The following is a 144179-nucleotide window of genomic DNA, read 5'->3' as shown; positions in this document are numbered from 1 at the left end:
CCGTCTGTTTCCCTTTTGTGTGTTAGAAAGTGACAACTTTGCACTTGACAAAGAATGATTTGTTTTCTCGCTTAGCCTAATGGAGAATTTGGTTACACTAATGTTAGTCTTGGGAAATATTATACTGAGTGGCTTCTGAATCCCTCCTTGCTGGGCTGACCACTGTCACAATGGCTGAAAGACTATTGAGGGCTGAAGATATTTCTTCACAGTGTCCTCAACACTCAGGTAAGGTCCATGCTACTGTTTAGTCTCCCCCATCTTTTTTTTTTTTTTTAATTATTTATTTACCTGTTTGGCTGTACTGCGTCTTAGTTCCAGCATGTGCGATCTAGTTCCCTGACCAGGGCTCCAGCCCAGGCCTGCTGCATTGGGAGTATGGACCCTTAGCCACTGGACCACCAGGGAGGACCCAAGTTTCCCTTTATTTCATCACTTCCTGCAAGTTAGCAGCAGGGGACAAGGTTGTCAGTTGCATGCTTGCCTCACCCGCTGTCCAAGACTGGGAAGAGGGTAACAGTGTCCTACCATCCCAGCCAACTAGATGAGAGATAATTCCAGCAGGATCTACCAGAATAACTTAAGCCACTCTGAGTATTTAAAACATAGGAGACTCAATGCAGGTAATTGGTTGTATGGACTTTCCTTGTGGCTCAGAGGTATAAGAATCTGCATTCAATGCAGGAGACACAGGTTCAATCTCTGGGTCTGGAAGATCCCTTGGAGAAAGAAATGGCAACCCACTCCAGTATTCTTGCCTGGGGAATCCCATGGAGAGAGGATCCTGGCAGGTTACAGTCCTTGGAATCACAAAAGAGCCAGATAGGACTCATTGGTTACAGAAGTGATGAAGGAGCTATGAAGCCTAAGAGGACAGTAAGGCCACCCAGAGATGAGCAATAGCAAGAAGTCATTACTGTCCCCAGGCTGGGAGGGACAAAGAGAGAAGGTGATGTCTGAGCCCAGGGGCTAGAATCACCAGTCAGAATCTGGAGCCAGAGAAGGCTGACAAGAGGAACTGGAGCCATGGGGAAGGTGCATATCCTTCCCGAGCTGCCACCCAAGGCTTTTGTAAAGATCTGATAGTAAACATTTTTGGCTCTGTGGGTCCTATATCTCTGTACAGAGGTCTGTCTCTGTAAACTCTTAGGGTGAATTTTTTTTTTCTTCTTTAGATACTCTCCCTCCTCCCCTACCCCCACCGTGTGATAAGGAAATAAATGATTGCTCTGCTATATAGTTGTGAACTCCTGGAGGACAAAGAACCTGTGACAGGGTTCGTTTTCTGGCTTTTCCATCTGTCTGCTGAGTCTGCCTCTGAATTCAGTCTCACTGAGGACTTGATTTTCTAGAAATGCTTGTGGCTCCCTGCATGTCCCGACATGTTGGAGTTTCCTTGAGTTCTGTACCAGATCACTTTCTTTTTCTCTTCCTCAACCCCTGACCCATGGTTGGTATTCGGTAATACTTGTAGGATAAAGAGGGCACAATCAGACCTTCTTGTTTTTAGAACATGAAATTCTTGTTGCCTTCCTAAAGATGAGCAGTTATGAAGTCATGGAGAGAGTGTCAGACCTCACTCCCGTTATGCTGCTTCCTAGCTGGGTGATCTAGGCAAGCGGTTTTATCATTTTGGATTTCAAGTTTCTCATTGTATAGCAGAATGATAATCAGAGTTGTTGTGAGAACTAGTTGAGGGACTGCTCCTAGCAAAGTGCCGGCTGACGTTGAAAAGATTCTTTTCTTTTTCAAGAGTCCTGCTTTTCTGTTTAAAAGAGTCTCACTGTTTCTTGGACAAGCCTTGTGCTATCCTGGGGCTCTAGATGTCTTAGTGCTAAGCAGGAGTAGAAGCTGATTTCCTCTAGGCATAAGGCTGAGTACCATGTGCTTTCCTGTCTCCACATCTGTGTTTCAGCACTTCCCTTATCTTCAATCTCTGTTGATCAAAAATGTACTCTTTGGGAACTTCCCTGGTGGCCCAGTGGTTAAGCTTCCAATGCAGGGAGTGCAGGTTTGATCCCTGGTCACGGAACTGAGGTGCTTATATGGCGTGGCCATAAATAAATACATGAAATTGTCTTAAAAAAGCTAGACATCATCAAAATGAAAATCCCAATTAAAAAAAATATATACACTATAAAAAATGCATATGTTCATCCCAGGTCTAAGTATGTTTCTCCTAGACTTTGTTGGGTTCACTTACAACAGACAAAAATTCCTACAAAAAATATTAGAAAGCATGGAAAATGTTTTAAAACTCTGTTGTAAGGGATCAGATTGTTACTAAGGCAGTCAGGACTCAAGGAGTCAAGATGAGAGAGAGCAGGGAATCCCAAGGTTAAGGATTCCCCTAATTTAGCATTCTAAATTGTCTTGCCCCTGGAGGTCTGCCCTGATTTCTAAGTGGCCAGGCAGAGAGGGAGAGAAGGTGAGAGAAGTGTGCACCTAAGGGGGTGGGGGTGAGGGGAGAGGGTCTTCCCGGAAGGCGCTGGTGGTAAAGAACCCGCTTGCCAACACAGGAGACATTAAAAGACATGAGTTCAATCCCTGGGTGGGGAAGATCCCTTGGAGGAGGGCATGGCAACCCACTCCAGCATTCTTGCCTGGAGAATCCCATGGATAGAGCAGCCAGACAGGCTACAGTCCATAGCAAACAGTCGGACATGACTGAAGTGACTTAGCATGCAGGTACATGAGGGAAGAAGCACAGATGCTGGCAGTCTTACAGTGCTGGTGCTGGGAAGACAGAAATGAGAAATCAGATTCTGTCAAGGACTAACTGTCCAAATAAAGGCAAAATCACAGGAGAAACTGAATGGTGCTTGGGAATATCTTGACTTTGGGATGAATCTTTGAAGGAGCTTCTAAATTTTAATTGGGTATGTTTATATTCTATTCCAGAATGGACTCAAAACAAGAAGACCTATGATTCTGTAGGATCTAAATTTGGTGATACATTCAAAAGAATCAGACAAGATTTTTGATAACTGTTGCATTATAATAAAACATTTATCAAATACAGAAGCAAAAATAAAGTATCCTTGGGCACACCTGAGATGAATTTTTATAAATTTAATAAAAAATAAAATATTAAGGTCCTCTATTTGGCAGATTTTGCTCTGAGTTTTCAAGGAACCTCAGAACTTGTAGAAAAGTATTTTTCAGTTAAATATATAATGATCTACTGGAAGAATCAGTTAAAGCCATTATCAATTTATTAACCTTAAAATACTACTTTGAAGTTTTCAGACAATTTTCTGAAAAAATTCAAAGTAAAATCATGTAAAGCAAAATGTTCAGTAGCATATTTCATGTCACAGGATTAGGCCCACGTGCATATTCAAGAATATCCTGTTCATTTTTTTAAGGTTCATATTATCAGTTTAAAGAAGCAAACAATTGTTTAATGTACACAGGTGAATGTTGTTTTTAAAATGAACTTAAATATAAGTTTAAAAATTAATCTCTTTTATAGATCCAGTAATATGATGAGACCAATTTGTTGAACAATCAGTAAATATTAAAGAATAATCAGACTCACTTTCCCCAAGAAGGCCTCTGTGATCATCAGGCTCAGAAGTGTCCTTTGCTGACTCTGAGCTCCCTAACTGTATCCACAGGGGAAGGCCGAAGCCTCTCATCTCGTAGTCCCCTTAATTCTAACCACTTGTAGACACTGAATCTCCATAGGAAGGGGATTTGAGTTCCTATCTCTTAGAGAGACTCTGTATTTTACTTTATTTTTTCACCTTGAGAGCAGAAAGCTAGTAATTCTTACTAATATCTCAGAAATCACCCACAAAACAGATTGGTTGGTCCCTGGAGGACAAAAATATTCCACTTTTCTTGCCTGGACTCTGGGCTATTACTGCAGATGTTAGCCTTATGCTTTCTAAGTATATCACTTTTGTGTGTGTCCTTAGTCACTAAGTTGTGTTCGACTCTTTGAGACCCCATAGGCTATAGCAAGCCAGGCTCCTCTGTCTGTGGGATTTTCCAGGCCTGAATACTGGAGTGGGTTCTTTACCACCTGAGCCTCCAGGGAAGCTTCAGTTATATCACTTAGATAACCAGAAAGGGTAAAACACAAAATAAATTGACTAGAAAATAAAAAAGAATGCAATTTACAATGAAAACAATCTGGATAAAACAAAATTGAATCGTAAGATCCTAAAAGGAACTAAGATAAAGCAGTAATAAGTAATAATTAAAAAAAATATATCAAGGACAGTGAAAATACAGTAGAATTAAAATGAAAGGAATACAAGCACTCCATGGGTACATAACTGTTGACTAAGTCCCTTTTTGCTAGACTGCCAGCACTTCTCACTTTTTTTGTGTGATTTTATTAAATTTGGAGACCTCTACTCTAATTTCTTTCTCCTCTGTATTAAGTCCAGATAGTTCTTAGGTAGCATTTAAGATCAAATAAAAAAGAAAAAAATCCTTTCCATTCTGATTCTGTTAAGAGTTATGTTTTCTTCATTTTTTTTCCTTCAAAATAAGTTTTATAAGCCCTATTAAATATAACACATGCTGGTTTCATTTGCTGTGATTCTACAGAGATTTCCTGACAAGACAATACAGATAAGGCACTGGCAAATTGGAAATTTGGCCTATATTTGTTCTAAACCCAAATGTCATGAAAAAGTCCTCTTCCTTAAAGACAGGATGTGACAATAGTAAAATGATTATTTTTAGGCTATCAAATTATAACCAGTTATAGAAGCCGAAGGTAAACTTACAAAAAGAATACTTAAACCTACATTTTCCTCCTTTTTCTCCTGCCCTTCCTTCCCCATTCTGTCCTCCCCTTCATCCCCTTCATTCTTCCCTGATGAGCACTGATGACCATACAGTAGCCTACACACCCTTCTCTGCTTAGAATTTCCAAAATAGAAAATCAGGGTGTGATTAAGGGATGCATTTATAAAGAATCTAACGATGGAAACTGTTCAAAACTTTTCCAAATAAAATTTAGTTTTTGATTCAGTCCAGATTCTTTTTCATTTAAGTGGTTGGATCAAAGTTAGGACCTCTTTAAACGAAATATTAAAAAGCAAAATCCTGAGAATTTAGCAATACTAGAACCTGCTGTTTTTTGTCTTTCCATTAGTCCCACAGCCAAAAGAAGACAGATGCATTGAACATGTAAATGTGCTTTGAGAGAGAGAGTTTATGCCTATTTATTGTTTTTTAAATTAGTAGACATTTTAAAGAGTTCTAAGTTCATAGCACAATGGAGTGGAAAGGACAGCTCATTCTTGTATAATCCATGTGTTTACACACGAACAGCCAAAGTGTGCATTTGTGATCACTGATGAACCAACATAGACTCATCATTATCACCCAAAGTCTGTAGTTTACCTTATGGTTCACTCTATCATGGCATCTGGTCCCATCACTTCATGGCACATTGATGGGGAAACAATGGAAAGAGTGACAGACTTTAATTTTCTTGGGCTCAAAAATCACTGCAGATGGTGATTGCAGCCATGAAATTAAAAGTTGCTTGCTCCTTGGAAGAAAAGCTATGACCAACCTAGACAGCATATTAAGAAGCAGAGACATTATTTGCCAATAAAGGTCCGTCTAGTCAAAGCTATGGTTTTCTAGTAGTCATGTATGGATATGAGAGTTGGACCATAAAGAAAGCTGAATGCTGAAGAATTGATGCTTTTGAACTGTGGTCTTGGAGAAGACTCCTGAGAATCTCTTGGACTGCAAGGAGATGAAACCATCAATCCTAAAGGAAATCAGTCCTGACTATTCATTGGAAGGACTGATGCTGAAGCTGAGTACTTTAGCCACCTGATGCAAAGAACTGACTCATTGGAGAAGCCTCTGATGCTGGGAAAGATTGAAGGCAGGAGGTGAAGGGGATGGCAGAGGTTTCAATGGTTGGATGGCATCACTGACTTGATGGACATGAGTTTGAGCAAGTTCTGGGAGTTGGTGATGGACAGGGGAGCCTGGTGTGCTGCAGTCCATGGGGTCCTAAAGAGTTGGACATGACTGAACCACTGAACTGAACTTGGTGTTATACATTCTGTGTGTTTTGACAAACATAATGTGTATCCCCCACTATAGTATCATTCAGAAAACTTCCACTACTCTAGAAATCTCCTTCCAGAATTACCTTCATAGACTCACCCAGAAATACTCTTACCAGTTACCTCATATTAAGTTGACATGTGAAATTAAATATCTTGACAATATTTGCTTTAAATATTTATTTGTATTTTAAAGACATTAAGAAAGAAAACTTGGATTTTAATTTGCTCATTTTCTTTTTGCTAGTTTGGATGTTTTTTGCTCATTCTTAAAGAACTGTGTATTCCTGTGCAATCAAATCTGTTTAGTCTGAAGAAGTTATTGTATTAATAGTATTTTTTTTAGTGTAGATTTGCCAGCAATCAATTCTCTTAGTTAATTTTATTAAAAAGTGGTTGTTTTCACTTTCATTCTTGAATATATTCATTGGATATAGAATTCTAGATTGTCAGTTTCCTTTCAGCAATTTAGAGATATTGTTCTACAGTTTTTTGGTCCCCATAATTTTTGATAAGACATTCACGGTTATTTGCATTTTTGTTTCTCTTTGTGTATTATATTTCTCTCTTAAATGATTACTGCAATAAATTTAGTGAACATTCATCATCTTGTGTAGATGTTAAAAAAAATAGAAAAAAATTTTTTTCTTGTGATGAGAACTCAGGATTTACTTTCTTAACAACTTTCATATATAATGTATGGCAGTGTTAATTGTATTTATTTTGTTGTACATAAGGTCCCTAGTATTTATTTATCTTTTAATTGGAAGTTTGTAACTTTTTGGTTGCCTTCATCTGATTACCCCTCACTCCATCCTGGGTTGACTTCGGTGTTTATCTTTCGCTTTTAGAATGGCTCATGATTTCCTTGATTCCTCATATTTTGAGTAACTTTGGGTTGTACCTGCACATTATGGATTCACATGTCAGGACTCAGCACACTGTTTTAGACCTCCAAAGACTGTTGATAATTTTTGTTCTAGTATGCAACTAATTTTGTTAAACTCAGACTGGAAAGTCTGTGTAACTGGTGGAAGTTAAGATCTCAAATTAGTTCTGTTAGTTTCAGATGAGTTATTTGAGTGTATCCAGCATATATGATTTGGAGTTCTTACCCATAATTTACGGGTAAAGAATCAGCCTGCAATGCAGGAGTCACAGGCGATGCATGAGATGTGGGTTTGATCCCTGGGTCAGGAAGATCCCCTGGAGGAAGAAAATGGCAACCTACTCAATATTGTTGTCTGAAAAACCCCATGGACAGAGGAGCCTGGAAGGCTACAGTCCAAAGGGTCACAAAGAGTTGGGCAGTATGAAGCTCACACGCTCTTCTTTAGATTTCTCCCATTTGAAGTTGCTCCTCACTTTCTCAGGTCCTCAAATAAGCAGGAGGGAGGGCTTCCTATCAGGGGGTTAGTCATTCTGCATCATGTCATGACTGTAGCTTGTGACAGCCCAAAGGAGTAAAAATGGAAAAACTCATCCTACTCCAGTCCCTTATCCCAAATTTTGATATCCCTTCCCAATTTTTCTGTTTTGTTTATGCTGCAGACACCTCAGGGAGCTTTTCTGTTTTCCTCCTATCTTTTTCCCAGTGCTTATGGTCATCTGTTGGAGAATTATTTTGTTAGGGACTTATTCCATCACATAAAAATTGATTTTTCTTCCCTCCATTTTGACTACATTAAATTTTTTTTTCCCTCAAGTATTTACTAACTCACATAGCAGGTTCTGGGAACACCAAGAGGTACAAAGTTTTAGGCCTTGAAATATGGACTTTTGAGTAGAAAGACTGAGTTTCTATAGTGGTTCTCCACCTTAGTTACCCAGTTGGGCAAGATATTTAGCATTTATTTCTTTGCCTGTCAAGGGATAATCAAAAAACGTAATGTGGAATGCTATGCAGTGCTTTTCACTCAGGTTATGTTAGTTTCTCTCACTTTGTGTAGCCCCACCAAGTAAGGAATAGTACATATATGAGGTAAATATAATGCAAAGAAATAGATTTTAACACAAGGTTATACAGAAGAGCAATGGAGAAGGACCATCTCCCACAAAAGGAAAAGAATTGGGAGAACTCACTGGAGAAGATATGTCCAAGCCGAGCCTTAGAGGATAAGTAGGAAGGACAGACTCAAAAGTACATATTTGGCAGATGAAATTGTTATAGGGAGAGTATAAGATTCATAAGTGGTAGGCTAAGAAGTCGGAGAAGGCAATGGCAAGCCACTCCAGTACTCTTGCCTAGAAAATCCCATGGGTGGAGGAGCCTGGTAGGCTGCAGTCCGTGGGGTCGCTAAGGGTCGGACATGACTGAGCGACTTCACTTTCACTTTTCACTTTCACACATTGGAGAAGGAAATGGCAACCCACTCCAGTGTTCTTGCCTGGAGAATCCCAGGGATGGGGGAGCCTGGTGGGCTTCCGTCTGTGGGGTCACACAGAGTCGGACATGACTGAAGTGACTTAGCATAGCATAGCATAACATAGCATAGGCTAAGAAGTAGAAAATGTGGCTTGGTTGTTCATTCAAGATTTGGGACTTCATTTAGATGTAATAAAGAATAATCAGAGAATTTAAAAACGGGGAGTTGGGACTTAACTGTTATTTTGGGAAGGTGATTTTGTCACAATGAAACTAGTGGGTGATAAGGTTAGAGAAAAGGATATTAGTTAGGAATTTCATACAGTATCAATAACTATCATAATTGAGCATTAAGTATAGTATATTAATATAAGTATTATGTATTTGTACTATTATAAGTATTCAGTTTTTAAATAGCTGTATCAATCATAAAGACTGAAACGCTGGGCTAGTTTTCAAACATAATTTCACTTGTTTTTTGCATAATGTCTAATATTCACAATAACCTCTAGAGTTAAATGTTACAATCTTAACCTTGTTTCATAAGTGAGGAAATTTAGGTTCAGAAAACCTGAGTAACTTGCCCAAGATCACACAGCCAATAAGAAACCAGGGTAGAGAACTGAGTCAAGTTCTGACTGAAACCAGTAGTTCAGGTGAGAAATGACAAGGGCATCAATTAGGACTGACTGAAGGACATCTTTCTTTGTTTTCTGAATAAGGTTTGGTTTTGTTAGTCTCAGAATCATTCTCCCATCCTTCCTTCAATTCATAATGCCACAGAATTAAGCTACTGCTATTTAGGAATAATTGCTTAAGAACCACCATTGAAAAAGATGTGCCATTTATGAGAATTCTCACCTTTCCACTTCCTTCTCCAGAGGAAACCTCTGGCAACGATTTAGATGTATCTTTTTAGTCTGTGTATATATTCACACACATATACACATGTAATACATGTATTGTTTATATATATGCATACAGTGGTTGCTAAGCAGAGCTCATAGATATGATCATACAGCGATGCTATTTTATTCCCAGTGGCCCCTCTGAGCCTTATCTGAGGAGTTAATTCTTCCCCTGCAGTGGAGGAGAATACATTTAGGTCGTGGCCCTTCTCTAGTCACGTCAAATCACAAAACATAATAGTGCACTAATTACTTGCTAAATTGCAAGTAATAATACAAAATCTGGCTTTGATTTAGAGTTGAGGCTTCCTCTCTATTTCATTTTGGCCTTGCTTCAGGAAAGGAGGCGTGGTAGTTTTTATCCATCTTTCCTCATCTAGAACTTCTGCTTGTACTCTCCCATCTCAACAGCCTTGTTTTTCTGACTCTTCTGGGTAAGAGTATTCATTTCCTCACTTCTGACTCATCATTTGATGTCACTATTCACAACAGAATTCTGCCAGTCTGACAGACACAATATCTCATTGTTGTTCTAATTTCCAGTTTCCCAACTACTAGTGAGATAGAGTATCTTGGTATGCATATGTATATATATATATATATATGCCAATCACATTTTTTCTTCTCTGAGCTGCTTGTTTGTGTCTTTTTTACCAGTTATTTATTAATTGTTTTTAAAAAATGATTTGTACTTTGTTATACTTTCCCTATATCATTTTTTAAATATTTTGCAAATATTTTCTCTTAGTATGCCAGGTCTTTGTGTATTACAATGTTTCCTTATAGAATTTTTAAATTTTTGGGGGGGTCCAATAACTATACAAAAAAGATCTTCATGACCCAGATAATCATGATGGTTTGATCACTCACCCAGAGCCAGACATCCTGGAATGTGAAGTCAAGTGGGCCTTAGGAAGTGTCACTATGAACAAAGCTAGTGGTGATGGAAAGCTAGCTAGGAGGAGATGGAATTCCAGTTGAGCTATTTCAAATCCTGAAAGATGATGCTGTGAAAGTGCTGCCCTCAAAGTGCCAGAAAATCTGGAAAACTCAGCAGTGGCCACAGGACTGGAAAAGATCAGTTTTCATTCCAATCCCAAAGAAAGGCAATGCCAAAGAATGTTCAAACTACCACACAATTGCACTCATCTCACACGCTAGCAAAATAATGCTCAAAATTCTCCAAGCTGGGCTTCGACAGTACATGAACCATAAACTTCCAGATGTTCAAGCTAGATTTAGAAAAGGCAGAGGATCCAGAGATCAAATTGCCAACATCTGTTGGATCATTGAAAAAGCAAGAGAGTTTCAGAAAAACATCTGCTTTACTGTGGATCACAACTAAGTGTGGAAAATTCTTCAAGAGATGGGAATACCAGACCACCTGACCTGCCTTCTGAGAAATCTGTATGTGGGTCAAGAAGGAACAGTTAGAACAGGACATGGAACAATAGACTGGTTCCAAATCAGTAAAGGAGTACATCAAGCCTGAATATTGTCACCCTGGTTATTTAATTAATATGCAGAGTACATCATGTGAGATGCCAGGCTGGATGAAGCACAAACTAGAATCAAGATTTTCTGCAGAAATATCAATAACCTCAGATACGCAGATGATACCACCTTTATGGCAGAAAGTGAAGAGGACCTAAAGAGCCTCTTGATGAAAGTGAAAGAGGAGAGTGAAAATGTTGGCTTAAAACTCAACATTCAGAAAGAGGTCATGGCATTTGGTCCCATCACGTCATGGCAGATAGATGGGGAAACAATGGAAACAGTGAGAGACTTTATTTTTGGGGCTCCAAAATCACTGCAGATGGTGACTGTAGCCATGGAATTAAAAGATGCTTTCTCCTTGGAAGAAAAGCTATGACCAACCTCGACATGATATTAAAAAGCAGAGACATTACTTTCCAAACAAAAGTTCATGTAGTCAAAGCTATTGTTTTTCCACTAGTCATGTATGGATATGAGAATTGAACTATAAATAAAGCTGAGCGCTGAAGAATTGATGCTTTTGAACTGTGGTGTTGAAGACTCTTGAGAGTCCTTTGGACTGCAAGGAGATCCAACCAGTCCATCCTAAAGGAAATCAGTCCTGAATATTCATTGGAAGGACTGATGCTGAAGCTGAAGCTCCAATACTTTGGCCACCTGATGTGAAGAACTGACTCATTGGAAAAGACTCTGAAACTGGGAAAGATTGAAGGTTGGAGGAGAAGGGGACGACAGAGGATGAGATGGTTGGATGGCATCATCGACTCGAAGGACATGAGTTTGAGTAAGCTCCGGGAGTTGGTAGACAGGGAAGCCAGGCATGCTGCAGTCCATAGGGTTCGCAAACAGTTGGACAGGAATGAGTGACTGAACTGAACTTAATCTTTCCTTTATCTTCCAGGTTTTTGTGTCTTGTCCATCAGGGTCTTTACCCCTCCATGGTTATGAAATATTCTTCTGTAGTTCTTTTTATATGTTCATATTTTGTACATTTATCTTAACTCTATAATATATCTGGAATTGATTTTGTATATAAAATGAGATTGAGGGGGTGAGGGTATCTAAATTTAATTCTTTCAAAATGGATAGCCAGTAGTTTTTAAATGCTGTTTACTGAAAGACCATCGTTTTCCCACTGATATGAAATGCCACTTTTATCAAAAGTAAAATTATGGATATGTTTCTGGACTCTATCTTATAACATGAAAGTGTCTTCTATTCTTGTGCCAGTACTGTGGGTTTTGTTACTGTGACACAGTTTACTTTGACATCTGGTAGGGAAGAAGCCCCCTTTCCTTCCCTTACTCTGTTTTCAGTGTTCTTGTCTATTCTTTAACATTTTATCTGCACATGAATTTTAGAATTACCTTGTCACAGTTTATAAATGATCCAGTTGGAATTATGGCTCTAATTTCATTTTATTATGAATTTATTAATAGGAACAGAACTGACATTTTTATAATATTAAACTTTTACATCTAGCACCATGGTTTGTCTACAGTGTTCAGGTCTTTTCAGTTCAGTTCAGTTCAATCGCTCAGTCGTGTCCGACTCTTTGCAACCCCATGAATCACAGCATGTCAGACCTCCCTGTCCATCACCAACTCCCGGAGTTCACTCAAACTCATGTCCATCGAGTCGGTGATGCCATCCAGCCATCTCATTCTCTGTCGTCCCCTTCTCCTCCCACCCCCAATCCTTCCCAGCATCAGAGTCTTTTCCACCGAGTCAACTCGTCACATGAGGTGGCCAAAGTATTGGAGTTTCAGCTTTAGCATCAGTTCTTTCAGTGAACACCCAGGATTGATTTCCTTTAGAATGGACTGGTTGGATCTCCTTGCAGTCCAAAGCTATCTAAATCTTTCACGTTTATCTCTAGATTTATTTATACCTATATATTCTAGTTTCCTTTTAAATGGTCTTCTCTAGTTGGTACTGCCAATCTTGTTTTGGCAATATTTTACTCATCTGAGAGGAACTAATTTGTTTGAGTTACATAAGATTCTGTCATTCTGAGCAATGTGGTAACATTGATTCTAAGTATTGGGTTGGCCAGTGAATTCGTTCAGGTTTTTCCTTAAGATGTTATGGAAAAACACAAACGCTTTGGCTAACCTGATAGAAGAAAACACGCTAGAGTCGTGAACACAGGATTGTTCCCACCATTTATTATATATAATCATTTAAGGTTTTTTGTTTGTTTGTTCCTGTTGTTAGATCCTATATATAAATTGGGAGAGCATTAATTTTGGCTATACATCTTTTCATTAAAACACTTGGGGGAAAGGTGATTACACATTTTTATGGTCTTAAGAAACTCTGGAACTCAAAAATACTTGCATGTTACAATCTCCTTGTAAGTTAAAGAGAAGTAAAAATATGTCAGAAACTTTTTCAAAAGTTCATTAGAACCACTGCATAGGTACGTTATGAGAGCTTCAGGCTGTATAACAGCAATGAGCATCTTCTAGATTCTAGTCAAACCACTAAGCACTTCACATGAAAGTGAAAGTCGCTCAGTTGTGTCTGACTCTTTGAAAGCCCATGGGCGATACAGTCCATGAAATTCTCCAGGCCAGAATACTGGAGTGGGTAGCCTTTCCCTTTTCCAGGGGATCTTCTTGACCCAGGGATTGAACCCACGTCTCCCACATTGCTGGTGGATTCTTTACAGCAGAGCCACAAGGGAAGCCCAAGGAGTGGGCAGCCTATCCCTAGCTGATCTTCCTGACCCAGGAATTGAACCAGGGTCTCCTGCATTGCAGGCGGGTTCTTTACTGACTGAGCTATCAGGGAAGCCCAGCATTATACATCTGTCATCCTGCAAGGCAGGTAGGTATCATCTACATTTAAAAGATTCCTTCCTTCTTTCTGTTAGCTACACATAGAGTCATTATGCCAGTGAGATATTATTTGGGAATATGAATTATATTGGATTATAAAGGATTATCAGTAGATAATCTTCATTTCAAAAGATTCCTTCCTTCTTGCCTTTCTTTCAAACTTACTGAACAGTTGCGAGAATAGTCGAGTATCTATGTCATCTTAACTCAGATACTCCAAAAGTTAACATTTTACTATATTTACCTTTTCATTTTCCTATATGTGTTTAATTTTTAATATTGTATTATCATTTCTCAAACATTGGAGGATAATTTGAGGATAAAATGCCTTCTTACTCTTAAATGCTTCAAAGACCCACTCCCGCAGAACTATGAGGCATCTACTAGAATCAAATAACATTGATCCAATATTGCTATTGAAACCCAGACCCCATTTAAATTTTGCCTGTGGCTCTGTTATTGCTGCAGATTTGGGTGTTGAAGGGACATGCCATGATTTTCTCAAAGTAACAAGCCTGAGAACAAGAAGAGAACTTTAAAGATTTTCTCCAGTGTTTCTTCATACTGCTTTTCAGATCATCTTTGGCTCCAGGCTGCACTGATCTGCGTCTTCTACAACCCAGCCAAGACAGTCATCATGCTCTCCAGGGTTTCTCACATTTTCTTGATGAGTCTGGGAATCCATATTTTGTTTTCATGTCTATGGTTTTATCCGGTTTAACACTTGGCAGGGAGCCAGCACCAACCCTTGCTGGTTTTCTATTCAGACAAAAATCTTGCAAAAAAATTTTCAACATAGTCAAATGGCTATCATTTTCGCTTTATACCATCTGGGTTTTCAATGCAGATTGTACGTGCCGTTTCCTCGGTTTATTTTCAATATTCTTTTTAAAAAATGAGGGTCGTGTATCCATCTGTCCACCTGTAATTTATGTTTCTGAATGGTGTAAGATTAGGACAGGGAGATCTCTATTTTTATTTTTCCAGAAAGATAGTCAGTTGTTTTAATCATCACTTAAGATATTCATCCTTTTATTTTAGAACTGAGCTGTCATTTTATCATACAATAAATTCTTTCACATAGTAGGTTTTGTTTTTGGATTCTCTATTCCATTTCACTGGTATGTTTGGCTATTTCAGTACCAATGATGTAATAAATAAAGTGACTTTGTTGTTAAGCTCTTGACTCATTTGTGACTTGGCTGAATTTATTCTCCGGACAGTCTTATCGATAAATCAAAGATGAGTCTCATATTCAGAGTCACTAATGTTGACTGTGGCTCCCTATTTTAACTTATAAATACTTGCTGAATCATATTTTTATATGCCAAAATATTAAGAATAATATTCGCCAATAATAATTAGCTTTTGATGAGCCCAGGTCATCTGGTTTGGTTGACTTGTTGATATGCAAATTGTACCTTTTCCCGTCTTTCTTTTTAAATACTACAATGTTTTTCAAAGTTAATTTAAAAGGCTACATTATTAATGATTGCTGCTAATCTCACATGCTAGTAAAGTCATGCTCAAAATTCTCCAAGCCAGGCTTCAGCAATATGTGAACCGTGAACTTCCAGATGTTCAAGCAGGTTTTAGAAAAGGCAGAGGAACCAGAGATCAAATTGCCAACATCCGCTGGATCATGGAGAAAGCAAGAGAGTTCCAGGAAAACATCTATTTCTGCTTCATTGACTATGCCAAAGCCTTTGACTGTGTGGATCACAATAAACTGTGGAACATTCTGAAAGAGATGGGAATCCAGGACCACCTGACCTGCCTCTTGAGAAACCTGTATGCAAGTCAGGATGCAACAGTTAGAACTGGACATGGAACAACAGACTGGTTCCAAATAGGAAAAGGTGTACATCAAGGTTGTATATTGTCACCCTGCTTATTAAACTTATATGCAGAATACATCGTGTGGAACGCTGGGCTGGAAGAAGCACAAGCTGGAATCAAGATTGCTGGGAGAAATATCAATAACCTCAGATATGGAGATGACACCACCCTTATGGCAGAAAGTGAAGAGGAACTCAAAGGCCTCTTGATGAAAGTGAAAGAGGAGAGTGAAAAGTTTGGCTTGAAGCTCAACATTCTGAAAACGAAGATCATGGCATCTGGTCCCATTACTTCATGGGAAATAGATGGGGAAACAGTGGAAACAGTGTCAGACTTTATTTTTTCGGGCTCCAAAATCACTGCAGATGGTGATTGCAGCCAGGAAATTAAAAGATGCTTACTCCTTGGAAGGAAAGTTGTGACCAACCCAGATAGCATATTAAAAAGCAGAGACATTACTTTGCCAACCAAGGTCCGTCTAGTCAAGGCTATGGTTTTTCCTGTGGTCATGTATGGATGTGAGAGTTGGACTGTGAAGAAAGCTGATCGCCGAAGAATTGATGTTTTTGAATTGTGGTGCTGGAGAAGACTCTTGAGAGTCCCTTGGACTGTAAGGAGATCCAACCAGTCCACTCTAAAGGAGATCAACCCGGGGTGTTCATTGGCAGGACTGATGCTAAAGCTGAAACTCCAATACTTTGACCACCTCATGCTACGAGTTGACTCACTGGAAAACAGTCTGATGCTGGGAGGGATTGGGGGTGGGAGGAACTGGGGACAACAGAGAATGAGATGGCTGGATGGCATCACCGACTCGATGGACATGAGTTTGAGTGAACTCCGGGAGTTAGTGATGGACAGGGAGGCCTGGCGTGCTGTGATTCATGGGGTCGCAAAGAGTCGGACACGACTGAGAGCCTAAACTGAACTGAACTGAACTGAAGGAAAAGCAGGTGGTATCTTTAGTTCAGTTCAGTCGCTCAGTCGTGTCCAACTCTTTGCGACCCCATGAATCACAGCACGCCAGGCCTCCCTGTCCATCACTAACCCCTGGAGTTCACTCAAACTCATGTCCATCGAGTCAGTGATGCCATCTAGCCGTCTTATCCTCTGTCATCCCCTTCTCCTCCCGCCCCCAATCCCTCCCAGCATCAGAGTCTTTTCCAGTGAGTCATCTCTTTGCATGAGGTGGCCAAAGTATTGGAGCTTCAGTTTTAGCATCAGTCCTTCCAATGAACACCCAGGAATGATCTCCTTTAGAATGGACTGGTTGGATCTCCTTACAGTCCAAGGGACTCTCAAGAGTCTTCTCCAACACCACAGTTCAAAAGCATCAATTCTTTGGCAATTAGCTTTCTTCACAGTCAACTGTCACATCCATACATGACCACAGGAAAAACCATAGCCTTGGCTAGACGGACCTTTGTTGGCAAAGTAATGTCTCTGCTTTTTAATATGCTATCTAGGTTGGTCATAACTTTCCTTCCAAGGAAAAAATGTCTTTTAATTTCATGGCTGCAATCACCATCTGCAGTGATTTTGGAGCCCCAAAATATAAAGTCTGACACTGTTTCCCCATCTATTTCCCATGAAGTGATGGGACCAGATGCCATGATCTTAGTTTTCTGAATGTTGAGCTTCAACCAACCTTTTCACTCTCCTCTTTCACTTTCATCAAGAGGCTTTTTAGTTCTTCTTCACTTTCTGCCATAAGGGTGGTGTCATCTTCATATCTGAGGTTATTGATATTTCTCCCGGCAATATTGATTGCAGCTTGTGCTTCTTCTAGCCCAGTGTTTCTCATAATGTACTCTCCTTAGAAGTTAAATAAGCAGGGTGACAATATACATCCTTGACATACTCCTTTTCCTATTTGGAACCAGTCTGTTGTTCCATGTCCAGTTCTAACTGTTGCTTCCTGACCTGCATATAGGTTTCTCAAGAGGCAGGTCAGGTCATCTGGAATTCCTATCTCTTTCAGAATTTTCCACAGTTTATTGTGATCCACACAGTCAAAGGCTTTGGCATAGTCAATGAAGCAGAAATAGATGTTTTTCTGGAAATTTCTTGCTTTTTCCATGATCCAGTGGATGTTGGCAATTTGATTTCTGGTTCCTCTGCCTTTTCTAAAGCTAGCTTGAATATCTGGAAGTTCATGGTTCACGTACTGCTGAAGCCTGGCTTGGAGAATTTTGAGCATTACTTTACTAGCATGTGAGATGAGTGCAATTGTGTGGTAGTTTGAGCATTCTTTGGCATTGCCTTTATTTGGGATTGGAATGAAAACTGATCTTTTCCAGTCCTGTGGCCACTGCTGAGTTTTCCAAATCAGCTGGCATATTGAGTACAGCACTTTCACAGCATCATCTTTTAGGGTTTGAAATAGCTCAACTGGAATTCCATCACCGCCACTAGCGGGTATCTAGGTTGTATCTTAGATTGTCTTATTTAAGAGGTTTGCCTGTTGGATCCTGGTTCAGTTTCTTCAGCAGATAATCTCAGTGGGGATCACGTTGGTGATGATATCATAGGAAGGTTTCTTCAAACTTGATATCAGTTAATCCTTTGATTTCTGTTAAAGAGGATATATTATTTATCACCACCAATGCTTCAGTTGTATCCAAGAAAGAGTGTAGAACTTTCCAGGAATCATTAAATGCCAACTTTCACAAGGGTTTCATTTTAATGCTGATTGAACCCCATATTTCAAAGACACTGCCTAAAATTTGAAAGCAAATTGTATGGGAGATAAACAGAAACCACTAAATAAGGTTTCTTTGCGTGTGCATATTTATATTCATTGCATCCTGTTTCCCATCTTGCCTTGACCCATCACTGGTCCAAGAATGAAGTCTCTATGTATGCCTTAACTCTATAAACAACTAGGACTGCAATTTTGCCCAAGTGTATTAAAAAGGAAATGCTTGATTTATGTCTTAAAATAAAAGTACATATCTATATGAATTGCACCTTCTGTACCCTACTTCCTCACACCTAATTCCTTTTCAAGAAATAATTTTCTCTGTATTGATTTAACCTAGAAAAACTCAGGTGGTAAGATCTATAATTTTGCATAAATGTATTAAAAGAGATATCTTGTGATTTATATTTTTAAAATATACACTGAACACTAAGCAGCTGGGTCAGTACATTAATATTTCTTGGAGAAAAAACATAGCAATATTTGAGCTCATCAAGCATCATTGACAGTGATATTTTCTGTATGCTTTCCAGGAAATGCAAAGCTTAGCTCAGTGCCACTACTTACATCATATATAAATAAGCCAAAAACACCCATTTTGCACTCATTGAAAATGTTTTCTCATTATATTGATTTCAGCAATTTGACATTTATAGCTGGTATCCTTCAGCCACATCACAGGATGACTTTTGAAAATGCCACTTTCTCCAAAAAATAAAAGGAAAGGAAAAATATCCTCTCTTCTATCTACTGAGTGTGAAATTTGGATTATTTTCAAAAGAAAAAAGTTTGTATCCCAAAGTGATACTTGGCTTGTGTCACCTGGGTCCCCTGTACACTGTGTTTCATTTATGTAACCACGTCCAGGAGAAAAACCTGAATAATTAGTTATGTAGAAAACCCTTGTATTACAGCCGTGGTGAATGTTTCCAAGGAAATGTTCAGCTTATAAGGACGATGTATGGTAGACAAGAGGCTGAGGAAGATAGATGGCTTCTTGGGACTAACAGACTGCAGTAGTTGCTGACCTCTGCTAATATAGACTAGGGTAAGGAGACCCTCTCTGTGATACTTTTTTGCTACTCGTGTACCAGAGGAAAATAAAGGAAATCATTGAGTGAGGAGAGGGAAACAAGTGCTGTCTGACCATCAAAAGTCCCAGAGCCCTCTTCAGTAAGGGTTGCAATGCTTCTTCTGGACTACATATTCCAAACATTGTTGCTTAAAGTAGGATCCATGGTCCACCTACCACCAGTTCCCTGGGATGCTTGTCAAATATCAACACGCCAAGACCTGGGCCTACTGAATCCAAATGGGTGTGTATTGGGAGTCAGCATTCTAAACAAGTTCCCAGTGATTTTTACATGCTCCATGATTTGAGAACTTTAGCACTCATGTCTATTAGACCCTCAAAAGACCTTTGCATCCTTCCACTTTGGTCTCTGAATCAATTCTGGGATAACTTCACAGAAAAAGGAGAGTAAAGCCATTGGTAGGATAACTGGAAGCAGCAAGGAGCCAACCTAATTCTACATGAAATTAAAATCTTCACAGTATGGAAAAATAGAAAGAGACCTGAATGGAAACCAAAATTCATGTTTGAACTCTGGCTCTGTCACTCACTTTGTATAATCATTGAAAGTAATTTCTCCTCTTGCATTCTATTTGCTTGTTAATAATATGATCAGAATTTTCCCGACTTCAGTCAATGAAGTATCACCTTGAAAAGAGTGTCACTTATGCTATTAGAAATAGCTTTCTTCTAATGGTTATTAAGTTTAATTAGAAAAAGGAACTTTATATCATTATCATAAACAGAAGCCCAATTATCACTATAATTAGAAAGTCATAAGTATAAAATATATAACAATTAAAAATTAAAAAGTCTATCCCAGAAGCTCTAAAATAATCAAATCTACTTTTGATATTATTGTTACCATAGTTGGGGAGGCAATTAATTAAATGCTATTTAAGACCATTTTCTATTTTATGAATCTAAGTGCTTATTGGAGTATCAGCAAATGGTTATTTCATTGTTCCTTGGAGAAAAAAAAAAAAACGATTACACTTGAGAAGACAGTTCTGAAAAAATTATCCTTCAGCGATTATAAGACAAAATATGGCATTTAATGCTTCTCAAATATTTAATTAAATGTTTATATTAAGTATACAACATTTAGGCAAGATATATTTTCCTTAATAGCATTTGCTAGCTCCATCTGTCTCTTTTTTCAAATCATTAAAACTAGATTGGAATTATAAAAAATAGTAGTTTTAACAGGTATAAACTTCCAAATCTCTTCACAGAATGCTTTGTGTATCATTTTTTTCAACTTTATTAAGATGTAAGTGACATATAACATTGTGTAAGTTTAAGGTGTACAACCTAACAGAAGCAGAAGATATTAAGAAGAGGTGGCAAGAATACACAGAACTATGCAGAAAAAGAGCTTCATGACCCAGATAATCACGATGGTGTGATCACTCATCTAGAGCGAGACATCCTGGAATGCAAAGTCAAGTGGGTCCTAGGAAGCATTACTATGAACAAAGCTAGTGGAGATGATGGAATTCCAGTTGAATTCTAAAAGATGATTCTGTGAAAGTGCTGCACTCAATATGCCAGCAAATTTGGAAAACTCAGCAGTGGCCACAGGACTGGAAAAGATCAGTTTTCATTCCAATCCCAAAGAAAGGCAATGCCAAAGAATGCTCAAACTACCACACAATTGCACTCATCTCACACGCTAGTAAAATAACGCTCAAAATTCTCCAAGCCAGGCTTCAGCAATACATGAACCATGAACTTCCAGATGCTCAAACTGGTTTTAGAAAAGGCAGAGGAACCAGAGATCAAATTGCCAACATCAGCTGAATCATGGAAAAAGCAAGAAAGTTCCAGAAAAACATCTATTTCTACTTTATTGAGTATGCCAAAGCCTTTGACTGTGTGAATCACAATAAACTGTGGAAAATTCTTCAAGAGATGGGAATACCAGACCACTTGACCTGCCTCCTGAGAAATCTGTATGTAGGTCAAGAAGGAACAGCTAGAACAGGACATGGAACAACAGACTAGTTCCAAATCGGGAAAGGAGTACATCAAGGCTGAATATTGTCACCCTGGTTACTTAATTAATATGTAGATAACATCATGTGAGATGGCAGGCTGGATGAAGCACAAACTGGAATCAAGATTACCTGCAGAAATATCAATAACCTCAGATATGCAGATGACACCACCCTCGTGGCAGAAAGTGAAGAGGAACTAAAGAGCCTCTTGATGAAAGTGACAGAGGAGAATGAAAATGTTGGCTTGAAGCTCAACATTCAGAAAACTAAGATCATGGCATCTGGTCCCATCACTTCAATGCAGATAGATGGGGAAACAATGGAAACAGTGAGAGACTTTATTTTTGGGGCTCCAAAGTCACTGCAGATGGTGACTGCAGTCATGAAATTAAAAGATGCTTACTCCTTGGAATAAAACCTATTATTTTGCCAACAAAAGTTCTTCTAGTCAAAGCTATTGTTTTTCCACTAGTCATGTATGGATATGAGTGTTGGACTATAAAGAAAGCTGAACACCAAAGAACTGATGCTTTTTAACTGGTATTGGAGAAGACTCTTGAGTGTCCTTTGGATTTCAAGGAGATCCAACCAGTCCGTCCTAAAGGAAATCAGTCCTGACTATTCATTGGAAGGACTGATGCTGAAGCTGAAACTCCAATACTTTGGCCACCATGTGAACAACTGACTCATTGGAAAAGCCCCTGCTGCTGGGAAAGATTGAATGTGGGAGGAGAATGGGACAACAGAAGATGAGACGGATGGATAGCATCACCGACTTGATGGACATCAGTTTGAGTAAGCTCTGGGAGTTTGTGATGGATAGGGAAGCCTGGCATGCTGCAGTCCATGGGTTTGCAAAGAGTCAAATATGACTGAACTGAACTGAACTGAAGGTGTACAACATGTGGACTTGATACACTTCTATGCTGCTATATGATAACCACCATAGTGTTACTTAACACATTCATTACATCACATAATTACCATTTATTTTTGTAGTGAGAACACTTATGATCTAATCTTTTAAAAACTTCCAAGTATATAATAATAATATGGTACTGTTATCTATACTCAGGCTTCCCTGGTAGATCAGTGGGTAAAGAATCTGCCTGCAATGCAGGAGACCCCAGTTTGATTCCTGAGTTGGGACGATCCCCTGGAGAAAGGATAGGCTACCCACTCCAGTATTCTTAGGCTTCCCTGGTGGTTCAGATTGTAAAGAATCCACCTGCAATGTAGGAGGCCTGGGCTTGATCCCAGGGTTGGGAAGATCCCCTGGAGGACTGCATGGCAACCCACTCCAGTATTCTTGCCTGGAGAAACCCTATGGACAGCGGAGGCTGGTGGGCAACAGTCCATGGGGTCACAAAGAGTCGGGCATAACTGGACGACTAAGAACACACATCTATACTCACAACACTGTGCATTAGATCTTCAAAATTTATTCATCTTCTAATTGGAATTTTATACTCTTTGATCCACATTTCCTCATTTCTTCACCCTCCCAGTCCTTGGTAATGCTCTGTTCTCTCAGCATTATTTACTACAGCCAAAATATGCAAATAATGAGTGTTTATCAAAAGATGAATGTATAAATACACACACACAAAGGACTGTTATTCAGTAATGAGAAAGAAGAAAATCCTGCCATTGACAACAACATGAATGGCTCTTGAGCACATTATGTTAAGTGAAATAAGTCAGATAGAGAAAACCAAATACTGTATGATATAATTTATATGTACAATCTAAAATAGCCAAATGTTTAGAAATGTAGAGTAGAATGAGAGAGTATCATATTATTATTATATAGAGATAATAGTTTCTCCTGAGGGCAGACCTTGTTAAGAGAAACAGACATTTCTGGCATATTTTAAATGGTTCCTTTTCCCTCCCACTTCAGGAAGAGCAGGGGATATTTCTCTGATATTCACTATGAGAATGTGTAGAGCTCCTGAAGGTAAAACTCACAAAAATGTGAAGGCCCCCCCGTGATTGGGGCTCCCTAGAGCTTTGCCCTTTTAGACTTGTCTGAACTGCTGCTGCTGCTGCTCAGTTGCTTCAGCTGTGTCCGACTATGTGCGACCCCATGGACGGCAGCCCACCAGGCTCTGCCGTCCCTGGGATTCTCCAGGCAAGTTCACTGGAGTGGGTTGCCATTTCCTTCTCCAATGTCCGAACTGAGTCTCCAGCAATTTATCATTTCAGTTCAGTTCAGTCCCTCAATCATGTCCGACTCTTTGTGACCCTGTGGACTACAGCACGCCAGGCTTCCCTGGCCATCACCAGCTCCAAAAACTTGCTCAAAAACTCATGCCCATCAAGTTGGTGATGCCATCAAACCATTTCATCCTCTGCCGTCCCCTTCTCCTCCCACCTTCAATCTTTTTCAGCATCAGGATCTTTTCCAATGAGTCAGTTCTTTGCATCGGTGGCCAAAGTATTGGAGTTTCAGCTTCAGCATCAGTCCTTCCAATGAATATTCAGGACTGATTTCCTTTAGGATGGACTGGTTGGATCTCCTTGCAGCCCAAGGGACTCTCAAGAGTCTTCTCCAACACCACAGTTCAAAAACATAAATTCTTCAGCACTCAGATTTCTTTATAGTCCAACTCTCACATCCATACATGACTACTGGAAAAACCATAGCTTTGACTAGATGGACCTTTGTTGGCAAAGTAATGTTTCTGCTTTCTAATAAGCCATCTAGGTTGGTTGTAGGTTTTCTTTCAAGGAGCATGTGTCTTTTAATTTCATGGCTGCAGTGATTTTGGAGGCCCCCATATAAAGTCTCTCATTGTTCCCATTGTTTCCCATATATTTGCCATGAAGTGATGGGACTGGATTCCATGATCTTAGTTTTCTGAATGTATAAAGACCAATGTACTTGTCAATTATAAATTAGGTTTTCCTACCCTGGCACTGGTCCTGTGGAAGTTTCTGCTCTGATAAGTTGTGATTCTCTGTATTTGCTTGTTTGTCTCTAGAGTTTTGGGGCAGTAGTTTGCCCTGTGGCCTCACTTGTTTGACAGAGTGAGTGTTATGGGTTTTTCAGTTTGTTCAGCTTTTGCTTGTTAGGATGGAACAAGGGCTTTGAAGTTCCTTGCATGCTGGTCTGGAAACTGGAAGTTCTCTGCCGGGATGTTTTAAATTGGTGAATGGATTGATCCTGGAAGGAAATGAAAAAGATTTTGAAGCTAAAATTGGATATATGCATAGATAACATGTGTTATACAAGTGCAAGACAGAAAATATGTGAGGTCTTGCCTGGCACAGAAACTGAGGTTTTTCTGGATGACTGAGATTCTGGGGAAGTGATGTAGTTTCATCAAAGATGTAAAGTGGAGAGTACACGTATGTACTTGTATGCCCTAGCTTCACTCATTTATTCCACAGATACTGATATACTGGGGATACACAGATGAAAATATCTCTGTCTATAGAGTTATGGCAGCCCACTCCAGTGTTCTTGCCTGGAGAATCCCAGGGATGGGGGAGCCTGGTGGGCTGCCGTCTATGGGGTTGCACAGAGTCAGACATGACTGAAGCGACTTAGCAGCAGCAGCAGCATAGAGTTTGTAATTTATTGGACACTGTTGGTTGGCCACTCAGCTTCTAGACTCATGGCCTTCATCTCTTTCCTCAAAGGTACCGCCTTACTTTCCATGTCAGAGCCCTTACTCTTTTTGCTCTGCCTGGTATGCTCTTCTTGCCTGCTTTTCCCCTTAACCTAGATAAGTCTCTCTAGAGAGAGACCAGAGGGGACGCTGATGGTTGCCAACATGTCAACTAATCTTCATCTTCATCATGATGTTTTAGTTATTTGCTCTTCTCCATACAACGTGTGCACCAGTGATGGAGACTACTTCCCAGCCAGAGGGCAGATCCTGACTCATTGAAGTTAAACATGGAAATTCCATTTTCTTTAGTCAAAAATTAGTTTAAGAGAGTTTGTGTGAGAGAGTTGTGATTGAGAAGACATGAGAGGAAGCTTGGAGGACGGGTTCTAGGAATGGTTTCTTTGCTTCCAAGAAACAGATGCAGGAAATGTCAGAATTTTTGTTCCCTTCCACATAGCCATGTCTGAATATGATGCCTGGAGCTCATGCAGCCATTTTAGCAGCTTGAGGCTGACACACACACATGAAGTAAGACAGAAACAAGAGAGCTACAGAGGAATGGGACTGAGGAAATGTGATGTGGGGAGCCTGCCTCATTCTGGGACTTAAAATTTTGTGAGATAAAAAATGTCTTTATTGTTAGATTAGGAGTTTCTGTTGATTGAAGTCAAAACTATTATTATTGTACATCATTCTTCATCAAACAGCTCAAAAGTCGATTCCTCAGGGAAAGCTGAACACCACTCCCCTCATATTAGTTCTGTTCTCTTACTTCATGCTTTTGTAGCTTCTTAGACTTTTATATCGGAGAAGGCAATGGCAAGCCACTCCAGTACTCTTGCCTAGAAAATCCCATGGACGGAGGAGCCTGGTGGGCTGCAGTCCATGGGGTCGCTACGAGTCAGACACGACTGAGCGACTTCACTTTCACTTTTCACTTTCACACATTGGAGAAGGAAATGGCAACCCACTCCAGTGTTCTTGCCTGGAGAATCCCAGGGACGGGGGAGCCTGGTGGGCTGCCGTCTATGGGGTCACACAGAGTCGGACACGACTGAAGTGACTTAGCAGCAGCAGACTTTTATATAGAACATTTATCACAATTTGTAATCATTTACTTCTGTGATTACTTGATCAATGCCTGGTATTGCCATTAGGCAATTAGCTCTATGAGGACACTTTTGTCTGTGTTGTTCACCACTGTATTACCAGTGCCCTGAATAGTGTCTGGCATGTAGTAGGTGAATATTACTAGAATAAATAGATGAATATACAAACATCATATTGTTCATGGGGTTCTCAAGGCAAGAATACTGGGTATGCCATTCCCTTCTCCAGTGGAAATGTTTTAGCTTTTTGACAGTGAAAAAACTGGCTTACAGCTCAACATTCGAAAAACTAAGTTCATGGTATCCAATCCCATTATTTCATGGCAAATAGATGGGGAAACAATAGAAACAGTGACAAACTTAATTTTCTTGGGCTCCAAAATCACTGTGGACAATGACTACAGTTCAGTTCAGTTGTTCAGCTGTGTCCGACTCTTTGTGACACCATGAATCACAGCATGTCAGGCCTCCCTGTCCATCACCAACTCTTGGAGTTCACTCAGACTCATGTCCATCGAGTCAGTGATGCCATCCAGCCATTTCATCCTCTGTCATCCCCTTCTTCTCTTGCCCCCAATCCCTCCCAGCATCAGAGTCTTTTCCAGTGAGTCAACTCGTCGCATGAGATGGCCAAAGTATTGGAGTTTCAGCTTTAGCATCAGTCCTTCCAATGAACACCCAGGACTGATCTCCTTTAGGATGGACTGGTTGGATCTCCTTGCAGTCCAAGGGACTTTCAAGAGTCTTCTCCAACACCACAGTTCAAAGCATCAATTCTTTGGCAATTAGCTTTCTTCACAGTCCAACTCTCACATCCATACATGACCACGGGAAAAACCATATCCTTGACTAGACGGACCTTGGTTTGCAAAGTAATGTTTCTACTTTTTAATATGCTATCTAGGTTGGTCATAACTTTCCTTCCAAGGAGCAAGCGTCTTTTAATTTCATGACTGTAGTCACTATCTGCAGTGATTTTGGAGCCCAGGAAAACAAAGTCAGCCACTGTTTCCCCATCTATTTCCCAAGAAGTGATGGGACCAGATGCCATGATCTTAGTTTTCTGAATGTTGAGCTTTAAGCCAACTTTTTCACTCTCCTCTATCACTTTCATCAAGAGGCTACATGGAGTAACAGGCAAATTTGGACTTGGAGTACAGAACGAAGCAGGGCAAAGTCTAATAGAGTTTTGCCAAGAGAATACACTGGTCATAGTAAATACCCTCTTCCACCAACACAAGAGAAGACTCTACACATGGACATCACCAGATGGCCAACACCAAAATCAGATTGATTATATTCTTTGCAGCCAAAGATGGAGAAGCTCTATACAGTCAGCAAAAACAAGACCAGGAGCTGACTGTGGCTCAGATCATGAATTCCTTATTGCCAAATTCAGACTTAAATTGAAGAAAGTAGGGAAAACCACTAGATCATTCATATATGACCTAAATCAAATCCCTTATGATTATACAGTGGAAGTGAGAAATAGATTTAAGGGACTAGATCTGATAGACAGAGTGCCTGATGAACTATGGACAGAGGTTCATGACATCGTACAGGAGACAGGGATCAAGACTATCCCCATGGAAAAGAAATGCAAAAAAGCAAAATGGCTGTCTGAGGAGGCCTTACAAATAGCTGTGAAAAGAAGAGAAGCGAAAAGCAAAGGAGAAAAGGAAAGATATGAGCATCTGAATGCAGAGTTCCCAAGAATAACAAGGAGAGATAAGAAAGCCTTCCTCAGCGATCAATGCAAAGGAAACAACAGAATGGGAAAGACTAGAGATCTCTGCAAGAAAATTAGAGATATCAAGGGAACATTTCATGCAAAGATAGGCTCAATAAAGGACAGAAATGGTATGGACCTAACAGAAGCAGAAGATATTAAGAAGAGGTGGCAAGAATACACAGAAGAACTGTACAATAAAGATCTTCACGACCCAAATAATCACGATGGTGTGATCACTCACCTAGAGCCAGACATCCTGGAATGTGTAGTCAAGTGGGCCTTAGAAAGCATCACTACAAACAAAGCTAGTGGAGGTGATGGAATTCCAGTTGAGCTATTTCAAATCCTAAAAGATGATGCTGGGAAAGTGCTGCACTCAATATGCCAGCTAATTTGGAAAACTCAGCAGTGGCCACAGGACTGGAAAGGTTCAGTTTTCATTCTAATCCCAAAGAAAGACAATGCCAAAGAATGCTCGAACAACTGCACAATTGCACTCATCTCACACACTAGCAAAGTCATGCTCAAAATTCTCCAAGCCAGGCTTCAGCAATACATGAAACGTGAACTTCCAGATGTTCAACCTGGTCTTAGAAAAGGCAGAGGAACAAGAGATCAAATTGTCAACATCTGCTGGATCATCGAAAAAGCAAGAGAGTTCCAGAAAAACATCTATTTCTGCTTTATTGACCATGCCAAAGCCTTTGACTGTGTGGATCACAATAAACTGTGGAAAATTCTGAAAGAGATGGGAATACCAGACCACCTGACCTGCTTCTTGAGAAACCTGTATGCAGGTCAGGAAGCAACAGTTAGAACTGGACATGGAACAACAGACTGGTTCCAAATAGGAAAAGGAGTATGTCAAGGCTGTATATTGTCACCCTGCTTATTTAACTTATATGCAGAGTACATTATGAGAAATGCTGGGCTGGAAGAAGCACAAGCTGGAATCAAGATTGCCGGGAGAAATAGCAATAACCTCAGATATGCAGATGACGATGACTACAGCCATGAAATTAAAAGAAACTTGCTCCTTGGAAGAAAAGCTATGACTAACCTAGATAGCTTATTAAAAAACAGAGACATCACTTTGCTGACAAGGTCTGTATATTCAGAGCTGTGGATTTTCCAGTAGTCATGTACAGATCTGCTAGTTGAATCATAAAGAAGGATGAGTGTCAAAGAATTGATGCTTTTGAACTGTGGTGTTGAAGAAGACTCTTGAGAATCTCTTGGACTGCAAGGAGATCAAACCAGTCCATTCTAAAGGAAATCAACTCTGAATATTCATTGTAAGGACTGATTTTGAAGCTCTAATACTTTGGCCATCTGATGGGAAGAGCCAACTCATTGGAAAGATTGAAGGCAGGAGGAAAAGGCGATGATAGAAGATGAGATGGTTGAATGGCATCACCAACTCAATGGACATGAATTTGAGCTAACTCTGGGAGACAGTGAAGGACAGGGAAGCCTGGCGTGCTGCAGTCCATGGAGTTGCAAAGAGTTGAACATGACTTAGTGACTGAGGAACAACAAAACAAACATTTATGTAAAGCTCAAAGGGAGCCAGGGGAAAGAGTTTTTAAGCCTGACTGGGAGAATCAGGGAAGGAGTCACAAGAGAGGTAAAACTTATAGTAAATTTTGAAGAAGGAAGATGAATTTTGCAAGCATAGAATTTGGTAGGGAAGAGTGGTCCAGACAGAGGGGAAGAATATGCAGAGACACAGAGGTATGTTACAAGCCATTACATCCAAATGAATCAAACTTTCGTTGCAAGAACTTTTGGTTCAAATCCATTCTCAAAATGATATTTAACAATAAAAAAGGGCACTTTTATTCATAAAGTCTCTCCTCTTTCTTAATTTAAATTCCTGGACAGAGAAATTACCCTCAGTGTCCATCAGTTTTTCCATGGATTTCCTTTTTTTGCCCAAATTCCCACTAATGAAACTCATTTATTCACCTTTTAATGGTCCGTTAGAGGGAGAAATAAAGACCAACGAAGATATCTTGGGACATGTCATTCTGGTGACCTGTGGAGTAATTCCGATTAACCAGCCAAGACGCTAATATTCTACAAATCAAATCAGAGAAATAGAACAGACCGTAAGAGTCCACACTGCCAAATGGGGGTAAATTCTAATCCAAGTTACATCAGATCTATTATGAGTTTGGAGGAAAGTCAAATCTTTAGACTATTATATCCAGGAAACCTAGTCATCTTCCGTCGGCACCAGCTGCTGTAGCCCATAATATGTCATGTCCTATATAACACTTCAGAAATTGTTGCAACAGCATCCAATCCTCTGTCCCTTCTTTCCAGGGCAGAAATAATTTTTCAACAGAGAAGGAAACAGCCAGTCTGTAGGATGCTGGTTTGGAATGCCATCTTCTAGTGACAAAATAAAATATGTGAGTGGTCTAGCTGATTTTGAATATAAGCAACTACTGATTCTTTATGTTCAGGGTGTAAGTAATTCCACAGACTAGTCCAATATCATTTGTTTATCATCATACCATGAGACTTGTAATTTTGGTCACAATCATAAATGTCTCCAGGAAAGCAAGTAATGATTTCATCCACTTTCAGATACTTTCCAAACGCAGATCTCCAATCCAGGTCTCTGTCCTGAGCTGTATGTACGTATAGAGCCAATGGCCAAGTAGATCAGCTCAAGGGCAATCCAAGTTCAGTCTGTTCAAAACTGTATTCATTGTCTTGACCACAAACTTGCTTCTGCTCTTGTGGCTTCTCTCCTTAAGCACTGAATCACAGTTAACTTATTTCTCTTAACCGGAAACCCGGCAGGCATTTTGAACATTTCCTTCATTCTTTACATGTAGAGAAGCATCAAGTTCTCTAGATTTAGCTTCCTAAGTATCTCTCCATTTCCTCTCCCAGCATTCTAATTCAGTCCTTCTTAATCTCTCATCCAGCTTCCTACAGTAAGCAGATTTATAACCTCATAAGTAGATTTATAGCTTCTAGCCTTGCTCATTTACAATTTCCTCTACAGTGTAGCCAGATGGATCTTTGAAAAATGAGTATCTGACCAAGGCATTCTATTAAAAAAAAAAACAACAAAAAACAAAACTTTTAAGTGGCTCCTCATTGCTTTCAAGATAAAATGTCAGCTCTTTAGTACAACATTCATTTTGATGTTTCATGACCTGGTCCTTACCTCTGTCTCTGGCATCATATATCTTGTCTCATCCTTGTCTATTCTCTCCCTCTACAACCTCGGTTGTTATAACGAACACTAGTTACCATTTGTTGAGTACTTACCCTCACTTAGGAACCATGCTAAATGCTTTACATTTATATTTTCTAAACTTCTATGATGATGTCTATCACCTGGGATCTTTGCTGAAGATACAGTTCTTGGTTCTTAGCCCAAATCTATCGAATCGTAGCCTTCACAGAATGAGCCTGGGCAGTAGTATTAAAGGCACACACACAAACATGACTCTAATCATCTGAGAATTTTGAGAAAATTCTGCTCTTGGTGAACTTTTACTTAATCCACATACAAATTTAATGAGATAACTATTCTTAGTCTCATTTATATATAGAAATCTGAGGCTTAAGGGAAGAAGTTGTTTGTTCAAAGACACCTAGTTAACTGATTATTATTATTACTCTTTGAACCTAGGCATCCAAACCCAGGATTTACACTATTCCTATGCTTTGCTCTTTTTTTACTTGTAAATCAGCACATGCACTGTGATCAATCTCAATTCTCTGTGCCTTTTCTACCTTTTGAGCTGAAAAGTAATTTTCCTGTCTTTGCCAGGAAAACTACTGCTAATCCTCATTCAACTCAGACTGAAGTTTTCATTAACCTCTCCAATCTTGGATGCCTTCCTATGAACCCTTCTGTTAATATAACACATCATCATCTACATCCTTATCTGTTCCCCTACCAGACCATAAGTAGGTACATCGCAAGTCCTTCTATGTCTTTAGTCTAGCAGTGTGCCTGACATATACCTGGTATGTGATTAAATATCTGTCAAATGAATAAAAGCATGCTAAGTCACCTTAGTGCTTCAAGTGCCTGGAGTTTAGATTTTGTAAGTGGATGGACCTGGGGTTACTCATGAAATGTATTTGTCTTTAGGTATTGAATGCTGCCCCTTCAGTTCGAGCCATGCCCCTATTGAACTGACCTATTTTCATTCTAGGAGCCTCTTAGGAGAGATGGCATTGAGAAACCTGGCCCACTCCATTTGGAGTTTCGAAAAATCAAACATATGTGGTGTACCATAGTAGCCCCATCAAGACCAGATGATTAGGAAAGGGCAATGAACACCCCCGAAAAGGCCAGCATTACCAGGGAAAGAGGAGATGGGGCTGGTGGTGTGGACTTAATACCAGAGTTCAGAAAACAGAGGAGTGAGCTGACATGGGCCTCAGGCACTTTCCATCCATATTCTCAGTGTCTTCGGAACAGTGTGAGTGTAAAACTCAAGGATGGAAGTAATATTTTGATTTAGTTATAAACCAACAGGTAGAGCTCTACAGCAGTGACAGTGATTAAGACTTTCAGAGTAGGAGGCTTGAATAGGGCCCCAAGTGTGTAGACTAAAATTTGTATACTACCAGGATTTTGGCAAATGGAAATGCCAAGACTCCTTTTTTCGGAGACATGGGTAAGGACTGGGCACAGTAGACATACTCAACAGGCATAACAGGTTTCATGACTGGGGGAGACACCTGTGTTCTACCACTGCGGATAAGGCAGTGGCCATAGAGGAAGCCAAGACCAGCAGGTAAAGGTGTCCACAGGTGAGTAGACATCATGTTCATTTATGAGTGTTGCATGCATCTTGGTTCTACCGTTACTAGTTCTTAGTTGAAGCCTAGGAGTGAAGGGAACAGATCAACAGACAGGGGTATGCTATCCTGGCAGTCCTTAGGAGTATTTATTTGGGGCAAGAGAAACTTTGTAAGGACAGGGGACTATGCTGCTTCTGCTAAGTCACTTCAGTCGTTTCCGACTCTGTGTGACCCCGTAGATGGAAGCCCACCAGGCTCCCCCGTCCCTGGGATTCTCCAAGCAGGAACACTGGAGTGGGTTGCCATTTCCTTCTCCAATGTGTGAAAGTGAAAAGTGAAAGTGAAGTCGCTCAGTCGTGTCCGACCCTTAGCGACCCCACAGACTGCAGCCTACCAGGCTGCTCCATCCATGGGATTTTCTAGGCAAGAGTACTGGAGTGGCTTGCCATTGCCTTCTCCGACAGGGGACTATATTTTCTTTTAATTTGACATATTCTTGGGTTTGATGTCATAATTTAGGTATTACAAGAAAAGCTTAGCTCACCAGGTTGGTGGAGGGCTGGAAATTTGGGTCACAGAATTCGGTAATAAAAGTAAACAAAGAGATCTTTGAAAATATGATCCCAATATGCTATGCTTGGGAAAATAGCATTCCCAAGCACGCAAAAGACAGTTATATGCAGTCATGAAAAACGAGACCCTACAGGCAACAGAGCAGAAACATGTTTTATTTGAGACAAATTTTATTTGAAACACGAACTTTATTTGAAACAAAGCTTTATTTAAAAGAAGCCTATTTGAAGAGAGAATTTGGTTTAGTAAAAAATGATTTGAAGGCATGCTGGAGACTCTCACAGATGGGCAAAAGAAATTAGATCATACATGCATCTGGAATGAAGAGATGCTTTATTTGGAAAAGAGGGAACATGGCTACAAGGTCTAAAAAGTTGGCATTGTATGCGATTACAAAGAAAAGAGAACTCTTGTGAGAAAGATGACATGTTCAGTGTTAAAGAGATTAATACATAACTGAAATGGCTCATGGTCTGTGAAGACAAATATCCTTGTCATATCTTATAAAATACACTGATTGGAATCTTACTGAAGTTAGCAACAGGAGAGTCAGTTTCTATTCTGGACGCTCTGCCTTAAGATACGTAGCCTTGACATGACCACATCCCAGTCAGCATAAGCCCCTTCTAGATGGCGGGATATCTCCGTTCCGGCTTCGTAGCTTCGCCGGCCATGAAGTAAGCGCCAGTTATCAAAGGTAATCACATCACCTAGACAAAAGATTTTTTACAGTATGAATATAATCTTATGAGTAAATGATTTGCCAAACTAGAAAATGTGAAATGCAAAAATAGCACTGCCACGTGGTTCACATCAAGAAACAATATGTTTACTTCTTTACATAAAATTTCATATTTGCTTTTTCATACAAATCAGACCACTAGATGCTGATTGCTTTGGGCCTTTTGACATCTGAACTACATAGACTGTCAGGCCCCTGTAGGCACTTTTATAATTCTTACTTAAACTATTATCTTCATGCAAAACTTCTGAATTGTTCTTCCTGATTATTACTTACCTCCTACTCAGAAGTATTTTCTTTAAATTGAAATATAGTTGATTTACAATGTTATGTTAATTTCTGCTATACAGCAAAGTGATTCAGTTATACATATACATACATTCATTTTTATATTTTTTCCATTATGGTTTATCACAGGATATAGAAAAATCCCCTGTGCTAAAGAGTAGGACCTTTTTCTGTATATATTCTATATATAATAGTTTGCATCTGCTAACCCCCAAATCCCACCTCTTCTCCCCCCTACCTTAGCAACCACAAGTCTGTTCTCTATGTCAGAGAGTCTTTCTGTTTCACAGGCAGGTGCATTTTTGCCATATTTTGGATTCTGCATACAAGTGATATCATATGATATTTGTCTTTCTCTTTCTGACTTAAAAAATGCTTATTTCTATTGTGGTTTTGATTTGCATTTCTCTGATGATGAGTGATGTTGAGCATCTTTTCATGTATTTGTTAGCCATCTGTATGTCTTCTTTGGAGAAATGTCTGTTTAGTTGCATGATACAGGATGCTCGGGGCTGGTGTACTGGGATGAACCAGAGGGATGGGAAGGGGAGGGAGGTGGGAGGGGGGTTCAAGATGGGGAACACATGCACACCTGGGGCAGATTCATGTCAATGTGTGGCAAAACCAATACAATAATGTAAAGTAATTAGCCTCCAATTTAAAAATAAATAAAAGGGGGAAAAAAAAGAAATGCTTATTTCTAGTTTAACAGCCTCAGATAATTATAAGGAGAGTGACATTCTTGGTTTGTCTTTTATGTTCTTAGTATTTATGTATGTTATTTCTAAGCCTCATAAAAATCTTGATGGAAGAGTATTATCTCATCTTTTCATACAGAGAAAACTGAAGCTCTGAGAAGCTGAAGCACTTGTCAGAAGGTTTTTGCCATTAAATCATGAAGCTTGAATTCTAACTCTTGTTTTCTGGGTATTTTTCTCCCATTGCATTTCCATTTTACATGTTACTGCTCTTAAAAATCAACATGGTGTTGACTGCATAGCAATGAATTTATGAAGATTCTAGTAGTACTTTACTAGATCCAAAGATCAATTCAGTTCAGTTCAGTTCAGTTCAGTCGCTCAGTCGTGTCCGACTCTCCGCGACCCCATGAATCACAGCACGCCAGGCCTCCCTGTCCATCACCAACTCCCGGAGTTCACTCAAACTCATGTCCACAGAGTCGGTGATTAATTAGAAAAGAAAAAAAAGCACAAGAGAAAAGTATCTTCTACTTGCCCCAGTCAACAGGTGGGAGAAATTAGGCCTTTTATTTTAGATATCAAAAGCCTTGAGTTTCATGTCATTTTATTAAGTAGAGATGGTCCAGAGAACCCACAATGCTTTCTGCTTTTTTATCCAAGTGGCTGAAATACTTCAGTATGACTTTGTTTCAGGTAGCAGTATGCCTGCCAGATCAGATAAGTACAGTGAGTAAACATGACTCATGAACTTTAGAGTGAGAGCCATGGGGATAATTTTATCTGTTTACCAAGTTAGAAGAATAAAGTATAAGCTTCAGTTTGTATTGATTGGCTATCAGAATAGAAAATATGTCGTCAGTCTTCATATCAGATATGAGATTTTATTTGGCCTGTAGCTTGACTTTCAATATTTATTCTTTAGGTTAGAGGTTATTAAATTTTGATGTGTTTGAGGATTACCTAGGAACTTATTTAAGAATGAGTATTTTAAAGTCAATTTAGAGCCAGGGTAGGAGCCAGAAGTCTGCTATTTAAGCAAGTTGGCTATACACCAAGATGCTGCTGTAAATTGTTCCACATGCCTCGTCTGAGAAAAACTGCTCTAGATACTGTGCTCAATGCTTAAGATTAAAGAAAACCCATTCTTTCAGTTGTTTAAGGAGGTGTGTTCACTGACCTGGATTCATCTTGAAAGTAAACTTGAAATCTTTACAGTTCATGAGGTCAACAAACTCCTTCAGAGCAGCATAGAAAGGCTGAACTCTCTCGACAGGTACATCAAATATCGTGTCTCTAGTTGCATTGTTGAAGTTGATACGAATCACTTGATCTTTATCATCTAATCTGTTTTTCAAAGAGAAGAAGTTAAAATATAGAAGTCATGAGGTATCTATTTACATTTGTAAGGGTCATTTCATCTTGGATGATGTTTCTGAAATACAATATTAAGGAATCCAAACACATGTACAGAAAATATTAAGGTTATCTGTGATACAAAGTATTCATTGGTTTTTCATTTATTCATTTGGCAAGTGTTTTTGGAAATCTTACCACCAAAGTGCCAGAATGATTCAAATTACTTCAAAATAAATGTTTCTGAGAAATTTAAAATTTTTATTTGTTAGGAAAATTAGTTCATTCTTCATTCTTTGAAAAAGAGTAGCTTTTACATATTAAAATTTGTTTATGTTATAATTCATAGATCAATCAACTTGTATGTTTTATCTATTGGGGTTTTAAGTATGATTTTATTGGAGCATTATTTGGAAGAAAGACTTGTTTTTTTAAAAGCTTGAAATAATCTGTTATAATTCAATCCCTAATTTTAGATGGGGAAACCAAGGCACAGAGAAAGTAGAGTCTAGCTGGAAGTACATTCTTTGGATCTTTCCATCTATATTAACTATCTTAGTGTATAGGCTTTGAGAAGACTGATACTGTATTTCACTTAATGTTGTATTCCCAGCACTTACATAGAGCTAGGCAGTTAATAAATATTTATTACATATGTAACTTTGTATACTTTTTAGTACCTTTAGAGAGTACCAAGGTCTTTTGAGTACTTTGAGAGATTCTAATATACTGATCTGTATAGTATTTCTTAGAATGTAAATAATGATCTTGACAATATAACATAATACTGTTTTTAATGTAAGAAATAACAGTTTTAAATTTAAGTTTGTTGGTTATAATTAGCAATATATGAATATTGTTTAGACACAGAGACAAAGGAAGAAAAAACTTTTTTAGCTTATTAGGAAGATGGACTTTTAGCCAGTTCTAAAATAGCAACCAACTTTATCTTTTCTTTAGGCAGAAAGAGGAGAGATAGAGAAAAACTGAAGGTGAGCAAGGATGGTGATGAAGTGCCAAGAATTACTCCTGGGTCAGCTTAGGAGGTGGTAATGTGAGCCAATAGCTGACTGATGGGTCAAATGTAACAGACTTTGGTACATGTTCCAGGGCTTGGTGACACTGATTTGGAGTCTAGATTACACTTGACTGGCTCCTCACACAGAGAGAACCAGTGGTATACAAAGTATGGCTACCTGGTCCCCACACTTTGTATCTCAGATGCAATCCTGTCAATCCTGTGAGCCAATGGCAAGTGTAATGATAAAAGCTCTGTCTAGTCAAAGCTATGTAGTCTTTTTCCAGTAGTCTTATATTGATGTGAGAGTTGGACCATAAAGAAAGCTGAGTGCCGAAGAATTGATGCTTTTGAACTGGTGTTGGATAAGACTCTTGAGAGTCCCTTGGACAACAAGGAGATCAAACCAGTCCATCCTAAAGGAAATCAGTCCTGAATATTCACTGGAAGGACTGATGCTGAAGCTGAAACTCCAATACTTTGGCCACTTCATGCGAAGAGCTGACTCATTGGAAAAGACCCTGATGCTGGGAAGGATTGAAGGCAGGAGGAGAAGGGGACGACAGAGGATGAGATGGTTGGATGGCATCACTGACTCAATAGACATGAGTATGAGCAAGTTTCAGGAGTTGGTGATGGACAGGGAAGCCTGGTGTGCTGCAGTGCATCGGTTGCAAAGAATCGGACACGACTGAGCAACTGAAGTGAACTGAATGATAAACTCTTAGAAACAGTCATTAACAGCAACTCTTTGCTAATTGAGTAGTGACTGAAATCTACGTATTGAACCCATATAAGGAAAGAAAGTGTAAGAAAGAAACAGGTTTTCAAAAAAGGCTCTTAGAACTTGAATTTATATATATTGATAAAAATGCAAATATGACTGAATAGGCAGTGAAGTGCTCTCCCCTGCTGCCCCATCTTTTCCACATAGATAAAGGATGCTCTGTAGCCTGCAGTTTGTAGCTTCATGAACAAAGAATGAAGGAAGAGGTAAGTCAGCAGAAGAGACTGTGGATCTTCAGGTTTAAGTGATACAAAGCATAGAGCTTGAGAATTTTCGACTGATGTGTTCATACTGCTGGTTTCAGACTCCTTTCACAGTTTCTGAGGACTTTTTGTCTTTTCACTTTATCTTTAAAATTCTAGCCTAACTCCTCCTGACACAAATCCCTTCCTCTCCCCCTGCATTATTTTTGGTGCATGTAACAATGACGGAGTTTCCTGGTGGCTCAGAAGGCAAAGAATCTGCCTGCAATATAGGAGACCTGGGTTCGATCCCTGGGTTGGGAAGATCCCCTGGAGGAGGGCATGGCAACCCACTCCAGTATTCTTGCCTGGAGAATTCCCATGGACAGAGGAGCCTTGCAGGCTACAGTCCCTGAGGTCACAAAGAATCGGACCGGACTGAGCGACTAAGCACACATAACAATTTCATCCTTCGTGTCACTGACAAGGATGTTACATCTTTGAAACTTCCCCTGGGACTCTTCCATCCCAGCTGCTCTGCTGATTTGTTTCTTTTTCCACTAACACAATGTACCATGGGATACTCGATGAAATCAGAATTGTGTATTTCATGGTACATTGTTTTAAGCTTTCATTTCTTTTCTTTTTTTTTGGATTTAGGTTAGATGCTGGTTTCTTTTTTTTTTCCTTTTTCTTTTTCTTTTATTTTACAATATTATATTGGTTGGTTTTGCCATACATTGACATGAATCTGCCCTGGGTGTACATGAGTTCCCCTTCCTGTACCCCCCTCCCACCTCCCACCTCCTCTTATCCTCCCTCTGGGTCATCTCCATGCACCAGCCCCGAGCATCCTGTATCATGCGTCGAACCTGGCCTGGTGATTTGTTTCACATATGATAATATACATGTTTCAATGCCATTCTCCCAAATCATCCCACCCTCGCCCTCTCCCACAGAGTCCCAAAGACTGTTCTATACACCTGTGTCTCTTTTGCTGTCTTGTATACAGGGTTATCATCTCCATCTTTCTAAATTCCAAGCTTTCATTTCTAAGAGTTCATTTTTGCTCAGATGCTCAGTTATGTCTGACTCTTTGCGACCCCATGGATTATAGGCTGCCAGGCTCCTCTGTCCTTGGGATTCTTTCATCAAAAATACTGGAGTGGGTCACCATTTCCTCCTTCAGGAGATCTTGGTGACACAGGGATCGAACTCACATCTCCTGTGTTGCCTGCATTGGCAGGTGGATTCTTTACTAGTAGCGTCACCTGAGGAAGCCCCTAAGAGTTCATACATGTGGGCAAAAATAATCAATTCCTCTCTCTCTCTGTGTAGTACATTCTCTGTTTCTTTTAACCTGGTGTTTACTTTCTATATGAGAAAATAAGTCACAAATTTGTTTTTTAGCATTCTAAGAAATGACCTGAGGGGAAATAGAAAGTAAATTTGTGAGATTCAGAGAAGATGTTATTCTGAGGATGGAAGAATGTTAGAGGAGATGTGTGCTTGGCATCATGAGGATCAACTTAAAATGCAAAATTGGACCTTAGTAAGCAGGATATGCTGTATGTAAAAAGAGGATGAAAGGAAAGTCTTGATGCAGGATTATGTGCTGTTCAGTTAAGTTCAGTCACTCATTCATGTCCAACTCTTTGTGACCCCATGGACTTCAGCACACCAGGCTTCCCTGTCCATCACCAACTCCTGCAGCCTACCCAAACTCATGTCCATTGCACTGGTGATGCCATCCAACCATCTCATCCTCTGTTGTCCCCTTCTCCCACCTTCAATATTTCCCAGCATCAGGCCTTTTCCAATGAGTCGGTTCTTTGTATCACGTGGCCAAATATTGGAGTTTCAGCTTCAGCATTAGTCCTTCCAATGAATATTCAGGACTGATTTCCTTTATGATGGACTGGTTGGATCTCCATGCAGTCCAAGGGACTCTCAAGAGTCTTGTCCAACACCACAGTTCAAAAGCATCAATTCTTTGGCGTTCAGCTTTCTTTATAGTCCAGTTCTCACATCTATACGAGACTACTGGAAAAACCAGAGCTTTGACCAGACGGACATTTGCTGGTAAAGTAATATCTCTGCTTTTTAACATGCTGTCTAGGTTGGTCATAGCTTTTCTTCCAAGGAGCAAGCGTCTTTTAATCCCATGGCTGCAGTCACCATCTACAGTGATTTTGGAGCCCCAAAAATAAAGTCTCTCACTGTTTCCATTGTTTCCCCACCTATTTGCCATGAAGTGATAAGACTGGATGCCATGATCTTAGTTTTCTGAATGTTGAGTTTTAATCCAACTTTTTCACTCTCCTCTTTCACTTTCATCAAGAGGCCCTTTAGTTCTTCTTTACTTTCTGCCATAAGGGTGGTGTCATCTGCATATCTGAGGTTATTTCTCCTGGCAATCTTGATTCCAGCTTGTGCTTCATCCAGCCTGGCATTTCACATGATATACTCTGCATATTAGTTAAATAACCAGGGTGAAAATATACAGCCTTGACATACTCCTTTCCCGATTGGAACCAGTCTGCTGTTCCATGTCCAGTTCTAATTGTTGCTTTTTGAACGGCATACAGATTTCTCAGGAGGCAAGTCAGGTGTTCTGGTAATACCATCTCTTTCAGAATTTTCCACAGTTGGTTGTGATCCACACAGTCAAAGGCTTTGGAATAATCAATAAAGCAAAAGTAGATGTGTTTCTGGAACTCTTCCTTTTTTGATGATCCAGTGGATGTTGGCAATTTGAACTCTGGTTTCTCTGCCTTTTCTAAATCCAGCTTGAACATCTGGAAGTTCACGGTTCACATACTGTTGAAGCCAGGCTTGGAGAATTTTGACCATTACTTTGCAAGTGTGTGAGATGAGTCCAATTGTGCAGTCGTTTGAACATTCTTTGGCATTACCTTTCTTTGGGACTGGAATGAAAACTGACCTTTTCCAGTCTTGTGGCCACTGCTGAATTTTCCAAATTTGCTGACATATTGAATGCAGCACTTTCACAGCATCATCTTTTAGGATTTGAAATAGCTCAACTGGAATTCCATCACCTCCACTATCTTTGGTTGTAGTGATGCTTCCTGAGGCCCACTTGCCTTTTGTTCCAGGATGTCTGGCTCTAGGTGAGTGATCACACCTTTGTGGTTATCTGGATCATGAAGATCTTTTTTGTATAGTTCTGTGTATTTTTGCCACCTCTTCTTAATATCTTCTGCTTCTGTTAGGTCCATACCATTTCTGTCCTTTATTGAGCCCATCTTTGCATGAAATGTTCCCTTGGTATCTTTAATTTTCTTGAAGAGATCTCTAGTCATTCCTATTCTATTGTTTTCCTCTATTTCTTTGCATTGATCACTGAGGAAGGCTTTCTTATCTCTCCTTGCTATTCTTTGGAACTCTGCATTCATATGGGTATATCTTTCCTTTTCTCCTTTGCCTTTAGCTTATCTTCTTATCTCAGCTATTTGTAAGGCCTCCTCAGACAATCATTTTGCCTTTTTGCATTTCTTTTTCTTGGGAATCGTCTTGATCCCTCCTCCTGTACAATGTCTTGAATCTCCATCCATAGTTTTTCAGACACTTTGTCTATCAGATCTAATTCCTTGAATCTATTTATCACTTCCACTGTATAATCGTGAGGAATTTGATTTAGGTCATACCTGAATGGTCAAGTGGTTTTCCCTACATTCTTCAATTTAAGTGTGAATTTGGCAATACGGAGTTCATGATCTGAGCCACAGTCAACTCCTGGTCTTGTTTTTGCTGACTGTATACAGCTTCTCCATCTTTGGCTGCAAAGAATATAATCAATCTGATTTTGGTATTGACCATCTGGTGATGTCCATGTGTAGTGTCTTCTCTTGTGTTGTTGGAAGAGGGTGTTTGCTATGACCAGTGCGTTCTCTTTGCAAAACTCTGTTAGCCTTTGACCTACTTCGTTTGTACCCCAAGGCCAAATTTGCCTGTTAGTCCAGGTAGCTCTTGACTTCCTACTTTTGCATTCCAGTCCCCTTTAATGAAGAGGACATCTTTTTATATGCTGAGAAAGGGTAAAAAGCCCAAAGATGGGGAATAACCAGCTATATACTAGCTATGCATGCAGGACAAGCATTTAAACATAAATCAGCAACATCGTGACTGCAAACTAGCAAATGCAAAACCTCATCAGTCATGCCCATAAAAATGCCCAGTGAAGACTGAGGAATCCTCTCCTGTAATTCAAATGGGGTGCTGTAGATTCTCTTCATTAGTTAAAATATTATTTCTCAATGAATGTGTTGTGAGAATATTACTATGGTCTTGTCTACCACATCATGTTTTATGCAAGAACATTTTATATCTTAAGAGCATCTTGCAGATTCATTATGTTCCTGTCTTGGTTTGGTCATTAGAAACTCAGAGCTGAAAGTAAAATCTATCACCAGTAAACAGGTTAGATTATGAAAATGATAGTTAGCTAAAATTTATTCTGCTCTTTCTGAGTCAGGCATTGTGACATGGTTGTCTGTATATTTTCTCTATAATTCCCACTGCAATTGTTATGTGGTAGGTATTCACACTGGCTTCCCAGGTAGCTTAGCTGGAAAAGAATCCACCTGCAGTGCAGGAGACCCTGGTTCGATTCCTGGGTCAGGAAGTTTCCCTGGAGAAGGATAGACTACCCACTCCAGTATTCTTGGGCTTCCCTGGTGGCTCAGATGGTAAAGAATCCACCTGCAATGTGGGAGACCTGGGTTCAATCCCGGGTTGGGAAGATCCCCTGGAGGAGGGCATGGCAACCAACTTCAGTATTCTTGCCTGGAGAATCCCCATGAACAGAGTAACCTGGCAGGCTACAGTTACATGGGGTCCCAAAGAGTCAGACACAACTTAGTGATTAAGCATAGCACAGAATAGCATAGGTATTCATATTATTTCTTCTTTTCCTTTTTACTGACAATTATTCCTCTTTGTGGCTTAGCAGGCATAAGTCATTTGACCAACAGCATACAGATAACAAGAGAAGGAGTTGTGTTCATGTGACTGGATTTGTAACCACTAGGTTGCACTGCCATAGCTTAATAGACCAATATTATTATTTTTTTAATCACCATTATTATTGTCCTGGTTTCTTTATTTTTTATTGTACTGCATGATACTTAACTTTCTCAGCAGCCCCCAAGATCTTTTTGTATTAAATAGGAAATAAGCATCTCAAAAGAGTGAAAAGATTTAACCACTAGAAAAATTAACCCGAACAATCAGGGTACTGAAACCCTTGATTAACTGAAAACTCTGTTTTATCTCCTGTTGTTAAAAACACATTTTAAGTGAATTAATGTTAAAACTTGATATTCTCTAGGGATATCTCTGAGACCTTGATAATGGAATTTCATTACAAAAAAAATAACAAAGCCAAATTATGATTCAGATGATGGGTATTTGGTTAACCTCACTCAATAGCCAAGTTTTTGTGTTTTTTTTTTTTTTTGCCTCTATTCACTAGCCTTGCAGAATGTGTCACAACAAAATGATAATTTGTAATGGTCTTTTAAGTGTTTAAAACTATCATGTTAAACCTAGGAATCTTGAGAGTTATTCTTTCCTTTTCCATTCTCAGTGACTGACCTCTTAGATAATGTTACTTTGGACCAGGATTTATTTTTTTAAGTCTGTCTTCCTCTCAGACCTTTCATCCAATATTTCAGGGAAATATGCTGATTAAATATGCAAAAATATATCCCAAAGAGGACTCCTCCACACTGCTGCTGTCACCACCAGGACCACTTATGTTCAAGATACCCTTGGCTCTGACCTGCAGTCATTGGAGCTCCTTAGCTGAACTTCTTATTCCTGCCCTTGTTCTCCTACACTATATTGAGCACAGTAGCCAGGGTGATCCACTAAAAATGTAAATAACTTTACATGAATATACATGTCTCTCTTTTGGTCAAAATCTTTCACTAAGAGTGAAAGCCAATGTTCTTATGATGGTTAACACAGCTTTATATGAACTGACAACCATCTGGCCTCCTCTCTTAACACTGCTCCACAGTGTGGCTTCTTATGGTTCCTTGACCACACCAAGCATCTTCTTAGGATCATCCTAGGATCTTTGCTCTAGCTGTTTCTGGAAACTGCTCATCTTCTGGACAAACTCCCTTACTCTTAAGTTTTGCTCAAATATCACCTACTCAGTAAAGCTTGTCCTTGAAACACTATTTCAGTTCAGTTCAGTCGCTCAGTCATGTCCAACTCTTTGCCACCCCATGGACTATAGCATGTCAGGCCTCCCTGTCCGTCACCAACTCCTGGTGTTTACCCAAACTCCTGTCCATCAAGTCGGTGATGCCATCCAACCATCTCATCCTCTGTCGTCCCCTTCTCCTCCTGCCCTCAATCTTTCCCAGCATCAGGGTCTTTTCAAATGAGTCAGCCCTTCACATCAGGTGGCCAAAGTATTGGAATTCAACTGAAACACTATTTAATGATACAAATTTCATCCTCCCTAAGTCTTTGGCTCTACAGACTCCCCTAACCTGCCTTACTTTTCCTTGTTTCTTAAGCACTTAAGAAACTTTAAGCACTTTCCTAATTTATTTAAAAAATTTCTAATTCTCCCCTCCCCCATAAGCTTCATGAGGACAGGAAACTGTTTTCTTTACCAATGTATCCCATGCACCAATAAGAGTGAATGGCCTCAATAAATATTTGTTGAATGAATAAATGATGATCACGTGTGTATTTAAGAAAGCTGAGTTAGTATATTGGGGATTTGATTATTTATTAAATAAGTTTATTTCATATTATTTGGTTATTTCTCCTAAAAGAAGAATATGAACTCAATTATGAAATTGAACACCTTAAAATTCATTAAGGTCAGATTAAATCAAATGTGTCCTAGAAAAACAATGTAGGATAATTCTCAAATGAAAGGATACATGCATGGCCTTTGTAGATACTCTCTTATGAAATCATGCTAAACAAAAAAAGAATACAAAAAGTTCTGTGTAGGGAACATATGATTCTTTGGCATCAATCTGGGAAGATGTTATTGTTTCTTTCTCTGCCCGTGTGGTTCAGATGAGGCTGACTTTTCTTTGGAGATGAACGTGTGATCCAGGGACAGCCTATCAGAATTCTCTGACTTCCTAGCCATGGTGATTCTTCCAGGACAGATTTAAACACATTCTGGGCAGCGAGTCTACATCTTTGCTGTAGCTTTGGAAAATAAGTATTTTCTGTGTGCTGTCATTACCAGCTCTAAGGACAATGAAAACTTGGAGCTTCTACTGATTATTTTTGAAAATGAAGCCCACACTTCATTTTTGGGTGTGCTGGCTAAGAGGTGAAGGAAAAAATAAAAGGTCAATATCAGATGATACTTTTCAACTGATAGACTATCCAGTTTGAGTTATATTCTTTCACTTCTGAAAGGGTCCTGATTAGTACAATCACACTGATTATAACTATGCAGAATTTACAGTTTAAAAATGAAGAATACATGGAGTCTTAGTTACTTATATTGATTAAGAACAGAGATTTCATGGAGTTTCATTTTTTTTTTAATGGTGACAGGATTCTTTTTTTTTTCTCCTTCATTTGAGAACTGGGCTAAACAGTTAATATAAAGTAAAGCTCAGAAGTGAATTGAATTTTTCTGTTTAAGCTTTAGGTTAATGAAGCTTTTGTTGTCAACTGTTTTATTGAGATGAGAAACTTAGAAACAGTACTTACTCTATAATTTTGTGTTTGGATTGTACAGAGAAATCACAGTAATCCACTCCAATGTCTGTAAAGTCCACAAAGGTGGAGGACAGAATCTGGAATGCTTGAGGGTTTTTTTCCTTGAGCTTTTGGCATACGTTGAAGCCATCGACAATTTCTGACTCACCCCCAGTGACGGTTTGCTTTATGCAGTGTAGAAGCTGAACCTAGAAATAGAGAACCATGGTTTAAAATGGTATGCACCTACATTTTTGACAGCTTTAAAGAAAGACTCATGAGGGTAATATACTTTTATATCTATCACTTGTGTCAACAGAGAAAGAGATTAGGGAAAATAGTTGCTTGAAATCAAAAGTTTACTGTTCAAATAGTGTTACAGTTTAAGACAAGGATGCAATCAAATAATGTTTGTTTGTAAACAAAAGGCACAGATCACAAGAACAGTAGGGAGTGAGCACTTATTGTTGGCTTTACAGAAGAAGTGGAATTTGATTTGGGTAAAGTCGAAGGGTTAAGATTTTGGATACGTAGACTAGAACAACGAGAGCAAATCACTTGGCAGTGTTGATGGGTGTGCAAACACACACACTTCACTGGGTCTCAAAATATCTGGCTTCAGTCAGTTCAGTCGCACAGTCGTGTCCGACTCTTTGCGACCCCATGAATCACAGCATGCCAGGCCTCCCTGTCCATCACCAACTCCCGGAGTTCACTCAAACTCATGTCCATCGAGTTGGTGATGCCATCCAGTCATCTCATTCTCTGTCGTTCCCTTCTCCTGCCCCTAATCCCTCCCAGCATCAGAGTCTTTTCCAGTGAATCAACTCATCGCATGAGGTGGCCAAAGTATTGGAGCTTCAGCTTTAGCATCAGTCCTTCCAATGAACACCCAGGACTGATCTCCTTTTAGAATGGCTTCAGTAGAGGGTTACAGCTGGAAATAGTAATCCATTTGGAAACGTAATTTGGGATCTAATCAGGGGAAGTCTTGAATGTCAGATGAAAGATTGGACTTTCTTGTGCACAGAGAGGAATTGTTAAAGGCTTTTGAATATGGAAATAGTGTAGTCCAGACTGAGTTGAAAATTATTAGTCCAGTGGTGTTAACAAGGGATACAATTTTTTAAGGGAGAAACTTGTAAGAGAGTAACTACTTGAGAATCTAATGCAGTGAAAGTGCAAGTTACTGTCGTGTATGACTCTTTGTGACTCCATGAACTATACAGTCCATGGACTTCTCCCAGGCCAGAGTACTGGAGTGGGTAGCCTTTCCCTTCTCCAGGGGATCTTCCCAACCCAGGGATCAAACCCAGGTCTCCTGCATTGCAGGTGGATTCTTTACCAGCTGAGCCACAAGGGAAGCCCAAGTCACAAGGGAGGTAGTTCAAGTATAATGATAAAGGAATGAGGTAGGATGAGGCTATGAGGATGAATAAGCCCCCCAAAAGTGGGAATGAGAAACCTAAGGGATGGTGTTAGTCACTTTTACTAAGATTTAGAGAAAAATGCTTAATATGATTTCATTTTGGAAAGCTACATGTGGCAATATTTTAAACAATATTCTTTTGAATGGAGTTATTTTCCTTGGTTATGTGATTCCTTTTAGTAAGTCAGCATGGGTGGGTGATTTTGAATACCTAAATTTAGACTGTGATTTTCTGCATAAAGAAACTAACACTCTTCAGCTGTGAAAACTTCCTTCTTCATGAAATAAAAATAAAAACCAATGTCTGACAATGTTTATATAAAGGAAGAGGCAAATATGATCAAACACACAGACTAGGGGGATACCAGTATAAGTGGGGAAAATATCCATTTAGCTTGGCTAACTCTGAAGATTGCTAGGGCAAGTGCTGCCCATTAGAACTTTCTGTGATGATGGAAATGTTCTTCCGTGAGCCCAGTGTAGTCACCCCTGGTCCTGTATGTGTATTGTGCATGTGAAATGTGGTTAGTTTGTCTGAGAAACTTAACTTTAAATTTTATTTAATCCTAATTAGTTTAAGGGCTTCCCTGGTGGCTCAGAGGTTAAAGCGTCTGCCTCCAATGCGGGAAACCCAGGTTCGATCCCTGGGTCGGGAAGATCCCCTGGAGAAGGAAATGGTAACCCACTCCAGTATTCTTGCCTGGAGTATCCCATGGACGGAGAAGCCTGGTAGGCTACAGTCCACGGGGTCGCAAAGAGTCGGACACGACTGAGCGACTGAACGGAACGGAATTAAATTACAACTTAATCCTGGATGACTAGTATCTACTGTATTGGATAGTGCAGATCTAAAATACAAATCCTTTTTTAAAATTTTGATTTTTTAAATTTAATTTTTATTTTATATTGGAGTATAGTTGATTTTACAATGTTGTGTTAATTTTAGGCGTACAGCTAAGTGACTCAATTACACATATACATATATCCATTCTTTTTCAAATTCTTTCCCCATTCAGATTATTAATAGAACATGATGAATATTTGCAGGTTTTTTTCCCCCAAAAAGAATATTCTATCTTTTTTACTCTCCCTCTGCCAGCAAGCCACTCCCTCTGCCTGGAATGCCTGCCCCTAATCTGTGCCTGACTGATCTCAGAACTTCAGAAACTAGATCACTTCTTCTCTGAACAGCCCCCATTCTGTATGACCCAGGCAGCATTTGGTATCTGTGTTTGTTCAGGAAGTTCTTGCCCTGGTGCTGACTCTGCTCTTTTGGAACAGAATCTCCTCTGGTCTATCTCTTTGTAAACTGCGAGCTCCTGGAGGGCAGAAACAATATTCCCTACTCTCCTTTGACTCCTACGGAGTGCCTCATCCATAACAGATATACAATGAATGTGTGTTCAAACAAACCAAATGTGTCAGTCTGAAGAGGCCACACGTGACTTCTCCCAACGTGTGGCTGTGAGAAATCCTGCCTCCTTCCAAAATCATACAAAAGTTCTATTTAAAATCTAAAATACACTTGGTCTTAAATTATGGTGTTGGGCTGGGTGAGAAGGAGGAGACAGAGGATGAGATGGTTGGATGGCAACATTGACTCAATGGACGTGAGTTTGAGCAAACTCCAGGAGATAGTGAAGGCCAGGGAAGCCTGGTGTGCTGCAGTCCCTGGGGTCCCAAAGAGTCGAACACAATGGAGTGACTGAACAACAAATGCATATTTATTCATTCCCTGCAACAGTCCTTATAATTTGATAATTTCATCTCCATTCTGTAGAGGAAGAAACTGGGACTCAGGTGTAAATACTGGCCAGCTGCTGAGAACTCTGCTAATATATGGTGAAACTAATGTTCAAACCTTGGCCTTTGTGCTTCAGATCCTCAGACAGCAAGTTCCTTTCCTGTGAAGGGAGAAGTCCCTTTATAGTACTGTTACTAATTCAGTATTGTGTGGTGCGTGCATTGTGTTTCATAAACTCAAACTTCCATTTTAGATTGATGACACCTCATTTTCTGCTATTATGAGAGAACTGACCTAAATGAATAATCGCTCATCCTTAAATTTATGTCTTCTTTTTGAGCTTGAAAATATGTGCATAAACTGGCCAAGTCATTGTAGAAAATAATCTCATTGCCAAGGCAATGAGGGGTGAAGAAGCATGATTAAAAAGAAGATGAAATGGAAATATCAACCTCAAGTCTTTCAAACTCCAAGAAGGCAAAGCAATAACATAACTTGGTCTGTGGTAGAATCTGTGTTCTTCAAATCCTTTTTAGACTCTGCCATAATGAAGTCACAGAATATTTCAAATATAAATCTTTAAAACAAAGGTCAACTGATGTCTTTTACATATGGCAAGGCCAACTAATAATCTTCTTTTGTATATGTACATTTTAATGCAGTCCTATGAAAGAAAAAAGACAATGGACCCAGACAACACTTTCATTGCACATTCAAAAGGTAAATATATGTCTGCTGTGTATAAAACCCAATTTGATGTCATGTAAGTCATTCAGAACCAAAAATATTTTCTTTTTAAATGTTACTTTATGGCAGCATGTGACTTTTGGCCCAGAGACAGTGAATGAAACAACATCTGTGTTTCATTAAAGATATGTCTCCTTATCCTGCCCCATGTGATGGAAATTGATCAAACTGAACTCTCAACAGGTAACTCATTATCCAGATCATTTCATCTGTACTGAAAAGAATATTGATTTATTCTATTTGTTATAAAAGAACTCAAACTTTGGTTCAAAAACCTTTGAATAATTCTAAGTGGAAACCTAATAGCACAAGCAGGTATCTGAATTTCAATCATTATTTTACTAGAATCTAGACATTTTAGGAATCATTTTTTATTTAAAAATCTATCAAGTTTATTTAGATTTGGACCTTTCACTTGCTGGTAGAGATTGGTACAACTTTGTGGCATTTTAAACTTCTTTTTAGCATATTTATTAAGTCTCTATTACATCTAAGGTACTGGGCTAAATTTTGAAATAACATGGAAGTAAAAGATTCAATTCCTGTATTTCATGTGTTTGTAATGTATGACAATGTCTATAAATAGTCAGCATGTTACAGAAATTATGATAATTAGAAAGTCCAACTCATGGTACCTATGATGTGGTAAAAAATTTTGATGGAGGCCTTGTTTCAAGTTCAAGTTTCCTATTACTCACCCTGTGAAAGTATTTAACCATGCTGGACACCTTCATTTAACATAAAAAGACATGATTGCTTCTTTTTACCTTGAAGGAATGCTAAGAGGCATCAAATAAAGCAATATAAATAAAAATGCTTTGAAAGAATACAAAATACAGACAGTGTAATATAAAATGCTATGAAAATGTCAAACTTTATACTCCAGGAATATTTACGCAGTCATTTGATCACTTTTCTGTAGGCTTTCAATTTTGACCCTGAAACAGAGCATAAATTCATAAAAAAATCAGGTAATTAAAAAATTCAAATATAATTTGGTTTTCTAGTCTAATTTTAAGAACTATATTCCCTTTGACTTCTCCAACTTGTCTTGGCAAATGAACTGAGATGATTAGTTTGGCTTTTAACCCCCAGGGTTTCAGAAAATTTCTGGGCCACATTTAAAACAAATCACATTGTGGGTCTTCCCCTCAACCCCTTCCTGAAAAGGTGACTATTGAGGATCATTTCACTGTCACATTTAGTTCAAAGAAATCATGTGGTATTTTACAATCAAAAAAGTAATTCAAAACAGGTGAAGTAAAATACTAGACTAGCTTAGTTAATACTGATGACGACAATGGGTAACAAAGGCATGGAGACAGTGTGTCCAGTTAATATGATGAAAAACACAGATGAATTTTGATTTTCCCCCATTTCACCTTCGTTAGCTAGAGAATTACCCCAAATTTTCACTTTCATTTATCTTTGAGGATACAAATTCCTATGGGGCTATTTCATTTAGTTGCATTTAGCTCTAAAAATAGGAACAAAATCTCTTTTCAAAGATAGTTTTCTGACTATTTATTTCTTGGTTTAGCAAAATGATGCTTTTGTAAAAATTCAGCTGTTTAGTAAAATGGTAATGGGGCTTCCCTGGTGGCCCAGATGGTAAAGCGTCTGCCTGCAATGCAGGAGACCTGGGTTCAATCCCTGAGTTGGGGAGATCCCCTGGAGAAGGAAATGGCAACCCACTCCAGTACTCTTGCCTGGAAAATTCCACGGACTGAGAAGTCTAGTAGGCTATAGTCCATGGCGTCGCAAAGAGTTGGACACGACTAAGTGACTTCACTTTCACTTTCAATGTTGTAACAAGGTAGTAGACAGGAAGGCTTCCAGAAAATCTGGAGGATTTGTGCTCCGTGGTGAACATCTCCCTCCTTGACGAAGAATTGGATAGATGAGAGAGTAGATGGTTTCCCAAAACAACCAAGGTTATTCTGCTTCTTGCATTCACATCCCTTTGTGGTATGTATTTGCAGCTTCTCCCACAAAAGGTGGTCTCTACTTCCTCACCCCTTGAGTCTGGGCTAAAACCTCTGACCAAAAAAGCATGAAAACATGGCAGAGATGACACTGTGCTAATTGCTAGCCTAGGTCTCAAGAGGCCTTGTATGTTTCAGCATGCTTTCTGGAGTCCCTGCTACCTGCTACGTGCCTAAGCCTGGGCCAGCCGGGGCAGGGGTTGGGGGGCTGGTGTGTGGGGAGATGGTAGATCAGATGGGGCAGGGACAAGTCATCTCAGCCACCAACTAGGTCCACCAGTCCCTTGCAGACTCAGCAACAGCAGAACTACCCAGCTGAATACAGCCGAAATTGTAAAAACATGTCAATGGCTGTGCTTTTAAGCTGGTAAGTTATGGAGTGGTTTTGTTTGTTGATTTGTTGTTGTTGTTGTTGTTTTTCTGATAGGAATGGTGGCCATGTGACTTTGTGGGAAAAACTCTACATTGTGTTCCCTGGTTTTATTTTCTCTTTCAACTCCCCAGGGAATGTTAAATGTTCAAAAAGACCTCAAGATAGACTGCTGTGGTAAAATGTCTTGGCAAAGCAGTAAGTGCCAATAGTTATTTCCAGGGAGAAATGAAGAAATGTAAAAAAAAAAAAAAATACATGGAAATCTTCTATCCCTTGTGAATGTGAGGCTGTTCAAGATTTAGGTACAGAGATTTTGTGAGTTTCAATTGTGTTTGGAGAAAGATCTACATTAAGACAAATTAGTTAGCGAAACATACAATTTTCTAGGCTAAAATACAGGAGAATATTGGTCCTTGGCCTGGAAAACATGTTGAGGCTCACCTTACCCCAGGTGGATGGTGGAGGGCTGGATAATCAGTGTGAAAGCTTAGCTTCCCAGTTGTGTAAGCCACATTGTTTGCATCGATTTTGTCTTGCACTTGCCAAGTATGTCTGTAAAATACAAGAAACATATGTTTAAAGAGTCTGTCACTAAGCCAGAGGAAATGTGTTAGAATGAACTTGAGACACGGGAGAAATGGAAACTTCATCTTATGAAATAATTACCATAATGACTATGAGCCAGGAAAAGAGTCTGACCTTTCCTTGTCCAAAGTAGCCTTCTCAGAATCAGTTTCTCCTCATTTCACTTCTCCTCTCCAAAAAAAAGAGTACAGAGTTTATAAAGAGGTGTATATGAGATTGTGGGCTTCCCAGGTGGCTCAGTAGTAAAGAATCCTCCTGCCAAATGCAGGAGACACAGGAGACACGAGTTTGATCCTTGGTTCAGGAAGAGCCCCTGGAGGAGGAAATGACAACCCTCTCCAGTATTCTTACCTGGAAAATTCCATGGACAGAGGAGCCTAGCGGGCTACAGTCCATGGGGTCACAAAGAGTCGGACATGACTGAGTGACTGAGCATGCACGCATGCATATGGGATTGTAGGTTACGTTTTTAATAGGTTAATGCATTTAAAATATGAATTATTGAGGCAAAACTTAGAATATGAAATGGCCATTTTAAAATGAAAACTTCATTGGCGTTCAGAACATTCACAATGCTGGTTACAAATGCCTCTGTTTATATAGTTTCAAAACATTTCCATCACCCCAAACTAAAGCCTACTACCCATTATGCAGTTTCTTTCCACTTTGTCACCTTAGTCTCTGACAAATGCCCATCTGCTTTCTATCTCTATTTATATTAAATATATAAAAGCACTTAAATCCATAGGTGCTTTTATATATTTAATATAAATAGAATCATACATGTGACTCATGTGCCTGGCTTCTTTCACTTAATATAATACTTTTGAGATTCATCTATGTTGTAGCGGGTATCAGCACTTCATTCTTTTTTATGCTTGAACAATGTTCTATTGTATGGATATATCACAATGTGTTTATTCATTCATTATTTAATGGACATTTGTGCTGTTTCTACTCTTTGGTTATTGTGAATAGTCCTGGTATGACTATGTGGATTTTCGTGTACATGCATTTATTTGAATAACTATTCTCAATTTGTGGAGGAGTGATATGAAGGAATAGAATTATGGGGTTATATCATAATTCTATCTTTAAGTTTTTGAGGAACCACCAAATTGTTTTCCCCAGCAGCTGAACCATTTTACATTGTCACCAGCAATGTGTGAGGGTTCCAGTGTCTCCACATCCTCACTGTACTTATTTTTTTTTTTTTTAATTATTGTAACTATCTTGGGGTGTGAAGTGGTAGCTCATGGTTTTGCTTTGTAATATCCTTATGGCTAATGATGTTGAGCAACTTTTCCTTGGAAGATGGAAACTATGGTTAAACGGAAGGAAGCTGTGTCTCAAAATAAACCAAAGTTGGTCACTATATACACATGCCATTTTATTGTTGTTACAATGTCCACTTATTATATTATGTTCATGAGTGAGTGAGTGAAAGCTGATCAGTCATGTCTGACTGTTTGCGACCCCGTGGACTATACCATCCATGGAATTCTCCAGGCCAGAATACTGGAGTGGGTAACTGTTCCCTTTTCCAGGGGATCTTCCCAACCCAGGGACTGAACCCAGGTCTCCTGCATTGCAGGTGGGTTCTTTACTAGCTGAGCCATCAGGGAAGCCCTTATGTTTATAGTCATCAAATCATTTTCAATAACTATGTTGAGCAAATCTATTCGATTCCAGGTATTGTTTTAGCATTAGAAATATAGTTGGGAACAAAAAGGACAAATAAGTAATTACCAAATCTATTATCAGATAGAGATAAGTGCTATAAAGAAAATAAAGCAAGTTAAGGAGACAATGCTTGGGGCCAGAAGAGTGTCATGGTAGGAATGATGCTTTGGGAAGTACTCTAGAAAGAGCAGAAATTTTTCATAGAGGCCTGAATTAAATAAGTGAAGGAGAATGTGAATTTCTGAGAGAGGTATTTGAGGCAAGGAAATGTGAAATGAAAAGGTTGGGCTTCTTCCCCATTCTCTGAGATTGAGAATGAAATTAGCTATTTTGGTCTGTATTTTTTTTTTTAATCTAGGGTGGAAAGCCTTGTGTATCTTTCATTAAAGATTAAAGAGCCATGTACATGTGGCCATGAACTGGAAAGAGACCTAGTGAAAGGAGAAGAGGGTATATATAGCCTGCTGCAGCTCATTTCAAGAATGAGTCAGGCAATCCATTATATCGTCATGACTATAGCCAAGAAATACATGTTCTCTATGAAGTTCATGTCATTCCATGGACCATATATAATACAGATTCAGACTATTGTCAACATCAGCATTCCAAGAATAACCAACATGTAGGAAGGGATTTAAGGATACAAAAAAAGCCATTGTATCAAGTTGTAGAAGACATTAGGTCATCTAAGATGATGCTGTTGACCCTGTCAGGAGGAAATGACTTTATTTAGATTTTCTCCCCTAGAGTGATGCTGGTTTTGCCTTGATCCATCTACATTCTCTTTTCTGATTGCTCCTGTGATCAAGGGTAGAGGAACCAAGATTTTCTGTGGCCAGAGCTGGCTGAGATTCAAGGTGTGAACTTCAGCCAGGGAACAGATCTTTTCTTTGACACTAACTGGCTTCCACAGAGATGAGTCTTGTGACTTGGCCTCTTCAGAGCACTTCTCCAGCCCTCTGAGCTAACTGGCAGGGGATAATAAACATTTTTTAGCCCTTAAGTGTCTTAGGCACAGTATGGGATGTATAGCCTAAAAGTCTACACTCACACATAATGATAAATCCCAGGAAAGGAGTTTGCCAGTTCCAAGCATAAAACATTCTCTTAATAGTTATAGCATAAGTCTGGAAAAATCTTAGAAATGTCATTTGATCTACCTTTTTACCTCTTTATGGAAATGAATCATGCCAGGAAGGCTGCTGCTGATTGTCTATGACTCTAAGCTTTCACTTATCCTTTTCAAATCCAAATCTCCAATAAAACACAGCAGAAATAAATGCAAACATGATCCATTGGCCTATGTAGAAAGCATTTTTTAAAAGCCCACTGTGGGCCTTAGTGAGATTAGGGTGTACTTACAACTGCACCTCTCATTAGTGACATATTCTTCGGATCTAAGTAAGGCAACAACTAAAGCAGATTATCAGAAGTTATGATGCAACAGAAGTGGAGGACCAGATTGTTCTAAAGCTGGGGAAGCAGGCTCAGTGTAGCATCTAGATCCAGTGGTATAGACTTGCTTGGCATTGCCCTGGGGCAGGTAATTTTCACTGAACAAATAATACTGTTTTTGCCAAAGACTACATTAAATAAACCTATATATTTTCACTGAGCTGTTCATGTCATTCTGCTGCTGCTGCTGCTGCTAAGTTGCTTCAGTCGTGTCCGACTCTGTGCGACCCCGTAGACAGCAGCCCACCAGGCTCCTCCGTCCTTGGGATTCTCCAGGCAAGAACACTGGAGTGGGTTGCCATTTCCTTCTCCAGTGCGTGAATGTGAAAAGTGAAAGTGAAGTCATTCAGTCCTGTCTGAATCCTAGTGACCCCATGGACTGCAGCCCACCAGGCTCCTCTGTCCATGGGATTTTCCAGGCAAGAGGACTGGAGTGGGGTGCCATTGTCTTCCCCGCATGTCATTCTAAACATTTATTAATAATTAGAACTTTCCCTTATATTTATCATCTATTCAAGAGTTTGTTAAAAGCTTCTGTACATTAAAATCATAATTTTAGGACTATTTCATGGACTTGGTTTGAGTGCTAATTTACTAGATTTACCCTAATCTAAATGACCATTCATAGATACTATGGTATTTCATAACAATAGTGTTTTGTGATGAATTTGAATCCTTCAATATGTATGGAATGCTGACTGTTTGCTTTTGATAGATTTTTTTTCCCTTTATACCCTTGGTGATGAATTTATACTCTTTTGGTTAGTGGCTTATACTTGGAAAATCAAGCTGAATTAATTTGTAATCTTTTTCTTTTTTGAAGTAGTACTTATATGAAAGGATGTTCTAAACCTGCCACCTAGATTTATTGTCCCTAGCAGCTACAATCTGATATTGCAAGTTCTTCCAGTCAGATTAAGAAAGAATGCCCTTTTTGAAACATCATTATATATCCCATTGGGTCAAAAATATAATGGTCATGTATTGTTTTTGTTTTTAAATTTTAACATGGAAAATGCTCTTCTAGTTAAAATAAACTAAAAAGTTGTATAGTTAACTATCCAAAGGAATATTCTACTGCTTATTATTTCTAACTATATTTGTGACATTTCCACATGTGACTTCCTGGATGCAGCACTCTTTAGACCTCTAGTTACTTATGTTTCCAGTACTATTTATTAGGCACATACTAGTGGCCAGGAACTGCGGATGTAGAATTGAATAGACATGGTACTTGCACCTCATGAAACTGATAGTCTATGGGGAAACAAATTAGTGTGAGTTATCTTCCAAAGTTAACTTACAAGATGTTATGAAAGTAAAAAAATGACTATCAAGTAGAGACATGAGATTGTGTGGGATTTACCTAGAAGCATAAAGGTCAGTTCAGTTCAGCTCAGTTCAGTCGCTCAGTCGTGTCTGACTCTTTGCGACCCCATGAATCACAGCACCCCAGGCCTCCCTGTCCATCACCAACTCCTGGAGTTCACTGAAACTCATGTCCATTGAGTCGGTGATGCCATCCATCCATCTCATCCTCTGTCGTCCCCTTCTCCTCCTGCCCCCAATCCTTCCTAGCATCAGACTCTTTTCCAGTGAGTCAATTTGTCGCATGACGTGGCCAAAGTATTGCAGTTTCAGCTTTAGCATCAGTCCTTCCAATGAACACCCAGGATTGATCTCCTTTAGAATGGACTGGTTGGATCTCCTTGAAGTCCAAGGGACTCTCGAGAGTCTTCTCCAGCACCACAGTTCAAAAGCATCAATTCTTCGGTGATCAGCTTTCTTCACAGTCCAACTCTCACATCCATACATGACCACGGGAAAAACCATTGCCTTGACTAGACGGCATAAAGGTCATCTATGAACAAAGCTAGTGGAGGTGATGGGATTCCAGTTGGGCTATTTCAAATCCTAAAAGATGATGCTGGGAAAGTGCTGCACTCAATATGCCAGCAAATCTGGAAAACTCAACAGTGGCTACAGGACTGGAAAAGATCAGTTTTCATTCCCTAAGAAAGGCAATGCCAAAGAATGCTCAAACTACCACACAATTGCACTCATCTCACACGCTAGTAAAGTCATGCTCAAAATTCTCCAAGCCAGGCTTCAGCAATAGGTGAACCATGAACTTCCAGATGTTCAAGCTGGGTTTTAGAAAAGGCAGAGGAACCACAGATCGAACTGCCAACATCCGCTGGATCATGGAAAAAGCAACAGAGTTCCAGATAAACATCTATTTCTGCTTTATTGACTATGCCAAAACCTTTGACTGTGTGGATCACAATAAACTGTGGAAAATTCTGAAAGAGGTGGGAATACCAGACCACCTGACCTGCCTCCTGAGAAATCTGTATGCAGGTCAGGAAGCAACAATTAAAACTGGACATGGAACAACAGACTGGTTCCAAATAGGAAAAGGAGTGCTCGCTTCGGCAGCACATATACCAAATAGGAAAAGGAGTACGTCAAGGCTGTGTATTGTCACCCTGCTTATTTAACTTATATGCAGAGTATATCATAAGAAATGCTGGGTTGGATGAAGTACAAGTGGGAATCAAGATTTCCAGGAGAAATATCAATAACCTCAGATATGCAGATGACACCACCTTTATGGCAGAAAGTGAAGAAGAACTAAAAAGCCTCTTGATGAAAGTGAAAGAGGAGAGTGAAAATGTTGCCTTGAAGCTCAACATTCAGAAAACGAAGATCATGGCATCCAGTCCTATCACTTCATGGCAAATAGATGGAGAAACAGTGGAAACAGTGTCAGACTATATTTTTGGGCTCCAAAATCACTGCAGATGGTGACTGCAGCTATGAAATTAAAAGACGCTTACTCCTTGGAAGGAAAGTTATGACCAACCTAGACAGCATATTAAAAACCAGAGGCATTACTTTGCCAACAAAGGCCTGTCTCATCGAGGCTATGGTTTTTCCAGTAGTCATATATGGATGTGAGAGTTGGACTCTAAATAAAGCTGAGCACCGAAGAATTGATACTTTTGAACTGTGGTGTTGCAGAAGACTCTTGAGAGTCCCTTGGACTGCAAGGAGATCCAACCAGTTCATCCTAAAGGAAATCAGTCCTGAATGTTCTTTGGAAGGACTGATGTTGAAGTTGAAACTCCAATACTTTGGTCACCTGACTCGAAGAGCTGACTCATTTGAAAAGACCCTGATGCTGGGAAAGATTGAAGGCAAGAGGAGAATTGGATGACAGAGGATGAGATGGTTGTATGGCATCACCGACTCAATGGAAATGAGTTTGAGTAAACTCTGGGAGTTATTGATGGACAGGGAGGCCTGGCGTGCTGCACTCTATGGGGTTGCAAAGAGTCGGACATGACTGAGTGACTGAACTGAACTGAACTGATGAGGGTCATCACAGCCAGAAAAAAGTAGCTTATGAGAAGGCCCAGTGGAGGAAGAGAATATGGTCTATCAGAGGATGAGAGAGAGGATGTCAAGTGGGGTGGACCAAGAGGATTTCCTCCATGGCTGTTCTTGGCTTCCCTTCACATTTCTGATTCTCTTATAGCCCTGCAAAGTCTTACCAAAAAAATCTCATTCTATTAGGGTATAGAGATGGACCCTCCAAAGTCATAATACATGGTATCAGCAATTGTGTAGGAGGAAGCAGAGAGAAGGATCTAGATATCTGATGGATCTGGAAAATTCCCAAATCACAAACATATTCACTGGAAAGTGCAGTAGGGCAATTTGAGAATGACAATTAAGTCTGGAAGAGGATTTTCACATTCCAGTATGGCTGAATACAAGAGGTCTATGGTAAGGAGTTGGAATAGTCTGGGCCCCATAAACTCTAAAAACTTACCAAACTACCTTCCATGATAAAGCTCCCTTCTGAGAAAAAAACCCTAAATTGAATACTACAGGGACAAAGGGAAAAGATCTGGATGAAAGCAAAGGAGAAGGACTGGGAGAAGATGAAAAAGAATATCAGACATCATTATGATATCCGGCATAAAACCATAAATTACAAAAGGTTTCTGAACCATATCGCCTTTTAACAGTTAAGAAAACAAATTTTTTATAAAAATGAGCAACATAGAGATGATTAAGGTTTATTTTAATATTTATTTTTTAAAGGGAAAGAATAAATCAAAATAGCACACCCACAGACAATATGTACCAGAAGGATATGACCCCAAAAGATGAGCATAAAATACAATTATCCCTATTTCTAATTTGTTTTCTACATATCCAGAAAACTTTGATACACTACATGAAAGAATAACTTACATAAGAATTAAAAACTAAAAGTGGGGTGAAATACTCAGAAAAGAAAAAAATGAAAAAATTTTTTAAAAAGGAAGGCTAAATTGGAAGAAATGAAAGATCAAATAAACATAAATGGCATTATTTTGAGAGAGGGATAACCTAGGTATGGCATTGGGTTTTTTTTCTTTTTGCAGCTTGAGGCAGTTGTAAAATAACTTAATGTAGCTTTTTACAACTGTGTATTCTGTAGTATTTTTTCATATGGTGAAATTTTAACTGTTAATATTTTTGGCATTGTGCTTTGTATTTTAATATTTAAAAAAACAAATAATGCCTTTTGATAGCTAGAGGATGAAAGGGAGAAGAATTTAAATGTCAAAAAAAGGCAAGAGATAAAAAGTATTGGAGAGAAAGTAACAAATTAAGAGGATAGGCAAAGAAGATTTCAGTTCAGTTCAGTTCAGTTCAGTTGCTCAGTCGTGTCCGACTCTCCGCGACTCAGTTCAGTTCAGTTCAGTCGCTCAGTCGTGTCCGACTCTTAATAGATGTCCTCAGAAGAAGAAACCCAAATTAAAAAACAGCAAGTTATAAAAACTACAATTTAAAATATTCTTAAAATTAAAAAAATTATATTTGACACTTTGCATTGAGAGATTGTCAAACACTCTCTGAAAAGGTTGCCTCAGAGCAACCAATACCAAGACATAGTCTGTAAAATCATTAATCTTGAAAGAAAAAGTCTTCTGAGGAGATCTAGGTAGAAATACCAAATTACTTATAAGGAAAAGAAATTACTAATAAAATCATATGGACATATTAGAGATGCTATAAGCCAAGAATTTGATATTTAGCCAAGCTGATTTTCTAGTATAAAGTTCTTAAGCTGCTTTCAATATGCAAGGATTCAGAGAATATTGTTCCCATGAGTTCTTCCAGAGAAATTTACAAGAGAATGGGCTTCAGGCAACTAACATGAATAGAAATACATTGACTTAGCACTGGTACCGATGAACAAATTTATATTTACAAATAGACTCAATTGTTAGGTAAGGAAAAAAGGTATCAGAAAACGAAAAAGTTGGGAAACCAAATTTTAGTGATAAGGGAGTCACACTGGGGTGATCACACTTTAAACCAGAAAAATATGTAAGTGAATATGGCAGTGAATACCTTAAAATTTAAGGGAGCTATTACATGGGGGGAGAAAAGGAAGGTTTGTGATTGGTTAGGACTTGTGGGTGGGTTATAGAGTGGCTGCCAGTGTCTATTTCTTGACCTGGATGGTATTTAAGAGTGTTTGCCTTAGTAATTCATTAAACTATGCATTTGTTTTAGTGATTTTTCTCTATCCATATTATATTCTACCATGAGAAGTATTTTTTTATAATGTTTTTTAAAGGTTAATAATACTCTCAACAATCAAGTTGAAGATGGGCTTCCCAGGTGGCTTAGTGGTAGAGAATCTGCCTGCCAATAAATGAGATGAGAGTTTGATTCCTGGGTCGGAAAGATCCTGTGGAGGAGGAAATGGCAACCCACTCCGTATTCTTGCCTGAAAAAAAGCCCATGGACAGAGGAGCCTGGCAGGCTGCAGTCCATGGGGTCATGAAGAATCAGACATGACTGAGGACTGAACACACATAAATGATAGGAAGGTGACAACTACCTTTAAAAACGTAAACAGTTATAGCAATTTGCTCCAAAGTTCAAAAGGCCTTAATTATGAAAAACTTAGAATGCAATCCATTGCAAAAAAAAATCTATGAGAATTCCACATTAAGCATATTTAATGGTTTTTTGGGGGGTTGGGGGGAGGAAAACTGCTTAATTTATTTCACCATACAAGAACTGGATGACAGTTCAATTAATAATGTGAAAGATTAAAATATAAATTTCATCTTTTCTTGTAACAAGTTATCTGATTCTTTGTCAGCTGTCATTTTCCCTTTGCATATACTGCTGCTGCTGCTGCTAAGTCACTTCAGTCGTGTCCGACTCTGGATTCTCCAGGCAAGAACACTGGAGTGGGTTGCCATTTCCTTCTCCAATGTGTGAAAGTGAAAAGTGAAAGTGAAGTCGCTCAGTCGTGTCCAACCCTTAGCGACCCCACGGACTGCAGCCTACCAGGCTCCTCCATCCACGGGATTTTCTAGGCAATAGTACTGGAGTGGCTTGCCATTGCCTTCTCCGTTTGCATATACAGATGGCTATAATTTGAGCTTAATAGAGGAGAAGGGAACGAATATTTTGATGCTGTCATTATGGTTTAGTTTGAGAACTTTCCACATAGGCCTGTCAAATTACTTACCTGCCTCTGGGCTTGCAATATGAGTAGAAGCCACATTTGATAGTCAGTGATTATTACGGCACTAGGAACTATGAGAGAATGTTAATAACAACAAACCACCATAGTAGCATGGTGTACAGGCAAGATTGCAGACTGCTGAGTCAAGTAAACCTGAGTTAGCAACTGATTGTTCTGCTTCAGTTTCCCTTTAAAATGGGGATAATGATTCTTATCAGAATTGTCAAGATTCAAGATCATGATGTAAAGCATGGAGTTCAATACTTAGCACATAAAAGGTGCTTAATGGAAAATTATTTTCTCGCATCCCAGTAACAGCGGCTGCTGGTCTTGACATCATAGAGTATTACCAAGGAGGTAACGGGGATCGGAGGGCTTGTGGAGAAGCAACTGCTTTATTAGGGTAGCTTATAAATTTCCTCAAGTGATTTCTAGAGGAGCATGAGACAGAGAAATTATTTTTCCTTTCATTCATGAGATGACCTCATACTCAAGTGGTTTTGTTGGCATTAACTGCAAAACCTAATATTACAGAAGGAACTCCAGGGACTGGCTCTTGGCTAATAACATAAACTGGGATTCACAATGGCTGAAAGAACATAGCATGCTATCCTGCTTAGGAAACCCTAAAACTCAGAAGAGTACACATTTTAAATACCCTCCCTCCCATCCTCAAATACTGTGCTAAATTTAAAACAACTCACCAAGAAATCTCAGTGCCAATTTTTCACAAAGTAGGATGAAATTACAACTCAATTCAGAACTCAGACAAGTTTTCTTCTCAAGTCTGAATTGCTTCTAGGTTGGTTTTTTCTAACTCAGAAGCCATTTTTATTCAAGAAGGGCTGTGTGGTTTTCTGAAGCAATTGCTTGACTAGAAACTTCAGCAAAATGGGTAAACTTGTTTTACCTTTCCCTGCTCAGTTCCCACACATCAGAAATGGTTTCTAGTAACATGTACATCAAGCAAGTAGCTGTTTTAAAGTCAGATTTGGAGGGACTACTGATGGTAAGAGTAATTTCTAAGGGGCCAGATGCCAAAGAATAATCATATTTTCACTCATACATCCTCAATCTCTAAAACAAGTTAATGTGCGAAATGCTGCTGGGCTGGCGTACAGAAATGCTAGCAGAAATCCAGTGAATGCTGGATGGGAGATATACTTGTTTTCCCCAGAGGCCATTTCAATATTGCTAATTCTTAACTGGCCTGGCTGGTGTATTTGACAAACAGCCCAACAGAAACATTTGCTGTTTGATATTTTTTGATTCATCTGATGAAGCCTGCAAGCAAGGCACTCATGCAGATGCAAATGTCAGTGGTAATAGTAGCATTTTACATTTTTTCCAGCAATTTTTCATCCAAAGGCCTCAAAGAGCCTGATAGGTATTAAAACACTCCCTTAGAAAAGAGAAACAAGTCCTCAGCAGAAAAGAATGATAGAACTCTGGGAAATTACATGAGAAGTTTAGACCCGCTTCTCACCTACAAATAGGCAGTGGTGAAGCCATGATTAAGCTCTGTTTCCTTATTGGTCCTATGGGCAGCTATCTGGGCAGTAAGGCAATACAGATGGTCTGGGGTGTTCAGTCCTTAATTCTTTCATAAAATTTTTGAAATGAAGTGTTTCAAAATATTTATATTTTTCCACTATAATTTGTGATCTTATAAGTTTTATTCAATATTTATATCACTTTCATGCTTGTCGCAACAAGATAAAATTTGGCTACCACCAAAATCCAGAAATTTCTTTTTTTTTTAAATTTCTTTCTTACCATCTTTATTTTACTCCTGATGTTACTGTTCCAGAAAAATGTGTTATTATTCTTATTAGTCTAATCCTTGTTGCATGTGTTACTGCCTCTTGCTTGTGCTAGAAAATAACACATTCTTAGAAGAAAGAACTGAACTTTTGGGCTCTGATCTGGAATGAAATCTTGCTAGCTAAGGTTGAAATGTGTGTTCTCTTCTGCCTGACTTTCTGGTGAGTTGTTCATGAGGTTAATTTTCTGAGGACTGATAAATGTCGGTAATGCTAAAAAAGAATTTTTGATGTCTTGATCAAATGGAATTCCTTAACATCATAGCTTATATTCCCTTTCATTAACATGTCCCGAGATAAACGTGCGTGAGGCACCAAACTAGTTCTAAAGAAAGGCGGTGGCCTGATCAGGCCACCATTCCTACCCGCAAGAAGTTCAATATGACAGTAGCAATGACAATGAGATAAACTTATTGTCAAAGGTTGTCCTGGCTAGTAGTAACAGCAGGATAACTAGTTAATACCCGAGGCTAATGGTAAAAACTTTAAAAAATACGATATTGAATCCTCCTCCCCTATCCCGTTGCTGTCACACACACACACATTAGTTGTCCAACTAATTAGAGAAGGAACTCTCAGGTTATGTTTTTTCCTTTTTAGGGAAGACCGTCTGAACTTCTCAATGTTGTCATATATTTTACAGTTTCAAAAGACAATGACCAGCAAACATTACTACAGCCCAACAAACAGTAGTGATATCTTACAATGGAATAGTTCACTTTTTCCACACTATATGCATTATCCATAAAAATGGAATCTCTTACAGGAAACAGAAAAATGCCTAACTAGATGCTATGAATATACGGGAGAGAGGAGACTTTTCAACTCTTTTTTCTGGATAAGCCATTCAGAACGCAAAACTGGCTCCTAGGAAGTGGAGTAAGGTACTTATTAATATTTTGTTTTCTTCTTATGCCCAGGATTGAGAATGAGGTGCTGGCAGAGCTGAGGCTGGGAAAGGGGTTCTCTCCCTTAGAGTCGCAGAGGCTGCTAGAGCAAGGGAAGATGTAGTGTGAGTGATGGTTAGAATAGAGGAAGAGAAAGGTAAGTAGGCAAAGCAAGAAGGGCACAAAAGATCAAAAAGGAGTCAAAAACAGAGGAAGACTTGGAACAGGTTGTTTGTAGACAGGATTAAGGCAGGGAGATGGAAAAGTGAGGGAGGTGCATGCCAGAAAGAAAGGGAAGCATGAAGCGGGGAAAGCAATCCTAGCAAAGTGAGAAAAGAACTGTGGCTGTAGTTGTTCCCTTGCCAGCTTCTCTGGCGGATAAAATGGTTTGCATATATGTTGAGTTAGCTTATGGTGGGGAGAAGGAGCTGTACAGTATTATACAGTTGTAATTATATATGTATGTATTAATATCACACATATTTATATACTGGTAGCCTGTGTAAGTTTGAGGAGCCCTGGCTTCCTTCTCTCCAGTGGCCATAATAGCTGAATATCACCCCATCCTCACCATGCTTTCAGCAGACCAGGAGAGCACCACCCTTTAGCTCTGTGCTACCCTTTAACTACTGTTGGCATATATTGCCTGTCTTGTTCTCTCATTTGTAATGCCAAAAGTCGAGAACTCCTTGATAGTTTATTCCTTGGCTTTATGGGATATGTATTGTTCTATGTGCTTCCCTTGTGGCTCAGCTGGTAAAGAATTCGCCTGCAATGTGGGAGACCTGGGTTCAATCCCTGGATTGGGAAGATCCCCTGGAGAAGGGAAAGGCTACCCACTCCAGTACTCTGGCCTGGAGAATTCCATGGATTGTATAGTCCATGGGGTCAGAAAGAGTTGGACACAACTGAGCAACTTTCACTTATTGTTCTACATTATCTAGATGAAGACAACTCAACTATTTACATTCATCCACATGTAAGAATTGGAGAAGGAAATGGCAACCCACTCCAGTATTCTTGCCTGGAGGATCCCATGGACAGAGGAGGCTGGCAAGGCTACAGTCAGTCCATGGGGCAGTAAGAGTTGGGCACGACTGAAAGACTAAACCACCACCACCACATACAAGCATCACCAAAGATAATTTTCCGTAAATAGAAACCCAAATCTGGCTCACAACAAAATGCTGGTGTGGTGTTTTGCACATGGCAAAGTATTCAATTGTTGCATGGATGTGTAGGACCATGAATACCACCAACCAAGACATTCTCTTTCATTGATTGTACTTATTTTTGGACTTACTCTGTGGGATGCTTCCTTGAATGCTTTATTCTAACTTGACAGTGGCAGTGGAGTGTAATTGACAATGACTATTTTCCACTGTGTTAAATTATGTCATAAAATTCATATAATTTCTTCAATAAAGAAAAGATCCAGAAAGCTATTTTTATTCCTTTGGGGTGGAGGTCAGGGACATGGGATGAGATTTTTGGCATTAACTTGTAAAAACTATGTTGCTCCAAGTCAAAGGTTTGAATCCTCCTGAAAATGTTATCTTTTTACATACTGCTCCACTTGTATGTATATTTGACAAAACTGACAATGGGAGTTTCTTTACCAAATCTTACTCTTTTCTCCCAGGAAAGATTTCATCATTAAGGCAGTAAGGTTACTGAGCATTTCACACGGCTGCATGAAAAAATATCATCTAGATGATGCATAAGAGAAGGCAATGGCAAGCCACTCCAGTACTGTTGCCTAGAAAATCGCATGGACAGAGGAGCCTGGTGGGCTGCAGTCCATGGGGTTGCTACTAGTCGGACACGACTGAACGACTTCACTTTCACTTTTCACTTTCACACATTGGAGAAGGAAATGGCAACCCACTCCAGTGTTCTTGCCTGGAGAATCCCAGGGACGTCGGAGCCTGGTGGGCTGCCGTCTATGGGGTCGCACAGAGTCGGACACGACTGAAGCGACTTAGCAGCAGCAGCAACAGCAGCAGATGATGCATGGTTAAAAAAATGACAAGTATCTGAGAAAATACACATGTAGAACATGATGTAAACTTTACCTTCAAAGCTATTGCCATTTTGATTCAGGTGAATATAATTTTATAATTATGAAATCCTCTAGTAATTATTGCATTCATCTACTGCTTTGCTGCTGCTGCTGCTAAGTCACTTCAGTCGTGTCCGATTCTGTGTGACCCCATAGACGGCAGCCCACCAGGCTCCGCCATCCCTGGGATTCCCCAGGCAAGAACACTGGAGTGGGTATCTACTGCTTTACAGTCGTTTTAAACCTAAATGAGAATTTATTCATTAAATATTTATTCTTTGCCTACTATATACTAAGACTACACAAAGTTCTGGAATCTACTATTTTTATTTATTCAGCCAATCATATAAGAATGGAGATGACAGCCAGAACCCCAAATCAGATACCATAATTCTCAGTTTAGATCCATGCAATTCAAATTTTCTGAACTAGTAATCCTATCTGAAAAGTACTAGGTGGGTATTAGTTTCCCAAGGCAAGCAAGCGTGAAGTAGCAAGCTATTATTGTTTTTGGCATGTGAGTAAGAGTAGAAACCAGGCTCCTTGAAATATCTACCCGGAAAGCAAAGTTTACCTTTAACATTCCTCATTTTCCTTTCTCTGTCCCCCTTGTACTTTAGGCAGTCCCTCATCTCCATTATTTATTGCCTTCATTTATTCTTTCCGTTCACTCACCAACCAGTTATTTTTCAAACAAGAGTAAGGCCAGTAGAGAAATAAAGATATGAAAGGGAGAGACCCTGTATATGGCAGCTACTGATTATGTTATAAAGTTAAGTCATGTCCAGGCATTACCACGGTACCAAGAAGAACATGACAAGTGCCTTTTAGTTACATAATTGTGAGAATTCACAGGTTATAAAGAACCCAAGCTCTATATCAACTGAGACCTGCCTTCTCTTGAACTACCCTTCCTTTCAACCAGAGACTTAAGACCTTTGATGCAAATGAGTATCGCCTGCAGAGTTTCTAAAATTCCTGCTACTCAGGAATTTCAATTCCAAGTCTTGTTTAGAAAAAAAATCTCTGGAGATGGGACTCAGATGTTAGTATTTTTAAATTGGCTATTCCACTGTGCAACCTAGGTTGAGAAACATCATCCTAAATATCTCTTCTTTTAAAAAATCTCATATTACCCTAACTTCAATATAGAAAAGGCAAATAACTTTGGGGAAAACATTCAGTGTTCTCATTCTGTTGACAACCCCCCTCCCAAAGCAAATAAGCAAACAAAATCAAAGCTACAGCAACAATAGCAGCAACAGCAAAACTGTTTTCTGTAAGTTCTTGAAGTTAGGGATTAGAATTTACCAAAAATAAAAAACCACAAAAAAGAGATTTTGGTTATCATTAGTGGAAGAAGAAGTAAAGTAGAAAGAAAGGCATGTCCCGGAGTGTGGTATAGTTGGAGAGATTTAGGGAAGAAATCTGCTGAAGGTGAGATTTAGTAGGTCACCTATTTGGTCAGCAGCTTCCCAGGTGGTGTTATTGGTAAAAAACCTGCCTGCCAATGCAGGGGATATAATAGATGCAGGTTCGATCCCTAGGTTGGGAATATCCCCTGGAGGAGGGCACAGCAACTCACTCCAATATTCTTGCCTAGAGAATTCCATGGACAGAGAAGCCTGGCAGGCTACACAATCCATAGGGGACTTGCATGGAGTTGGACATGGCCTTGCACACACACAATTTGGTCAGAGGCAAAGATCTTGGACGAAGGAAGTGGAATAGTAGTAGGAAGTCTGATTTGTTTTGACAATAAGCCTTTAGTATTTATTCCAGTAAATTGCTCAAGATGAGATCAGTGACTGAGTTATTAAGACTTTGACAAACAAAACAAAACACAAGTCATAAATCAGGACTAAGAATCTGACCCTTAGTGTGATGGATGGGGGTGGGAGTTAGGCAAGCGTAACATAGCCCCCAAATTTGGCCAGTGTAATGAAATTATGAAATGTGTTGGCATCATAGCAAAACTCTGGTGTCAGCAAGTAAAAATGAAGTAAAACAACATAGAAAAGATTGGTTTTGAAGTGGTCTGTTTATCTCCAGTGCCTGAAAGCATCTTTTCCATGTTCTTCCTTTATATTGTTATTGCTAGTGATTAGAAAGCCCAGGGCTTGAACAGACCCAGATTCTAGCTTTGGTTCCTTATTTACTATCTGTAGGACCTTGGGAGTATAGTTTAATTTTCTGGGTCCCAGCTTCCTCTTCAATGAACTCAGAGTTAACATCTATTTCAAAAAGCTGTGAAAAATAAAGAATAAATAATACAGTCAAAGCTCTTAATAATTTCAAGACTCTTTCTCCTTTGTCTGTTTTAACCGCTGATATCTCTAAAGTGAAGTTGCTCTGTTGCGTCTCACTCTTTGCGACCCCAAATGGACTGTAGCCTGCCAGGCTCTGCCGTCCATGGGATTTTCCAGGCAAGAATATTGGAGTGCAATTCCAGGCAAGAATATTTCCTTCTCTAGGGGATCTTCCCAACTCAGGGATAGAACCTGGGTCTTCCACACTGAAGGCAAACTCTTTACTATCTGAACGTGCCCGATCTCATCTGATCTCGGAAGTGAAGCAGGGTCAGGCCTGGTTAGTTATCTCTGAAGACAGCTTCAATTCTTGTAGATATAGAGCAGATAAAAATTTTGTACAACAAACTTGCTGATGGTAAAAGTAACTTCCTGGGGTGGGAATGGAGACTAGGTAATTCAAGCTTAAAGAGGATAGTCTTCTGCCACGAATAAAGTTGTTCAAATCCCTGGGGACTGAATATTTTTTAAACTTTTTGATTTGTTTTATTTTTGGCTGCTCCGGGTTTTCACTGCTGTTCACGGGTTTTTCTGTGGTTACGGTGAGCGGGGGCTACTCTTTGCTGTGATGCATGAGTTTCTCACAGCAGTTTCTTCTCTTGTGGAGCACGGGCACTAGGGCACACAGGCTTCAGTAGATGAGGCACGCAGCTCCATAGTTGTAGCTCCCAGGGTCCAGAGTGCAGGCTCAGCAGTTATGGCACACGGGCTTAGTTACTCCATGGCATGTGAGAATCTTCCCGGGCCAGGGATCAAACCCGTGTCCCCTGCATTGGCAGGCAGTTTCACATCCCCATACCACCAGAGAAGTCTGATTGAAGATTTTTGACCTTCTGATTACCTGCAGATGAGGTCTTGCCCTCGATTAGCTGACCTAGGGGCAAAGTCAAAGACTGGCAGGGCCTTGCAGGTTTGAGGCAGGAGTGGGGACAGAATGTGTGAAACTGGAGTGTGAGAATGTGCTCGCTTCAGGATGCAGCCTGTTTTTTTTTTTTTAAATATCCTGCAGGTTGTTGGCAAGCAGGGGGTTAAGCTCAGTTGTTGCTATATTTGATTTTTCAAGAAAAGTCAGACCCATATTTAATGTTAACTCTCCCAGTTTTTGATGGGAGATGACTAATTTCATTTTCTTTCAATGTTATGTGGGCCAAACAAAACACATCTGAATACTGCCTGTGTGCTACCAGCCTGCGACCTTGGCCTTTTGGAGGTCCTTTTCACTTTTAATGCCCTCTACTCTAAGCCCAGGAATAAGTGTATTCATCTCAAATGACAGGCTTACCCTAATGAATGCCCCCATTTCCAGATAAGTGTTTCCTGTTGTTAGTGTTTTATTATCCATAATTAATGTTACCTTCCAGGCAATTCTTATGCAAACGGCCTTTTGTTCCAAAGTTAAAATCGATTATAATATTTCCTGTTACTTGCTAAAGTGTGTAGACTTAATTTTCTGCTCGTTAGTTTTATCTAACACATCTGCTGGCTGGTTTCACTTCCTCAGGGCCCAACTTAATTTTGCACCAACTCTTGGGAGGTAAAACTTAATCAACTCTCACTTTTGTAAAGCTGAATATTTTTTAAAAATGTTGCAGAAATAGTCTTCTATCTCACCTTTTATGGGCTGCATAGTGTCCTCCCAAAATTCATATGATGAAGTGCTGACCTTCAATGTGACTATATTTGGAGTAAGAGCCTTTAAGGAGGTGATTAAGGTTAAATTAAATATATTTTTTTGGACCAGGGATTGAATCCAGGCCCTCTAAAGTGAGAGTGTGGAGTCCTAATCACTGGACTGACAGGGAACTCCAGGTTACATGAAATCTCAAGGGTGGAGCCCTAGTCCAATAGGACTGATGTCCTTATAAGAGGAAGAGATACCAAGAGTGCAGATACCCAGAGGAAAGGCCATATGAAGATACAGTGAGAAAGTGGCCAACTGCAAGTCAGGAGGAGAGTGTTCGCCAAGAACCACACCTGCCAATGTACATGTGTGCTCAGTCACTCAGTCGTGTCTGACTCTTTGTGACCCTGTGGAGTGTAGCCCATCAGGCTCCTCTGTCCATGGGATTTCCCAGGCAAGAATACTGGAGTGGGTTGCCATTTCCTCCTCCAGGGGATTTTCCCAACCCAGGGATCAAACCCAAATCTCCTGCATCTCCTACACTGGAGGTAGATTTTTTACCATTGCATCACCTGGGAAGCCCATAGCTGCCAAGACCTTGATCTTGGACTTCGGCCTTCAGAACTGGCAGGAAATAAACTTCAGCTGTTTAAGCCACCCAATCTGATACTCTGTTGTGGTGGCCTTAGCAAACGAATCCTGCACCTTTAACTACCCTATCTTTGGTGTCTGATGTCATTCCAGTCATGCTCAGAGAAATCCCACTTTTTAGACTCTCATCTTACTTCCTGTTCAAAACAGTGTAGACATTTTTATATCATCAATCAAGAGAGTCCCCTCCCTGAGAAATATATCCAACTCTCTCTGTCATGGCAGAATACCAACTATTTGGTGACTTACCCATAAAATGTGAGATAAAGGAAACCAATCCTTTTCCCAAGTTTTAAAACTTCTCCTCGCTTGTCGGCTGCTCCTGTGAGTCGCACGATGCCAACCTTCTTGAGGCTGGAGAGCCATCTGTATGCGTGCTCATCATCCTTTAAAACATCTCCAAAATCCAGAGTAGGCAGCTGGAACTCTGAGCCCCAGTACTGACATTCTGTGAATTATGAAAAAGGAGAAACCAGTGTTAAAAACACTGTTTTTAACATACAATGAGAACGTCAGAGAAGGAACTAGTTCATTGAAGCTGACCTTTGATCTATCATGGAACAGACTAAAGTTCAATCATACTAGAACTACCCAAATTACCAGCTCTTCTTCCTTGGAGCCAGGCCAGTGTACTCAGGCTTTCTGCCTGCCACTGTGCAAGACCCATGACTGGTATTCACTATAGCACTTTGTCAAGAGAATGTTTAGCTTGTGGATGGTTCTTGATACATATGTCCTTAGGGCTTCTCTGTCTGGACATTGCTTAGAAATAGCCTTGAAATACTGTGCATTTTTAACAACCAAGTTAAATTACTCAATTCCAAATAGAATGATGTGTCAGAACAGCCTATGCCTATCCGTGGGGGTTAGGGGGAGGAGGGCGGTGTTTGCCATGGTAGGAACCACCCCTCCTTTTTCTTATTTCAACTGATAAGAAGCTTTCTCTGGGGTCAACTTGTTCATGGGAGTCAGCAAAAGCTGTCCATGGGGAGGAAAAAATGGGCCATGTTGTTTTGCCAGAGCAGGCTGGCTAAAGTGGTAATAATGAGATTAGAATGATCTGGAATATAATCATAATTTTTTTTGGGGGGTGGAGGGTGTAAAACACATTATTGGTCTTTCTTGATTCTATTAGCTACCCAATAATTTTTTGTTGGTTTATTTTTTCAATAAGCCTGATGGTGGTGTTTGGTGGTTGTAGTTTAGTTGCTAAGTTGTATCTGACTCTGCGACCTCATGGACTGTAGCCCACCAAACTCTTCTGTCCATGGGATTTCTCAGGCAAGAATACTAGAGTAGGTTGCCATTTCCTTCTCAAAGGGATCTTCCTGACCCAGGGATTGAACCTAGGTCTCCTGCATTGCGGGCAAATTCTTTACCAACTTAGCCACCAGGGAAGCCCTCAATAAGCCTAATATTTTCCTATATTGAGAGCCATTGTGATAGGCAGTAAGTCTTAAGGAACTCATGGTTTATGGAAGACTTGGACATGGAAGCTGACCATTAAAACACAATATGTTGTAAGACAACTATAATAAAAATTGATTAAAAAAATAAAAGCAGTAAAATAGTGAAGATAAGCCACCTACAATGGTATGGATTAGACAGACTCACAGGTGACAAACCAAAGTACACAGTTTGTTGGATGCTAGAGCTGAAGTATATTCAAGATACTGTGGAGACATCAGATCTTCTGATCCCTTATTAATGCTCCTTCTATGATGCCAGTAATTCTTTTAAACACATGAAATTCCCCATGTCTCTCCCTCATGCCTCAGCTATTTCTGCTAAAATCAAACAGAGCTGGTTTTTATGGGCCCAGAATGCTTGAGTTGTACCCTCTGCTCTCTAATAAGAGTTGGATTTATATGAAAGAGCTTCTATTCAAAGAGGAGATCTGCTTGACTTTTGAATATTAGATTTTATGGTTTTTTTGCTTTGCCACTCCTATTTGCCCTTTGTATTTACAGTCTCCAGATTGTAATATTTGATACCCATCATAAAGGTCTGTGAAAAGAAGGTGATAAATGTCATAAATACTGCTTATTGGCTACCTAGATAGAAAAGTCATTTGGCTTTCCATAAAGAGGAATGTTTCCTGGGCCAAATATCAGTGTTAAAGATAAAAATGATAAATCACTATCTCCTCTTTCAAACCTTACACCTAAGTGGACTACACCTAGAATCTTAAAAAAATATTGAAAACAAGTTTAAGCTTATTGAGCTCCAAATGAAAACTGTAAGTCCATAGAGTATTAGAGGTAGATGAGATTTTCATACTGGCTTTAGGATATCCCATCCCATCACTTATTATTGGATAGAAAGATCATCTAAACTATGGCTGAGGAGTTCTCAGATCTTGGGTACTGTAATAATCTGGCTAAGGGCAAATTTTTCATTCCTGTATAGACTGCTAGATGGATTAGCTGTGGTCTACATGGTCATCTACAGCAATGTGTGATGTCTTTAATGCAAAGGGTTAAGTAATTTATTGATGAGCCTTGTTATAATATTTAAAAGAACATCTCATGTCCTATTGAGAGAAAACTAGCCTGGAGAGATAGTAAGGTTCAGACTGCAGTGTTGTCAAGTAGAACTTTCTGAGACGCTGGAACTATTTTCTATCTGTACCATCCAGTACTGTAGCTGCTAACAATATGTGGATATTGAGACCTGGCATATGGAGAGTAGAAATGAGGGACTGAGTTTTTTTCTTTGTTTAATTTAAACTGACTTAAAATTCTCCAAGCCAAGCTTCAGCAATACTTGAACCGTGAAATTCCAGATGTTCAAGCTGGTTTGAGAAAAGGCAGAGGAACCAGACATCAAATTGCCAACATCCGCTGGATCATGGAAAAAGCAAGAGAGTTCCAGAAAAACATCTATTTCTGCTTCATTGACTATGCCAAAGCCTTTGACTGTGTGGATCACAATAAACTGTGGAACATTCTGAAAGAGATGGGCATACCAGACCACCTGATCTGCCTCTTGAGAAACCTATATTCGGGTCAGGAAGCAACAGTTAGAACTGGTCATGGAACAACAGACTGGTTCCAAATAGGAAAAGGAGTACATCAAGGCTGTAATTGTCACCCTGCATATTTAACATATATGCAGAGTACATCATGAGAAACGCTGGGCTGGAAGAAGCACAAGCTGAAATCAAGATTGCCAGGAGAAATATCAATAACCTCAGATATGCAGATGACACCACCCTTATGGCAGAAAGTGAAGAGGAACTGAAAAGCCTCTTGATGAAAGTGAAAGAGGAGAGTGAAAAAGTTGGCTTAAAGCTCAACATTCAGAAAACTAAGATCATGGCATCTGGTCCCATCATTTCATGTGAAATAGATGGAAAAACAGTGGAAACAGTGTCAGACTTTATATTTTTGGGCTCCAAAATCACTGCAGATGGTGACTGCAGCTATGAAATTAAAAGACGCTTACTCCTTGGAAGGAAAGTTATGACCAACCTAGATAGTATATTAAAAGGCAGAGACATTACTTTGCCAACAGAGGTCCATCTAGCCAAAGCTATGGTTTTTGCAGTGGTCATGTATGGATGTGAGAGTTGGACTGTGAAGAAAGCTGATCACTGAAGAATTGATGCTTTTGAACTGTGGTGTTGGAGAAGACTCTTGAGAGTCCCTTGGACTGCAAGGAGATCCAACCAGTCCATTCTAAAGATCAGTCCTGGGTGTTCATTGGAAGGACTGATGCTAAAGCTGAAACTCCAATACTTTGGCCAGCTCATGCGAAGAGTTGACTCATTTGAAAAGACCTTGATGCTGGGAGGGATTGGGGGCAGGAGGAGAAGGGGATGACAGAGGATGAGATGGCAGGATGGCATCACCGACCCGATGGACATGAGTTTGAGTGAACTCCGGGAGTTGGTGATGGACAGGGAGGCCTGGTGTGCTGTGATTCATGGGGTTGCAAAGAGTTGGACACGACTGAGTGACTGAACTGAACTGAAACTTTGATTTGGCCTTCCTGGGTGGCACAGTGGTAAAGTATCCGCCTGCCAATGCAGGAGACACAAAAGACACAGTTTGGTGCCTGGGTTGGGAAGATCTCCTAGAGTAGGAAATCTCAACCCATTCCAGTATTCTTGCCTGGAAAATTTTATGGACAGAGGAGACTGGTGGGCTACTACAGTCCATGGACTAGCAAAGAGTCAGATGCAACTGAGCACACACACACAGACTTTAATTTAAATAGCCACATGTAATTGATACTATATGAAATAGGACACGAATAGAATAAAGGACATGGAGCTAAAGAGACTTGGGCTTGAGTCATCATATGGCCTCTTACCAGCTTGTTTCTTTGTCTTTTTCTGATCTTCCATCTCTTAATTTATAAAATAACCATACTAATATTTGCCTTGAAGGTCATATGTTAACCATGCAGTGAGTTTATGCAAGGAGTCTGGTATAGTGAACAGCACATAGTAGACTAAGAAAATACATAATATAGCAATTGATATTTGCTGAATACTTTCTAGAGTCAGCTGCAGTCCAAGGTGCTCTCCATGCATTATTTTTTGAAAATCCGTAATAAATATACATAATAGGGTTTATAGGAATACTATGATGGTTTCAGTATTCCCACGCTACAGAGATGGGAACAGAGAGCTGAGTCTGCAGCTAATGATTTGTAGAGCTAGTTAAGCAAATTCAAGTGACTAATTCCAAAGTCTGTAATTTTAGCAACTACACAGAAAATAAACATTTGATGCCTTGAAATACTGTTGTCACGTGTATTTTTAAGTCCTATGTCTGAATGTTCACAGCTTACTCTATCCCTTACACGGAAAATCTACTTTCTGGATGAAAAGTAAATCAGAGCAAGTTACAATTAGAAACACTTCGTCTGGACATGTTCAAGCATGAGTGTTTAAAGATAAACCTTGGCTCCCAGTCAGGACTTTCAATGCGGAAAAAACTTTACAACTAGGTTTCATGGCACAACTCTACAACAACATTGCTATTCACTGCTTTTGTGAAATGAACAAAGGCTTAAAAATCAGCTAGCTTCTTTTTAAAAAATTTATACCAGTATAAGTCAGTGATCCATACCAGTGGTTTCACTTAAGGCCATTATCACTTTCCAGTGAGTTTTGGTAACTGTGTAGCCAAATGTAATAATGTAATTTGGGAAATGTAATAAATAGAGATGGAAAAAACACTTTCACAAGATGTAAATGTTTTAAAAACTTTTGTATTTTGAACTCTTTGTGGATTCAAGAAGGACTGCCTAGGGTACACACTATATACATTGAAATATATTTATAGCATATTTTAATGAATTTTTGTTTCCACATAAGTCATATTCCTGTTATAGAGTAACACACACATGCTCTCAAACACATGGACATACAAACACAATATCCAATATTCTTATCTAATTCATAGAAAATGAACTATATTCTTTCAATAAATATGTTACTCTTTACATGTGGAAAGTTAATCATATTCACATAAAGACTAAAGATAAAGCAAGGCTGTTAATATAAGCATCAATCTGTACTATAAATAATTTCACATTCATAGGATTTTACTATCAGGGGTTGTTCACAGTACCTTTCAAGTTCTACAAAGTTTATAGTTCTCCAACTATAGCTCCTATTTTGATGAGTCTAGGCAGCTGCTTTGCAGATCAGTGACCAAGGGCCACAGTGCATCATAGAATCTGTGTCCTAATATGAGCCACTGATAAACTCAGTAATGGAAAGTGTAATTTTCAGGGACAGCATTGTGACTAACCAGTTTCCAAATTCATCATAACATCCTCAATATAAAATACTCTAGTTTTCCAAGAGAAATAAACTTAATAAATCCAACCAGTAGGATCATTATATGATCTATGTGTAGATCCTATGATATCTGAACAGAAACTCTGACGTTGAAAAGGTAATTTAGAAGCATTTTCCCAGTCTCCCCCAACCACAAAACCTCACCACCAGGGACCATATGAAAACACATTGGCCTAGAAGAAATCATTTGTCAGGTGAATACATTGAAAGCAAACTTAAATTTCACACTTGGGTCTGGATACATAAACAGTATGGAAAATGACGGAATATTTAAGGCATGAACCACCCTTTCTAATTTAACTTATGGCCTTACTAATAAATACTTCCTTGAACATGTGCTTCACACATCATAAAATTTATGCACAGGCTACATGCTGGCTTTCAAGGAACCATTTGTATAAGGCTTGCTTTTCAGTGTTAAACCTCACATTCCTGAATCCTGACTTGTATTTCAAAAGAGGAAAAGACACAAAGAAGCTCTTCAGCTGAAGATTCATGAACGCAGTGTGCAGGGTTACAGTGTGCTATTTCATGAATTTAGGACCTTCTGTTCACCTGTACAGAACTGTGCCTGAAACAACTGTCTGAAACAGCTCATCTCAAGTGCTGAGGACCAGCTGAAGGCTTACTATATTTTCCTGTAGATATCTTGCAGGAGTCCAGCCATAAACCAAATCTGACCCCCAGGAGAAGAAAGGCACCTGAGTGGAAATAGGACTTTGATTGTCTTTTCTGCACTAAGGACGTGCTGCCCTCTTTGGAAAGGACATCCCTATCTCTTATCTAGCGAACTCAACCTGCCTTTAAAGATCTTGGTTATCTGTCCTCTTTTAGACTGAAATCTTCCAGAAGCTGGCCCTAAGATGAGGATTTGAATGCAAGCAACTTACTAAGGTGAGAGTTGGACCATGAAGTGCCAAAGAACTGATGCTTTTGAACTGTGGTGCTGGAGAACATTCTTGAGAGTCCCTTGGAGAGCAAGGAGATCAAAAAAGTCAATTCTAAAGGAAATCAGTCCTGAATATTCATTGGAAGGACTGATGCTGAAGCTCCAATACTTTGGCCACGTGATGCAAAGAGCTGACTCATTAGAAAAGACCCTGATGCTGGGAAAAATTGAGGGCTAGAGGAAAAGGGGGCAACAGAGGATAAGATGGTTGGTTGGCATCATGAACTCAATGGACATGAGTTTGAGCAACCTCTGGGAGATGGTGAGGGATAGAGAAGCCTAGCGTTCTTCAATCCATGGGGCTGCAAACAGTCAGAGATGACTGAGCAAATAACAATTTGCTGTCTCCCTGGTGTCAAATGAACAACAATTGGCGTCTCCCTGGAGGCACCAATAGGAGGTGGGGAAGTAAGACAGGGAAGCAGGGCTCTGGATGGGTTTTTTTTTTTAACTTTTTATTTTATATTGGAGTATAGCCAAATAGCAGTGTTGTGGTAGTTTTAGGTGAACAGGTTAGGGTTTTGCAGCCGGGACTCAGCACTGCTGGACCTCATGGCAATGCTGTAGACTATACTTCAGATTCAGAGTTATCCTACCCAGAGCCAAGGAAGCTGAGATGCACAGGTCATCCACACCCACCGATTATTGGTTGAGAGCTGTTTCTGGGGATTCATTCCTGGGTCTCCTGGCCTTCCTTGTATGTTGGCCAAGCAGGCTCCCTTAGGCAGAGAGGATCCTCCAGGAGCATGGCAGGCTTGTGATAGGAAGCTGTTGGCATGTATGAGAAGAGCGCTGAGGAGCACTGACGCGGGCGTGACAGCCTCTGCGATGCCCTCCTTTGGGATCTGCAAGACTGGGCTAGGACGGCTGTCTTCTGTGGTGCCTAGCACCATACACGCCTCGGTCTGAGTGCTCACCACACTGTGCTGAAAGGATCTTTCATTTACTCTGTATGTGTTTGTTGAAAGCCTTGGCTATGTGAAAGAGAACGTGTTAGTGAATAAAAATAGATGTGATCGCTGCCCTTGGGAGGGAAAAGGTGAATAAATAAGGAAGCAAAGAAATAAATACATAAAACTAAACACTGTAGCAAGTGCTATGAGCATAACAAATGGGGTATATTGACAAAAAATCATTGGCAGTGGGATGGAGACCCTATTTAGACTTGGCAGATAAGAAAGGTCTAACTGAAAAGATGCTATTTAAGCTGCATCCTGAGGGGTGAGAGAAGTCAGTCATGCAAAGGGCAGAGAAAGTGTCCAAATAGGAAAGACAATAGGAAGAGGGGTGCTCTCTTAGCTTATTGGAGGAACTCAAAGTCACTGAGGCTAGGACGCACTAGACAGACGTGGGTGTTGCAGATGAAGTATAAAAGCAAGCAAGGGTGGGTTAGGTGGGGCCTCATCTCTCTCTCTCTCACTAGACTGCAAGGTCCTTGAAAACTATAGGGATCCTGTCATTTACCTTTATTTCCTCCTGGCTGTTGCCCCTAACTCTTTCTCCTCCTGGTATATAGCGCAGGGCTGGCACTCAATAGATTTTCAGAAAACTACTATGTTCTGTATCTTAAATAAAATATTTGCTTATTTCCTAAAGATGAATGGAAATTGGAAGCAACCCAAAAGAAGACAGTATCTGAGCACCCTTTAGTGTTTTAAAAGATAGAGAAATCCATAAAACCTTTCCTGTAGTTGATAATCTTGTCAAACTTGAAAAGTTTCCTTGAGACTGTATGAACAAGTTTATAAGTTGCTGGAAAGAAGAGAAACTCATTTTTGATTTGGACTATTAGGTACCTGGTATATTATATATGTTCAGCCCTATGACTGGAGAAAGCAATGGCAACCCACTCCAGTATTCTCGCCGGGAAAATCCCATGGACAGAGGAGCCTGGTAGGCTGCAGTCCATGGGGTTGTTAGGAGTCGGACAGAACTGAGCGACTTCACTTTCACTTTCATGCGTTGGAGAAGGAAATGGCAACCCACTCCAGGTTTCTTGCCTGGAGAATCCCAGGGATGGCGGAGCCTGGTGGGATGCTGTCTACGGGGTCGCACTGAGTCGGACACGACTGAAGCGACTTAGCAGCAGCAGCAGCAGCAACCCTATGACAAGAGTGACCATACAGTTGGAAAAAACAAAAACACAGGAAATTATGAAAGAGCACTAAAGGACAGTGTGATAAACATTTACAAAAACAGAAGCTAACACACTTACTAGGCACTTTCTAAGCACTTTACATGGAGTGACGCATGTAACCCTCACAACAACCCCATAATAGAGGTTCTAGTACGGTTTCCATTTTATAGATGAGACAGGCATCAGTATCTTAGGTAAGTGATGCAACATCACACAGCTGATGTTAAGTCAGAGCTGGGATACTACACGAAGAACTGGACTCCGGATATTCAGAAAAAATTTGTTGAAGGATAACAAGCACCAAAGGATGTCAAGAAGGAAGATTATTATCTCAGATTTCCTTCGAGTTGGCAGTGCAAACCAAAAATTCAATTTTACCCTCTGTCATTGTTTAACTCTCCCCTTTGACATCCTTGAAAAGGTTGTAGAACACCCTCTTGGTGGCTTTTCATTGCACAGCACACCTCTTCCTATGGAGCAACCCACTCTGGTTCTAGTCGGCTCCAAATGACACAATCTTCTTCCTTACACAGAATGACATCTACCTCTGTCACCTTCTTTGAGGTGCTAATTCAGTGCTCCAGAATCACACAGAATATGGCAGTCTTGGAGAAGGTATAAAGACAGTTACTGAACTGAATTTTTCTTTCCAAGGCTAAATAAATAGCCCCTTACTCACCCATATTTTTCATGTTTTATGGCTCCCAAACCCCATACCATCCTCTCTGCTCTCCCCTGGTTGATGCTTTCAAGTTTGCTGATGCCCTATAACAGCCTGGGTTTCTCAAATCAGACATAATACTACAGGTGTGCTCTGGCCATACCTACATAGTGGGCTCGCTACTACATTTTTATTCATGCAGCCTAAATCTAATTAACCTTGTTTTGGCAGTCTCAAGTCTGTTGACTCAGCTTAACTTTTCAGTCAGCCAAAACATGTAAGAATTGCCCCTCAGCCAAGTCCTCATTTCCAAAGCTAGTTCACTGAGAATGTACTAAGTACTTATGTACAAATGAGATGCAGGTCCCATTTAATAGGGACTTTTGGTCAAAGGTTTGAGGCTGACAGATCTGGATTCAAGTCAGAATTCTGACACTTTCTGTCTGCATGACCTTCAGAAAGTGATACATTCTCTCAGTTCAATTTCTTTACCAAAAATACAGGGTGGAAAGAATCTGCTGGATTGTGGGGAAATTTAAATGAGATGGTATCTTGAAAGAACTTGACATAGCACACCTAACTGCACTTGAACCAGAGCAGCTGAACATGACTGGACTAAAACATACCATGATGACCCGATTTTATTGCATACTCCTTAATCTATAGTTAACTGTATCCCATACTCCCCTAACTGACTGTTTATCATGTTCTCTATCCTCAGTCTTCCCAACACTTCCTCCTTCTACTCATGTTTAGCTGACAGCTTTGCTTCCTGTTTCAGTAAAAATTAGAAGGACTCAGAAGAGACTTCCTTTCACCCCCATCACATTGAACAACCTGCCTGTATCTGTGTTCTTATAGTCTCTTGATGTGGTATAAATAAATTTGTAAATTTTGTGATCTCATTCTCTACCAAAATGCAAATTCCTTAAGGACAGAATCTTTTTCTGTTTTGTTCATCACTGTATCCCCAGCACAGAGAACAGAGCCTGGTACAATTTTATGATGCATGGAAGATATTTGAAAAATGGTACCTGTTATTAATATTAGTTTTTTCTCTTGATTCCAATTTTCTAGTGGGGCAGACAGTCAAATACACAGACATTGACCCTTGAGTGCAATAATGGCAATGGCACAGAAAGAGCATGTGTGCATGCTTAGTTGCTTTAGTTGTGTCTGACACTTTGCGACCTTATAGACTGCAGCCCATCAGGCTCCTCTGTCCGTGGGATTCTCCAGTCAAGAATACTGGAGTGGGTTGCCATGCCCTCCTCCAGGGGATCTTTCTCACCCAGGGATTGAAATCGCATCTCTGCATTGTAGGTGGATTCTTTACCATTGAGCCACCAGAGAAGCCCAGCATGGAAAGAGAAGCTGGCATAAATTGCTGCAAGCACATAGAAGAGGAGGAGGATGACAAAGGAATTTAATAAAGCAGATGCTCTTCAGTCAAATCTTGGCTCCATCACTTCTTCTTCTCTTTTGTTTTGGACTACTTAGTTTTATCAACCTCATTTTCCTCATGTATAAAAAGGTTATAATAATGTTGCCTTTGTAAAGTTGTTGCTCAGATTAAATACAGCAATACATATTAAGCGCTGAACTTAGTGCCTAGCAATGCTTCAAGATATGAAGAAGGAAGATTGGCACAGGAGTAGGGGGAAAGAAGAGAGAAAGCGGGTATATATGTTGGCAATTCAGAGAGAGGGTTGGTGTAGGAGATAGTGAGATGTTGATGGATTCTGGATTGTTTTGGTGATAGAGCTAGGAGATTTTCTTGGCACGTTGGGTGTGTGGTATAAGAGATAATGAAGAGTCTAGATTTTTATTAATTTAATTGAAGGCTAATTACTTTACAGTATTGTGGTGGTTTTTGCCATATATCAACATGAATCAGCCATGGGTGTACACGTATCCCCCCAATCTGAATGCTCCTCCCACCTCCCTCCCCACCCCATCCCTCTGGGCTGTCCCAGAGCAGAGCACTGACTCTGAGTGCCCTGCCTTGTGCATTGAACTTGCACTGGTCATCTGTTTTACATATGGGAATATACATATTTCAATGCTATTCTCTCAAATCATCCCACTCTCACCTTCTCCCAAATAGTCCAAAAGTCTGTTTTTACATCTGTGTCTCTTTTGCTCTCTTGCATATAGGGTTGTCATTACTATCTTTCTAAATTCCATGTATATGCATTAATATACTGTATTGGTGTTTCTCTTTCTGACTTACTTCACTCTGTATAATAGGCTCCAGTTTTATCCACCTCATTAGAACTGACTCAAATGCATTCTTTTTTGCAGCTGAGTAATACTGCATTGTATATATGTACCACAACGTTCTAATTCATTCATCAGCCGATGGACATCCAGGTTGCTTCCATGTCCTAGCTATTGTAAACGGTGCTGCGATGAACACTGGGGTATGTGTGACTCTTTTAATTCTGGTTTCCTCAGTGTGTATGCCCAGCAGTGGGATTGCTAAGTCATACGGTGGTTCTATTTACAGCTTTTAAGGAGTCTCCCATTCAGATATGACCTAAATCAAATCCCTTATGATTATACAGTGGAAGTAAGAAATAGATTTAAGGGACTAGATCTGATAGAGTGCCTGATGAACTCTGGATGGAAGTTCGTGACATTGTACAGGAGACAGGGACCAAGACCATCCCCATGGAAAAGAAATGCAAAAAAGTAAAATGGCTGTCTGAGGAGGCCTTACAAATAGCTGTGAAAAGAAGAGAAGTGAAAAGCAAAGGAGAAAAGGAAAGATATAAGCATCTGAATGCAGAGTTCCAAAGAATAGCAAGGAGAGATAAGAAAGCCTTCCTCAGTGATCAATGCGAAGAAATAGAGGAAAACAACAGAATAGGAAAACCAAGAGATCTCTTCAAGAAAATTAGAGATTCCAAGGGAACATTTCATGCAAAGATGGGCTCGATAAAGGACAGAAATGGTATGGACCTAACAGAAGCAGAAGATATTAAGAAGAGGTGGCAAGAATACACAGAAGAACTGTACAAAAAAGGATTTTCATGACCAAGATAATCACGATTACGTGATCACTGACCTAGAGCCAGACATCTTGGATGTGAAGTCAAGTGGGCCTTAGAAAGCATCACTAGAAACATAGCTAGTAGAGGTGATGGAATTCCGGTTGAGCTATTTCAAATCTTGAAAGATGATGCTGTGAAAGTGCTGTACTCAATATGCCAGCAAATTTGGAAAACTCAGCAGTGGCCACAGGACTGGAAAAGGTCAGTCTTCATTTGAATCCCAAAGAAAGGCAATGCCAAAGAATGCTCAAACTACCACACAATTGCACTCATCTCACATGCTAGTAAAGTCATGCTCAAAATTCTCCAAGCCAGGCTTCAGCAATATGTGAACTGTGAACTCCCAGATGTTCAAGCAGGTTTTAGAAAAGGCAGAGGCACCAGAGATCAAATTGCCAACATCCGCTGGATCATGGAGAAAGCAAAAGAGTTCCAGAAAAAACACCTATTTCTGCTTCATTGACTACGCCAAAGCCTTTGACTGTGTGGATCACAATGAACTGTGGACAATTCTGAAAGATATGGGAATACCAGACCACCTGACTTGCCTCTTGAGAAACCTGTATGGGTCAGGAGGCAACAGTCAGAACTGGACATGGAACAATGGACTGGTTCCAAATAGTAAAAGGAGTGCGTCAAAGTTGTATATTGTCACCCTGCTTATTTAACTTCTATGCAGAGTACATCATGAGGAATGCTGGGCTGGAAGAAGCACAAGCTGGAATCAAGATTGCTGGGAGAAATATCAATAACCTCAGATATGCAGATGACACCACCCTTATGGCAGAAAGTGAAGAGGAACTCAAAAGCCTCTTGATGAAAGTGAAAGAGGAGAGTGAAAAGGTTGGCTTGAAGCTCAACATTCAGAAAATGAAGATCATGGCATGTGGTCCCATCACTTCATGGGAAATAGATGGGAAAACAGTGGAAACAGTGTCAGACTTTATTTTTGGGGGCTCCAAAATCACTGTGGATGCCGATTGCAGCCATGAAATTAAAAGACGCTTACTCCTTGGAAGGAAAGTTATGACCAACATAGATAGTATATTTAAAAGCAGAGACATTACTTTGCCAACCAAGGTCCGTCTAGTCAAGCCTATGGTTTTTCCCGTGGTCATGTATGGATGTGAGAGTTGGACTGTGAAGAAAGCTGATCACCGAAGAATTGATGCTTTTGAACTGTGGTGTTGGAGAAGACTCTTGAGATTCCCTTGGACTGCAAGGAGATCCAACCAGTCCATTCTAAAGGAGATCAATCCTGGGTGTTCATTGGAAGGACTGATGCTAAAGCTGAAACTCCAATACTTTGGCCACCTCATGACGAGTTGACTCACTGGAAAAGACTCTGATGCTGGGAAGGATTGGGGGCAGGAGGAGAAGGGGACGACAGAGAATGAGATGGCTGGATGGCATCACCGACTCAATGGACATGAGTTTCAGTGAACTCCGGGAGTTGGTGATGGACAGGGAGACCTGGCGTGCTGTGATTCATGGGGTCGCAAAGAGTTGGACACGACTGAGTGACTGAACTGAACTGAACTGAACTGAAGGAGTCTCCACACTGTTCTCCATAGAACAGTGTACTAGTTTACATTCCCACCAACAGTGTAAGAGGGTTCCCTTTTCTCCACACCCTTTCCAGCCTTTATTGTTTGTACTTTTTGATGGCTGCCATCCTGACTTGTGTAAGATGGTACCTCATTGTGGTTTTGATTTGCATTTCTCTGATAATGAGTGATGTTGAGCATCTTTTCATGTGTTTGTTAGCCATTTGTATCTCTTCTTTGGAGAAATGTCTGTTTAGTTTTTTGACCCATTTTTTGATTGGGTCATTTATTTTTCTGGTATTAAGCTGCATGAGCTGCTTATATATTTTGGAGTTTAATTCTTTCTCAGTTGTTTTGTTTGCCATTATTTTCTCCCATTCTGAAGGCTGCCTTTTCACCTGGCTTATGGTTTTCTTCCTTGTGCAAAAGCTTTTACATTTAATTAGGTCCCATTTGTTTATTTTTGTTTTTATTTCCAATACCCTGGGAATTGGGTCATAGAGGATCTTGCTGTGATTTATGTCAGAGAGTGTTCTGCCTATGTTTTCCTCTAAGAGTTTTATAGTTTCTGGTCTTACATTTAGATCTTTAATCCATTTTGAGTTTACTTTTGTGTATAGTGTTATAAGGTGTTCTTGTTCATTCTTTTACAAGTGGTTGACCAGTTTTCCCAGCACCACTTGCTAAAGAAATTGTGTTTTCTCCATTGTATATTCTTGCCTCATTTGTCAAAGATAAGATGTCCATATGTGTGTGGATTTATCTCTGGGCTTTCTATTTTGTTCCATTCATCTATATTTCTGTCCTTGTGCTGGTACCGTACTGTCTTGATGACTGAAGTTTTGTAGTAGAGCCTGAATTCAGACAGGTTGATTTCTCCAGTTCCATTCTCCTTTCTGACGATTGCTTTGGCTATTTGAGGTTTCTTTTTTTTTGTGTTTCCATACAAATTATGAAATTATTTGTCCTAGTTCTGTGAAAAATACCATTGGTAGCTTGATAGGAATTGCATTGAATAATAGATTGCTTTGGGTAGTATACTCATTTTCACTATATTGATTCTTCCAATCCACAAACATGGTATATTTCTCCATCTATTTGTGTCATCTTTGAATTCTTTCATCAGTGTTTTATAGTTTTATATACATAGGTCTTTTGTTTCTTTAGGTAAATTTATTCCTGAGTATTTTATTCTTTTCATTGCAATGGTGAATGGGATTTTTCCTTAATTTCCTGTCTCACTGTTAGCATATAGGAATACAAGAGGTTTCTGTGTATTAATTTTATATACTACAACTTTGCTATATTCACTGATTAACTCTAGTAAATTTCTGGTGGTGTCTTTAGGGTTTTCTATGTAGAGGATCATGTCATCTGCAAACAGTGAGAATTCTGCTTCTTCTTTTCCAATCTGGATTTTTTTATTTCTTTTTCTTCTCTGACACTGTGGCTAGGACTTACAAAACTATGTCAAATAGTAGTGGTTGACCCTGCTGCCTGACAGATGGAGTTGCCCTCTGTCACGAAAGACTGTCTCTGAAGCAGGATTATCTAAGACCATCTACTCCCATCAGAGGATTCATATTTCCTCTGATCTTCCTCCTTTTTTCTTATTGCTCCAAGTAAATCACTTTATAAATCCCCCTTTTGGTTGTCCATCATGATTATGATTGATCAACCTATTTTGGGCTAGACACTTCTGTTCCTGTGTGCATGCATACTCGGTCATGTCCAACTCTTTGCGACCCCATGGACTGTAACCCACAAGGCTTCTCTGTACATGGAATTTTCCAGGCATGAATTCTGGATTGGGTTCCCATTTTCTGTTCCAGGGCATCTTCCCGACCCAGGGATTGAACCCACATCTTTTATGTTTTCTGCATTGGCAGGTAGGTTCTTTACCATTGGTGCTACTGGGGAAGCCCAGAAACTTCCATCATGCCCTTTTGAAGTTAGAGCTTAGACACTCTTCTTCCTCCTTTATGAGCACATGGTTCTCTTCAGATACCTTCCCCCATCTTCCTTATTAATATTATCTGTTTTCATATGGTCATGAAACTGTATCTAATTTGGGTCTAAAATTTTTTTTTCATCCAAGTATTGAGGTTTGTACATGAAATATATCTGCTGAGTGTTGGTATCTTCATCTGTAATGATACTTAACTAATCAGTAGATAACACATCACTTTTCCCCAAGTTTGCTAATCATCCTAGCTTCAGCAAACATTTTTACAGACCTGATTGGAATTAGGGTCAAAGTTGACCAGTCTTTTCACTGCCTTCCTTAGTTTTATTTAAAGAAAACTATCTGTCAGGAAGAAAAAATTTAGCCCAGACTTAAAATCAATGTCTGAATGAGTAAAATCCTTTTCATGGCAATAATCCACTTCTGAGTCACTCTCAAGTGTTTAATCAGGATTATAATATGATTTTTCTTCAAGTAAGGGGAACCCATGCATAAGGCGTGATCATGATGCTGTTTCTCTCTCTCCTTTTACCCTTGCTCAGATGTTCTTTATTATGCCTCTGCTATGTCCATGGCTCCTCTTTATGAGGAGAAGGGGAGGGAAAGGACCTAACAGGATTTGAGTAGCCACAGTGTGCCAGGCACTGAGCTAAGCACAGCACTTACTTTTTTCCACTTATTCTTCACATCCCACAGCTGAGAGGCATTGCCTCTTTTACATATGGAAAAAGTGAGAGTCAGATCATTTATGACACAAGTCAGGTTCACAGAGCAGAAAGTCAAAGCCCCTCTGCAGATTCCAAAGCTGTTCTCCTTTCGTAACACTGTGCTGTTTTACAGGGGAAGCATGTTCTTGGCACACCACTCTCTTTCACTTCCTCTCCTAACAAATTCTAACAAAATTCTTTTGGAAAATGTATATGCTTCCATTGTTCTACCACAGCCTTGCATTTAGTGTTACCAGTGAAATTATGTCCATTTTCTGGACTTGCTCGCTTTCTGGTCCATATTTTGTAGTTTGACTTTGTTGTTGTTTAGTGACCAAGTCTTATCTGACTCTTCTGTGACCCCATGGATGGTAGCCCACCAGGCTCCTCTGTCTATGGGATTCTCCAGGCAAGAATAGTGGAGTAGGTTGCCATTTCCTTCTTCAGGGGATCTTCCCGACCCGAGGACTGAACCCACATCTCCTGCAATAGCAGGTGGGTTCTTTATCACTGAGCCAGTTTGTCTCAGGGATAATTATAAATCTAGGGTGGAACTGTTGGTAAAGGGGTCCACTGGGATGTGAGTTGTCTTGCAGGATGGAGAGGTGAAGTTTGGCCAGGCAGAAGAACAGAGTAAGTGATTGGGGAAACAAACAGAATTTGGACAAAAGTAAGAATCCACATGCTTGTGGATGGGGCTCTAGATTGTGGGATGATTAGAAAGAGCCAGGGAAGACTTTGGACTGTGTTGTGCTGCAGAGAATCAGCAGGGCTGGCTGAGGGAGGGAAGATAATGATGGACATCCGGAGGATAACCCTGCAGGGTTGTGCAAGCGGTGTGTGTGGGGGGGCGGTGAACACAGAGGCCATGTTATTTCAGTAACTCAAGTATTAGATAACAAAAGGTTTTGACTAAGTGGTTAGCAAGAAGGACAACTTATACAATCTTTTTCACCTATAACCTTTTGAATGTCAGTCTTTAGGCAAACAGGCAATGAACATGGAAGCTTGATAGCTGACGGAAAAAAAATAGGACTGTACTTTATTTTTTTCTTTTTCTGTAAACTGATACACTATTTAAGAAGGTCAAGAAGCCTCTCAAGGCTGTTCTCTATAGTTATCAATATTTACAACTGCTTTCAAGGGAACCTTCTGAAGATGAAGTGAAGTCATCTGTAAAGCGAGACACCATTCTTCACTCAGTGTGGTGCTATTCAAGGCTGTAAGCAGGTCCCATCTCCATTGTGCAGATAAAGATTTGGGAACAAGAAAGGCTAAGAAAATTGCTCAAGCTCACAGATCTAGCAAGATAGATTCTAGAGTACTTTTAATTCAGTGCTATACTGTTCTTTTGAATCAAAGCAAAGTTACAGATTGGGAAATATACAGAATTTTGAGCAAAAGGTTAAAGTTAGAGAAACTGTTGAATGGAATACAGACTAAAAATTATTTAACTAATTTGCTCAGCTAGAAAGTAGGCAAATCAACAGAATGGGTGAACAGCAACATCAAAATTCTTTTCAAAAATATATATTTTTTCCTTATGGGGATAGAAAAATTTAAGAAAAAATTAAAACTGATTTTTTTCCATGGACATATTGAAAGTTCGGAACTGGAATCTTAAAGAAATTTAAGTACGATGAAGTTATCTACTACTCCAAACTATGTTTGTTCCACTATGTTTTGCCATCTTGAAGAACAAAGTAGAACCAGAAGTGAGAAGTAATAGTTTTTTAATCAAAATCGGTTGTCCTTTTTTTTTTTTCAGTTAATGAATCTCCTAATGTGTAGGCACTAGCAGAAATGACATTAAATTTATAACTTATGTGCCTATATGTAGGTATAATAAAAGTGAAGCCAGCATACAAAGAAATCCAACTTTACTTCTTGAAATTGCCACACTTTGGAATTTTCTTAATTTATAAATTCTAAATTTGCAGTCCAATTGACAATGTTACAAAACTTACTCCCATGCTGCAAGAAAAAGTAAGTCTTGTTTGTGAGAAATGGAAGTTTTTCACTCATTGGAGAAAGTCCACTCTGCTTTTTCCTTGTTGAAAGAAAAAGGAAATAAAAGAAATGAATTTACTTTAGTGTAACTCTAGATAATTACTTTTCCAAGAATAAAGAAATTAGTATATTTTCCTTAACTTTTGATGTGGTAGATATACTGAAAAATTATGAAAAGGGAATAGACTATAATAATTCTTCCTTAAAATAGATTTACTTTAGATTCTCAAAAATATCCTCAAACTTTTTCAAGGCTTTTAAAGATATCAACTTTTTGAAGACATGAGCTTTTCAAAGTCCTATTTTACACTAACATTGGATGATGATATGATAGTTTATTTTATAAAGTTGTTAAATAATAAAAATGATTAAAAATATATAATTAATGTTTCTTACCTAAACATTTAAAAATAGTAATAGATGTAGTGCATAGGACTTCCCCCATCCCCATATTTCTGTAATGTGTCCAGCTGCAAAACAGACTTTAATAGTTTAATACATGTTTCTGAGTATATGATTATGTGTTTTCTAGCTGGAAGTATGGACGGAGATGAGAAAACATAAAAGAAAAAGTATCTGACCTAGAGTTTACAAGTAGAACTCCAAACTAGGTAGATGGCTGTGGAAACAACCTCCAGCCTGGGGGCTTCTGTTGGGTACACAACACTGCAGGGTGCTTCTCAGGCTGTGAATCTGCCCTCTTGGACTCACTGAGTTACAGTCCACAGGGATGTTAGGCCCTTCAGATATTATGCCCTCGTTTATCGAGTGCAATGCAGAAACTCAGTGTGATAACACATGATATGTGATTCAGAAAAGAACAGGACATATTGAAAGACACCACTATGGTGCAGAGAAAAAGGGCAGCAACATATGCATTTGTAAATTTACAAGCATTTAAGATACCTGTAATCATTTCATCAAAGCCCCAAATACATTTCTCTGAAACTTGATAGGTTCATTTCACATATGGCAGGCAAAACAGAGACTTTCTTTCTAAACATACGAAGACTCTGGACCATTCTCCCACCTGTGCATCAGAGTGTGGGCCTGGTGACCTCAGGAAGGGACTTTTACTAGGTCTTTCTTGGGAAGGCAATATATTTGGCAATGTGACATGGTGGCTTGATTGCTCTGATGCATCTGTTTTAACAGAGCTCTTCTGAAGTCATTCTGACTGGTGGTGGTTCATACAGTTGGAACATTCTAAGATAGCTTGGGAAAAAACCCTCCCAGTCCTTTTTATAATTACAAAGTAATAAGTGAAACAGATACCTTCACTCCATCCCCAACTTGCCTCGCTAATTCCCATCTCTGGGGGTTTAAGAATGGATGAAGGATGGGGCAACGTTTAGGGATATGGGTGAACTATTATGTGGGAATTGGGCATATTTATTGTGTACATTACTTGTTCATTTTTTAAAAAGATAATAATTTTTGCTTTTTGGGCAAATTTCTATAAAAATAGGCCATGTACCGAACCAACTCTATTCTTTGCACTATAATAAAAATCTTCATCTTCAAAGACGCATATGGCCTTCTATTAGAAAGGGGGAGCTCTGTTTCTTTTTTTTTTCACCATATGCAAAATCACCACAGAGATCTTAGAGAGCCTTTACAGCTACTTGAGAGTTTTCAGTTCCTCTCGTGGCATATTCCTTTTGAAACAAAGAAGGGGGTCATAGCTATGGACTGAAGGGTTGTAATCTGATGAAGTACACCGGTGAAGGCTTGCTCTCATAGAAGAGGGACATATGGAAATGAAGGGAAATATTCTTTTCTGACTGTGCAATGTACTTAGTTTCTGGATTGCTGACAAAGCTGAGCAGATTGCTTCTATGGAACAAAGATTTTCTTCAAATTAACACCTTTTAAATCTCAATTTGCGATAACAAATATTACTGATGTCAGAGAGTAATACACAAACATTTCAGTACCAATTCAAGGAGATAGCTAGGAAAACAAGCATTCATCCTGCCACCACGTGTTAATAAAAAGAACAGATATTTAGGTTCATATACAAAAGATCACATTATGCATTGCTTCTTTTCTATTTTAGTCCTTTCAGTTTTATTTTGGGAATTTTGCATCTTAAATTTAGTCACCAAAAAAGAGTGTATAATTATGCCAATTTCTCATGAAAGCTAAAAAGCAATTTCAGAAAAATTCTTCATATTTCCGATGTTTTATTAAAATCTTCAATTCTGTCCATTTGGAAACATTCACATGCTTGTCTTGGTTTTAAATGGATAAAGATTAGAGGGCCAGAACCTTCTGTCCTCCAGGTTAATATATATTTTTCTTGAGTACAAATACTATTCCTGTGCTCTCTGCTACTTTCCTAGTTTAAATTCTTAATGTTTCTTACAAGATGATTTCTAGCTCATGCTATGGTTACCCTGCTCCTGAGCATTCCCCACACCATCCATCCAGCCCAGCTGACCATGACCAAGATTTTTCTACATCACAGATCTGATCTCTTCACCTCTTTAATAAGATAAATACAAACCAAGAATCAAAGGGGTACACTGGAAGAGGGAAGGGTAGAATGCATTAAGAACCAAGGGAAGCTAAGGAGACATTCACAGTCTCATAGGCACTTGAGAAATTATATGTGTTTATAAAAATCATCCTAAATGTAAAATGCATCCTAAAAAATTAGATAAAGCCATCTTCTTCTTAAATTTATAAACAATCATTTCTCTGGCCTTATAAGAAGAGAATCAGCCTGAAAAACTTAACAGAAGGAAAAATACTTGACCTTGGTGCTAAGCAAACTTCCTTGCCTTAGGGTTTAGGATTGAGCCTCTTAGTAGGGCACTTAAGCCACTTCCTTTTTTGTTGCCTAACAATTGTACCTTCATCCATATTAAACTAATTGCAGTTTCCTAAATTCAGACGTAAATTGAAGAAAGTAGGGAAAACCACTAGACCATTCAGATATGACCTCAATCAAATCCCATATGATTATACAGTGGAAGTGAGAAATAGATTTAAGGGACTAGATCTGATAGATAGAGTGCCTGATGAACTCTGGACGGAGGTTCGTGACATTGTACAGGAGACAGGGACCAAGACCATCCCCATGGAAAAGAAACACAAAAGAGCGAAATGGCTGTCTGAGGAGGCCTTACAAATAGCTGTGAAAAGAAGAGAAGTGAAAAGCAAAGGAGAAAAGGACAGATATAAGTATCTGAATGCAGAGTTCCAAAGAATAGCAAGGAGAGATAAGAAAGCCTTCCTCAGTGATCAATGCAAAGAAATAGAGGAAAACAACAGAATAGGAAAAACAAGAGATCTCTTCAAGAAAATTAGAGATTCCAAGGGAACATTTCATGCAAAGATGGGCTCGATAAAGGACAGAAATTGTATGGACCTAACAGAAGCAGAAGATATTAAGAAGAGGTGGCAAGAATACACAGAAGAACTGTACAAAAAAGATCTTCACAACCAAGATAGTTACAATAATGTGATCACTGACCTAGAGCCAGACATCTTGGAATGTGAAGTCAAGTGGGCCTTAGAAAGCATCACTACGAACAAAGCTAGTGGTGGTGATGGAATTCCAGTTGAGCTATTTCAAATCCTGAAAGATGATGCTGTGAAAGTGCTGCACTCAATATGCCAGCAAATTTGGAAAACTCAGCAGTGGTCACAGGACTGGAAAAGGTCAGTCTTCATTCCAATCCCAAAGAAAGGCAATGCCAAAAATGCTCAAACTACTGCACTATTGCACTCATCTCACACACTAGTAAAATGATGCTCAAAATTCTCCAAGCCAGGCTTCAGCAATATGTGAACTGTGAACTCCCAGATGTTCAAGCAGGTTTTAAAAAAGGCAGAGACACCAGAGATCAAATTGACAACATCCGTTGGATCATGGAGAAAGCAAGAGAGTTCCAGAAAAACATCTATTTCTGCTTCATTGACTACGCCAAAGCCTTTGACTGTGTGGATCATAATGAACTCTGGAAAATTCTGAAAGAGATGGGCATACCAGACCTCCTGACCTGCCTCTTGAGAAACCTGTATGCAGGTCAGGAAGCAACAGTCAGAACTGTACATGGAACAACAGACTGGTTCCAAACAGGAAAAAGAGTACGTCAAGGCTGTATATTGTCATCTTGTTTATTTAACTTCTATTCAGAGTACATCATAAGGAACGCTGGGCTGGAAGAAGCACAAGCTGGAATCAAGATTGCTGGGAGAAATATCAATAACCTCAGATATGCAGATGACACTACCCTTATGGCAGAAAGTGAAGAGGAACTCAAAGGCCTCTTGATGAAAGTGAAAGAGGAGAGTGAAAAGGTTGGCTTGAAGCTCAACATTCAGAAAACAAAGATCATTGCATCTGGTCCCATCACTTCATGGGAAATAGATGGAAAAACAGTGGAAACAGTGTCAGACTTTATTTTTTGGGCTCCAAAGTCACTCCAGATTTTGATTGCAGCCATGAAATTAAAAGACGCTTACTCCTTGGAAGGAAAGTTATGACCAACCTTGATAGTATATTAAAAAGCAGAGACATTACTTTGCCAACAAATGTCCGTCTAGTCAAGGCTATGGTTTTTCCCGTGGTCATGTATGGATGTGAGAGTTGGACTGTGAAGAAAGCTGATCACCGAAGAACTGGTGCTTTTGAACTGTGGTTGTGGAGAAGACTCTTGAGAGTCTCTTGTACTGCAAGGAGATCCAACCAGTGCATTCTAAGGGAGATCAATCCTGGGTGTTCATTGGAAGGACTGATGCTAAAGCTGATACTGCAATACTTTGGCCACCTCATGCGACGAGTTGACTCACTGGAAAAGACTCTGATGCTGGGAAAGATTGGGGGCGGGAGGAGAAGGGGACGACAGAGAATGAGATGGCTGGATGGCATCACCAACTCTGTGGACATGAGTTTGAGTGAACTCCAGGAGTAGGTGATGGACAGGGAGGCCTGGCGTGCTGTGATTCATGGGGTCACGGAGAGTCGGACATGACTGAGCGACTGAACTGAACTGAACTGAAACCCTCCCTGCTCTATTCTTTGCTCTTTTCTCTATTGAGAATTTCCTTACTTTCTATCTTTGTCTAACAAATGGGTTCTTTAAAACCCAGTTCAAGTATTAGGTCTTATTTGAGTCTCATTTTCTTATCTCTTCAGAGTCCTTCTGCATTCTAATAAACCTTCTATGCACATCTCCATGTACTTACAGTAATGTACGATACTTATTTGTTTCCATGGCTGGTGTCCCCTCCTAGGTGGGGTAAATCCTCTAAGTCAGAATCCATGTTTTTCTAAAAAAATTTTTAATTGGAATATAATTGCTTTATAATATTGTACTAGTTTCTCCTGTACAACAATGTGAATCAGCTATAAGTATATATATACATATATCCTCTCCCTCTTGGGCCTCCCTCCCAACCCTCTAGGTCATCACAGAGCACCTAGTTGAGCTCCCTGTGCTATACAGCAGCTTCCCACTAGCTATCTATTTTACACGTAGTATGGAGAATCCCAGGGACAGGGGAGCCTGGTGGGCTTCCGTCTATGGGGTCACGCAGAGTCGGACACGACTGAAGTGACTTAGCAGCAGCAGTAGCAGCAGTGTATATATGTCAATGCTACTCTCACAATTCATTCCACTCTCTGCTTCCCCACTGAGTCCACGAGTCCATTCTCTACGTCTGCGTCTCCACTGTTGTTCAGTTGCTCAGTTGTGTTCGACTCTTTTGCGACCCCATGGACTGCAGCCCTCCAGGCTTCCCTGTCCTTCACCATCTCCCGGAGATGACTCAAACTCATGTCCATTGAGTTGGTGATGCCACCCAACAATCTCATCCTCTGTCATCACCTTGTCTTCCTGCCTTCAATGTTTCCCAGCATCAGGGTCTTTTCTAATGAGTCAGCTCTTCACATCAGGTGGCCAAAGTCTCTATTGCTGTCCTGCAATATGTCTTTTTAAAACTTGGTATTTCCTTACAGTTTTCAGCACAAGATAGGTGCCACTGAATAGAAACGTGTGAGAGAGTGATTGTTATCCATGTTTTCTAGCTGTGACTGTCCCATGACAAAAGCTTCTTCTGGTGGATGGTCTTTCCATTTCTGAGTGCAACATCTAATGCCAAGGGAAGATCAAGGAAAAGTAATCTGCATCTTGACACCAGGTTTTAAAAGTCTTGCTTCACTCTAAGGAAAGAGCAACAGAGGGTACACTGCCACTGAGGACTGAAAACAAAGCTCTTCCACAAATGTAACTGAGTCTGTTTACTTGTTCTGAGTATGAATGTTTGAAAATACGCAATGACAGGGAAACAAGGTGTCAAATTCTACAGGAAAAAAGCCACAGAAGCAATATTTCAAAAATGGTCCATTAATTTCTTCTTTTACCTACCAACCACACAGCTTGAGAATATATTTTAAAAATCTGATCTTGTTTTAAACCATTAAAATAGTTTCCACTGTCTAAATAACAGCCAGTTTTTTATATTATTCTTGATTGCAGCCTGTCCGTGTGACCTGTTTTTTCCACTGTTGAACTGAAAGTAGTATCATTTCCATCCTGCTACTGCCTGATAGTACTGAGAAATGCAAGCTATAAAACTGTGCTTGTCAAGAAATATTAATGGAGGGGGTGGCTGTATACTTTTACAATGCTTAAAAGCTTAAGCTGTAATAATAAAAAGTTGGCTTTTATTCCCTGAGATCATCAAAAGAACTTGAAGGAAATGAAAGTAAAATCCAACGGGATTACAAAATTAAGGCAGAGTTAAGGAAAAATATTTTGAGTACCAGAAGAAATCTAAAATAAATAAAAAAAAAAGTAATATAATACACTTGTGATATTGCTATTTGACCCAGACAGTTTCCATTCAGTTATGTAATTGGAGACTCTTTGAAGAATCTAGGCATGAACTCACTGGGGGAAGGCAGGAAAACCATCTTTCCTTGGATATCCATCTGGATTCCACCAGCCTGCTTGACTAGATAAAGAGGAAAATGGGTTTCTGATGGTTTAGACAGAAAGCACTAGAGCAAAACTTTGTCAATTGTCAGAATGGTGAGATTAAGGGATGGAGGCCTATCCTTGAACAAGAAGGGGACCACATCACACCCTATCGATAACCATGGGACAAGGTGAAGCTGTAGGGTTCAAGTGGGCAAATTAGTAATATCTCCACACCTAGGACACTGTTGTAAGTCTAGCACTGAAAACCATGCAGAGTGACCATACATGTTTGAGAATTTCAGATTTGAAAGCAGTAAGGTAAAAATCTGTATCTTGGTATATGACCCAGAATCCCCAGAAGAGATGTGTTACAAAATCCAATAAGGCTGATCAGTTGCCCAAAGGGACAGTGGTCCAATATATCTGGTTAACAATGGAAAAGAATGTTCAAGGAAACTTACCTTGTTAGTGTATTTGTGCAAGTCAAGATTCTAGTAAATAAGTAAGAATCAGCATGTTCTCGAAATTCACCTTTGATCACATTATCTTATGACACAAATCTTCAAAATACACAGAGAATAAAGTTGTAATGGCTTCCTAGGTGACTCAGTGGTAAAGAATCCACCTGCCATTGCAGGAGCCTCAGGAGATGCGGGTTCAAGCCCTGGCTCAAGAAGATCCCCTGGAGCAAGAAATGGCAACCCACTCCAGTATTCTTGCTGGGATAATCTCAGGACAGAGGAGCCTGGTGGGCTACAGTCCATGGAATCGCAAAGAGATGGGCATGACTGACCATGCACAAAGTATTATTACTTCCCACTTCTCTCCAGAACTTCTGATTGAGCTGTATTATTGTATATCTCTGAAAAGTCATATTTAAAAAATAACTTTCTATCTTATTAAGTACTTATTTTGTATCTCAGATCAAGATTAAAATCTTCTTCACAGAGAGCAGATTCATAGTTGCTAAAAGGGAGAGGGAATTGGAGGAAAGATGGAGTAGGAGTTTGCGGTTAGCAAATATAAACTATTATATGTAGAACAGATAAGCAAAAGGGCTTACTGTATAGCACAGGGAATTATATCAACATCCTGTGATAAACCATAATGGAAAAGAATATAATAAAAATGTATTTATATGTATAATTGAATCACTTTGCTGTAGAGCATAAATTAACACATACTGTAAATTAACCATACTTCAATTAAAAAGAAAAAAGACTGACAGGAAAGTTTTGTTTTTCTTTAAAGAATGAAGTCTTCCTTTTTGACTGAATCTGTCTAGTGGGGATTTTCTGAATATTTCTGTGGTCAGATTCCCTTGAGACTCATATAAACTCTCCCCAAGCAATTTGCTGGGCACAAGCCTGACACACACACTCAACATACACATTCAATGCTGTGTATACTATTTCATGAGGTTCATGGATCACATAATTTTATCTGTGGATGCCAGTTTAGAAACTTCTGCCTTGTTGATCTTGTGTTTTTGTGGCCTCAGATAAAACTATTAAGGACAAGTGTGCTTTTGATTCATCCTGCTTCTTTGCAGGAACACTTACAGAGTGTCTGTGGAGTGGAAATTTTTGTGTTAGATGACAAGGATGCAAATTTGCTAAATTTCTTTTCTTTTGAGGTGGAAAATTCCAAGTTCTAGAATGTCTAGAACTGCTCTATGTTTCCTTCCATCTCTACTTTCATGATCTGTGTGGTAAATCATTAAACGTTCTGCATAAATTACAATAATATTTTAACCAGGATACAAGGGTTTTAATTTGCTTCTGAGCAAATTTTTTACCATATGAGGTTTAAAGGTTAAAATCCGAAAACCGTAGCAAGGTTACCTGGCAAAAACAATTCTTTCTGGAGTCTTTCTCTGGCCTGCTGTGAAAAGCATCTTTTCTTCAGCCAATCAGCTTCATATTCACTGTAATGGTCATTTGGCCACATGATACGAACCTTATAACACAGAAAGCAAACATCACATAAACATATATTATGCTTCTATGTACTTTGGTTCTCTGCTATTGCTGTTTCTGAAAGTTATTTAAGGTTATCAGAGAATCAAATTAGCTCTTGCTTTTTTTCCTTCTGTTTTTTAACTTACATACTCAAAAGCATAGAATAAACTTTTGGCAAAGAAAGAAACTGAAAGCCAAGGAGATACAGCTGAGGTCTGAAGCCCCTTAAATATTACACAAGAAAAAAAACCTGGCTAGATCTGAAGTTCTTGTTTTATTTTCTTAAAACCCGGGGTCCCTGAACTTTCTGTGATGACTTGAGGTCAGAGATCAATTAAGATTCCTGCCAAGAATATCAGAAATAGTAATGATGATGATGATGGAGATAATAATAGGAGGAATAGCAGCACTTTGAGTGCATACTATACAATGAGCACTATAAATATAACTCAGTCCTCATACAACTTGTGGGAGAAGCTATAACTAATATTCACATTTTCAGGTGAGGCAAGTAAGAGGAAATAACGTGGTTAAAATCCCACAGCCAGCAAGCAGTGAACTCTGGCAGTAAAGTCCTTGATTCAAGACGAAGACAGAAGTGGGGGTGGATGACCTTGCTGGTCACACTTCCTCTTCTGATAACCATCCTAGCAAATTTGGAAGAGAGAAACAGGCTGGGGCCATGTCTGCTTTGTGGTTTTGAAAGCTGAGCTGTCATGAATCCCATATAAAGTCTTATACATCTACTCACGAATTTGACTAAAAATATTAATCAATGCAAGTTTTTGAGTGCTCACTGTATGCCAGCCACATGCTAACATTTTACCCATATTATCTCATTCAATCTTCACATCATCTCTAGGAACAAATCTTGTTATTATCCTTCATTTCTAGATGAGTAAACTGAGGCAGGGAGCATTCCTTGTATTAGAGAAATAGTCTGATTGTACCTTCAAGGCTGTCACTCACTGAAGGAATAATGAGCAACTTTGTATATTTTATTAAATATAATAGCAGTAGTAATAAAAATAGTAATAATAATAGCAGAAGCTTTCACTTAGTGAGCTTGCTGACTTGGCACCAAGAACTATGCCAATCATGTTTTTTATACATGGCTGTGTTAAAGAATCTGCCTGCCAAAGCAGGAGACACAAGAGATGTGGATTTGATCCCTGGGTAGGGAAGATACCCTGGAGTAGGAAATGGCAACCTACTCCAGTAATCTTGCCTGGAAAATTCCATGGACAGAGGAACCTGGTGGGCTATAGTCCATGGGGTTGCCAAGCCAAGACTAATTGAGCACATTCCTGACTCTGATATATAATATATACATACATTAAATACAATATAATTCATTAGTAGAATTATTTGAGTCTAGACCTTTTATTTGAGAGAGCAGAGAGAGATAATTTGGAGATAGTTACCTTTTTCCTGTCAAACATCAAGTCTTTGATCCCAATGTACACATCAAGAGCTTCGATAAGAAGTTTCCGTGCTTTTGCTGAATCAAGGTAGCAGTCGGGACACTGACAGTTGTCCCGGAGCCACACAGCCGGGTAGATAGAGTCTGCACCATCCTGCCAGATGATTCGCATCAAGTGAGCTCCATCCAGCACTTCTGCCTTTTGGATGACCCAGCCCATGTTTCTGGTCCTTGGGGGTAAACCTTGTTAGCTACCTGCTATGACAAATCAGTGTTAAAAGGACTCTGAGGAGGATTGGGTCTGAACTTCTAACAATTCGAATGGACTCTGGCTTCTGCTATTTGCTTGGGTTTGTGGTTTCACTTATCAGTGCTGGGACCTTTGTTCTGATGAGAGTATTTCATGAGCTGTAAACAGAAACACAGTGACTAAAAGTAAACAAGATAAATGCTCTGTCATGATCTAGACAGAAAGAATTCCTTGTTTTCTTATAGCACTTTAAAAAGTAAGTTCAGAACCAATGACACAGGCATTTTAAAGCTTGCATAAAAGCTCTGGAATTTTTTTAACGGAGAAAAATACCCCACAAATTGAAACTGTAACTGTCACACCTGTGCTATTTTAACTGATGCCCAAATTTGCTGGATCCAGCCAAACCAGGAACTTTCAAATCTCAGTTCCTAGACTCATTCTGCCCCCATTGCTAGGGATGACTTTTCACAAACTTTTCTTTTCATGAGCCAGGCTATCTGTATCCTGGTGATCTGGCAAATAGAAGCTTAAGTAGAGTTTGTTTTTCTTGTATAAAAAGAAGTCCCAACATAACTGTCCATTACTGGTAATGTGATTTCACAGAATCGTGGGGAGCCCAAGCTACTCAGGGATTTTATCCTTCTGCTTGTTGCCTCATGTTTGCAAAATGACTGCTCCATCACCAATACCACATCTACATTCCAGGGAGGAAAAAGGAAAAACATCATGTGGCACTTAAGCCTACCTTATTTTCAACTCTTCCCCATCTAGCAAATTCCAGGTATATTTTGTTGGCCAGAATTATATCACAATCTGACTTTAGCTATAAGAGAAGATGGGAAATATAACTGTTTACTAGTTACATGCTTGCTCTGCAGAAATCAATGTTTAATTAGTGAAGATGGACAATAAGATGGAATCAACATGCAATCAGCGGCATTGCTCACATCCTTTAAGACTTGCTCATCTAGATATCTTCTTTAAACAGGCCATTCTGGGGCCTCTCAGACAACTATCAGTGTCACTTATGCCCAGCCTTCCTTATTGTTTTCTTTACTTTCATAATTATCTCCTTTATTTTCAAGTCTGGAACTTCCAAGTGATCTTTGTATCCTCTAGTGCAGCAGGCACATAGAAGACATTTAATAATGGAATGAAAACTTTAGCTTGACACATGAGGAGGAAAAAGAATACTCTTCTCTGTATTTAAGTAAGATTGTACCCACTGTAGTAAAAGCATAACTTACATAACTTGATCAGGGACAGGCAGCTGCCTGCGGGTCAGATGTTTTTATACAGTCCATGAGGAAAGAATAGTTTTTATATTCTCAAAAGGTATGAAAAAAATAAAACAAGAACATGCAACAGGGAAAGTATATAAAGCTGAAAATATACTATCTTCCCTTAAAAAAATTATATATATATATTTGCCAACCTCTGAGCTACAGAAAAATTGACTACATTTACTCTTTTTCTCCTTACGCTTCCAGTATGATTTAAGGATCTGGTTATATTTTCCTAGATTAACTGGAATCATCACTGTCCTGTGAAATACCTACAGTAATTACCCAAGTAAGCAACAAGAGAAAGAAGCTGGGAAATACCAGTATACAGGTGATACCATCTTAAGATCTCCTAAAAAGTAAGGCAATTAAGGGGAACAATCGTTCTTATTAATTTTTAATCATCAAACTTTAACTCATTGTCAATAAATTGCTGACTAATAAGCTTGAAGGTCTTCCCTGTAGTTCATTTTCTAAAGAATCTGCCTGCAATGCAGGAGACCTGGGTTCGATTCCTGAGTTGGGAAGATCCCCTGGGGGAGGAAATGGCAACCCCCTCCAGTTTTCTTGCCTGGAGAATCCCACAGACAGAGGAGCCTGGCAGGCTGTAACCCATGGGACTGCAAAGAGTTGGACACGACTGAGCAACTCAACTACCACCAATGAGCTTGAAATGTTTTGTTTGAAGGGATTTTCATAAAACTTGAAATTTCACACATTAATTCTTAATAGATACATTGTCTGAAGGGTGCATCTTCTATGATAATAAACACTGTTCTGTACTCACACCCATGGCTCTGTGCCAAGTCCCACTAACTGTTGAAGTGATCACACCTACAGATATGGGTATACCAACAAACACTTGTTCCATTCTAACCTGACATTTTTGCTTTCTTTCCCTCTTTTTTTTCTTTATCTTTTTTGTTTTTCCTTTTTCTACCTAGCAAGTTTGAACTGGAGAGGGAAAGTGCATTTCCAAGTATTAGGGGCACAGGGTTTGACAGGTGGCACTAGTGGTAAAGAATCTGCCTGCCAACTCAGGAGACACAAGAGACTCAGGTTCGACCCCTGGGTTGGAAAGATCTCCTGGAGGAGGAAATGACAACCCACTCCAGTATTCCTGCCTGTAAAATTCCATGAACAGAGGAGCCTGGCGGCCTACAGTTTAGCATGTTGCAAAGAGCTGGACACAGCTGAGCAACTGAACACACACGTGTACACAGACTCTTCCCCACCCCACTCCTCTTGGTCAAATGGATGTTCTGGGAAGGGTATCCTGAGAGAGGAGGCCACATCAGGAGAGTGGCTGATGGAGTCTGCCTGAGGCTACAGCAAGAGAGTGGCAGAACTGGAAAGACCTGGGTGTTGCTAAAGTTAAATTGTTTGGGTATCTATGAAAGAACTTGGCAGGTTATTTCTATGCTTCACAATCCCTTTCTGAACTTTATGACAAATGTGAATGGTAATCCAAACAAAAGGAAGGAAAGGATGGGAAAAGAGTTTCCCTTTTTAACTTTTCTTGATTTATTTAAAGCTTTATTGGGATAAATGGGATGAAAATTGAAAATGGAAAAAATAAAATCAATGGACATTGTACTTGAAAACAAATTTTCTCCTGTAATGTATAGGCCTGTACGTGTGTGTGACTTGTTAAACTCTATTTTTCAATTTGACTTGTTAAAATTGAGCTGTGTTCCTGTGGCTGATTCATGTTAATATTTGGCAGAAACCAACACATTTCTGTAAAGCAATTATCCTTCAATACATAAATAAATAAATATTTTAAAAAAACCCTGAGCTGTGTTGAAGCATAATGACCATTTAGTTATTTGATAAGTTGTTGTGTTTCTCTGAAGAAAAAAGAAAAACCAAAACATTTGATGCTCATAGCTATATATATCGGAGAAGGCAATGGCAAGCCACTCCAGTACTCTTGCCTAGAAAATCCCATGGATGGAGGAGCCTGGTAGGCTGCAGTCCGTGGGGTCGCTAAGGGTCGGACACGACTGAGCGACTTCACTTTCACTTTTCACTTTCCACTTTCACACATTGGAGAAGGAAATGGCAACCCACTCCAGTGTTCTTGCCTGGAGAATCCCAGGGACGGGGGAGCCTGGTGGGCTTCCGTCTATGGGGTCACACAGAGTCGGACACGACTGAAGTGACTCAGCAGCAGCAGCAGCAGCTATATATAGAGAGAGAGGCTTCTCTGGAGGCTCAGAAGGTAAGAACTTCATTTCATATGACAATCTTACATAAATGTTCCAAAACACGTGGGCATTATCTGGTTTTACTTGTCACTAGTTGACTAAGGCTTAAAGCAGAGAAGTGTGACTGGATCTGCTGGGGGGGCCTTTGGTGATGTCCCGTGGCTCAGGCGCGGGTTGCAGGGCCACCCCGGGGCGCGGGTGGAGTGGCTCAGACGGCCCCCTCCTCACCCTATCAGGGCGGGCTGGGGGGTTTCCTGTGAACCCCTGGAGCCCTGTGCACAGAGACCTCCTCTGCAAGCCCCGACGTAGGGGGAGGCAGCGCCCGGCTGCTCCTGGCCGCGCTCCGGGGTGGGGCAAGCAGAGGGCGCGCTCCAGTGTGTGCTGCGAGCATGGGTTTTGCCTGCTGTCTGAAACCGCTCTGCTCGCTGAGGGAGCCTCTGAGAAGCTCTCCCTCACAATGAGGGAGACCCAGGTTAGATCCCTGGCTCAGGAGAATAATCTAGAGAAGGAAATGGCAACCCATTCTAGTATTCTTGCCTGGAAAATTCCATGGACAGAGGAGACAGGCAGGCTACTGTCCCTGAGGTCGCAAAGAATCAGACACGACTGAACGACGAACTCACGCTCTCCTCCTCGGGACCTTAGATCTGAGTGCCATGGCAAGCTCTCCTCTTTCTCTCTCTCTCACTATATATATTTCTCAGTGAGACATTTTTGCTGAATTAAAATGGTCCTATAAAATGAAAATATGTATTTCATACCTATTTTGCTTCTTGTTGTTCACAATTATAATTTAATTCATGAAATATCACTTGAGTTTGGTGGGAGGACATCATATTAACGTCCTGAGAAACAGACTTTGGATTGATGTCTGGGGGATTTCTCTTAATTTCATCCCATTACTTGATGTGTGTGTCTGTGTTGTCATTTTCCTTGCTAACTCACCATATTTTCCCCCTTCAGAGTTATGGACCTTTGTTTGGGACTCTGTTTTGCTCAATAAATTGTTTTAGAGATTATCTTATTTCAATCATGGATGTGGTTTTTGCCTTCTTTAAAGTTTTACAAACTCAAAATTTCCCAGCTGACTTGAAAATCAAGAAAGTAGCTCTGAAAGTTATTTTATGTGTTGGTCTTGGGAATAAAATAAACTTAGAACTGGAGTCCGAAAGAAAAATCTATGCTATCATTGAGTTGAGTGGCTTCATCTGATAGCAAGGAAAATGGAAGCGCAGAAATGCTGGGTGTAAGTTGTCCAAGCACATATTGCTGCCTGGTGGGAGAGGTTGCCCCAAACCTGGATTGGCCAATCTACTGTACACATATAAAAGTGAACACCTTCTAGTTCTAATCCAAGGGAGTGCAAAAATTCCTCAAAAGCTAATTGCAACTAATTTGAATAATAGGTTTTAGATAGGATTCTCAAGAAATTGACATAGACACTGCATAGTTACTATATATAAAATTAAAATTGATGGAGGTTAATAATATACACCAGAGAAGGCTGATTCATCTACTAGATTACTCACTCTTCAAAATAAAAACCATCATTTTAAACTGTTTTTCTGTAATGGAAGACTAGATAGAGAAGACTCATGTTATAAAATGTCAGAATCTGTTAACGTCTTTTTCCTTTTCCTCAGGTAAGTCATCAGGCCTGCTGTGATAGAACAGAATTTTCTGTGTTTGACCTCCTGTTTTTAGGTTTTAGGATTAAAAAAAAATATATCAAAATGCAAGAAACAGGCATATTGCATGGGTAATTATATGAGATGCATGTACTGAACCATGTATTCAGAACTTTTTATGTGGTAGCTGCTCTACTGATGCTTTCAATTGAATAAACCTTATGTAATCCTCTGGAAAACATTGTGAGATCCCTGCCATCATTCCCTTTTACAGATGATTGGAGATTTAAGAGGTAAAGAAACTGACTTGAAGGCAGAGGAAACAGAAATCATGGCCACTACACTTGGCTACCTCATGGAGAATCTATGGTCAAATAATTTTCCAGGCAATAACTTCAATTTAGCAAAAATGTATTTTTAAATAGCAGCTAACTCTCAAGATTGTTGGTTGTTGGTTGACCTCACCATCCGACATTTCCTCATTGAAAGGAGAGGACAGGAAGAAGTTTTCCAGACATTACACAATAAAGGCTTAAAATATTATTATTCTTTTATATATCAACCTTTAAGTCATAAAACTCAGTTCATTTCCACTTGGTGAGGTAGAGGTTGACCAGACCACATTTGTAGTACGTGAACCTTAATATGGTTTGAGTATATACATACTCTACTCATTACTTTTGCTACCTAAGTCGTTTGAACTTTTAGAAGTTGTTGCTTTTTTTTGCTAATTTGATTTAATAAGTGGCTGAGTTACTTAATAATTCATGAGTGTACTCTCAGAGGAATAATGAATTCTATGAAACCCTTAGTAAAACCGGTCCATTCTCTTGAGTAGGTTTACCCTTCTGCCTGCTCACTTGTTTAAAGTATCACATTTTATGCAAACACTTCCTTCCTAAACTATAAAAAGGAAAAATTTAGCTTCAATCTGGTGACATTATTATATTCAGATTGAAACAAATTATCAATGCATTTGTTTATCAAGGTAAAGCAGAGTCTATACAGTACTGGGTCTAGATTTTAAGAAGGTCTCTAAATCTTTGAATCATAATATGTATTCATTATGAGAAATCCTTTGTTTTCAAAGAAAAGCATTTCAAAATTTCCATCATACTTCCTCTTGAGCTATATTCAGGAAGGAAAATAATTGAAGAAGGATACAATGGCGTTAATTGACCAGTATTCTAAAAAAACATGTTACATTCAGTTTGGGAGCTTAACAAAGGGCCACCATATAATGTGCAGTCATTTCCTTTGGGCTGGACTGTGGATTGGTCAGTGAACATTTTCAGATTCCAGCCAGAACCCTCCCTCCCCCATCACCCAGTCTACTTTTTAGACAGTATCCCCTCTGTCCCCTCTGAATGCTTTCTGGATCTGCTTAGGGACTGCAAAGTAATTTGACTACTAGACTAAGCCAAACATAATTGGGAAGGGAAGCTGCCAAGAAGCAATCAGATCCACTGCATTCCAAAATCAAGCCTATTGCAAATGCCTGATGGACCATCCTCATTTCAGCCCACGTGGCTGTGAGGCCCATGTGACTGGATTTCCAATTGGATGCCCCCTCCCCCGACCCCTAATCCATAGACCTGGATCCACAAGCTCTTGCAAATAAGAAAAAGTTGAACTCAACCATACCTGTTCTCAGATGTGTGTTAGGCCCCAAACCATACAAAACTTACCAAGGCAGGAAAACGTAGGCTTTACTGGTCAATGTCCTTTGCACAGGGAACCTTCGGTGCCTGTCACCACCCAGTTGGATCTGCCTCCAGTGTCCCTGTAGTGCTCTGACTTGTAAGCTTTTCTTTCTGCTCCTGGCAGCTCCACTGCTGCCCTGCCCCCAGACACAGCTGAGGCTTGCAAATGAGGAAGGATGTTCCAATCTGAAGGTGTAGCAACTCCTGAGGGGAGCTTGGAGGTGAAAAAAAAAAGTAAAGAGCTTTTATGGCCTAGAGGAGAAGCAATTAGAAAGAGAAAATCCTTTAAATCCTGCTAGTTCCTAAAGCCATGAAACCCCAGGACTCAGTACAACTTGCATTGCCTTTGTTAGAATCTTTCTGATACAAGTACAGTTCTCTGGTTCTAACCCGTTTTATCTCCTGCCCCCGAGCTGGCAGCAGCAAGTGCAGGAGCTCCTTTACTCTTGTCCCACCTGTTCATGCAACAGCTTTATTGTTGCAACACTCACTTGGAGAAAAAATTATTGAGATGTATGTTTAATAGGGAAGGGTTACCAGCACCCCACCTGAGCAGAGAGGAGATGGTATCTCTGTGTCCATAGAATCTTCCTTATGAGTCTCTTTGGAGGGAGCCTGACTAGTTTTCGGGGGCTGGTAGGAAGGTTGGGATGGGTCTCCCTGAGCCTGATGCCCTCCTTTCTCTGCAGCTTTAGCTGAAATGAACTGCAGTGGCCAGAGAACATGGGGCTTTTCTGAAGGTACCTGGTTGCCCAGTGACTTGACTCTCAACACACAGCCCTTAGGGCAACAAAAGGGAAAGGCCAGGATAGGCAGCCTGCCAGAGACTCAGGGCCTGGCTGCCGGGCATTCAGATGGGTCTGAACAGTGCAAAGGGAGGGCCATGGGCAAATCTCAAGTTTTAGTTCTTAACAGGGGCCCAGATTCCATTAAAAGTAAGTCTGAAGGTGGCAAGTAAAGTCCAGGAAAAAGACACATGCCCTCTGCCCTCCTCCCAGCAAACACCACCCTTCCCAGAAAGGCACCCAAACAGCCTCAGCCCACAACTTGTTGATTCTTGCCCGAAGGACACCCACACCTGAGAGACTCAGAGAGGCAGGAACTAAAGAGCTAACTAGACACACACACACACACACACACAGAAAGAGAGAGAGAGAAAGAATGCAGATCCACTCTCTGTGGTCTCCTCTTTGGTTTCTTGCTCAGGACAACTCTTCCTTCCAGAATGGCAGTGTCCTTTCCATTAATGATGCCCTGTGGACTCTTTCACAGTAAAGTTTAAACCATGTCATTTGTGGTCCCTTCCGTCCCTCTCCCAGGTCTCCAGATCAAACGACTGACACCCAGCGTCCAGTGAAAATAAGGCAGGTTTTGTTTCCCATGTATAGGAGGAAGGTGTGTGGATGTGGGGGGCACTCATCAATGTTGCCAGCACTTTACACTCACGGTGACTGAGGTGATAGGCATGCCAGAAGCAATTAGTTAATTATACTTTGAATATTTAGGAGGCGGTCCTAAGGTGGTAGAGGAATAGGATGGGAGACCACTTTCTCCCCCACAAATTCATCAAAAGAACATTTGAACGCTGAGTAAATTCCACAAAACAACTTCTGAATGCCAGTAGAAGACATCAGGCACTCAGAAAAGCAGCCCATTGTCTTCAAAAGGAGGTAGGAAAAAAATATAAAAGATAAAAAGAGAGACAAAAGAGGTAGGGTTGGGATCCCTCCTGGGAAGGGAGTCTTAAAAGAGAGAAGTTTCCAAACACCAGGAAACACTCTCACTGGTGAGTCTGTGGCGAGCCTTGGAACCTCAGAGGGCAACATAACCGGGAGGAAAAATAAATAAACAGTTAAAACCCACAGATTACACGCCCAACGGTAACTCCCAGCAGAGAAGCAGCCCAGATGCCTGCATCCACCACTAGCAAGCAGGGACTGGGCAGGGAGGTGCGGGCTGCATTACTTAGAGTAAGGACTGGGCCTGAATGCCCCGAGGGCAATCTGAGGGAACTAACTTGAGATAGCAAACCAGACTGTGGGATAGCTACCCTGTGAAAAGCCCTAACATAAGACACCGCCAGGCCAGCTCACAGAACAAAGGACTAACTAGAGCTAGCCAGTTGAGGACTGGCCCATCTCCCACCGGAGACAACAGGCAAGGGCAGTCAGAGTCGGAAGGGGGCAACTGTGGCCCCAGAGAGGCATAATCTACCAAACTGCAAGCAGGCTTCATTGCTAACCAAGACTTCTTGGGATTCTGGATGGTCGACATTCTCCTGAGAAGGTGCACTGGTTGTATACTCAGAAAACTGAGCAGCAGGGGTGGGGGAGGTGATAAGTTGCAGTGGCCGCGCTCACCAAACACCTGGTCACCTGAGCTGCTCAGCCCGGGGAAGGGCACAAAACACAGGCCCAACCAAGTCTGCGCCTGCGTGGAGTACCCGAGTACCTGAACCTGAGCGGCTTAAACTGGGAAGTGCATGCAACCCAGGGCCGGCGTCAGACAGTTCCCGGCAGAACAACCTAGAGTCTAAGCAGCATAGAGAGGGAAAGCACACATGCCGTGAGTGGGTGGGTGGTGGTGGGGGAACCCAGTGTGGCTGAGACACTGCAAGCAAAAGCCAGTGATATTTGTTTATAGTGTTCCTCCCTCCCCACAGCACGATTGAACAAGTGAGCCTAAAATAGTGTCCACCGCTGCCCCCTTGTTGGACTGATGCTAAAGCTGAAACTCCAATACTTTGGCCACCTCACGCGAAGAGCTGACTCACTGGAAAAGACTCTGATACTGGGAAGGATTGGGGGCAGGAGGAGAAGGGGACGACAGAGGATGAGATAGCTGGATGGCATCACCAACTCGATGGACATGAGGTTGACTGAACTCTGGGAGCTGGTGATGGACAGGGAGGCCTGGCGTGCTGTGTTTCATGGGGTTGCAAAGAGTCGGACATGACTGAGTGACTGAACTGAACTGAACATCTATTTATGTTAAAAACCCTCCAGAAAGCAGGAATAGAAGGAACATGCTGCCACTAAGTCACGTCAGTCGTGTCCGACTCTGTGCAACCCCATAGACGGCAGCCCACCAGGCTCCCCCGTCCCTGGGATTCTCCAGGCAAGAACACTGGAGTGGGTTGCCATTTCCTTCTCCAATGTGTGAAAGTGAAAAGTGAAAGTGAAGTCGCTCAGTCGCGTCCTACCCTTAGCGATCCCATGGACTGCAGCCTACCAGGCTCCTCCATCCATGGGATTTTCCAGGCAAGAGTACTGGAGTGGCTTGCCATTGCCTTCTCCAGAAGGAACATACTTCAACATAATAAAGGCTATATATGACAAACCCTCAGCAAACATCCTCAATGGTGAAAAATTGAAAGCATTTCCCCTAAAGTCAGGAACAAGACAAGGGTGCCCACTCTTACCATTAGTAGTCAACATAGTTTTGGAAGTTTTGGCCATAGCAATCAGAGCACAAAAATAAATAAAAGGAATCAAAATTGGAAAAGAAGTAAAACTCTCACTGTTTGCAGATGACATGATCCTCTACTTAGAAAACCCTAAAGACTCCACTAGAAAATTACTAGAGCTAATCAATGAATATAGTAAAGTTCCAGGATATAAAATCAACACACAGAAATCCCTTGAATTCCTATACACTAATGAGAAAATAGAGAAATTAAGGTAACAATTCCATTCACCATTGCAATGAAACGAAAAAAATACTTAGGAATATATCTACCTAAAGGAACAAAAGACCTATATATAGAAAACTATAAAACACTGGTGAAAGAAATCAAAGAGGACACTAATAGATGGAGAAATATACCATGTTCATGAATTGGAAGAATCAATATACTGAAAATGAGTATACTACCCAAAGCAATCTATAGATTCAATGCACTCCCTATCAAGATATCAATGGTATTTTTCGCAGAGCTAGAACAAATAATTTCACAATTTGTATGGAAATACAAAAAACCTCGAATAGCCAAAGCAATCTTGAGAAAGAAGAATGGAACTGGAGGAATCAACTGCCTGACTTCAGGCTCTACTACAAAGCAACAGTCATCAAGACAGTATGGTACTGGCACAAAGACAGAAATATAGATCAATGGAACAAAATAGAAAGCCCAGAGATAAATCCATACACCCATGTACAACTTATCTTTGACAAAGGAGGCAAGAATATACAATGGAGAAAAGACAATCTCTTTAACAAGTGGGGCTGGGAAAACTGGTCAACCACTTGTGAAAGAATGAAACTAGAAGACTTTCTAACATCAAACACAAAAAATAAACTCAAAATGAATTAAGATCTAAACATAAGCCAGAAACTATAAAACTCCTAGAGGAGAACATCAGAGAAGGCAATGGCAAGCCACTCCAGTACTCTTACCTAGAAAATCCCATGATGGAGGAGCCTCGTAGGCTGCAGTCCATGGGGTCGCCAAGAGTCGGACACGACTGAGCGACTTCACTTTCACTTTTCACTTTCATGCGTTGGAGAAGGAAATGGCAACCCACTCCAGTGTTCTGGCCTGGAGAATCCCAGGGATGGGGGAGCCTGGTGGGCTGCCATCTATGGGGTCGCAAAGAGTTGGACATGACTGAAGCAGAAGCAGAGGAGAACATAGGCAAAACACTCTCTGACATAAACCATAACAGGATCCTCTATGACCCACCTCCCAGAATATTGGAAATAAAAGCAAAAATAAACAAATGGGACCTATTTTTTTAAATTTTTATTTAATAAATGGTACAAAGCACAATACCAAAAACATTAACAGTTAAAATTTCACCAAATGAAAAAATAGTATAGAATACACAGTTGTAAAAAGCTACATTAAGTTATTTTACAACTGCCTCAAGCTGCAAAAAGAAAAAAAAACCCAATGCCATACCTAAGTTATCCCTCTCTCAAAATAATGCCATTTATGTTATAAACCATGAGCACTCCATCAAAAGACAGGAACTGCTTTTGTTAATTCATATATATATATATATTAATATATATATATATGACTGTATCACTTTGCTATACACCTCAAACAAACACAACACTGTAAATAAAATATAGTACAATATAAAATAAAAATATGTAACAGACCTTTGGGGCTTTACACCGAGTTGGAGTTCGTATCAGAGGGACAACAGCACCACAGCTGCACTGAATCCACATGAAGGAGGCACATGAATGACTGAATTACAAGAGTTATAGGGACATAATTAAAATTAAAAACTTCTGCACAGCAAAGGAAACTATAAGCAAGGTGAAAAGACAGCCTTCAGGATGGGAGAAAATAATAGCAAATGAAGCAACTGACAAAGAATTAATCTAAAAAATATACAAGCAACTCCTACAGCTCAATTCCAGAAAAATAAATGACCCAATCAAAAAATGGGCCAAAGAACTAAACAGACATTTCTCCAAAGAAGACATAGAGATGGCTAACAAACACATGAAAAGATGCTCAACATCACTCATTATCAGAGAAATGCAAATCAAAACCACAATGAGGTACCATTTCATGCCAGTCAGAATGGCTGTTATCCAAAAGTCTATAAGCAATAAATGCTGGAGAGGGTGTGGAGAAAAGGGAACCCTCTTACACTGTTGGTGGGAATGAAAACTAGTACAGCCACTATGGAGAACAGTGTGGAGATTCCTCAAAAAACTGGAAATAGAACTGCCATTTGATCCAGCAATCGCACTCCTGGGCATACACACCGAGGAAACCAGAATTGAAAGAAACACATGTACTCCAATGTTCATTGCAGCACTGTTTGTAATAGCCAGGACATGGAAGCAAACTAGATGTCCATCAGCAGACAAATGGATAAGAAAGCTTTGGTACATATACACAATGGAGTATTACTCAGCCATTAAAAAGAATACATTTGAATCAGTTCTAATGAGGTGGATGAAACTGGAGCCTATTAAACAGAGTGAAGTAAGCCAGAAAGAAAAACACCAATGCAGTATACTAACGCATATATACAGAATTTAGTAAGATGGTAATGATAACCCTTTATGCAAGACAGCAAAAGAGACACAGATGTATAGAACAGTCTTTTGGACTCTGTGGGAGAGGGCGAGGGTGGGATGATTTGGGAGAATGGCATTGAAACACGTATATTATCATATGTGAAACGAATCGCCAGTCCAGGTTCAATGCATGATACAGGATGATCTGAGCTGGTGCACTGGGCTGACTCAGAGGGATGATATGGGGAGGGAGATAGGACCGTGGTTCAGGATGGGGAACAAGTTTACACCCATGGCGGATTCATGTCAATGTATGGCAAAACCAATACAATACTGTAAAATAACTAGCCTCCAATTAAAATAAATAAATTTATATTAAAAAAAATAAACATTTAGAGGACATAATAGAAACACTCCACTAACTTTTATTTCAAACTTTGTGCTTTAGTTAACAGTTGCTGGAATAAATTATGTGAATTCTGTTTTAGCTCTCAGAACATACTTTAAAATAATACACTGCCTGAACATGGGTTCTAATAGAAGAGTAAAAGGAAATCATGCAATAATAAACAAACATGTTAATGCTTAAAGTTTAAAAACTTGCACATGAATTAATTCCCATACTGCAAACAAATAACACAGTAATAAATTCTACTCTTGACTTCAGTTCAGCTCAGTTCAGTCACTCAGTCGTGTCTGACTCTCCGCGACCCCATGAATCACAGCACGCCAGGCCTCCCTGTCCATCACCAACTCCCGGAGTTCACTCGAACTCATGTCCACAGAGTCAGTGATGCCATCCAGCCATCTCATTCTCGGTCGTCCCCTTCTCCTCCTGCCCCCAACCTTTCCCAACATCAGAGTCTTTGCCAGTGAGTCAACTCATCGCATGAGGTGGCCAAAGTATTGGAGTTTCAGCTTTAGCATCAGTCCTTCCAATAAACACCCAGGATTGATCTCATTTAGAATGGACTGGTTGGATCTCCTTGCAGTCCAAGGGACTCTCAAGAGTCTTCTCCAACACCACAGTTCAAAAGCATCAATTCTTCAGTGATCAGCTTTCTTCACAGTCCAACTCTCACATCCATACATGACCACGGGAAAAACCATAGCCTTGACTAGACGGACATTTGTTGGCAAAGTAATGTCTCTGCTTTTTAGTATACTATCAAGGTTGGTCATAACTTTCCTTCCAAGGAGTAAGCGTTTTTTAATTTCATGGCTGCAATCACCATCTGCAGCGATTTTGGAGCCCTAAAAAATAAAGTCTGACACTGTTTCCACTGTTTTTCCATCTATTTCTCATGAAGTGATGGGACCAGATGCCATGATCTTTGTTTTCTGAATGTTGAGCTTCAAGCCAAACTTTTCACTCTCTTTCACTTTCATCAAGAGGCTCTTGAGTTCCTCTTCACTTTCTGCCATAAGGGTGGTGTCATCTGCATATCTGAGGTTATTGATATTTCTCCCGGCAATCTTGATTCCGGCTTGTGCTTCTTCCAGCCCAGCGTTCCTCATGATGTACTCTGCATATAAGTTAAATAAGCAAGGTGACAATATACAGCCTTGACGTACTCCTTTTCCTATTTGGAACCAGTCTGTTATTCCGTGTACAGTTCTGACTGTTGCTTCCTGATCTGCATACAGGTTTCTCAAGAGGCAGGTCAGGTGGTCTGGGATTCCCATCTCTTTCAGAATGTTCCACAGTTTATTGTGATCCACACAGTCAAAGGCTTTGGCATAGTCAATGAAGCAGAAATAGATGTTTTTCTGGAACTCTCTTGCTTTCTCCATGATCCAGCGGATGTTGGCAATTTGATCTCTGTGTGCCTCTGCCTTTTCTAAAACCTGCTTGAATATCTGGGAGTTCACGGTTCACATATTGCTGAAGCCTAGCTTGGAGAATTTTGAGCATGACTTTACTAGCATGTGAGATGAGTGCAATTGTGCGGTAGTTTGAGCATTCTTTGGCATTGCCTTTCTTTGGGATTGGAATGAAGACTGACCTTTTCCAGTCCTGTGGCCACTGCTGAGTTTTCCAAATTTGCTGGCATATTGAGTGCAGCACTTTCACAGCATCATCTTTCAAGATTTGAAATAGCTCAACTGGAATTCCATCACCTCCACTAGCTTTGTTTGTAGTGATGCTTTCTAAGGCCCACTTGACTTCACATTCCAAGATGTCTGGCTCTAGGTCAGTGATCACATTATTGTGACTATCTTGGTTGTGAAGATCTTTTTTGTACAGTTCTTCTGTGTATTCTTGCCACCTCTTCTTAATATCTTCTGCTTCTGTTAGGTCCATACCATTTCTGTCCTTTATCGAGCCCATCTTTGCATGAAATGTTCCCTTGGAATCTCTAATTTTCTTGAAGAGATCTCTTGTTTTTTCTATTCTGTTGTTTTCCTCTATTTCTTTGCACTGATCACTCAGGAAGGCTTTCTTATCTCTCCTTGCTATCTTTTGGAACTCTGCATTCAGATGCTTAATTAACTTTGGAAAATTCTGAAAGAGATGGGAATCCCAGACCACCTGACCTGCCTCTTGAGAAACGTGTATGCAGGTCAGGAAGCAACAGTCAGAACTGTACATGGAACAACAGACTGGTTCCAAATAGGAAAAGGAGTGCGTCAAGGCTGTATATTGTCGCCTTTCTTATTTAACTTATATGCAGAATACATCATGAGGAACGCTGGGCTGGAAGAAGAACAAGCTGGAATCAAGATTGCTGGGAGAAATATCAATAATCTCAGATATGCAGATGACACCACCCTTACGGCAGAAAGTGAAGAGGAACTCAAAAGCCTCTTGATGAAAGTGAAAGAGGATAGTGAAAAGGTTGGCTTGAAGCTCAACATTCAGAAAACAAAGATCATGGCATCTGGTCCCATCACTTCATGGGAAATAGATGGAAAAACAGTGGAAACAGTGTCAGACTTTATTTTTTTGGGCTCCAAAATCACTGCAGATGGTGATTGCAACCATGAAATTAAAAGACTCTTACTCCTTGGAAGGAAAGTTATGACCAACCTTGATAATATATTAAAAAGCAGAGACATTACTTTGCCAACCTAGGTTCGTCTAGTCAAGGCTATGGTTTTTCCCGTGGTCATGTATGGATGTGAGAGTTGGACTGTGAAGAAAGCTGGTCGCCGAAGAATTGATGCTTTTGAACTGTGGTGTTGGAGAAGACTCTTGAGAGTCCCTTGGACTGCAAGGAGATCCAACCAGTCCATTCTAAGGGAGATCGATCCTGGGTGTTCATTGGAAGGACTAATGCTAAAGCTGAAAGTACAATACTTTGGCCACCTCATGCGATGAGTTGACTCACTGGCAAAGACTCTGATGCTGGGAAAGGTTGGGGGCAGGAGGGGAAGGGGACGACCGAGAATGAGATGGCTGGATGGCATCACCGACTCTGTGGACATGAGTTTGAGTGAATTCTGGGAGTTGGTGATGGACAGGGAGGCCTGGCGTGCTGTGATTCATGGGGTCGCGGAGAGTTGGATACGACTGAGCGAGTCAAGTGAACTGACTGATAATGAAAAGGAACTCTTTTTTGGACATTAGTTCTAAAAGGTCTTGTAGGTCTTCATAGAACCGTTCAACTTCGGCCTCTTCAGCATTACTGGTTGGGGCATAGGCCTGGATTACTGTATTCGGACTTGAGGAGATACCCCTCGTCCAAGGTAAGGTGCAGCAGCTGCGCTTTCTTGGAGCGGCTGTGAAGAGATATCCCATGCCCAATGTAGGTGAAACCCAAATAAGACAGTAGGTATTGGGAGGGGGCATCAGAGGGTAGAAAAACTGAAATTATAATCACGGGTGACTAGTCGATCTGATCACATGGACCACAGCCGAATGTGGTCCACTGGAGAAGGGAATGGCAAACCACTTCAATATACTTGCCTTGAGAACCCCATGAACAGTATCAAAGGGAAAAATGATAGGATACTGAATGAGGAATTCCCCAGGTCAGTAGGTGCCCAGTATGCTACTGGAGATCAGTGGAGAAATAACTCTAGAAGGAATGAAGGGATGGAGCAAAAGCAAAACCAATACCCAGTTTTGGATGTGACTGGTGATAGAAGCAAGGTCCGGTGCTGTAAAGAGCAATATTGCATAGGAACCTGGAATGTTAGGTCCATGAATCAAGGCAAATTGGAAGTGGTCAAACAGGAGATGGCAAGAGTGAACATAGACATTCTAGGAATCAGTGAATTAAAATGGACTGGAATGGGTGAATTTAACTCAGATGACCATTATATTTACTACTGTGGGCAGGAATCCCTTAGAAGAAATGGAGTAGCCATCATGGTCAACAAAAGAGTCCGAAATGCAGCACTTGGATGCAATCTTAAAAACGACAGAATGATTTCTGTTCGTTTCCAAGGCAAACCATTCAATATTACAGTAATCCAGGCCTATGCCCCAACCAGTAACTCTTGACTTTGAGAAGCCTCTTTAAAAGTGAAATAAATACCAGTGGTTCCCTGAGGGCTCTCTCCTGTCAGTATTAACCCTTCATAGACTTAATTGGCTTTTGTATTTGGTCTCTCAGTGTACTATCCAGGGGGGAGTAAACAGTACTAATATTCTGGGTTTTAGATGGAAAAAATGAGGCTGAAGAGGTTCATAAACTACAGAAGGTCACAAAACTTGCAAGAGGTGACGTCAGTACCAGAGCCAGAAATGTTGACATTTTGCCCATGTGTTTTTCAAGCTTTAGACTGAAGAAAAGTTTATTTTAAAAGTTAATTCCCTGTTGAGTACAGATAATTGAACTTAAGTTAATGAGTTAGACATTAAAAACACATTGAAACTCAGTTTTTATTCTAAACAGAAATATAATGAATGATGCTTTCCTTTCAGTGAGCGTGCACGAATGGAGGATGATCTGGGTTACATGAAAGACTTCTATGGTGTTGGATTTGATGAGATTGAGCAATTCTAACTCAAAGATTTGAAGATGGGTGGTATTTTCAAAGGAGGAAGCCTTTGGAGCTTGGAGACTTTAGTGGCAACATGCTTGTCTCATTTTTAGCATCTGGTGATGCTGAAGGTGGGGGGGTAACTTGGGCTTAAGAAAATATTGTAAGTGGCAGGACCATTTAGCTTCAGTGAAATCTAGTACCTCGTGGGAAGATTCTGCTGCATATATCATTTCCAATTTTGTTTAAGGAAAAAATAGCAGGATTTGTACAGGATACTTCCCACACAGTTGATTCTTTTAATTTAAATTTTAGTCATTTCATAAAGGTTTAAAAAACAAAATACAATGCTATTAAAAAGGCTGTATACATACTTCTCTATGAAGAAGAAAACCAAAATGGCTCATAATCCCATTGCCCTCGTATTACTCAGAAAAATATGGAATACAATAAAAAGCCTTCCTTCTCCTTCTTTTGAATTCCTTTTCCCAAAAGGAATTGCTGTTAATAATATTTTATTTTAGTCCACACTGATTTAATACACATATGTATAACCCAGTGGTATGCTGGTAAACATTGAACAACCAGCTCTGTGTGCCCACAAGTTTCTAATTCTCAGGTAAATAACAAAAGTGCTTTCATTATCTAGGATCAAGAGACCAGTGAACAAGGAGCAAGCCCAGCCAGAATCTACAAAAGGACTCAGCTGGGTAAGTAGAAGGAGCACTCTTATTGAGTAGGAAGCTGTTCTGAGTCCGTCCTCAGCCATCGTAACAAATACTGTGATGAAAAATAAATATTGGCAATCACATTGCAATCTGAAATCAATAACTCAGCTCTGAATTTTTAGTCACTTATTCTCCAAGAACTAAGTAATTTCCAAATAAATAAGTTGTCCATAAACAGTCATTCTTAACCTAATGATGATTAATAGTCACTATTAATCTTAGAGAGTGGTGAAAATATAACCAATTTGACCTTGAAAATAATTTGTTTTAAATATTTGATATTTAAACTATTATATATTCTCTTGTGAAACATGAGTTCTACTAGGGCTTTGGGAATTCTGTGTTTAGTATCATTCTTAGAACTAACAGTAAAGGCTTCTATACTCTGCCCTTTCCCATGTTAGCAAGGTAATGCCCCAAATCCTCTAAGCTAGGCTTCAACAGTCAGAGAAGGCAATGGCACCCTACTCTAGTACTCTTGTCTGGAAAATCCCATGGATGGAGGAGCCTGGTGGGTTACAGTCTATAGGGTCGCTAAGAGTCAGACACAACTGAGCGACTTCACTTTCACTTTTCACATTCATGCATTGGAGAAGGAAATGGCAACCTACTCCAGTGTTCTTGCCTGGAGAATCCCAGGGACAGGGGAGCCTGGTGGGCTGCCGTCTATGGGGTTGCACAGAGTTGAACACGACTGAAGCGACTTAGCAGCAGCAGCAGCAGCAGCAGCAGGCTTCAACAGTATGTGAACCAAGAACTTCCAGATGTTCAAGCTGGATTTAGAAAAGGCAGAGGAACCAGAGATCAAATTGCCAACATCCACTGGATCATAGAAAAAGCAAGAGAATTCCAGAAAAGCATCTACTTCTGCTTCATTGACTATGCTAAAGCCTTTGTGTGGATCACAACAAACTGTAGAAAATTCTTAAAGAGATGGGAATACCAAACCACTTGACCTGCCTCCTGAGAAATCTATATTCAGGTCAAGAAACAGCAGTTAGAACTGGACATGGAACAATGGACTGGTTTCAAATTGGGAAAGGAGTACATCAAGGCCATATATTGTCACCCTGCTTATTTAACTTACATGCAGAGTACATCATGAGAAATGCCAGGCTGGATGAAGCACAAGTTGGAGTTAAGATTGCCAAGAGAAATATCAATAACCTCTGATATGCAGATGACACCACCCTTATGGCAGAAAGTGAAGAGGAACTAAAGAGCTTCTTGCTGAAATTGAAAGAGCAGAGTGAAAAAGCTGGCTTAAAACTCAACATTTAAAAGAAAAAACCATGGTGTCCAGTTCCATCACTTCATGGCAAATAGATGGGGAAAAAATGGAAACAGTAACAGACTTTATTTTCTTGGGCTCCAAAATCACTGTGGATGCTGATTGCAACCATGAAATTAAAAGATGCTTGTTCTTTGGAAAAGAAACTATGACAAACCTAGGTAGCATACTAAAAAGCAGAGGCATTACTTTGCCAACAAAGGTCTGTCTAGTCAATGCAATGGTTTTTCCAGTAGTCATATATGGATGTGAGGGTTAGACCATAAAGAAGACTGAGCACCGAAGAGTTGATGGTTTTAAACTGTGGTGTTGGAGAAGACTCTCGAGAATCCCTTGCACAATAAGGAGATCAAATCAGTCAATCCTGAGGGAATCACCCCTGAATATTCATTGGAAGGATTGACACTGAAGTTGAAGTTCCAATACTTTGGCCACCTGATGTGAAGAGGCAACTCATTGGTAAAGATCCTGATGTTGGGAAAGATAGAAGGCAGAAGGAATCAGGGTCAGCAGAGGATAAAATGGCTGGATGGCATCACCAACTCAATGGACATGAATTTGAGCAAGCTCCAGGAGATGATGAAGGTCGGGTAAGCCTGGCACACTGCAGTCCATGTTGTCGCAAAGAGTCAGACATGACTGATTGACTGAGTAATAATTCTGGCCCCATTCCATTTGTACCACTCCCCATAGGTGAGTGGAGATCCACCCAGAGCCTGCACCATCCCTCCATTCTAAATGATGCCATGTGATCCCAGAATCTGACATTTCACATATGCAAAGACTTGTGTCTGCCTCTAGGATCTATAACTGTTCTCTTCTCTACCCCAAGGCCACTGAGGCTGTATGTTCCCTTGGTATGAAACCCTAGGCCTGAGTGTTTGTCCTAGGCAGCTATACATGTGTGTGTGTGGTGTATAAAGAAGCTTACATGTGTTTTCTGGAGTGTGTCCACATGATCTTCTTCCCAGAGAAGGCTGAAACTTGAGATGATTGAGAAGTGGATGGAACCATGGGCTCAGGCTGCAGACTGGAGGCTAGAGTCCAAGCCTGGCTCTCCCTTCCCAGTCAAGATATAGTGCAGAAGAATAGGAATCTGGGAATTTTAAATTCAAACTTGGCCTCCTAGCTTATTTTAAAGGTTATTTTTCAAGGTTGGGGAATAGAAGATACTTTATTCAACTGTTAGGTTGTCATAAGCAGTGATGAACTGGAGAATGTTTGATAAGAGGCTCTCTGGAAGCAACAATTACAATGACCCAATCTATAGTGTTTTCTATTCGCCATGGTGTAGATGCTTGCAGAATTGCAGCGGCCGCGACGGTGGCACTTAGTGCGGCGGGGAGGAGCTACCCCACGTCCAAGGTAAGGAGCATCAGCTGTGCTTTGCTGGAGCAGCCGTGAAGAGATACCCCACATCCAAGGTAAGAGAAACACAAGTAAGACGGTAGGCACTGAAAGAGGGCATTAGAGGGCAGATAGACTGAAACCACAATCACAAACAACTAGCCAATCTGATCACAGGGACCACAGCCTTGTCTAACTCAATGAAACTAAGCCATGCCATGTGGGGCCACCCAAGATGGATGGGTCATGGTGGAGAGATCTGACAGAATGTGGTCCACTGGAGAAGGGAATGGCAAACCACTTCAGTATTCTTGCCCTGAGAACCCCATGAACAGTAGGAAAAGGCAAAAAGATAGGACACTGAAATATGAACTCCCCAGGTCGGTAGATGCTCAATATGCTGCTGGAGATCAGTGGAGAAATAATTTCAGAAAGAATGAAGAGATGGAGCCAAAGCAAAAGCAACACCCAGTTATGGATGGGTGACAGAAGCAAGGTTCGATGCTGTAAAGAAAAATATTGCAGAGGAACCTGGAATGTTAGGTCCATGAATCAAGGCAAACTGGAAGTGGTCAAACAGGAGATGACAAGAGGGAACATCGACATTCTAGAAATCAGCAAACTAAGATGAACTGGAATGGGTGAATTTAACTCAGATGACCATTATATCTACTACTATGTATACTACTATATATACTATGTATCCCTTAGAAGAAATGGAGTAGCCATCATATTCAACAAAAGAGTCCGAAATGCAGTACTTGGATGCAATCTCAAAAACAACAGAATGATCTTAGTTCGTTTCCAAGGCAAACCATTCAATATCATGGTAATCCAAGTCTATGCCCCAACCAGTAGGCTGAAGAAGCTGAACTTGAACAATTCTATGAAGATCTACAAGACCTTCTAGAACTAACATCCCCAAAAGATGTCCTTTTTATTTTAGGGGACTGGAATGCAAAAGTAGGCAGTCAAGAAACACCTGGAGTAACAGGCAAATTTGGCCTTGGAGCACGGAATGAAGCAGGGCAAAGGCTAATAGAGTTCTGCCAAGAGAACGCACTGGTCATAGCAAACACCCTCTTCCAACAACACAGGAGCGGACTCTACACATGGACATCACCAGATGGTCAACACCGAAATCAGATTGACTATATTCTTTGCAGCCAAAGATGGAGAAGCTCTATACAGTCAGCAAAAACAAGACTGGGAGCTGACTGTGGCTCGGATCATGAACTCCTTATTGCCAAATTCAGACTTAAATTGAAGTGGAGAAAACCACTAGACCATTCAGATATGACCTAAATCAAATCCCTTATGATTATACAGTGGAAGTGAGAAATAGATTTAAGAGACTAGATCTGATAGAGTGTCTGAAGAACTATAGATGAGGTAGGTGACATTGTACAAGAGAAGGAATCAAGACCATCCCTAAGAAAAAGAAATGTAAAAAAGCAAAATGGCTGTCTGAGGAAGCCTTACAAATAGCTGTGAAAAGAAGAGAAGTGAAAAGCAAAGGAGAAAAGGACAGATATAAGCATCTGAATGCAGAGTTCCAAAGAATAGCAAGGAGAGATAAGAAAGCCTTCCTCAGTGATCAATGCAAAGAAATAGAGGAAAACAACAGAATAGGAAAAACAAGAGATCTCTTCAAGAAAATTAGAGATTCCAAGGAACATTCATGCAAAGATGGGCTCAATAAAGGGCAGAAATGGTAGGGACCTAAAAAAAGCCGAAGATATTAAGAAGAGGTGGCAAGAATACACAGAAGAACTGTACAAAAAAGATCTTCATGACCCAGATAATCACGATGGTGTGATCCCTTACCTAAAGACAGACATCCTGGAATGTGAAGTCAAGTGGGCCTTAGGAAGCATCACTACGAACAAAGCTAGTGGAGGTGATGGAATTCCAGTGGAGCTATTTCAAATCCTGAAAAATGATGCTGTGAAAGTGCTGCACTCAATATGCCAGCAAATTTGGAAAACTCAGCTGTGGCCACAGGACTGGAAAAGGTCCGTTTTCATTCCAATCCCAAAGAAAGGCAATACCAAAGAATGCTCAAACTACAGCACAATTGCACTCATCTCACACGCTAGTAAAGTCATGCTCAAAATTCTCCAAGCCAGGCTTCAGCAATACGTGAACCATGAACTTTCAGATGTTCAAGCTGGTTTGAGAAAAGGCAGAGGCACCAGAGATCAAATTGCCAACATCCGCTGGATCATGGAAAAAGCAAGAGAATTCCAGAAAAACATCTATTTCTGCTTTATTCACTATGCCAAAACCTTTAACTGTGTGGATCACAATACGCTGTGGAAAATTCTGAAAGAGATGGGAATACCGGACCACCTGACCTGCTTCTTGAGAAATCTGTATGCAGGTCAGGAAGCAACAGTTAGAACTGGACATGAAACAACTGACTGGTTCCAAATAGGAAAAGGAGTATGTCAAGGCTGTATATTGTCACCCTGCTTGATGACTTATATGCAGAGTACATCATGAGAAATGCTGGACTGGATGAAGCACAAGCTGGAATCAAGACTGCTGGGAGAAATATCAATAACCTCAGATTTGCAGATGACACCACCTTTATGGCAGAAAGTGAAGAAGAACTAAAGAGCCTCTTGATGAAAGTAAAAGAGGAGTGTGAGTAGGTTGGCTTGAAGCTCAACATTCAGAAAACTAAGATCATGGCTTCCGCACCCATCGCTTCATGACAAATAGATGGGGAAACATTGGAAACAGTGGCTGACTTTATGTTTTTGGGCTTCAAAATCACTGCAGGTGGTGATTGCAGCCATGAAATTAAAAAACGCTTACTCATTGGAAGGAAAGTTATGACCAACCTAAACAGCATATTGTGTCCCTTGTACCGCAAGGAGATCCAACCAGTCCATTCTAAGGGAGGTTGATCCTGGGTGTTCATTGGAAGGACTGATGCTAAAGCTGAAACTGCAATACTTTGGCCACCTCATGCGACGAGTTGACTCACTGGAAAAGACTCTGATGCTGCGAAAGTTTGGGGGCGGGAGGAGAAGGGGACGACCGAGAATGAGATGGCTGGATGGCGTCACCGACTCTGTGGACATGAGTTTGAGTGATCTCTGGGAGTTGGTGATGGACAGGGAGGCCTGGCGTGCTGTGATTCATGGGGTCCCGGAGAGTTGGACACGACTGAGCGACTGAACTGAACTGAACTGAACTGAAACAGCATATTGAAAAGCAGAGACATCACTTTGTCAACAAAGATCTGTCTCGTCAAGGCTATGGTTTTTCCAGTGGTCAGGTATAGATGTGAGACTCGGAGTATAAAGAAAGCTGAGCGCCGAATATTTGATGCTTTTGAACTGTGGTGTTGGAGAAGATTCTTGAGAATCCCTTGGACAGCAAGAAGATCCAACCAGTCCATCGTAAAAAAAATCAGTCTTGAATATTCATTGGAAAGACTGATGCTGAAGCTGAAACTCCAATACTTTGGCCACCTGATGGGAAGAGTTGACTCATTTGAAAAGACCCTAATGCTGGGAAAGATTGAGCGCAGGAGGAGAAGGGGACAACAGAGGACGAGATGGTTGAATGGCATCATCGACTCGATGGACATGGGTTTGGGTGGATTCGGGAGTTGGTTTTGGACAGGGAGTCCTGGCGTGCTGCGGTTCATGGGGTCACAAAGAGTCGGACATGACTGAGAGATTTAACTGAACTGAACTGAGATGCTCCCACCATGGCCAAATTCAAACTGCCAATGCAACATTACTGAATGTGAATTTGGGAAGAGATGCATACAGTTGGCTCTCCTGAGCTGTTAACAGCTGGATCTAGAAAAACATTATTTATGTAATAGGGAAGAAGAAATCTGATTTCATATTAGATGTGTTCCTTTGACTTTAACCCTTGTGCTTTGTGGCCTGTGCTTAGTCATGCTGGTTTTTTGTAAAAAAAATTTGTTTATAGCCTGAAATATACAGAATAGCCTACTCTTGGGTTTATGATAATTAAGTGTCTATTCATATAGAGAAAGAAGTTGCAGAACAGAAAACAGCTTTTGTTTTGTTAGAGTTTTATAGGAACATCAGGCCTGACCTACATGAACAGCTGCAAGAGCAAAGGATTCTGACACCAAGAAGTTTGCAACAACAAATTGTGCCTCCGTTCTCACCTTGCCTTTAAAAGCACTTTGCGGAAACCCTTTGAGGAGTTCAGGATTTTTTAAGGCACGAACCAGCTGGTCTTCTTGCATGGTCCTACAATAAAACTTTCTCTGCTCCGGACTCTGAATTTGGGCTTTTTTTGGCCTCATTGTGCATCCGGCATACAAACTTGTGTTAGGGAACATTTATATTTCAAATATTTAGCCGTATGGTATAGAACCCTCAATTTGTACTCCCTTTCTTGGACCTTCCCCCCCAAACATTTATGATGCACCCTAGTGCATAAAATAGTGCTGGCATGCAGAAAACCTCAATAAACATCTCCTGGATTAGAGGCTTTATAGTTGCATGACTTTAGATAAGCCATTTATCAATAAATTCATCTGTATTTTATAGAATTCTTGACCAAATGATACAATTCATGTGAAAACATCTAACATGGTTCTTGGCACCTTAGATACAATCAATAAATGGCGTTGAAAGAATGAGTAATAGACTTTCAATAAATTTTCATATCTTTTTATTATCATATTTGGAAAAATTCAAGTTTTTTAGTTTAAGCTGTTCTTAGGTGTTTGTAATTTTCTGCAGTTGTCTCTAGATCAAGACAATTGCCCGTTTCTTTGAGGATTTTTCTTGGAGAATCCTTTGTAATAAGACATCTCATTTTCATACCGTTCCCAAGGGAACAGTGCTCACACAATGTTACTCATTTTAGAAAATTTGGTAAAATTCCATTTGGCTACAAGTCTGTTATCTGAGCCTCGGGGAGGAAAGGCTGTATTTTGTGCTCTTAACTTCTCTCTCAGCTGTATTTTGTAAACTGGGGTAGTGAAAAGGAAAAGGACTTTGAATTAATAGCTAAGATTTAGTCATTGTATATGTTATCCTCAGTGAGGAATTCAAGATGAACACAAAAAATAAAAAAGTGTAAAAGTTTCAGAAGTGGCATTCTCCCTCTCATTTGCTTGGCTAATTGAATAAAGCTTAATGATGAGTAATCACTTCTGCTGAGAGAGTTGTTACCTGTGAACATAGTCCATTGACTGGTTATTGATACACTTAGTTAAAGCATTGTTTTTTCTGGATCATTCCAATTAGCAGATATTTTACTTTTCATGAGGGTGTTTTCTTCCTCCCAAAGTATTTCAGTTTTGCTCCCGTGTGCTCAATGAGCCCTTTGTTCTCCCTTCAATACATTAGCTATGTTTTCTTTCTTTTTTTAGGTGTAATTTTTCTTTATTTTCTTTTTTTTTAGCCATGTTTTCTTTTCATAGTGCCACAAATAACTTATTGTTTTACCTCCCACTTTCTATGAAAAAGTTGAGAAAACTCTGTTTCTATACATTCAAAACTCTGAGAAAGAAATCACTTGTAAATAGCAAAATTCTTGTCTAAGAATATTCCTTTATACTATCAAAAACCCACAATTCTTTATGCAAAAGATCTCCAAAAAGGGATAACCTAGGATCAGATCACAAAGTATTGAAAACTCATCTGAACAGATGGCTGAACGGAAACCCAGATTGATCCATATGTCCATGAACCTAAGACCGGGCTCAGGAAAAGCATCAGTAAATGTACAAATATAATTGCAATTGGGAAGAACCTTAGACATCTTCTGATTTAAAGTCTTATTTTATAGATGGTGAATCTGGAATATTTTCAAAGGAAAGAAAAACTAGGTATCATCAAGGTGATATCATCTACATGTCCACTCTAGAGATTTTCATTTCAGTATTAGTGAGGATTGGTTGATTAATGGTGCACAAATAAATAACTGCAAAAGCTAAATGGCTTAAAGCAACCGAGGGGCATTTCTTACACATATGACCTGTCCATTTTTTGTGGCCCGTGGGATCTGCTCAGTGAACTTGAGAATCAAAACTGAACTTGGGGATTTAAACTGATGAAGTCTCTACTGCCTGGCACATCACCAGGCTGTGACAGTGTAAGCATTGCTAATTATGCCTGGAAGTTAAAGACTCCCATCTATAAGTGTCACAAATCACCCACACTCATTTCATTAATTAAGCAAGTCAGTCATCACACATTGTTTCAAGGAGGCAGAGAACTGCAACCCAATCATGTCACTGGGAGGATGAAACTGGAGGTATTTTTGAACTGTCTGAATGTCTGGAAATCCTTATTACTCCTACAGTCACTGACAATTTTCAAATGTGTGAACTCATAGACACAGATATAAACATAAAATATACTAAGGCATAGTAAGTCCTTAACAATAAAATGTTTTGAGAATGTAATTATAGGAAATTCATTCTAGGAAACTGGCATGGAACTGAGTGGTTGAAACAGTTCTTCCAACTCTCACCTGTCTGAATTAGTAAGACCCAAGCAGTTGTAGGATGTGTGTGTGTGTGTTTTAGTCACTCAGTTGTGTCTGACTCTTTGCGGCCACCATAGACTGTAACCCGCCATGCTCCTCTGGCCATGGAATTCTCCAAGAAAGAATATTGGAGTGGGTTGCCATTCCCTTCTCCAGGAGTTATTTCTGACCCAGGGATCAAACCTGGGTCTCCTGCATTGTAGGCAGATTCTTTGACATCTGACCTATCAGGGAAGCCCCTAGTTGCGGGATAAATGATATCAAGATACCTAAGGAAAGAGTCAGTTGGAAGGTGAGGAAATATTGAAACACAGGAATTAGAAGAAGAAAGTTGCCAACTCCCCTCTAGCACCACACAAGGATTTGGCAGTGAAGGTGGAGGCCTTAGTGTCGGATAGACTATATCCAAAAATATTTGAGGCCCACAAATAGTTCTCCTTGCCCATCAAGCCATTTTTATATTGAAATTTGTCTTTCACAATTTTTTTTTCATAGAAAGAGAAAATGGACAGCTTAGGATAATATGAATAGTTGCCATTTCAAAGTTAAGAGTTCTTATTCTAAGTCAACAAATTGGCCTCTAGTTTACACGCATCAGTGTGGACCTTGTAAGGCAGTATCTCTTGATGTTATCAACTCTGAGAGACTGACATTTTCTGTGTCTCCAGGGCCAATACTTAAGATAAATCCACCCGGGAGATGCTGCTGAGGAAGACTTTCTCCTCACCAGTCTCTAAGCTCTTTTTGTTCATCCTTTAAAAGAGGTCTTGCCTTCTCCATTGGAAATGTTGTCTTCAAACTATGATGTACAGGGTGCTAGTTAACTTTCTTTCTTAATATGATCTATTTTTGGCCAAAAGAAACTACATCAGTAACAGGCATCCCATTGATTGCAAGGCAAGCATCTCTTCATTAAGATTTAGCCTCTTCCTGAGACCTTTTCAAATGCAAATGTCCTTTGAGAGAAACACTACTTTGTTACTAATGTTTACTGAGCATTTCTTATGGAGCAGACACTTTGATTATTGTTTTCTGTTCTATTTTGTTCCATTTTCACAAAACCCAGTGAGGTAGATACTATTATTCTTAATTTATAGGTGAGGAAATTGGAGCTCAGAGAAAGAAGGTTGGTAACTTGCCCAAGTTTATTCAGCAGGTAATTAGCAAGGCTGGAATTGAAATGCAGTTCTGATTTCAAAACCAGAGCTCCTTTCCCTCACTTTGTAGCAATGAAGGGACTAAAAGCAACTGCAATAATCATTTACTCCCTTATGCAACAAGCATGTTTAAGAGCCTGCTATAAACACTTTGAGATGCTCTTCAGGGAGCTATTATTGAGGAACACAGACAAGAAGGAAATAAATTAGTGAGATGATTTCAGTTGATGGTAAATGCTGTAAAAAATTTTACTAAAGAGGGAAATAGGGTGGAGAGAAATTTGTGTGAAAACATATTAGTTGTGCTGGTCAGGGAAAGCTTTTATTAAAAAAAAAATTATGCACAAAATGCTCAAGCTGAGACAAGAATGATGAGACAGCCAGCGTTTGGAAGAGGATGAAAAATATTACAGGCAGAGAGAACAGAAGAATGGGAGAGAGTATAAAAAATATTTCAAGCAAGGAGAAGGGCAAAGGAAAATGGTTTGAGAGAGGGGTCAGTGTGGTGCCCTTGAGGAAAAGACAGGTCACTGCAGAAGCACCTGATCAGGCGGAGAATGCAAGGAGCGAGGTTAAGCAGATGGGCAGGAATCATTTAGGGCAGAAGATGAAAGACAGGGAGCAGCATCTGCTCTTGGATGAGAGTAAAAGAAACAAGAGGGAAAAACAGGAGTCTTGGGAAACAGATTTTTACAGAAATATTTCTTTCCAAGGACAACCCTACTTCCTGGGATTCTTAATTTGTATCCCGCCCCCAAGATTCAGTGACATGTATTACAGATTTGGTTTTAGCTATGCAAACCATTGCATTCCTTCAAGCACCTGTTGAACACAAGACACAAGACTGTCTATAACCTTAGGTGCAACTGGGTCAAACAGGCATATTACAACTGGCTATTTGTAATTAAATTTTTTGCATTTAGAAAGATGTGTAACACACTGATGGTGGTTCAGGTGAACACACAGCAGAAAATGGGACTAAATAAATGATACCTGTGGATCTGAGGACATAAACTGATAAGCATACCTTTCTAAGATTTTACAGTGGTTCCCAGATTAACTCTGTAATGTGGATATGAATCCTACATGTCTACCTTGAAATTAGGGGGTTTCTTTAAGTCTCCAGGCAAAGGGTCGAGTCAAAGATGGAACATGTTTCTTATCCTTTGGCTAAATTCTAGGAGACCCAGGGGGATCCAAGGGAACTTGCCTTGCTGTTTTCTTGTGAGTGCATGCTTGTATAAACCTTTTCCTGCAAGCCAGCATACTTTGACAAAGTAACAGATACTTCTGTTTTCTGATTTGTTGTTTGACAAATGACATACTCTCCAGACTGTTTGGATACCTTAACAAAAGACTTAAACATATGTGTGGGAAAACAGATTTAGAATTTGAAAACATACTGTGGAAGATGAATTTAGAGTGTGACTGGAAGAAAATATATACTACACTGAACTGTCTTAAAGAACCTGGTCCAATGTGTGCAATTGTGGACAAATTTGCACTTGAGAAGTATAGTAAGTGTCTTTTTCTTCCTTAAAACTAAATCCTAAAATCTCACATTCCTTTCTTATCCAGATGTATTTATGAAGGAGGAAACAGACAGAATAGGCTCCATCTTGAAAGCAGGACTCCATCTTGGGCCGGACTGTGGACTTTGAGCTATGTGCCCAGAATCTGTGGAAATGACATACCAACTGGAAAACCAGGCCCCCTGGATGGAAGAGCCCCAGGGCTTGTACCTAGACCTTCTGTTGCCTAAAATACTACCCTAATTATCTATGTAACCAAATAGAATCATAAATTCTATTATGCTCATTGGGGTATGACCACAGGCCTATTGATAACTGTCCACTGTTAACTAAGGCTTAAGGCATATGAATCACGGGTTAACTTTGATTGTGTCTTTCTTTTCCTTTGTTCAGACTAGTGTCAGGGAATTTGGGGAGGTGGGTTTGGGCACGTACACTTAGGGTATATAAGGTTTTCAGAAAAACTGGTCAGGGTCCTTGGCTAAAAGGAGACTCTGCCTTGGGCCTGCTGGTGTAATAAACTGCATTCTGCTATCTGCATTGTCCTTCTGCGTGAGTTTGTTTCTCAGAATGCGTGGCTACAACATTTGGTGCATGGGCTGGGAAACTCCTCACTTTGAGGAGACAAATCCCATTTGGGACTACTCCGAGGCCTTGTGCCTCGAATCTTCTAGAGCGGGGTAGGTGCCTTGCCCTTCTGGAAGGATTCTGCTTCTCAATGCCCGGATTTTTCATGTTAGCATGTGGTGGACGGCAGCAGGAGAACTGAGCACTCAGGTGAGGAGGAACCCACCCAGTAGGGTGGAAGAGGGGGCCTGATCAACCCCTGGGAGGGATTAGAAGGGGCACAGACCCACAGGAGCCTGGAATAGGCAAGTGGCAATGATTGCTTGGTACACAGGTTGATGAGCGTGTTAGGGCTTAGGAAAGAAATTTGTGAAGGTCATTTAGGATGTGGTGTCCACGCCGTCTTGGGGAAAATTATTACCAAGCAATTGCCAGGGGATTTTTAGGACAAGAAACTTGGTTTTTGTGTGCTCATATTCTGCCCTCCCCAAGGAGGTGTCCTATCTGCTATGAAATTCTTGACCCTCTCGGAATTGTCAGGCTAGAAGGAGGGGGATACATAAGTGAGTACGAATTGGCTCTTCCAGAGACGGTCTGGGACGTGGGATATTTAACCAATCTGTATTTTCATCCACACCTGATCAAGCCCACCAAGGCAGAATGGACTTTAAAAGTTAAGGGAGAAACAGTCTTGGACCATGTGGTGTTCTAGTTCGGCTGTGCTGACCAGCAGGTGAAAACATGCCAATCCCTTCTCCCTCTGGGATCTGGCAGGTAAGGCTCTTCTCACCCCAATTAGGAAGGAAGCAGAATGGCAATTTAAGTGTCATGGAGTGGAAATATCAGAAGTACATAGGTTACTGAGAACTTCGTAGACAGAATGAAAAGGAAAAGTAGAAGAAGGTCCGAGAAAGTAAGCAAGATGGGGGGAAGTGAATCTAAAGCAACTGTATTGGAGTGTATGATTAAAAATTTAAAGAAGGGATTTGGAGACGACTGTGGGGTGAAGATGAAGCCTAACCACCTCCACATACTCTGTGAGGTCGAATGGCCCCCTGTGGGAGTAGAATGGCCACCAGAGAACACCATGAACTTAAAAACAGTGGAAGCAGTCTATACATTAGTCACAGGAGAGCCAGGACACCTGGATCAATATCCATATATTGACTCATGGCTAGGGTTAGCTCAAGACCCTCCTACTTGGACAAGGTTCGGTATCCAGAAGGGAAAGGGAAACATATTAATGCCACAGAAATTGACTGATGATAAAAAATGAAATTCTACAGGGTTTGGACGGGGATGACCTGACCCCTCCCCTATACTGGATAATGATGCTCCTGCCTCCCAGTGCTCCACCAGGACTGGAGGCCGCCTTAATGCCCAATCCAGGGCCAGGTGAAGTTCCTGCAGCAGCCACTGCTCTTCCACCAGCTCTCCTGGAGTTCATAGAGCCACCGTTTTGGCAGGCTCCAATCCTAGTAATGGAGACCTCTGATCAATACCCCCAGAATTCCACCTCAGCTGGACCTCCTAGATTGTATCCACCTCTTCCGGTGAATACTGATGGGAAGGGGGAAGAAAACACAGCAATTAGACAGAGGCTGTGCTCTGCCAAGGAACAGGGGGAAAGAACCCCACTACAGGTGCCCCTCAGAGAGCTACAACAGCCTCCAGTTCAGGACGCATGGGGCACTACCATCAGCCCCCTGTAGCCTATTATTACCAGCCATTTTCCTCTACAGATATATTAAACTGGCAGAGACACGCTCCACTGTACTCGGGGAAGCCACAAGCCATGATTAGGCTAATGGAGACGATTTCTTGAACCCATCGCCCTACATAGGATGACATAATCCACTATTAGTCTCCCTTTTCAGCCCTGAGGAAAGACACAGGATCCTAACTGAGGCCAGAAAATGGTTAAAAAAAATGGCACCTGAGGGTACTGCAAACCCACAGAGGTGGGTAGAACTAGCCACCCCCGATGATGGGCCCAATTGGGACTGTAACACAGAGGAAGGGTGGGGCCGCCTGGAGAGATATCGGGTGACTATTTTACAAAGTCTCAAGAGGGGGGCTGAAAAGCTATGAGTATCACAAAACCCTCCGAAATGATTCAAAGGGAAACCAAATCACCCTCTGAGTTCTGCGAAAGACTGTGCAAGGCCTATAGACTTTATACACCAATAGACCCAGCCAGAGGCTGCTGGGTCTCAGATGGTGATAAATGCAGCCTTTGTGTCTCTAGCCTACCCTGAAAATGTCAGATGAGGGGACACCAAGTGACTCATGAATTTTTATACATCCCTGAATGCCCAGTACCTTTGTTAGGAAGAGACTTGCTATCTAACTTGGGGGCACAAGTGCCCTTTCCCCCCACAAAAGACCCACTGCCCAAGTGGGCTCAACCACTTATTTGCTTTTCCTCTCAGTAACCCCTCAAGATGAATGGAGGTTGCACAATCTCCCAGCAAGGAAACCAGATGGGCTAAACAGTCAAGAGAGAGAATTAACTCAACAATTCCCTGAGGTCTGGGCGGTAGACAATCCCCCCCCCAGGCTTGCAAAACAAGTCCCACTGGTAACAGAACTCAAGCCCGGTACAATTATGTCAGCACCCGCCTTGGGCCTGCCAGACTTTGCTAAGCCATTTACTCTTTACGTGACTGAAAAGGACAAGGTGGCTATGGGAGTGTTTTCCCAGACTATGGGGACATGGGACAGACTGGTGACTTATCTCTAATCAGCTGGACAGTGTTGCCACTGGATGGCTGGGATGCTTACGGGGAGTTGCTGCAGTTGCCTTACTGGTCCGGGAGGCAACCAAGCTGACTTTGGGCCAAGATTTGTTCGTAAAAGTCCTGCATGAGGTCAACACTCTCCTGCGAGCTGACCCCCCCTAAATGGCTGTCAACATCCTGGATTACTCAATACCAGGGACTGTTACGTGAGAACTCCCATGTTACTACTGAGCCTTGTCAGGCCCTGAATCTGGCCACTCTCTTTCTTGTGGGAGAAGGTGGACCCTCACATGATTGCAAGGAAATATGCCAGCAGACCTGACTTGAGAGACCAGCCAATGCCGGACCCAGATTTGGTTCTGTACACCAAAGGCACCAGCCTGGTGAAACAAGGACAATGACTGTTGTGATATGCAGTAATCGGGGAGAAACCATCATTGAGGCTCATCACACTGGTCCGCTCAACAGCCGAACTATACGCTCTAATCCAGGCCCTCCCCCTGTCAAAAGGTAAGAAGATAAACAGTTACACAGACTCCAGGTATGCTTTTGCCACACTACAGGGCTCTGTATAAGGAGAGAGGCCTTTGACAGCTAGTGAAAAAGACATTAAAAATAAGGAAGAAATTAAGACCCTATTAGATAACCCCACTCCAGTACTCTTGCCTGGAGGGTCCCATGGATGGAGGAGCCTGGTGGGCTGCACTCCATGGGGTCGCTAAGAGTCGGACACGACTGAGCGACTTCACTTTCACTTTTCACTGTCATGCATTGGAGAAGGAAATGGCAACCCACTCCAGTGTTCTTGCCTGGAGAATCCCAGGGATGGGGGAGCCTGGTGGGCTGCTGTCTATGAGGTCGCACAGAGTCGGACACGACTGAAGTGACTTAGCAGCAGCAGCAGATGCTGCCTGGGAACCAGAAAGGGTTGCAGTCATACACTGCTGAGGACGTCAAAAAGAGGATATCCCCCGGGTTCAGGGAACAGACTGGCAGATAAGACCTCTAAAGAAGCAGCCAAAGGCTTGGGGGTGACAAGTGAAGCCCCTATTAAAACTCTCATATTGGTGGAGCTACCTGAGCTAACGCTAGACTCTCCAAAAGACGCTGAAGCCCAAAACCAACTAGCCAAAGCTGAAGGGGCCATCAAGACTGAAAACGGATGGTGGGAATTGCCAAGTGGCAAGTTATTGGTACCCAAGGAGCTGGCTTCCACTCTGGTAAGCCAAACACACCAAGCGACCCATCCAGGCCATGATAAACTAGAAGAGCTAATTTGAAAATATTTCTTGGTTCCCCGCCACTCTTCCCTATGCAGGACAAAATCTCAGAACTGTACTGCCTGCTCACAGGTCAATGCTGCCTCTCAGCACAGACAGAAACCTCCAGGGATTCAGGTAAAAGGCACGCTGCCCTTTGAACACCTGGAAGTGGGCTTCACTGAAATGAAACCTCACTGACACTACCATTACCTGCTGGTCATAGTATGTACTTTCTTGGGATGGGTAGAAGTTTTTCCTACCCAGACTGAAAGAGCAGCAAAAGGAGACTGGTGCCTGCTTAGGGAGATAGTTCCCAGATTTGGATTTCCAACCAGCATTGGATCGGACAATGGCCCAGCTTTCGTAGCTGATTTAGTATAACAAGTAAGCAAAACTTTAAATATCAAGTGGAAATTACGTATAGCATATAGGCCCCAGAGTTCTGGGATGATGGAAGGAACCAATCGGACACTTAAACACTCTCCAAGTGGATCTTAGAGACTGACTGTTCCTGGGTGGACTTGTTTCCAACGGCTCTGCTCAGACTCAGGATGACCCCACAGTCCCATGGCTCTTCTCCATACAAATTGTGTATGGGAGGCCCCCTTCCATAATAAAACAGGTGTCAACAAATTTGCCTCAGGTGGACATGAGTTTGAGTGAACTCCAGGAGTTGGTGATAGACAGGGAGGCCTGGCGTGCTGTGATCCATGGGGTCGCAAAGAGTCGGACACGACTGAGCGACTAAACTGAACTGAACTGAACTGAAGGGGAGATGAGATTTCATAGCAGATGGAACAACTGGGTAAGGTAATAAATCAGGTGACTAAATTTGTACAAGAAAGGGTGCCATTCCCCCTTGGGGAACAGATTCATGAATTTGTGCCCAGGGATCAGGTGTGGAAACACGGACTGGAAACACGACTCCTTGGCCCCACATTGGAAGGGTCCATATACTGTTGTTCTAACCAGCCCTACTGCAGTTAAAGTTGCAGGTGTCACTCCCTGGATCCTCCACATGAGGGTGAAGAGAGCATACCACGGAGACCTGGAGGATGCCAAGTGGACTACACAAAAGGACCCCGCTGATCCCTGTGAAACCAAGATCATCTCAAAGAAGAAAAAGAGATGAAGCTCTACAATCAACTGCTTCTAAAGGACTTGCTGGTATCATCTTAAGACTAACCATAGTTTCAGTACAAAGAGGGACCTGTACTATAATTAAAGTTGAATGTTGTGCATATATTCCTGATTTATCTAGCTATATATCAGCCACCCTAGATGACATGAAAGGTCAGGTAAAAGTTATGTCTGATGATAATCTTCCTTTTTGGACTTTGGTCCTATTTTGGGTGAAGGGTGATTGGTGGAAAACTATATGTACCATTGTTATAGTTGCCTTGATAGTTCTGCTTTGTGGACCCTTTGTTTTACAACGTATTATGAATTTTGTAACCCAAAGGTTGATGTCATTCTCAAAAATTGGAGGTCGGAGAGTCAGGGTGCAATATATCCCTATGAATGATGCTCATACTCTGAGTTAAGAGCATCAAGATGGGGGAATGAAGGAGGAAACAAACAGAACAGGCTCCATCTTGAAAGCAGGACTCCATCTTGGGCCGGACTGTGGACTTTGAGCTATATGCCCAGTATCTATGGAAACAACATACCAACTGGAAAACCAGGCCCCCTGGATGGAAGAGCCCCAGGCTCGTACCTAGACTCTCTGTTGCCTAAAAGAATACCCTAATTATCTGTGTAGCCAAATAGAATCATAAATTCTATTATGCTCATTGGGGTATGACCACAGGCCTATTGATAACTGTCCACTGTTAACTAAGGCTTAAGGCATATGAATCACGGGTTAACTTGGATTGTGTCTTTCTTTTCCTTTGTCCAGACTAGTGTCAGGGAATTTGGGGAGGTGGGTTTGGGCACGTACACTTAGGGTATATAAGGTTTTCAGAAAAACTGGTCAGAGTCCTTGGCTAAGAGGAGACTCTGCTTTGGGCCTGCTGGTGTAATAAACTGCACTCCACTATCTGCACTGTCCTTCTGAGTGAGTTTGTTTCCCAGAACGCATGGCTACAACATTTACAATACTTTTTATTTGTTCTCAGGTTTATAGGGTTCTATAACATTCTTTGTTTTTCTTTCATGATCATTTTTCCAATTAGCTCACAAGACTCTGATGGCACTTTTGGCAGAAAGAGGGTGGCTTCTCACTCACTGCATGATTTGAGCAGTGGGAAAAGAGAGTTAACACACCATTTATATAAAACATTTGGGAAATAATGATTTGTGGGTTCATTATTTGTCTAGCCAAATTTCAATTTCTCAAATGCTCTATTTTTTCTTACTTCTGAGAAAGTCATCTTGAGTATCAAAAGCCACTAAAAATGCTTCATCCAGACATATGTACTTGATTTGCAAATGTAGGAGTGAATTTTAATTTTGAGATGCTTTTAGACAGATAAACTAGCGATATAAAAACATCTCAGTGGAAACGTTGTTTTACTCTTTTAACAGATTACTTAAAAGGGTTGGGTTTGCCCATTAATGACTTTTAAAAAATTGATAACATAGAGCTCTGAGACAGAAATACAAATGGAAAGCTGGAATTCATTTATTTTATAGTACATTAGCGTTACTTGGTTATTTTCATGAGCCCAGTCATGAATATATATAGAATAGAATGAGATTTTAAAAATATTTCATACTTCCTTACTTATTATAAGGATTATTATTATTAATTCCTATACAGTCCATGGAATTCTCCAGGCCAGAATACTGAAATGGGTCGCCTTTCCCTTCTCCAGGGGCTCTTCACAACCCAGGGATCAAACCCAGGTCTCCCACACTGACCCATGTCTCTCACATTGCAGGCGGATTCTTTACCAGCTGAACCATAAGGGAAGCCTGCCTTATCAATAAATGATGTTTAAATATTTTTTATTATCACTTACCACATTTGATATGTTACTAAATTAAATGACATTAATGATAAATACCAGGCACAGAATAATTGTGACATATCACATGAATATACCAATTTATGGATTTCTCAGTGAGTCTGGAAACAAAAGAAATCATTAATAGAGATTCAGTTCAGTTCAGTTCAGTTCAGTCGCTCAGTCGTGTCCGACTCTCTGCGACACCATGAATCACAGCACGCCAGGCCTCTCTGTCCATCACTAATAGAGATTATGGCTATATAATTCTGGTAATGAAGGTCTTTGTTTCATATTTAAGGTAATGCTTTTATTTGTGTCACTTTCTTTTCTTACAAAATGTTACATGATGATAAAATTTTAAATAATATGGAACCACATAAATAAAGTACATGACTAAAGTTCTCTCTTTACTCTCTTGTCCCCAAAGAAATGTGCCAGAGAGAATCATGGTAACAGTTTGGAGAATATATTTCCAGATTTTTAATGTTTATATAGACCTACATAAAGGAATGCCTACACACACAGTTAATATACATGTACACATTTGTACATGAGGAGTGTGTAAGTTCATATGTGTATACAAGAAATGAGATTATATTACTTTCACAATTCTACAACGTGCTTTTTCACTTGGATTGTAGTAAACATTCCCTATGAGTACATGTAGTAATACCTTACTATTTTCAACCACTGATACTGAAATATGAGATTCTGTTTTTTTTGCTTCTCAACTTGACAAAATTGGACAAGATTAAGTCCTGTCTTTAGGAAGAAATGGAGAAACAGACCCTCCCAGGTCCAGTGGGTGGGAATGTAAATAGTGATGATATGATATGAACAGTTTTAACAGTTTTTCCAGGAATTTAGGCAGTATATGACAAAGTTTTAATGTGCAATGCCTGTGGCTTGGAAATTTTCCTTTCATTTTCTAGCATAAAGAAATAATTTTCTTATTCACGATGATATATGCAGAGAGATATTGACTGCAGCACTCTCTGAGTTTAAAATTTTAAGAAGGTAAACAATGTAATAGCTATCAACATGGTGGAATGGCTACATTAACTTATATCTATCCTTTTATTTCTCACAATTTGCAGTTGGTTGGGCTCCAGCTGTTCTAGACGGGGCTTGGCTGTAGTTTATAAGCTGGGCTCATGTCTTCTCCATGCCTCCCATCCTCTTTGGACCAGTGTCTTGTTCTTCTTCCTCTTTGGACCTGAGACTTGTTCTTCTCATGGTAAAAAGCAGAAGTGCAAGAGAGCCAGCCAATCCACCTAAATGCTATTTAGCAAGTTCCATAGCTGAGCCCAACATGAATGCAGGGTTCATGCCATTTTCTTCCAGTCTATGGAGGCAGACAAGGGGGAGGGAGTGACCATTTGCAAATAATTTAATGAAATATAATAATCTAAATTATTTTAAATGAATTGTATAGGCTTCCAGTAAATTTTAGGTACAAAGAAGTCCAGTCTAGTCTAGTTGAATTTAAAACTTCAATGTTATATTCAACTTACTGCTTCTGTTCTACTCTTCTGCATCCGACTTCAGCTTGATTTAGAGCAGGAGCACATGTTATATCTCTTCATTCTCTATTTTCCCTTTCTTATTCTATTATGGAAAAAGATGGAATAGTACAAGCATCTGTACCTTAGCAGGTCACAGCAATTCTCCTATCTCTGGGCAGTCAATGAGTCACTGGCTAAGATTGACTGGCTGCTGATACCCTTGTAAGGCAAGCATGCATATGACGACTCTTGTGGGATGCGAAAGGGTCCTTTGAGGTTTCCTTGCTGCCAACTTTTTATTATGAGATTCTTTCTAGCTTACCTGTTTGGAACCCATTCAGCCTATGCTCCTGGTAGTTTATCTCACAGCTTCTTGATGCTCTTGATATCTCACTGCATGCCCAACCCTTTTGGGTGTGTTACCAGCAAGATAATTCCTGTTCAATTACCATTTGACATGTTCACTTAACCTTGAAAATTTCCCACACTTTTACCAAATCTCACCACTGATACCTCTTTCTCCTGGCTGCCATTTCTCCTCAGTCCCTTTGCCTTGCTTAAATGGGTAGTTTAGTATGTGCATTGCTTAAGCAAAGGTCCAACCGGGGAATGAGACGATAGTTTCCTAGATTGTTCTCGATGTGCTCTCCTTATTTGCTGTGGGGTAAAGTTAGGAGGCATCATTCCCTTCCTTACAAGAAGCTGGAGTTGGGGAATCAGTGACTCCCTAATCCCATATACTTGTAGCTCTTTGTCTGTTTATTTAGGATGGAGGTTGGCAGGGAATAGAGGAAGATGACTCAGGTACCCGAGACATGGTTTGGATCTGGCAGAGCCAGATCTACAGCTTCTAAATAAGCCTTGGAGAGAATTTGGCTCACCTTTTTTTTTTTGTTTTTTTTTTAAAGAAGATGTGGTACATATGTACAATTTTATACATATATACAATTCAGCCATAAAAAGGCATGAATATGAGTCAGTTCTAGTGAGGTGTATGAACATAAAGCCTGTTAGACAGAGGTGAAGTAAGTCAGAAAGAGAAAAATAAATATCATATATTAACACGTAGCAGAGGAGCCTAGCGGGCTACAGTCCAGGGGGCCTCAAAGGGTCAGACGTGACTGAGTGACTAAGCACAGCACAGCATATGGAATCCAGAAAAATGGAATTGATGAACCTATTTGCAGGGAAGAAGTGGAGACACAGATGTAGAGGACAGACCTGTGGACATAGTAGGGGAACGCGGGAGTGGGATGAATGGAGAAAGAAGCATCGACATACATGCACGATCATGTGTAAAACAGATAGCTGGTGAGGAGTTGTTCATACAACATGATAAAGGAATTTTCCTATAATTAAAAAATAAATTTAAAAAAATGTGGGGGACTTGTCATGTTGCCATCTGCATAGGCTCTTAAGAGTCAATTCTAAGGAAATGGTGGGAAACTCCGTTCCATTTTGTATTATTTAGTATGTGTGAAACTGACATTTCCAGTCAAGAGCAGAATTGCTACTAGGGAAATTGTTCCACCTGCAGAGTATAATTTGCGTGCCCTGGAAAGGTCATGTTTTGGATAAAAATGCACAGTCTTAAAATTCTAAGTTGGTGGTAACCTAGGGATAAGCATTATTTCCAAAAGGACTAAACCAAGAGAATATTTTAATCCCTTCTATTCTTAGTTCAGTTGTCTGGCACCCTGTGTCCAGGTGGTTCAGAATTGGGTAGCTAGTTGGAACCTTTCTTAGAGGCAAAATGAAAGGATATCATTTAAACTTACCAAGTATAGCACCAGCTGTAGCCTTCCCAGAAGAAATGCTCCAGTCAAAACAAGGGAATCATCATTCTTTTTGACATCTTGTAAATAACATTATTGACTCTGAGCTGGACTTCTGGCTGCTGATCATGATAGGGAAGAAGAAGGGTATTAGAAATCAGAGAAATCTACATTCTAATCCAAGTTCATTGTCTTCATTTGAAAATTGGGAATCATAGTAACGACCTGATAGCATCATTGTAGTTAAATGATATAAAGTATATAAAGGTCTTAGGACACAGTATGTGCTTACTAAATGGCTACTATTATTTATAAAAGCATGAAAACAGATAACTAATTGAGTTGGTACTACATATAGATGCAGCTTAGAGAATATCCTCTATGGTCTTCTAATATCTGCTATTAGTCATACCCTGCAGAAACTTTTAATTTTGTTTGAAAAACTCTCTTTTTTTACAAGTCCCAGTTTTGAAGGTCCTATAAATAATATTGATTATTCTTTAATATATTAGACCGTAATGGGCTAGCTAGCCAAAATTAAAAATAATGTTATATTTTATGAAGCAAAGCCCAGGAAAGATGGTCTTGGATGACAACCAACATATACTGGTCTACAACATTATGATTGTTTTCATTTTTCATTATTTCCTTCTATTCATGCCAATGCACACACACCCAGTGCCATACAATAGTCACTGCCATTTCTTCCCTATAGTTACCAGTTAAAGAATGGCCAGCTCTATGTATAATGCAGTTGTTTAATATGCATCCACAGATTCAAACATGAAGAGGAAGAACCTCACACAGCTTTGCTTCGGACTTGTTTCTTTTATACTCCAGGAAAATGAAGAGCCGATTTATTGGAAAAGATCTTGCTGCTGGGAAGGATTGAAGGAAAAAGGAGAAGGAGGCAGCAGAGATAGTTATATAGCATCGCTGACTCAATGAATATGAATTTGAGCAAACTCCAAGAGATAGTGGAGAACAGAGGAGCCTGCTGTGCTGCAGCCCATGGAGTTGCAAAAAGTCGGATACAGCTTAGTGACTGAACAAAAACAAGAATGAATACACTAGTTCAGGGAGCACATGTAATCCAGCATCACAGAACTTCTGGCTCATGGCCTGCTATCACGTGATTTTCCAAAATGATTTTTGACCTTTATCATTCGTCTTCAAGGGAAGCAACTCACTACACTGGAAAGATTGGAAAGAGCATGAGACCTGGAGCCTGTGGTGGAAGTCACCACTGTCAACCCAGATTCACTCTTCCCACGTTTTCTAGCATCCCCTCACAGTTAAGTGTGCCCATGTGACTTCATTTTTGCTAATGCAGTTTGATTAGGAATAAAGACTATCCTAAAGCTGGCTTACTTCTCCAGTGTGTTCTTCAGTGTTCTTTCTGGTACATGATGATGAATATTTAAAAGGTTATAATAGATCCACAAGACAGAAGAAATTTAGACCACTGATGACCATATAAAAGAGAGTTGCCCCACTGACTCAAATGATGCTCCTGGGACACCTACGTGAATGGGAGGCTTCTATTGTGTTAAGCCACTGAAAGTTTGGGGGTTAGTATCATTGCAGCTTAATCAAACTAATATATAATCAGGTAGCTTTAAAGCCTTAAATCTTACCTTTTATTAGATATTTAGTGTTGGGCTCTTCACTTATCCTATCTTATCCTCTTACTTTGTGTGAAATATAGATCCAAAATAGGTCGACTACAAATTCTTACTCGGATTTTAGAAAAGGTAGGTAAAGCTATAAAAACATTTTTCCTATCTATTTTGGACCTGGGAGCACAGGATGAGATTAATCATAGTTTTTAGCTATGAAACACTCTCATCACTGGCTCATAAATGGTTGC

At 40.2% G+C, this 144179-nt stretch overlaps 2 protein-coding genes across 4 annotated transcripts; one reads left to right on the top strand and one right to left on the bottom strand.

Moving 5' to 3' along the window:
* Positions 1–33236: 33236 nt before the first annotated feature.
* On the bottom strand, positions 33237–108363 carry BBOX1 (gamma-butyrobetaine hydroxylase 1). Of its 3 annotated transcripts, XM_055422694.2 has the most exons (9): positions 108018–108363; positions 101954–102031; positions 100957–101210; positions 99416–99530; positions 72035–72233; positions 52606–52711; positions 45894–46090; positions 36006–36172; positions 33237–33807 (listed from the first exon to the last, which is right to left on the bottom strand). In XM_055422694.2, exons 3-9 carry the CDS (start codon positions 101173–101175, stop codon positions 33647–33649), a joined length of 1164 nt encoding a protein of 387 aa, XP_055278669.2. In that variant the 5' UTR covers positions 101176–101210; positions 101954–102031; positions 108018–108363; the 3' UTR covers positions 33237–33646. The 3 variants fall into 3 exon arrangements, with proteins under 3 accessions (XP_055278669.2, XP_055278667.2, XP_055278666.2); XM_055422692.2 differs by lacking the exon at positions 101954–102031 and having other exon boundaries at positions 100957–101213; positions 108018–108362; XM_055422691.2 differs by lacking the exon at positions 101954–102031 and having other exon boundaries at positions 108018–108361.
* Positions 108364–132994: 24631 nt separating this feature from the next.
* LOC148775649 (uncharacterized) lies at positions 132995–133784 on the top strand. The gene is made up of 2 exons (XM_088843394.1): positions 132995–133277; positions 133360–133784. The coding sequence occupies exons 1-2, from the start codon at positions 132995–132997 to the stop codon at positions 133782–133784; spliced, it is 708 nt and encodes a 235-aa protein (XP_088699520.1).
* The last annotated feature ends 10395 nt before the right edge of the window (positions 133785–144179 follow it).

Source organism: Moschus berezovskii, chromosome 14, assembly GCF_049115385.1.
Source record: "Moschus berezovskii isolate FMDL1 chromosome 14, NW_MosBer_1.0, whole genome shotgun sequence".
In the NCBI taxonomy this organism is placed as follows: domain Eukaryota; kingdom Metazoa; phylum Chordata; class Mammalia; order Artiodactyla; family Moschidae; genus Moschus; species Moschus berezovskii.
This window is presented reverse-complemented; position numbering and strand designations above follow the sequence as displayed.

Excerpts from the sequence above, each read along its gene's own strand:
- BBOX1 (XM_055422694.2), bottom strand. The coding sequence starts at position 101,175 with ATGGGCTGGGTCATCCAAAAGGCAGAAGTGCTGGATGGAGCTCACTTG. Across the intron at positions 46,091-52,605 it reads CCCTCCACCATCCACCTGGG|GTTCAGCTTCTACACTGCAT; the intron begins GTAAGGTGAGCC and ends CTCTATTTCTAG. Across the intron at positions 33,808-36,005 it reads TACTTTCAAGATGAATCCAG|GTGATGTGATTACCTTTGAT; the intron begins GTCAGTGAACAC and ends TCTTTTGTCTAG.
- LOC148775649 (XM_088843394.1), top strand. The coding sequence starts at position 132,995 with ATGGGGGGAAGTGAATCTAAAGCAACTGTATTGGAGTGTATGATTAAA. Across the intron at positions 133,278-133,359 it reads TCAAGACCCTCCTACTTGGA|GTTTGGACGGGGATGACCTG; the intron begins CAAGGTTCGGTA and ends AAATTCTACAGG.